The sequence below is a fragment of the Cupressus sempervirens genome, chromosome 2 (genome assembly GCF_028749045.1).
Source record: "Cupressus sempervirens isolate cs-2001-9-10 chromosome 2, ASM2874904v1, whole genome shotgun sequence".
Classification (NCBI taxonomy): Eukaryota; Viridiplantae; Streptophyta; class Pinopsida; order Cupressales; family Cupressaceae; genus Cupressus; species Cupressus sempervirens.
The window spans coordinates 611,772,728-611,916,906 of record NC_143119.1 but is presented as its reverse complement, the minus strand read 5'-3'; the positions used below and the strand labels follow the sequence as shown (position 1 = coordinate 611,916,906).

The window sequence follows — 144,179 nt, the reverse complement described above, 5'->3', positions numbered from 1 at the left end:
ACATCCCTATGGCAAGAAAAGAGGAGGTAGAAATTACAAAGAAAAATGAAGTGGATGAATCCATGCCTCTTGATTTATTTTAGAGGTATATGAAGAAATATATTTTTTCTTTGAACATGTAAGAAATGAATAATGTTGAGCAAGGAACGAGAAACAATCCAAGTAAGTTAAGTGTGAAACAATGTTACCATAAGATAAGCAACTCCAAGAGCATACACCAAGATGGTTCAACAATGGATACAAGGATTTATAAGGGGAAAGCAAAGAAAACCCCTTGTGAGTTATTATGAATGAAGGCAAATGCCTAAAGAAGAGAGAGAGAGAGTGTTGGAGCAAAGGTAGCTCAATACAATAACATCAAGTGCTTAGAGTGGTGTGTAGTTGTGAAGAAAGAAGGAGGAGCATCTCTTATATAGAGATGAGAGAGGAGTTGCATTTGTAACTCCCATTTCTATGAATGCCACATTCATAATAGGTGTGTGCAAAGTGTCACAATCCTCTTAAGGAGGATAAACTAAATAAAGAAATAAACAAGAGTTGTCCTTACATGTGGAATAAAGGACAAATAATGACATGTCCTCCACATGTGTACAAGTGGACAAATTACATGTAGGGACCCTTGGAATATCCCAATTAAAATATATCCAAGGAAAGATTAACCTTTCTAACAGAACAAAACCCTAGGTTTAGATGGAACCATGTATGCTACTAGTGCACACTACATCATGGCATTAAACATTCAGGATCCCAACACAAATGTGGGATATGATTTTGTCAAGTACACCATCACCAAAATTCATGATGAAATTTTTGTTTCACAGGAGGGAAGATTGGAGAATTTTAGGTTCTATCACTACTCCTTGATCATGCATCTAATCCTATTAAAAAATGTTGATCTCTTTGATCAAAGTTTTTTCAAATGTCCAGAGAAATGGGGAGAGAGATTACATGTGCAAAGATGGACAAGGGTATGGAAAAGATTCTACCCATACTCTATTACTATTTCTTTTTATAACGATGTATATGCTTAAAATCATCCCAAATGCTATATTAATTTATTTAATATTTCCTATGACATTATAATTAGTTATTTATTAGTTAATTTTATTTGTCATATTCTTCTACTTATTTTATTAATTTTATTTAATTAAATAGGTTCATTTCCTAATATATTCAAATTTAATTTAAATACTTCCCCTCTAATGTATTAAATTCATTTAATGCATAGTGCTCCATAAATCCCCTTTTAAATATATTCTAATTTATTTAATCCCCTCCACTTTATTAAATTCTTTAATCGTATGATTAAGTTAAATCATATTTAATTTAATCCTAATCCCATCCTAAAACCTAGTCTACACCCATCACTCTCATCCTTCTAAGCCTACCCACTACTTAATCCCACTTATTTATCTTAAACACCTTTCTAAACACCTTTTAGCTCCTAAATATTTTCTCACACATGTGTGAGAAGCTCATGATCCAATAAAACTTCCACTTCATTTACACCTCTTACATCTTTGTCCTCCACTCCTTTCCCCAAGGTTGCTCACACATGTGTGAGCACACCTTGAGCCTCTCAACCATAAAGGCTCTTTTTGACTTTTGCATGGCTTGTCCTTTAGCCCATGTGTCTCCCTTGTGGCACCTATGTGGCTGCCACATAGATGCCACCTCCCCAAGGCCTCTCTCAAACCTATAAATAGAGCCCTTGTCTCAAGCATTTTCCATCTCCCTCATTTGTATTGTTATCATGCTAGCTTAGAATTAGAGCTTTGTAGTGATCTTGGTGATTTTATGCATTGTTACTAACCCTTTTATAATTTCTAGATTTCATGTCATTTACATTGTTAATCTAGTTTGATTTATTGCATCCACATTATATCCTTTGAGTGCTTTTAAGCATGGTTGCTTCTATAGCCATTGTTTGAAGTATTCTCCATTCATCTTAGTATAGTCTCATTATCATTGCATATTATTTATCAATCATTGGGATTCATAGCTATGTTTGGGAGAACACATCCACATCCCCCACACTTAAGCACACCAACAAGGCCTCTTATGGGTACCCTTGTTGAACTATTTTGAGGTTGTGTGGGAACTCTTACTTTTTGGTTGTTTAAGTTATAAAACTCAAGTCTAACATTACTTGTTTTTTATTTGTTTTAATCTTTGATATGCACATGCTACTAATATTTGATTGTTTATGTGTGCTCCTAATAGGGTAGGTTTTCATGCATACAAATGACTTTATACAATCTATGTTAAAAATGATAAGAGTTGTTAATGAAAGAATACCACATAATATGAAGAAGATAGTTAAGCCCAATTTATGCTATGATGGGGGAAAATAAATAGGACATAATTGAGGTAGTGTTTTTCTTTTTGAAGACTATAATGTTATTAAGGTTTTTGGATGCTCTCATCCCCCCCATATTCTTCCAAAGTTTGTGCCAAAGAGGTTAGGAATTGTAGAGATATTTTGGCGATTAATTTCATTGAATAGAGAATACTTAGGTAAAAATGTCAAGAAGGGAATTTTCCTATGTAGGTGTACCAAAGTAGGAAATTTTGAGATAGGGAAGAATGAAATGGAGGAAACTAATACTTTCCTTAGAGACTACACATTTCTAATGGCCCCTGCTAGAATCTATGACCCCTGCAATGTAGTCAGGAATGCCTTAAAGAACATGAGGGGATATACCTTACCTCGAACAAAATGTCTATGGGACGAGGATGCCATTGCTGATAGATTGAATGAGGATACCTGTAGAGAAAGAGTGATCAAATTTAGAGATGTAGTAAGTTTTGAGCAAGGGATGAAGAAGGTAGATCTATCTTTTAAGGGGTTTTATCCTAAGATGGAGTACTGGGCTAGATTGGATAAATGCATTGAGAATTTTGGTGAAATTTCATCTCAAGTGCCAAAAGAGATCAGAAAGAGAGTGGATCTTAAGTCCTCTAATTAGGACATTATGGTAGAGGTTAGTGATGATGAAGAAGACCAAGTAGAAAGTTTTGATTGGACACAACAGAGGAACAAGAAACAAAAAATGGTGGAGATTCCACAAAAGGATACACAAAAGGCCTTATAGGTCCTTCCAAGAGGTAGTCAATATTTTGATACTATAAGAAGAAATTTTATGATCACCCAAGCCACTAAGGATGAGAAAAGGGCCAAAATGTTGGAGCTTAATCTCAAATGCCTTATGATAGGATTATTGAGGCCAATGAATTCATGGGTAATGATAATTTCATCAAAACAAATGAATTCAAGAGCTTTCTATTCAAATTGAAGAAGAATGAATTATCCCTACAAATGAAACTAGACAACTTGGATAAAGTAGTTGCTGAGATGGTTTAGAAATTACAAGAGTATGACCTTGCCAGTGAAACCCTCATTGTGGAAGAAGCCAAAGAATTGGTAAAGAGGAGTGGGATGGTGGTTTTACTAGGATGGGATATTAGTTCTTCATTTTTAGTAGATCAAATGAGAAGAGAAGAAAGGAAAAATATCTTTTGAGGGTGAAAATCAGATGGGAGAGTTGAGAAGCTGTGAGTATAACATTGATGCCCAAACTATGGCAATATGGAGTTTAGCTCCAGAAAACTAGAAGCCTTCTCTTGTGGAAATTAAAGAGTCCTCTAGGGGGAATTTTTTTATTTTGGAATGTGCAATGTACTTCTAGTAGCCAGATTCTTGGATTGCAAAATTCAGCAGCAATGTTGGGAAAAAATAGGATTAATGTGTTGGAGGAACTACTAGGAGGCATTCTAAAGAGGAAATGAAAAAGAGCTATATCTTAGAATGGAGAAACCTCTAATTGTAAAATGAAATAGTGGTTTTAAAGAGCACTACCATATCCACTGCTGAAATTCAAGACCAAGGTATATAAATAGATGAATATGCACCTAAAGTAGAAAAGGTCATAAGCCAAGCTATGGCAGTTGATGAAGAATATTTGGAGTCTAGTAAGGAGATTGAAATTAGAACTATCAAGAACTTTTTTATTCACAAGATAAATGCATTAAAACTTGTTTCACAAAATGTGCATAGCAATTATCTTATTTTGCAAGGGGCTAGATACAAATGTTTTGAGATAGTTTCTCTATTGTCTCCCCTTTTTACTACATCGGGTCCTTACACCCAATTTTTTGATAATATTGTACCTACTTGACACAAAAGAAATATTTTCCAAAGGTAATGATTATCAATGTCACAAAAATGATAAACAAGGTAAAATATTTGAATGGTTTCTTTGCTGGAAAGTTGCAATTAATTTAGAATAAAATGAAAGAAATTGCCATAGGAACATCTTATTTTGTGCCCACCATTTGAGACAATGGTGGAGGAGTTAAGAATTGGATGGAATGATCATCTTCTTTTGACAGTATTTTGAATCATCCTAGATTTTTGGCATATTGTAATGATGAGGCAAGTGTGGTAGTAGTATATGATTTGATAGATATGCTATATAAGTTAGAAGCTGAGATGTCAAAGATAACTACCAAGGTTAAGGCTATAACAAATGAAAAGTGGAGCAAACACCTTGAAAAATTAAATGGAGTTAGGGATGCCATCTAGCTTGATGTAGATATCAATATTGCTAACTGGGAAATTATATCAAATATAAAGGCCCTACCATCTGGGGAAAGTGATTAGGCAGTTCAAAAATGCAGTTAAAAGTAGAAGCAACAAAAAGATAAATACAAGGTAGGGAAAGTGACAGGACATCATAGTACAAACAATTTCAAGCTAAAGATACCTGAAGAAAGTGCCACCTGCCAACTTTGCAACTGCATTCCCAATTTTGATCAAAGTACAAAAAAGTTTGAAAAGTAACAACATAAAATATCTTTGTATTTTCTTTCTAGTAGATTTTTAACATCTATCCTGCCCTCTGAAGCTTGTTGCAATCCTTCTATAAAAGGATTTCCAAGATGTGGAGTGAGGGTCTGAGATCTATAGAATTTTAGTGTTTTTTGCTATTGCAGTCAGTCCAGTTTTTGTGTCAATGTGTGTTGTATTCAATTTTGTAAATCCAAGAATACATTGAACATTGAATGGCTAATATTATCAAGTGTTGAGTTATATTCTGAGTCTTATATCAGTAATGTATGATTTTCAAGGAAAATTAATACAAAAAGGGGAGTTCTAAATATTTATGTCTCTAAATTATGGCTCTATTTTCATATGTTTTCTATTTTGAGATTGAGATTGATTAAATAAAATTATTTCAATTTAATGTAGCTAGGATAGGTTGTATATCATTTTATTATTTCTTTTATTCAAATAATTAAGTAATTTCTTTTATCGATTGATATGATTTCTAGGCATATGGGAGAGATATCATAAGAATGGGATTTAGGGTTAACAAAAGATAATTTTAATTGTAATTCAATTAAATAGGTCAAGATTCTACTGGTTTAACTCTACATAAAAAATGGATAAGGAACTAGTCATAAATTTGTGATGCAAATTGATGAGTTCATATGGTTACACAATACCCATTTAAATCAATTTTTCATTTCAATAACGAAGAACTAAATTGTTGGCCATTACTTATTTGTAATAGCTTTCCTATGAGTTGTAGTTGGCTACTGTAATCAAGAAGTTAATTGCAAGTCCAAGAAGATTTTTGACCATTTTCTACTATAGGGGATAGATCTGGAAAGAAGAGTATGAGTGAATAAGTTTTGAAGAAGAATATCAGAGAATAAATCATTTAAATCCTTAAGGTGCACCTGCCTTGGTCTTGCAAAGCCTAAAGTGTAGAGAGTCTTTGTGCTCTATTGAAGTTGGTCCAAATCTAAGATTAATTTGGTTGAATATGGGAATTAGCTAATCCTTAGACTAAGTTGTACCTTTTGTGTCCTAGTATTGGGGTTTTTGCAACCTAGTAGTTTTAAAACACCAACACTAGGTTAGTTGGTACATATACCATATCTAACTAACTTTAGGAAGTTATTATTTTAGGTGAGATATTCTTAATAAATCATATAGTACATATGATTTTATAACCTTATATTAGAACACCATATAAATAATATAAGGGTGTGACCCTTGATAATGTTATGTTCTAACATGTTGGCTATTATATGTGTTTGTGGATTCAAAGGGAAAAGGGTGAAGTTGGAGTTCTCTTGTGATAAGGGACGTGTGTTGAGATGGTTACACTTGATGAGATTTCACTAGGAAATCTGAGTGGCCTACACTTGGTTAGATGTGAGTTAAACATGCATCTATAAGAAGAGTGATCTTATATGACTCATGATGACTTAGATATCATAAAGGAACATTTTCATTCCTCACTCTTGATCTACTAGATGGTTGTTATTTGAGAGGTATTGTCCATTGTTTCTTTCAAGTTCTTTATGTTTTATGCTTATCTTTTGTAGATTTAGATTTTGAGCTATGAATATCTAGTTATTTCTAGAGTATTTATTTGAGGGATAAATAGTATGATTACCTTCTTATGTATTATGGTTAATTTATGATCGCATTCATTGATGTTGACTCTAAAGGGTGATTTATTGGATTATTTTCTGATTTTGATAAGGGTTACTTTGAGTTTGATGTTCATTCTTTGAGAGGCTCTGGTCCATGTTAATTACATCATACATATATTTTGTATTCAAGATATGAGATTGAATACTTGAGTTATAATATTATTATAAATTTTCTCTTCAGATTGTTCTAGAAATTGTACTTGATACAATTTGGTATGTCGAGGTTTGTGTCCTAGGATATGACTTGGTTGTCAACCTAGATTTTTTGTTTTACATGACTTCAAATTTGAGGATTGGTTTGAACTATGGTTATCATTAGTTTTTGGTCATCTATTGTTACTTTTTCTTTGTGTGATGACATAGAGGTTCATTTATTCCTTTTACTTTTATAGTGTGAACTTGGGAGAGCTAGGGAGACTTGTGGTGAGAGTTGTAATCGTGAGTTATTGGGTTACAAATTACAAATTTTGTTTTGGATGTTCCTTACTACTACATGATATTATTTATAATTTCTCTGTGATGCTATTGGTAGACTTGGTATACCTTGATCTCTTCTATATTTTCATTTACCATGTAGTGGTAGTTATTATATGTGTATGTTAGTCATCAAGATAAGTTTGCATATTGTGCATATGTTTGTAGTTTATGGGCTCTATATGCTAAGGGTATAATTTTTGTATGTTTTGTATACCATTGAGGTATATATAGTTGGATGTGTTAGAATTTTGTGGGAGTTATTTAAGATGTGAACATTGTATCTTGATAGCTACTAGTGTATATTGGTAACTTTGGATTAGATGTTTGTGTTTGGGATATCAATTGAGATAGGCTTATGCTTCATTGTGGCAAGGTGTGTGGCTTCTCTTAGGATGGATTATTGTCTTTGTGTAGTGTTAGTGGCATGATGGAGGATGAGATTTTTCATGTTTGGGATAGAAGACACTTCATTTCCTATTATAGGTATCTTGATAGAGCACATAGAGCACTTGGATTAATACATTGATTGTATTTGTGGCCAAAGATATTTTTACCTTGTTCATGTTTGAGTTTACTTGTTGCCTCTTATGCAATGCATACAAAAAATAGGAGAATGGTAGGAATAAGGTGTTGTACACATTGCAATGTGTTTATAATTTATAATTTATTCTTATATGTGTGGTGCACCTAGGGGACCTAAATGAACATGCATCATTAAGGCTTAACATTCTTATGGCCAATTTGTGTATTGTAAAATTAGGGAATATATTTAATATAGTTCACACATCAGAGAAATCTATTTAATCTTTGGGAAATATTAAGCAAGTGAAAACCTAAAATCTTATATTAAAAATGGGATTAATGGATTTGTAATCCCATTGTATTAATCACACAGTTTTTTGTATTACCACTTGGTGATTTTGGGTGACCTTGTTTTTTATTAAAGAAAACACAAGAGTAGTTGTCTAACATTGGCTTGTTAGTCTTTTGAGTCTTTGAAAGAGTGCATGTGTAAAGAAATCCATGGGATGAATAGTTACATGCTTTGAAAAATGGAGAACATATTGGAGAGGTTTGATGTTTTATATCTATTCATGGAGGCTCTAAAGATGTGATGAAGAGTGATTACCTTAATACTACAAACACATAACAGAAACAAAGAAGCAACAACAATTTGTGAGAATAAAATATGGGATTTTTATTATCACCACAAATGTGGAATTATAGAATTTTGAAAGACAATATGCAAACCCACATGGGCACCTTCTTTATAATAATATGCAAAAAATAGTTGTGAACCATCACTCAAATTTGTCCTAGACAATTGAAGAGCCTTCTTATATAGGAAATTTTACACCACCTGGGAAGTTTCAAGACATCAAAGCCTAACACTTGAGGTTAACCAACCATAAAATTACATATAGAGTCTAATCAAATCAATTATGACATTTATTTTAGAAATTTTAGTCAGCCCAAGTTCAAAAGACCATAACTTGCAAACCATTGACTCAATTGGCTATTGTAACCCCATTCCAGAATCCCTAGCTTTTGATCTGTAGGGATTAACTTAGGAAAGCTTCAATAAACCTCATTTTGGAGCCCATCCAAAGCATCTTAACCCTTCAAAACTAAGGCTAAATATTTTCTACCAAAATTCCACAATTACTTCATGAATACACATGATATGGCATTTTGCCTCAATTTGAAGACTTATATATCCAAGATGAACATCCACCTTTGAAATGAGGACATTCTAAACTCGTATGATAAACTTACTAAGTAGCAAGACTCTACAAAAAATAATTTTGCACTAAGACAACCCTTATTCAAGAAACATAAAGGAAATATGTTTTGGGTGATGCCAGATCATCCTTATGTTAGAATATATATAGTCCACCAATATAACTGGGGGGGTGGGTCAATTATCCAACTAATACCACAATTATAATCCTTATTAAACTCTAACCATATGAGCAATATAATCAGAAACCATAACAAGATACTCATACAGTATAACACCAGATATGTTAACTAGGGAAACCCTTGTCAGAGGGAAAACTCTGGTGGGGATTGTACCCACAAGATGATGTACTAATATAAATGTTCCTTGTTAGAGGATGAAATCTATTAGGATTCAATGAATATATTCAGTACATATGAGTCCCTATTAGGAGACTTTGAATTCTTGTTAGGAGATTCCAAGCCTATTAGGTGTTGTGGAAGATAGCTGGACCCATTATTCAAACAACTTCAAGGGCAAGACCAATGAACTCACTGTCCAAATGATCTCTGTATTATTCCTTGTAGAATAATAGAAATAAAATGTACTTTCTTCCTCTTCTTCTATCCTATCAACCAGATCTCTGCTCCTTCTAATCTTGTAACCAAATCACAAAACTCACATCCAATAATACCTAGGATCACTTACACGAATTCCTCAAACACTTTGTACATTTTTGCACTTCACACTTGATACAATGATCACACACACTCTTCAAACAAAGAAAACATCTTTCTTTTATACCATATATTCAAAATAATTCCTTGAGTCAGCCTTGAGGCTTTCCTAATTAATTATAATAAGACAATTAATTAATTATAATTATAATAGCACCGTCTAATCATAGTCTATACAAAATTTCACACGTGCTACTAGGGCTTGTGCACTTGCTAACATCACCAACAAATTGTCCTCTATCACTACCTAACTACGTATCTTCTTATTGTATCTCAGATGTAAGATAGTGAAAAAATACCAAGAACTACTCTCCCAATACTCTGTCTCTAAACTGCTCTCTATAAATCAGGTACAACTTTTGTATGTCTTCAACTTAGCTATGCACTTGACCACATCATCAGAACACTGTATCAAACATGTCCATAATTGCACATCATGAAACAATCAAACCATTGTTCGTACCATAAAAATCTATGTTTTCTACTTAGCTAGTCTTTACAAAAACCATACTATGTTGACATAAATGATAAATAAAGTCATAAATGCAACATGTCAATACTATCCAATGCTTAGGATACTCCCCCAAAGTAGTATCATTAGCATTCATGCTAACATCTTACACCCAAGATGCTTCTGCATCAAACACCCGAGGTAATTTGAGAAATGACCCCATCACATCTTGGGTAGTCTAAGGAAAACAAAGACGATCAAATTTGTCCCTTGCTAGCCATGATGAATCTTCTACTAGTCTCCATTTCTTTTTTACTAGACACTCTTCACATGTTCTATTCTGTGTGCTCCTTCCAACACAATTGTCTAGTATCTCCTCAATCTCCTTCATAGCTAAAGTAGCTACTAAAATAGTCCACTGTGCTTCTACAACTTCATCTCCATCACCTCCTTCATGGTACTTTATCATATCTTAAATATTAAATACTAGTAAAATATTCAATTCAACGCACAACTATACTTCATAGGCATTTCTAGAATCATTTTTTTCAATATCTTGCATAGTCCAAGCTTCTTCATTTTTAGTTTGTTAGATGTACCACTAGAAATTGCTCCTTCTTCAAATGAACCATGACTTCATCTCCAATCTAAATTTCCTTATACCTCCTTTTCACATCTACCTTAGTCTTTTACTGCGTATTCATCTTTGTAATGTGCTTCCTTACCTCCTCATGGATGTTCTTCAAATGTTCAACAAAATCCTCTACTTCAGCACTACTTATTTCTCCTTTCTCCAACTGCCTCACTTCAGAAACATTTCAAGAATTGGTCCCATATACAATATGTAATGGTGATTTACTAGTACTCCCATTGATAGAATTATTATATGAAAATTTTTCCTATGGTGAAATTAGATCCCATCCTTTTTCTTATTTCCAACCAAACATCTCAGCAAGTTTCCTAAGCTCTAATTCGTGACCTTTATATGTCCATCAGTCTGTGGATGATGTGATGAGTTAAACATCAAATTTGTCTTCAACTTCTTCCACAATGTACACCATATATACCCATCAAACTTGGTATCTCGATTTGAAACTATGCTCTTTGGTAGACCATTCAATCTCACCACTTCTCTGAAAAATAACTCCACCACATGAACAACATCACTAGTATTCTCACAAGGAATGAAATGTGTCATCTTTGAAAACTTGTCAACCACTATGAAAATTGAATCATGCCCTTACTAATTCCTTGGTAAACCAAGAAAAAAATCTATGATGACATCATCCCATAACTTCTCTGGTATAGGTAATGATTGATAAATTCTTGTAATATACTTCACTCCTTTCACCATCTAATATGCTCTGCAACTCTATAAAAAATTATTGACATATTTTAGCAATTGTAGCTATTAATAATTATTTGCATCCAAAGAAATGGTTTTATCTCTACCAAAATGTCTACCCAATCCTCCACTATGCTTCTTCTTGATGAGATTATCTCTCATAGATTTTCCTGGAATGCACAATTGGCTTCCTTTGAACAACATACCATCCTTGATAATGAAACCCAACCACTTTTTCATGTCAAGTGTAATAGGTTATGCACAATATTTCAAAGCTTCACTAAAATAAGGATCCTACATATACAAATTCTTGAGTTCCTTGAACCCAACCACCTCAATCTGCATCTATGTCAGTAAAAGTTGTCTTCTTCTAAGAGCATGTATAACTTTGTTAGACTTCCCACTCCCCTGTTTCAAAATAAATGTATAACTCTGTAAAAACTCAACTCATTTCAAATGCCTTTGGGTTCAACTTTTCTTGACTATTTTAAATATTGCAAAGTTTGATGATCAGTATACAAAAAAACTCCTTAGAAAGAAGATTGTGTCTCCACTTATTCAATGCCTGAACTATAGCATAAAATTTATAATCATAAATAGAATACTTTATTTTGGCATCATTCACCTTCTCACTAAAATAAGAAATAGTTCTACCTTCTTGACTCAAAACAACTCCTATTGCAGTACCACTAGTATCGTAGTTTAAAATATGGAAGTCCTAAAATAAGTTGTTCTATAATTATATTTTTATAAATTGAAACTCTTAACTACTTATAAAGTCCACTTAAATTATCTCCTATCACCCCTTATTATTTTAATCAAGGGTCCACAAATATTGATAAACTTTCTATAAAAACTAGCTAGTCCATGAAAAGATCTTACCTCCGTAGCACTCTATGGAGTAGGCCATTCAAGGATAACCTTCACTTTCTCAAGGTCCATCTTTAGACCTTCTACTAAAACTACAAATCCTAGGTACACCAACTCCTTCTTCACAAAACTACACTTCTTCATATTTGTCAGAAGCTTTTCTTCCCTCAACTTCTCAAACACCTTAGGAATATGCATTACATACTCCTCATATGTCTTACTAATGATCAACATATAATCCAAGCAAAAAATGAAAAACTTACCCATAAATTCCTTAATTCAGTACCTCATTCATGATTTGCATAAAAGTGCTCAATTCATTGGTTAGCCCAAAAGGCATGATTAACCACTCATAAAATTCTTCCATTGACTTGAAAGCAGTCTTCCATTCATCTCCTTCTTTGATTCAAATCTAATGGTACCCTCTCTTCAGATCTATCTTTGTGAAATACACAACCCTACTCAAACAATCCATTATATCATCTATCCTCATAAATAAATAAAAATCTATACTTGATTGTGATCTTGTTGATAGCATGAGAATCTACACACATCTTTCATTATCCATTCTTCTTTAGTGCTAATATTGCTAGTACAACACATGGATTTAGACTCTCTCAAATCAACCCTTTTTGTAACAACTCATGCACTTATCTTTTCAATTCTTTACTTTTTGCTTATGTTATTATGGGCATTTCCTTGTTTGAAAAATTGCCTCCTCAAATCAAATCCATCTGGTGACTAATCTTCCTTACTGGTGGTAATCCATCATGCACGTTATTAGATACAATATCTAGAAACTCTTCCAACAAATATGCAACTTTTGCATGTACCTCTTCTACTTCTTCTTTACCATCTTTTGTAATTATAGAAGAACACATGTTTTCATGCCTCATACCCTCTAGGAAAATCTTTCCATCAACAAAACATACTCTAGTAGTAGTACATACCTTTTCATCAACATCCTTCAATGGCTTTAGCTTATGTTTCAATCTATCCTTTGTTAGTGTGTAGATTATTCACATGGTCATCATATGTAGGTTGCATGTCAAACTGCCACAACCTTCCCAACAACATATGACATATGTCCATAGGTATAATATCACAAATTACCTCATCCGGTAGCTTCAAATCTTGAACTACACTAGGCACTGCTCATTGACCACGACCTTGTGGTCATCTTGCACCCATGCAATATGGTATGAATGTGGGTATTTCTGTCTCTTGGGCTTTAACTTTGTGACCATCTTTTCTAACACCAAATTGTCATTTCTTCCACCATCAATGATCACATCACAACACTTATCTTCACATTTGTATATTTTACTAAACAAGCTCCTCCTTTGATCAGGTTCATTCTCACTACTCAACAAGATTCTTATGTTAGCTAGGAGTTCTCTTTTGGCATCTTTAAAATGTGATGATTTGGCATCCTCATCAACATGCACAACTTTGGCTTGACCTTTGATTCTCCTATTTGTCCTTCCTTGGAATTTAGGACACTCAAATGCCCAATGAACTTCTTCTCTATAGTGAAAAAAAGGTTCCATGAAAACCTCCTCTACTAGATCCTTTCCCTCTTACTCTTCATCTTTGATCACTATTATTATAATCATGGAAACAATTGGAATTGTTTCCCTTATGGTTCTAACTACTACTATTTGCCTCATCCTTCTTTTTGGATCTTCATTTCAACCTCCATAAGACTATCTGCTAGATCTTCCACTATGACCTCTACTATTGTTCTTGTTATCAAACTTCTTCTTCAAAATTTCCTTAACTCTTAAGGAAAACTAGTATGCCTCTTCAATATTTATTATTCAAACCAAACTCAATTCCTCCTGAATGTTAGGCATAAACCCATTAAGATAATGAGAAACTTTCTCCTTGTCAACTTTAGCACAACTTGTTTAGATGAGAACTCAATAGAATTCTTTTCTATACTCTTGAACAAATCTTCCTACTTTCTTAAACTCTTGCATTTTGTTTAGCAAATCAAGCTCATAATCCATGTGAATGAATTGTTTCTTGAATTTAGCTATCATCTAATCCCATCTTGTATTTTTGTTTCATCTTCTATTTTTCTCTAATTGAATCTCCTACAACTAGATATTCACATAACCCTTTAGTTTGGCCTTCACAAACTTGACCCTATCAAGATCCTTAATCTCTTCATACTCAAAGTATTCTTCTAATTCATTGATTCAATTGATCAATTCCTTCAAGTTAAGATTTCCCAAACTTAGTTGTAACACTTGTGGCTCTTCCACTACACTCTCTTCATGGAGGCATTTTTGCACTTATGTTGAAACCATAGTGTGACCTACCTCACAATTGATGATTTGTCAATACACACAACCCAAAACACGATCGTAGTGAAAATTTTCTCATAGATGGTGATTTCTCTACACACTTAGGAACTCCTACTCTTATACAACTTGATGAAAGGTGCTACCCTTAATACCACAAACACATAACAAAAATAAAGAAATAGAAAAAATTGTGAGAAAAAAATATGGGCCTTTTATTATCACCGCAAATGCATAATTATAGAATTTTGAAATACAATATGCAAACCCACATGGGCACCTTCCTTACACTAATCTTCAAGACAAAATTGTGAACTATCACCCAAATTTGTCCTAGACAATCTACGGGTCTTTCTTATATAAGCAATTTTACATTGTCCAAGAAGTTTCTAGATATCAAACCCTAACTCTTGAGGCCGACCAACCCTAAAATTACATATAGAGTTGGCTCAAATCAATTATGACATTTAGTTTGGAAATTTTGGTTGGCCCAACTTTGAAAGACCATAACTTTTGAATCATTTACCTGATTGACTATTATAACCCCATTCTAAAATCCGTAACTTTTGATCTATAGAGCTCAACTCACGCAAGCTCCAATCAGCTTCATTTTGGAGCCTATCTGGACCCTCTAAGGTCTTCAAAATATAGATTAAAGTTTTTTTACCAAAATTACACCAAAAATATGCAATAACTCCATGAATACTCTTGATATGGCACTGAGCCTCAAGTGGTAGACTCTTATATCCAAGATGAACATCCACCTCTAAAATTAGGATATTCTGAGCTTGTGTGATCGACTTACGAAGTAGCAAGCCTCCACAAACAACACCTCTACATTGAGAAAACCCTTATTCAAGAAACATAAAGGAAATATTTTTTGGGTGATGTAAGATTGTTCTTACACCCAAGACGCTCCTACATCAAGATGTATGTAATATTTTTTGTTGGACAATACATGAGTGATAGAACTTTTTAGAGGCTAAGTTTTTCTTTCTAGATGATTTCCTCAAAATATATTATCATTTTTTTTGTTATGCCATTCATTTTCTTCCACACGGATTCTAAACACTTATTTGTATAGATTTCTCTTTTTGTTTATGTGCAAAGTTTCATTATGTGGTTGCAAGTTTCCTTTCAAGATTAACATAGATGTAGTAGATAATTGGTTAGGTCAATTAGAATCTTATTTTTCCATGAATATTTTTTTTACTAAAGAGAAGATTAATATTTCACTTCCAAAAATTATATTTTCTTGTCAAGAAGTGATAATAAACACATTGTGGATGAAAGACCCAAAAAAAGAACAATTTGAACCAAACTTAGAGCGATTTCTATAAGTGTTAAAGGATAAATACAATCTAAAGATTTTGTGATGACCAGTATATGTTAATGGCCACAATTGTAGAAAGGACACGACCTATCAATCTAATCCAAAGTTGATTCCTTCCACAACCTTCATAAAAATTTGGACTCATTCTAGTTACTATAACATCAAGTCTTCAAGTATTATAGCAACCTATGATCATCCATTCAAGAGAAAGTTAAAGTTAGGATGGGAAACACCCATTTCTATGTTGTAACCATTAAGAGTTTTTTATGGGAAGTGGAAGCAACCTCAATGCCAAGAAACACACTACCTTCGAACAAGAGTAATCCAGTAAGCTAGGTGAATAGTGGAACAAAAAAAAGGAAGTAGTAACTCTAATGTTGAGTGTCATGGCCAAAATTATTTTCTCACACAAGTGATAATAAATAAAAAATATGTTAGAAAATTAGATGGAATCATTAACATAACATGTTATTTAGCATTCCATAAGAAGCTCCTATAACATGAGATGTTGAAGTAAAGAATGTATTCCATTAATAAATGTTGAAATAGTGTAACCATTGGACTTCCTGATCAAAAAGCATAGAATGAAGCATTTAGGTTTTATAAAAACCATTAACTGATTAATTTTTCCAACCATACCCTTCTTATAGCCTTCAAAATTGGGATGCCTCAACACTAACAACAACCAAGGTATATGTGTTACTCTGTAGTGCCATTTTTATATGGTATTCATCCTTTTTAAGAAGAGATAGTTTGGAATGTGGTGTCAATGGATATTTATAATGTACTCCTTAGCATCTCCACATACATAACCTCAAGTGTACATCCAACACACATCCTCATAGAATAATTGTAATACTTAGTAGTAATAGGTATTAGTTTCCTAGGGTAAATTCATGCTCAATATTTGTATCATCACCCAAAAATATCGTGTTTGACAACTATGAATATTCAAATTTCTACACTTTAACTGTAATTGACACAAGACATGTTGAAATAGAAAATAACTTTGTAAATCCTATTTATATTGAATTGTTCCCTAACTGTGTAGAAAATAACTTGAGATAGTAAGATCTCTCAACAAACAAATGGTTCATTGTGCAATAGTTATAAGTTGAGACTTTAGATTTGCTTCTTAGAAAACACAATTAGGACTCTTTCTTCACAAGGTAGGGTGGCTAATCCAATAGGATGTAGCAAGAAAAGTCCCTATGGTAATGAAAAAACCATTCATATGGTTTCTAGTACATGTAGTAAGACTTGTGTGGTTTTTAATACAAAAATGTATCTCTCTAATGCTTGTTGGAATACACATATCATCAGCCCATCTCCAACAAGTGCAACAATTACAATAGTAATAATATAGAGCTCTAGGCATAGGTCAAAAATTACTTCAATAATCATACTTATTACAAATTTTCTCTGAATTCTACCACAAATTTAGCAAGGTCTAATCTACACACCAAACCACAATGTATAATTCATACTTATAATTGTATTTTTCTAAATATCTCATTTCATAAATTGTACAATCTAACCATTGCAATAGTTTGAGTGACAAATTCTATGTCTTGCCTTTTGTATGTTCAATTCACAAATGCATCTTAGGACTACCAACCACACCATAATTATTGAGAGATCCACAATTAATAAGGGATTGTGAATTACACATGGAAACAATTCCATGTCCATGAAAACACTTCAACATCCAAAATGACTATTTGTCATCCATGACATGTAATAGAACATAATTTAGCATATAGAACAAAGTAGATTAAAAAATATAGCAATCATGCATCTTTCTCAAGAGATTTCAATATATAGGATGAAAAAATAATTAAGAATGCATCTAGTATTTTGTTTCATTTCTCTTTCCACGCTATTTTGTCTCAAAAAAAGTTTTGGTACTCGCAACAACTTGCAAGTATCTACTATGGGTTACATAATGACCTACATCATGTCAAAGTCTTTGATCATAAGCTTCACAAGGTTTCTTGGTGCCAAGACTGATGTGTTGTTGAACATTGTCGAGATTGTATTGTGAAGTGATATGATTGGTAATAAGGTCAATGGAATTAATACTTGTGGATTTCTCTTCAAAATGATAAATAAATATTCCTTCAAGGGTCATGCAAAAATGGCCACTCCTCTATCTCATACATGATAGGTGATGTTAGAAGGCAAGTTTAAGTTAAAAGAAAATAGAGATCCATTGTAATTTCAATATTCATCATTCCTTAATAAAATATGATTTTTTATTTTTCTTTCTCGACATGGCTCATGCAGGTTCTCTCATTTCAAAATCTACAAATTTTGCATGTCATAATCCAACACTTATTGCTCTCAAGCCTTCATCGTTAAATATGATTGGTTCTAATGCTAAGAAGATTGTAGGGCTTGTGACAATTCCCAGTGTAGTTACTGATTAGTTTTTCCATGTTGGCTTCTCCTTTTCTATAGGCAACGACTTAGGTGGAGGGGATCAAGATGTACCATGTGCTCCTTCGGGCAGGGATGGTGCTTCCCTTATAGTGGTTGCATCTCCCACTTGGATTTTTTCTTGTAGTGGAGGTTTGGCTCAAGGTGTTCATCATCTTGAGGCTCTCAAAAATTCTATTGGAAGGTTCAAAAAGGTGGGTGACTCTATTCCTATTACTAAGGGCATCGTCATTGAGTTGTGTGTTGATGAGGAGGTTGAGATTAACCAAAATGTCTTTGTTCTTTCCTCCCATGTTTTCTAGCATGGCTTCCCTCCACTACATAATTGGATCTCTCAACATTTGGAGCCTCTTGTCTCTGGTATAGTGCACATCTTTCCCATGTTTTTTTTATTGTAAAATTTGACATTTTTAATGATAAAAATAAGATGGTATGTCATAAAAACTACTAATTATTAAGCCATGGCACCCAAATTATAATTTGTCTTTTGAAAAATTTAACAAGATCATGGTATGCATTCTTCTCCACTATCTCCCCCTTCATCTTTAGGTGTACTTCCTTCTTGATACTGTCAGTGATTCTTTAGGGGACTTTCTCATGATTTATAATTATTCTTCTTATATTTTTCATTCCACTTATATGCATATTTATCTTACTTAGATGTTTCTAAGGGTTTACCTCTTGAATCCTTATAATTTCCTTGAAGGGAAGTTGGATTCAAACTCTAGACTATGAAGGGATCCCATCTTGATGTAGAAGTCATTTTAAGACATGTCACTCAGTTGCTCATTATGAATTTGAGACAAATATTGTTTTTGTTTCTTAGTGTAAAGGTGCTTTAATCCTGCATTATATCGTAACAAATAATTTTGAGACTTGGTGAAGCTTTTCATAAGTGGTAGCTATAGATTCTCAAGTTTTGGCTTCTTCTCAACCCACTTTGGTTTCTTTTGAAGAGCTTGAGAGAAAATCCTCTTGCTTTAACTATGGTTGTTTGTGGGAACTCATCTTGGATTCATTCTTTTAGTGAGATGTTTTTTGTTGGAGATTGTGTTGTTGTAGTATCTCCTTCAATTGCTAGCCATGTCCCCCAAGTGGTTGATAGGTCTTCTATTGGACTTTTAGAAGCTATTTTTTGTTTTCCAACTTAGGATGCTAGAATTCTAGAATTGGATTCACTAGATTGATAGGAAGAGGTTACTAAGGTGGAAGAGGGTTAGACAATTGTGAAAGGGAAAATATTTAAAAGTATTCACCCTCTTTTGATATGAAATTTTGTTCTCACAAGGATAAGAAAAAAGGTAAATCCTTATAGTGCTCATTCATGGGTGTTTGGGTTGGGGCCTTCCTTGGCCCCTTCTTTTTCTTTTTATTGAATGTTAGTTTTTATATGCAATATTTGTTTTAGGTTGTGGGAACCTGGTGTAAAACCCTTGTCTTGGCCTTAGATCCATTTTTATTGAGTGCTTTTAGCTATATCTTTGGTGATCATTTTGCAAAAGGGTTTTGGGGCCCTTCAAACCCTATTTTTTCTTTATTCAAATTTTTTTTATCATTCCTATGAAGTTTTAGGATCTAAATTTTATGACCTAAAGGAACTATGGGTAATTTGATCTAGAGGGATTGATTGCATTTTTAAATAAATTTGTAGCTTTTCACCATATATGTACCAATGTCCCATAATCAAGTGACCTTAGAGGTTTCTAGTGTGTATGTCTTTGGTTGTTGCCAAGTCATCGAAAGTAATGAAATGCATTGAGATTATTTATGGTATTAAAATTAAAGTTCTTCATAGTTCTATGAACAATGAGATGACAACCAAGAAAGTTGTCGTCAATGTATAGATGGACAAGATGCAAAATGAAGAAGTGATTTTTGGTTTTGTAGATGGCACAAGTGGATGGAACATTGTACAACCCTTGTCAATCTCCTATAGCCATTTGCATGTTGTTTTGTTTAGCTTTATTTTTATACTAAAAGTTTCTAAAAATAGGGGGTTGTCACTACTAACCATTAGAGTATCAACAACATATTAACAATTGTTAGAAAAATGATAGTCACCTAAACTTTCCTCTATCAAAAATCATAAACATATTAACCATATTAAAACTATAAGAATTTAATCTTGCAAAGTTTATTAGAGTCTTAATAAAAACCATATCATGTGACACAAGGCTATAGTAAGTAGAGTATGGAAAAAAAAGCTAAAACTAAACATATAAAAAGAACTACTAAGGCCATGAAGGCCACCAGGAACCCTAAAAAACACCATCCACCAACAATTATTAATTCTTTTTGCTATTGCTAGGCTTGGAAAGCATCATCCTTCCCTAATCTTTGGTGAAGAACTTAAAGAGGTCTCTATAATCATCTAGTTCACTCAACTTACCTTTGTTGACCTCCTACAATAGACAAAAGGTAGTGGCCAAACTATGCATGACCTTTAATGCAAAGCCAATGATTTCTTGAATCCTCTAGTCCATGATCTTTGCATTGTTGACAATCTCTTTCACTTTCCCTTCCAAAGCATCCAAATTCTTCTCCATGTAAACCAATTTGTTGTTAGTTTTATCCTTGATGCTACTAGGTTCTTCCGCAACAAAAATATTTTCTAACCTCAAGATAGCAGCGGGTGAATTGGCATAGGGCTCGAGGCAAGATTAATAGACATAATAGGGCTTTATGAGATGAGGGTGGATTGTTAGAAATGGGTGAAGGGGTGGTTTGTTTTTCTCTGAGGTATCTTCTTCTTCATCCCCACTCTCTGTGTGCTTAGTATTAGCAAAAGAGGAAGGCTCCATGAGAGTTTATTTCCTTTTTAGCAAGTTTGGTAGGGAGTCTGACAAAATGATAGGGAGTGTTGGCCTCATTAGTGACTTCAACATTTGTGTCAATATTTTGGAAGTTAAACTTGTCTTTTTTAAGTTCATTTTGTTTGGAATCCTCCATGGGACTGGCTCTTTTCTTACCCTTATGTTTGTCAATAGTCTCATGCATAGGGTTAGTTTAGGAGGAATCAAACTTGAGTTTAAGATTAGGGTTCTTTAGCTCCAATTTTTTAGGGTGTTCACTATTGGGGATGACACTAGTTGTTAGAGGAGACTAGGAACCAATAGCATTTTCGATAGAGATGGTACAAGGACAAAGGGCCAAATGACTATTATACAAACTATAAATTAAACCTTGATAAAGTATGGTATACTTCTTACCCTAGGTTTTATACCTAGCAACATCTTTAACTTAGCATCCAAAAATATAGAAGGGAAAAAGGGATGGAAATAAGGTCCCTATTCCTAAGATGATTAAGAAATGGAAGATGATCGTCAAGGGTAAAATATTTCATAATCTCCTCCTACACTTTAGTTGAACACCAAATTATTTAATGTCTAGAGAAGCATTGATAACTTTACACCTCATTCATATGTAAAAGTGACAAGTAGTTGTCCTATTATTATGGCACAACCATTTACTTTTGACTATTGACTATTTGGTAGTTAGTAATAGTCTCTATGTTATATCCCAACAAGCTACAATACAATGATGAGTTTTCATGTTGTATATTTCATAAAAAAAAAAGAATAATCCAAGTTTGGGATAAGTTGAACTAAATATTGATTATTTTACAATGTCATTAAGAAAATAAATCATAGAAGTGTATCATGTAAAGATTTCAAACTTGGAACAATCTTAGTTGTCATGGGTGGGTATTGTTGTGAGGGTTCACACCATCACCCTAATGCAAATGGGGACCCCCTCTTTTTTCGTTAGTAGCAGTAGTGGTCTTAATTTTTTTTAGGTGGCTTTAAGTGTTAGTAGTTTTAAATATCTCCGAGACAAAGTGGTGAATTTGGGCAACTTTGGCTTGTTGGGTAGTCAAGTTTGTTAAGGATGTGTGTGAGAGTTGAGCTAAGCTAGTCCGTGAAATGGAGTTGAAACCAAGTGATTTTTTATTAAATGAGTTAAAACCTTTTGAAAATACTTGTTCCAGTTTCAATTTCATTTTACAAAATTTAGGAAAGGTCGTACAAGGTAACATTATTGAAGGCATAATGATTCCTGAAATTTAGTAAAGTCTAATATTTTTGAAAATTCCCAAAATCTAGAATCATTATTATAACACCTATAAATATTTAACCTATCTCAAATATCCTAATAATATTTATATAAAATATAACTTAAAGTACAAGTACTTATGTGTTATATATTATATAAATCCTCTCATGCTCTGAGCTGAAGAAAAATACTTCAAGAATTAGGGTGTTAACTTGCAAATCAAAAATCCCAACACTAGGTCAGAATTTGACCATGTCTTAGGATTTACAATCCCAACGACTCCCAAAATTTCACCCCTATTTACAAGAAAGCTTCAAGTCTGAGTTGACGAGAAAAGTGAGGGGAAATGCAAAATGATGATTTATGGATGAAATTTTGCCAAGTTAAAATAATCTTGAGGGAAGGGCATAATTCACTCCCTCCTTGGGATTCTTAATCCCAATAGCTATGAAATTACTGCCTCTCAAACATGAACAATTCAAGCCCGAATTTAGGATCATGATTCAAAACAAATGCAATTGAAAGATTATAAAATGGTCAAGGCTTGAAAAGGTAAGTTTGAAGCCAAATAAAGGGTGACAACTAATGAAGAATCCTAGTGGAGAAAAATCAATTTTCTTTTTGGGATTGATAATGTCATGAGAGGTGAAACTTTTGTCTTTTGTTGATAAAAAAAATAAGAGGCATGTGGGGGCTGAAGTCAAGTTATTGATCGGAAAAGAATTATGAAAGTAAACAAAATTTGCAAATGCATGATAAACTAAATTCAAAATAGAGGCAGAGAAGGTGTATTCAAGCCAAAGTTTGATAGCATTAAATGAAAAGGGATGAAAAGGAAATTCCAAGAAGAAGATGGATTCCTCTCTCTACTTAGGAATCACAATCCTTAAGAGATTCCAAAAAAATTTCTCTAGAAATAACTCTCCCAACCTCCATCAATTCTAAGACCAAAAGAAAAATGAAGATAAGGCACCTGATCAAAACACAAAATTGATGAAAATATAAAGGTGAAGTGGTAATCCTAAGAGGGTGGCACAATTCTCCTACCTCTTAGGATGCTTAATACTAAGAAGAGGTCAAAATGTGATGCAGAGTATAAGAATGTCCCTTAAGAATCCTTAGGGTTTGTATTCTTAGGTTTTTTTTTAGGCACCAAACTTGGTCCTATTTACTCCAACCCTTCCAAAGTTGATTCTTCCTTCACCCTTTCTCCTAGGAGCCCCTCTAGGGTCCTCCCTTCACTGGAGCACTTTTCTCTTCTACTTGGGTTCAAGACCCCTTATAAAAAATCCTTTTCCCCTAAGACCTTCTAAGACAACTCTCTTTATTTGCAGCCTAGGATATTTTCAACAATTATGTAGGGTGTCCCTCATACATCCCCTAAACCATTCTCCTCTTTTTGGTTCACTTGGAAACATACACAAAAGTATCAACAAAGTTTTAATGCAATTAGGCCTAAAAGAGACCTAAAGTAATTATCCCTTTGAATCAAATAAACATACCCTTTTGATGGACTACACAATTTCACAATTTGGTATTTGGGTTATACCGTTTACTGTGTTAGCCCAAAAAAGGGTTGTAAACCCTTGAGTGGTGAAAGTTTCACCAAACGCTAACCCAATGGATTAATCAATGCAAGAGGGCACATGATTCAATTTTCTCCTCATCTAAGGACAACAAGTAAACATTAACTTAGCACTCAAACACCTTCTATAGTTTAGCAACATCAATTTAACTTCAAGTTTGGCTTGTCACATCTAAATACCAAGCTCACAACATCATGGAAAAAATTAGGGTTTGAAGGTAATGACCTAAAACTAGGGGGAAATTATAGTACATAGGGTGACCTCACATTCCCCCAAGAATCACAATAGTTCCATGGTGGAATGTTATAGAGATCCCATTTGTTTGTGAACACCTCGTTATATGTGTTTCCTCATACCAATCTGTGTCAAATTGCTTATGATTTCTTCTATAGGAAACCAAATGGGTTCAAACCAATTTGAAAGGAAGGCTAACTCATGTGACTATCATTCATGATAAGACTTTATGGAAATCAATGCATACCAGTCTATACAAACGCATTCAACAACAAGAAAATAGTGAAACCATCATTAACCAACACCAAATCTTCCTCAATTGTACTCAAACTTCAAGTTACATCATCTAATCAATCCCAAGGCTTAAAACATGCCTTGATCAACCATTCAAACCATAAATTGAACCAATTGATCATTGAAGCTTCAACTAATGAGTATTTTGCAAAAGTTGTAAAAGTTGCACTTTGACATCTTTGCAACATAATTACAACATTTTGCATTTTAAACTAACTTGTGCAAATTTTCCTCCTAATCAACTTAAACCTTTACATATCGACCAAGAATGTCTCCCTAGCATCCTAGAAACCTTCTAGGCATGGTTTGACCATAGTTGACCACCATTGCTCAATTGGGCATTATGGGGCCATTACAAGAATTTGGTCACAAACAAGTTACAATTTTTCACAAAATATCTTATTACAAAGCAAAGAAGAGAAAATTGGGTTGATCCTTGATCAACCATGGTATAGAGAAGGTGCTCCTGCACCATACTCCCTGGAAAAAAAAAACTCAAGTCCCATGACTTGCTAGTTGTTGTAAAGAGTTACCATGCTTGAGTATAGATGCTTTATTCATCCAAATTGCCTCGGACTTTAGAAGACCTGCCCATTTCACCAAGTATTCCTTGTAGGTACCCCTCATGGTTTGCTTGATGACTTTAGTGTCAAGAATGCTCTCCAATTGAAATGGCTTGATGGGTGGAAGGTCCTTGACCCATTCCAGATCCTCTTCTACCTTCTCTAATTGAACCTCTCCATTTGTACCTTTTGATGGCATGTAATGGAACAATTCTAACACATTGAAGATGGGAGAAATTCCCAATCTTGTGGATAGTTTAATTTGATAGGCATTAGGCCGAAATTTATGAATTATCTTGGAAGGCCATATCTTCTTCATAAGTAACCACTCTTTCTTGAGGAATTCCATGACCAAATCTCTTTTTTAAAATTGGATGTCTCTCCTCTTTCGATCAACTATGTTCTTGTATTTTAAAGTGTTCTCCTCTAAAGTTCTTCTTACATATTCATGTACTTCCTTGATGGTAGTAGAAAAGTCTTTACCTTGGGAACTTCTCTTTTCAATGCCCTACAAATATGTACACTTCAAGACTCCCCTATGACGATAGCCATAAACTACTTCAAAAGGACTCTCTTCCTTGTGCTCCTACTGATAGAATTATTGAAAGAACACTTTGCTTGACTGATAACCAAGTCCCAAGCCATGTCATGTTCTTTGGTTAGGCATCTTAACAAATTTCCTAGTGATTTATTAACCACCTCGGTGTGACTATTAGTACAAGGATGGAAGAAAGATGAGAAGGATGAATGTGTGCCAAGTTTTCTCCATAATGTGCACCAAAAATGGCCAACAAACTTCAAGTCTATGTCAATGACAATGGATAAGGGAAAACCATGTATTCAAACAACTCCTTGAAGATTAGTCCTAATAGATGAGATGTATCATTAGTGCTTTTACAAGGCATAAGGTGGACCATCTTGCTAAACTTGTCCACTATGACAAATTATTGTCAATTCCCCTAGGAGTCCTTGGAAGGCCAAGTACAAAATGCATGCTCACACTCTCCCAAGGCCTGGAAGGTATTGACAGTGGTTGGTACAACCCTGCATTACAAGATACACCTTTTTCTCTTTGATAGATTTGGCAACTTGCTACAACATTGATGGCATCCACCTATAAGTTAGGCCAATAGTAATGCATGTTGACCCTTTGCAAGGTCTTATCATATCCAAAATGTCCTCATAGAGTTCCATTGTGCTTCTTCCTGATAATTGTCTCCCTCATGGAACATTTGGGAACACATAACTGATTTCGATGAACAAAAGCCCATCCTGCAACACATAATCAGAATATCCTACATGAAACAAGTTAGAAAAATTTTCACAAATTTGATATGCATTTTCGAAATTGGGATCATCCCTATATATTTCCTTAAGTGCTTATACCTTGATGTTTTTTTAATTTTATCTCCTGGACAATAAGCATCTTCCTACTCAATGCATATGCAACCTTATTTTGAACCCGTTTCTTATGCTTTATTGTGAAGGTGAATGCTTGCAAGTGTTCAACCCACTCAAGGTATCTTTGATTGAGTTTCTCCTAGCAATTTAAGAAGTTCAAGGCATGATTGTCTATATACATTATGAAATCTTTTGGTAATAGATAATGTCTCTACTTCTTTAGGGCTTGTATCATAGCATAAAGCTCCAGATCATAGCTTGAGTACCTATATTTTGCATCATTCAACTTTTTAGAGAAGAAAACAATGGGATGGCCTTCTTGGCTAAGGACTACTTCCTTGCATCACATTTGACAGTAAAAACCTTATTTAAATAAGGAAGAACTAGAGTAGGAAACCCTGCAACCTTTCTCTTTAATAACTAAAAACTTTAATCTACTTGTGTAGTCCAAGAGAATCTACATTTTATTCCCCCATTTATGGTGTTTAGTATAGGAGCAACAATGTGACTAAACTCTATGATAAACTTCCTATAACAAGTGGCAAGAACATGAAAGCTTCTTACATTATCCATTGACTTGGGAGTGGGCCAATTTAGGATTGCCTCAACTTTGGAGGGCTCCATTTTTTAAAACCTTTTACAATGGCAAAGCATAAATATACCAATTCAATCTTGAGGAATTCACACTTTTCTAAATTGATCATGATTTTCTCTTAATGCAACTTACCAAACACTTTCTCAAGGTGCTTCAAATGCTCCTCCTTGGTCCTATTAAAGACAAGAATGTCATCAAGAAACATAATAACAAATTTACCAATGATCACAAGCATTGCCGCATTCATTAGCCTCATAAAGGTGCTTGGACCATTGTGCAAGACAAATGGCATCACGAGTCATTCATATAAGCCTTCATTTATTTTAAAGGAAATTTTCCATTCATACCTTTACCTGATCCTTATTTGTTAATAACCCAATTTCAAGTCTTTTTTTGAGAAGTAACATGATTCCCCAAGATAGGACTCCATAAGGTCTTCTATCCTTGGTATTCAAAATCTATACCTTATGGTGATCTTATTTATTGCCCTTGAGTATGCACACAACCTCCATTTACCATCCTTCTTAAGAGAAAGGATGGTAGGCATTGCACATGGACTTAGACTCTTCCTAATTAGACCCTTATCAAGTAGTTCTTAAACTTTCTTGGATATCTCCTCATTCTATGATGGGGTCATCTTGTAAGCAAGCTTGTTAGGCAAGGTTGCTCCTAGGACCAATTCTATATGATGGCTTATGTCCCTTACAAATGACAAATAGTTTGAAGTTTTGTTCAACAGTTTCAAGACTTAAGATGGTATCTCTTGGTTTTCTTTGAACTACGAGTTATGACCTTACACTGGCTTCACCATGAGGGCATAACCCTAACACTTCTCTTATGTCATCAAACCCATAAACAATTTTCCACTGACGACCAATACATTATACTCTCTCTTTTTCCCCTAAGTGCTTTGATAAGGGATCCATTCTAAAATTCCTCCCATTTTTTGTTATGAGGTAGGAATTCTTCTCCTCGTCATGTTGGGCTTTCACATAAAATTGCCAAGGACACCTTAACAAAAGATGGAAAGAATTCATAGGCATTATTTCACACAACGCCTTATCCTTATATTCACCTACTTCAAACTCAACCCATGTTTATTCATCTACTAAGAAACTATTACTTTTACTCAAGTATGAAATCTTATGACAATTAGCATGGGGTAACCTTTTCAGTTTGAGTTTATCTCCCATCTCTATAGACACTAAATTTTTAGTGGATCCAAAATCAACAATAATCTTACAAAGTTTCACATAAGCCTTACCTTGAGTTTTGAAAATTGTTTTCCTTTGTGGTGGCTCTTGCTTCAAGGGCCTCTTGAACAGGGTCTTTCTAATCATCAAGCTTCCCTCTTCTAGCACTAGAGCAACACTTCCAATGGATGAGTTGTAACTTTGGTAGTCATCATCTTGAATGAGTAGTTCCTCCTATCTCCATATTACAAGGTTGTAGACTTCTCAAGGCATTAGCACATAGTGTGACAAACTTGATTGTAGTTAAAACATTTACTAGTGAACATACCTGGTCCCCTTCCTTGTCCTCCAAATCTACCTCTGTCATTTGGTCTCCTTCCTCCTTTGTATCATGCTTCTTTGTTATACTCTTGAGTACTAGACTCTTCATTTCTTCCATATGTTTGGCACCTTCCTCCAAAGCCTCCTCTATTATTGTTCTTGAAGTCTCTACCAACTTTTCCTCTATTTTTTTGCTCATTCCTCCTCTTCAGTTTCTCTTCTACTTTGAGAGCCAATTAGAAGCATATGTGTATTGTCTTTGGGGCCAAGAGATTGATTTCTTCTTGAATTTTCAGCCTTAAGCCATTCAGGTATCTAGCTACATTTTCTGCCTCATCTTCCTATTTCTTGGACCTTGGACTTAGTTTATGGAGTTCTCTAGTATATGTACCAACATTCATATCCTTTTGCCTAATATTTTGGAGTCTTCTATCCATTTCCACTTCGTAGCCTAAGGGTAGGAATGTGTTTTAATTCTTGCCTTCATTCTTTGCCAAGATGTTATCATATTCTTACCTTCCCTTACTCTCTCTCCCTGCACATAGTCCCACCATGACAAGGCAAAACCCTTGAACTTTCCTTTTGCCAACCTAACCCTCTCTACTTCAGGAACATCATGATACTCAAAGTGGTTACTCAATGCTTATATCCATTCAATCACCTCATTAGCATTCATACTACCTCCATATACCGGTAGTTTGTTTGTCATGTCCCCTTTTACTAATTTTTGGGCATCTACAAAGGCTCTTTGATCTATAGGAAGTTCCACCACTTGCCTTAGTGCTCCCTATCCTCCCTCTTCTTTCCTATTTGTGTTGTCTCCACAACCTTCGTCTTTTCCCTTGGACTACTTGAATTCACCAAGTTCTGCTTCAAGCATCTCTTTTACCAATTTCTTGATGCCTTATGGATTCATTCCCTTTGGAGGCATGATGTTAGCCTCTACTTCATCTCCTTATGACATACACTAAAATTAGACACCAACCTTGGCTTTCATACCAATATGATGCAGAGTGCAAGAATGTCCCTCAAGAATCCTTAGGGTTTGTATTTTTAGGTTTGTTTTTTAGGCACCAAAGTTGGTCCTATTTCTCCAACCCTTTCAAGGTTGAGTCTTCCTTTAGCCTTGCTCCTAAGCACCCCTCTAGGTTCCTCCCTTCACTAGAGCAATATGTTCTTCTACTTGGGTTCAAACCCCCTTATAAGAAACCCTTTCTGCCTAAGACCTTATAAGGAAACTCTCCTCACTTGCAAACTAGGATCTTTTCAACAAGCATGTAGGGTGTGTTGGTGTCCCTCATACTTCCCCTAAACCATTCTCCTTTTTTCTAGCTCACTTGGAAACATACACAAAAGTACACAACAAAGCTTTAATGCACTTAAGCCTAAAAGATACCTAGAAAAATTATCCCTCAAAATTGGGAAAACTAGATTTTTCTCCCAATCCTCCTTATGAACCCCAAACAAATTTGAGATTCAAATACTCTTTTATGGACTATGAAATTTCACAATTTGGTATTTGGGTTCTACCATTTATTTTGTTACCCCAAAATGACCTAAAAAGACTTATAAACCTTAAGTGGTGAGGGTTTAGCCAAACACCTACCCAATGAATTGATCGATGCAAGAGGGCACTTGATTTAGTCTTCTCCTTGTCTAAGGACATTAGATAAATATTAACTTGGCACCCACACACCTTCTACAATTCTACAAATTGATTTCCCTTCAAATTTGGCTTGTCACATCCAAATGCCAAGCCTAAGGCATTATGACAAAATTCACCATTTGAAGGTACTAACCTAAAACCAAGGGCATTTTATAGTACATAGGGTGACCTAACATTCTCCCAAGCATGACATGATTTCCATGATAGAATGTCATGGAAATCCTATTTGTTTGTAAAAGCCCAATTATATGTGTTTCCTTAGACCAATTTGTGCCAAATTCCTTATAACTTCCTCTTTAGGTAACCAAATGAGTTCAAACCAATTAGAAAGGAAGGCTAGCTCATGTGACTAACATTTCATGATCAGAAATTATGGAAATCAAAGAATACCAGTCTACACAAACACATTCAACAACAAGAAAATAATGAAATCCTCATTGATTAACACCAAATATTCCTTCAACTGGACTCAAACTTCAAGTTACATCATCCAGTCAATCCCAAGGATTAAAACATGCCTTAATCGACTTTTCCAACCATAATTTGAACTAACCTAGGAACTTCAACTAATGAGAATTTTACAAAAGTTGCCAAATTTTCACAACATAATTAAAATATTTTGCATTTTGGACCAACTTGTTTAACTTTTCCTCCTTCTCAACTTAAGCCATTTACATATCAACCAAAAATTACCCTTTAACATCCTAGAACCGTTATAGGTATGGTTTGACCATAGTTGACCACCACTGCTCAATTAGACATTATGGGGCCACCGCAAGAATTTTGTCACAACCAAGTAAATTTTTTTGGCAAAATGCCTTATTACAAAGCAAAGAAGACAAAAATGGGTTGATCCTTGATTAACCAAGGTGTAGAGAAGGTGCTCCTACGCTAAAATTCCACCCACAATCAAAGACAAAATCCTTGTTGGACTAACCACCAATGTTTCCATTTAGGATTCATGGCATGGCTTAGTTGTCTCTTGTGTTCTATAAGTCTAATGGTTGTATCAGGTATTAATAAGTTGAGCTTTTGGTGCAACAACCACCCTAGCTTGTAACAAGTGGTATCAAACCTTGGTCACAGGTTCAAATCTCCTCAAATAACGTTGGGGGTGGGCGGGGGGGAGGGGATTATTTGACTAACCCTTCGAAATTTGTGGCATGGCTTAACCACGTCGTGTTATATAAGTGTAGTGGTTACGTTGGGCATTAATAGCTCAATCTTTTAGTGCAATGACAACCCTAGCTTGTAACAATCCGAACACCACCTTCATTTTCGCTATGAATTGGAGGTTTTCAAGGTATCTTCTAGGCCCCAAATTTGCACAATGAAGGAAGAAAACAAAAGATAAGAACATAAGGAAGGATATTTTGGGGAAAGACAAAAAATCACACTAACAAAGCACTTAAACACTCCTAATTCATTTCCTTTTGATCGATAAACCAAGATGTAAAGTGGGGAAACAAAGTGGAGAGAGGAAGGGTAGTCTGGATGCATTAGTAAAACATCAATCTAATCCCAACTAAGGGGGTTGGGATTGACAATCCTTGTAACACCCTAAATCATGCCCAAACTTAAACCCCCTCAAAATCAAAAGTAAGGTTGTGATCGCATGATGATTTGATGAAAAAAACTTGCATTTACCTCCTTCATTCAAGTCAGCCAATATAGGGGGTGGGAATAAAAAGATCATTTTTTGATGTTTTCTTTGGCCTACAAGGGTCCAAGTTGGCCTTCTTAAGGAGCATATTTGTTCAATACAACCATCACCTATATAAGGGAGGCAAAGTTAATTCATTGTAGCATCAAATCAAAACATTTTTGCTTCTGCCATAAGGTAGTGAAATTCATCCTAAAAAGGCAACAATCTCGAAGCAAAAAGAGCAAATTTATTTCAAATAAATCAAATATTGGAGGGCAAGATAACTAAAATCTAGGTATACAACATCATTAAATTCATTTATTTTCCCATATTTTAGAATGATTCTATTTCAAAATTTGCAAGATAGGGAAATTTGGTTGAATTTAGATGCAATTTTATTTCAAATTTCATCCATCTTGTTTATTTCCTACCAATTTTGTGAGCTTAATGAAACCTTTCCTTTCTTTTGCAAGATAAATTGCTCGAAGAGAATCTAGGAGTGTAAGGAGATGATGGTGAGGCCAAATTCAAGACTTCAAGATAGATGCTACAAGATCAAGCTCAAGGACTCCAAATGAGAATGAGGTTCAAATCATATTATCAAAGTGTAAATTCAAGGCAACATCAAGATGGAGTTCAAGAAGATCAAGAAAAAGGAGAGAAAAATCAAAATTTACAAGGAGAAAATTATCGTTAACTTAGAATTTCCTTCAAAAATCCAAGTTTACCATGAAGGATCCAACTACATTAAAACTTTATCACTTCCAGAAGTTCAAGATTCAATTTTGCAAGTACAATCAAGTTCAAATCATGGCAATGAGAAAATCTCCAAGAACAAAGATGGAGAAAATTTGAGATGGAGCAATTTGAGAAAATGTCATCACAATTCAAGGTTTGGCAATGTTGAGCATCAAGAGATACTTTCTCATCGCTAAGAAATTGATAAAGTATGCAAGATAAGGATGTTGAGAGGATATCCATTTCTCTTCTATTAATCAAAATTTTCAATAACACATGTACAAGCACACTCAATCATATTATGTCAAGTGTACAATTTTCTTATTGACTTTCAAAATCATTCTAATTTCTTATTGGCCCACAAAGTGGTGTCTTCATGTAATGGGTTGATACAATGACAACCCTTATTAGGGTTTATAGGGATGAATCTTGGCCCTTGATCTTGAATTGGTCTTGGCCCTTCATTGTAATTGAACTATAAAAGGACAAAGCCTCCTCAATTTTAAAGAGTAGGACATTACAAGCTAGTAGTAGAAGTCAAATAGGAGAGGAGACTTGATGAAATTGTTGTCATAATGCTATCGAAGTAATTGATCAGAAACCTCAAGGCTGTGATGCAATGGCCCACCCGGAGATCTTTGGAACAAGGATTCAATACAAGCCAAGATATTCTTTTTTTTTACAAGTATGAATGCACATGACAACATCATACAGGGATCACAAAGATTGCAACAGAAGACTTAACCACAATCTTGACAACCAATGAATCTCCAAACGCCACTACCAAACTGACACACAAACTCAAGAACAAAAACCAAAGATGACATCAGAACACAAAATCTTCGATCTATCGAATCATGGAACCACTAGCATCCTAAAGGGTACTCAAAAGTCCAAATTACATTCTCTGAAAAACAACGAAGATACTCCCTGTTTTTTGCACGAGAGAATAACAACTGCAGTCTCGCGTGAGGAAGTACCTCTTTGTGCAAGAAAGTAAATCCAGCCACGCGAGAAAACACCATCTTGCGCGAGGACATGCTGGCCAAAACACCCAAATTGGTGTGGGGTCTCGTGCAAGAATTCACCTAAGTTACGCGAGGAAACCCAACACACCACATGAACATTTGCATTCTCGCACGAGAAAGTAAAATTTTGCACAAAGATACAAATCAGTAAGCTAGAAAACATAAAGGTAAAAAGAAAGGAAATAAATTTCCTCCACACCGGGGAGTACCAGATCCACATAAGTCGAGGAACAAACACTCAAGAACAATAGCTACTAGATGGATCTGCATCTAACCATCTAACATAGCAGTGAAGGGAAATAACTGAAAGCAACATCGCAATGTACAAAAGCAACATCGCAGTGTACAAAAATAACATCGCAATAACTGAACAACCAAACTAAGTACACAATTCCTCCCAATTGTTAATAGCATCATAAGACCATCGTGGGTCCTAGCCATCCCCCGTGCATAACATCCCAAACTACCGACTATATCGCCGATGCTATCTTATGAAGACGTCACTACTAAAATGTGCTACAACATAAGAATAAAGAAATCTAACATGCTAGAAGTAAAGCATAAGATAATCCAATAAATCATCCACATCATCTATCATATGTTCAACATCATACAAATAAGAAATCTAACATGTTAAACCAATAAGCAATAGATACACCAACAAAACAATTCACATAATCTAATCATATGTTAAACATCATAATATAGAAATGCGTCAAATAAACTAGCATCACCTAAACATGATATCCAAGCATCCCAATGAAAGCATAAATCACAAGAAAGCATACTGCAGCACCCGAAGTATCAAGTGAAAACATCTAGCAACAGTCGCACTATGATAAAAAATTGTTTCTATACACCGGTCCCCAGCAATGGTATAGGTAGCTACACCTCCCAACTACGTGAAACTCGTAGGTCCATACCTGTCATGATGATGGAGATAATGATCCAACCACAAACATACGTAAAGCACGTCCATGGCTAACACACACCAAATAGTAATGATGACTGAAACCAAGGACATAGACTGCATAAACGACAAGTCCCAATCAAACACTCAATGGGCTACTATGTAGGGGCTGACATCATGGAGAGTTGCTTGGCATCAGAACGCCCAAGCTCAAATCATGTGTCCTTAAACTTAATCGGGTGCTCACACATTTTATCATCTTAAGTTTTATTACCACTCACACATTTTATTTAGTTATCACTTAATAAAAGCTCCCTCTGCCAACTTATGGCACCATGATTGCCAAGCTGTGAGATGGAAGCCCCCTCCATATGCTACCCTACCCTACCAATGCTCATCCAACGATAAGTGCTCGTAGGCATGCATATTCCCAACCCAACCCCAATGATCGTAACTCCTAAAAGTACTACGAAAGATCAGCCCTCACAAGTCACTCGACAAATGTATGCGCACGTACTCGTGTGTGGCACACCACCATCACGAAGATCATAACACAAGGATTAAATAAGAACACAAAATAAGATATCACTCAACCGAAAACAATCTCGAGAGGACATAATCTACATGAATCCCAAAAACAATTAAACCATACATCATGAAATCACTCAACCGACCTCAATCTAAGAGTATGGATTCTACACGAATCTCAATGATGCAACAAAATCAAACATCATGAACTCACTCAACCAGCCTTAATCCAGGAGTATGGATTCTACACGAATCCTAGTGTCCACAAAACAATAACAAGAGTCCAAGAGAAACCATAACACTAGGTATAAACTCACTCAACCGAACACAAAGTCGAGAGTACAGATGTGACACGCATCCCAATGCAACATAAAAAGTGCAACAATGGTCTGACTAGTATCCAAACAGATGATCCAGGTCCACAACCAAACTCATGCCAAGAAAACTCAAAAAAATAGGGTGGCATGCAAAACGAGGTAAAAACCCCAAAAATTGAAAAAACTTCCAAATTAAAACCCATTTGGTCTTTGGGCACAAAACCCCCCGAAAATCTAATAAATTTTGGGTTCAGACACCGTATGCAAAAATGGTCAACATAACGACGTGAAACCCCAAACCCCCATCCCGAAAACAACGAAAATGTTCATACCTGACCAACCAGGGAAAACTAGCAAATAGAAACGGAGTGGAACACTAGTTCTCAACCTCCTAACAAACAACTACCAAAAATAGAAGCTAAAACGAAGCAGAAACAATAAAACGGGAGAGCCCTACCTCACAGCCAAAAGGGCAAAACAAGAATCTGAACTATAAAATAAAAATCCTGTAGAAGTAGCTGAAAATCATGGCAATCCAAGATCTTCCCGAGCTGGATCCAACGAGATCAATCCCGTGACAATTTCACGCCCATAGCTCGCACAATGAACAAAACAGTAAATCCTAATGAAGAGGATTTTGGATTTTATTCTTAAACTTTCTAATTCAAAAGTGACAAGTGAAGAATTAAATTCCTTTTTGGATATTCACTTTTTGAGTAAATAATCGATTAGGAAAAATAACCAACCCACCTAGTTAAACCCCGAATCGACCCAAACGAAAACAAACTATTCCTCGAAATAGGAATTCATCCATGGAAAAGTTGTCAGAAATTAAATTCAAAACAAATAAAAGCCCAAAAACACAGAAATTTTCTTAACAACTTTCGCGACGATGTGAACTTCTAAATGCACAGACACACTCACTGGTTAAATCACATAATACAAATGAGTTCAAATTTAATAGCCATCAAAAGGATTAATTAAACAATTAAAATAAGGTTACGTCGACCATATAGGAACGACATTGGTAAAATATGAATGGATGAATCACTAACTCCATGTGCCACTGCCAAGGATATAAATCCTACACACTAAACACATGATCAAGTGCAATTGCATATAATAACATAGTCGAAGCAATAAATGCATTAAATACCTAATTTAACCATTTATTTGATTATACTGAAATAATCCATTTACATCACTCACATTCACATATTGCATAATGAAGCAAGAATAAAGTAAATAACCATAGCATTAAATCCATCACATAACATAATAAGAGATATGTCCAAATACCGATTAACTAGATATCATCATAAAACACACTGTCATCTCAAAATGACATCATCGTGCAATATGATCAACTGAACAGCATAGTAGTCTAACATCTATGATACTGAAATCAAAGTATAACATTTGACTCTCAAGTCATCTCAAATGTAAAAAATAACATGAGTATCAAGTATCTCTCATATCAAAATATAACAAGGTAAATATCCACAACACATAACCAATGAATCCAACATGGACAATCCATTTCCAATTATTTAAGCATTTAATAATGGTTGTTTAAACAACATTAAGAAGGAACTTTAAAAACATAAATGAACACAATCATAAACATGAGTAACCACTACTACAGGAACCTAGTCCACTATAGTAGGGTAATAGTACATAGTGCAATCTTTGCACACATCTATGAATAATCACGAAACAACATCATGATACCTCATCGATCCTGATAACCACTGGCACAAACCTCAGTGAACCATAAATCACATCATAATCTCATAAATCAGCCATAAGCATAAACAAAGCAACTGATACAGTAACATAAATCCAATCACCTCAACGATGTAGACCACTCATGGTCCCAATCACAATCCCTTCTCAAGGAGAGATCAACAAGGTTGCATCCATCAAAATGACTTACAGAAATCAAATGGGAGAGACACTACATGTGATTCAAGACCAAAGTAGGTCCTAAACGCTACAAACATTTATTTGGTGGCAGCGCTTTTGGTCCTAAACCCTGTTGGTTGGGAGTCAAGATCGAAGTAGGTCCTAAATGCTACAAACATTTATTTGGTGACAGCGCTTTTGTCGTTCTCTCTCTTTCTTTAAGCTTGGATCCCTACTCCTTGTCGAGGTGGTTCTCGCTCGCTTCTTCTTTTGGTTTTTGTTCTTTTTCTTTCTCAAACACCGTTTGGTGTTCTGTTTGTTGCTTTCATGGTTGTAAGTTCTCAGTCCCATAGACCTCTAGTGGTCTTTCATTGGACATCAATACATTTATCTTATCTTATCTTATTTTGGTCTTTATAGTAGATTACTTAATGTTGCTTTCAAATATTGCATGGTTTCTTCAATTATCCATTTAGGATTCCATTTCATGTTAAGTAGAAGTAGATGAATGAAGATATTGTTGAATAGTGATTACTGGTAAAACTAGTGTCCATTCAATTTGATACTTGTTGATTGTAAGTAACAGTACAAAGTTAGTTTGCACCTAAATTGCAAGTGTTTAACTTCTATTGGAGATATTCATTTACATTGTACCTTTAGGATATTTGGATAAATATTGGCAATAAGGAAATCATTCATGAATCCATTGAAGATGGCATCCTCCTGTGTCTAGTTGATATAGCGAAACAAAGATTGATTAGAGGCTCACCCCATCATCAACATTGTATTACATTTATAGAGTTAGAATTTTGCTTTGCAGATTATTTGGTTGGAAGTAATTGAAGTTATAGTCAAGTTGGTATCCGTTGAATGAATAGCATAATTCTCTTTGTGATAACCAACATATCACATCATTATAACTAAGTGAAAGTCCACGATTAAGAAAGAACCTTGAGGTTGTCCCATTTGATCACAAATTTTATCAACATTCTTTAGCATATGAGCATCCTTATTGAAGAAAGAGATGGAGATTCGGTGTATTTTCCTAGAATACTAAATATTCAGTTCTGCATGTTGTAGTGGAACAAAACTCACATCAACATGTATTTGATGTTGCCTTGTGAAAGATGCTGAATTATTTCATGTTTCCAGCCTTTATAATACACTATTTCTTGATTGTTAAAATATTAAAAAATCTCTCAATATAAATAGGTAAAAGATCTGATTTCAATTCCATAGACTAAACACCCTACAGGTTAGTTCCAATGATAAAAATTAGTAGGTAAAAATAAAATCCTGTAATAAGAGAACACAGAAATCCTTTAAATGCTATTAATAAATTTTTTGACCAAACACTCAAGTCTTTAATCACAATGATTGAACTCCCATGCCTGTAGACAATCAGAATGAGTTGAAAGCTAACATGAATTATGACCCTTTGTTTTCCTTAGCATTTTCTTCTAGCAATTTGCGCAATGATGGAGGTGGTCTGACAACAACACTACGTTTCCATTGACGGTTCAGCTTTCTTGATTGTTTTTTATTAATTCCCTGATCAAGCTCTCTTTCTCTTCTCACTGTTAGCAGCCGTGCTATCTGTTCAACATCGATAAGTTAGACGGTTAATATAAACAAAACTGAAACAAACATAAAAACTTGGGAGTACCAACATCCCAGTTGAATATAACTATTTACAAAAATAAAGATTGTTCAACAAGCATAATCTAATATCGATATAGAGCAAGTTGAGCAAACAACTTGGTGCAGAACGATACATTTTAATGATATCAAAGAATTTTCACATTAATACTCTACACTACAAAGAGACTTTCAAAGTCAACCAAGTCTTGCAATAAATTATATAGCTAGGTTGCAGAAGTATTTTATAAAAGAAGATAAATGAAATGGCTGACAGTAAGAACTTCAGAATTGACATAGCACTAGATCAGTACCATGGTCCTGGCTTTGTAAACAAATCAGTATGGAATCTCTGGGTCATCATCATAAATTACTGATCTAGGAAATTGAAAGATTTAACACCTCTTCTGTTGTTTGTTATATCAAATTGGAGAAAGCATCCTAAAACACCAAAGGTTGATCTGAATACTAGTAAAAGAAGACATTTGTTTCACACGTGCTTTGCTTTACCAACTAAATTGATTTCATACATATGCAACACCAGCAGTAATAGACATGAATCTTATCAAATGTACGCAATTGTAAAGCTAGCTTTTATAATCTCACTGCAACAGTTAAATCAGATGTAGAGGTGCTCCACAGCTTCATTTAACTTTAGAGTGCTAAGAGGAACCTCATGCAAGTGTCTTGGCTTCTTGTCATCAGAATAAAATTGCTCACCTCATTATTGAGAACAAGACCAATGCATATCAATGGCTGTCCCATCATTGTCAGAACAAATTTTCGAAGACCTGAATGAGATGAAAGTCATAGGCATGGTACACCTAGAAAACATAAGAACTAGAAGTAGTGATCGTAATACATGGCATTTCTTATGAACATAATAGGCATGGTACATCTAGAAAACATAAAAAGTGCAGTTTCAGAAGCATGGATTGGCAAGTATATACAAGCATCAGGCATAGAAGAACTGAGAGATCAGATTCATTTTCCTTCTACAAATGCATTTTCCCCAGTGAGCCCCAGAAAATAAATAGACAAGAACACAACAAATTATCAATTCAGTGACATAGGGGCAGTGCCCTTGTTGAGAAAGAGTTCAAAGAAATGTGGATGGTCATCTTTCTCTGTACTAAACATTATCCACTCAACAAAACAATGAAATTCAAAAAATTCACCACAGTAAAATTTCCTCGTTACATTCAGCAATCTAGAGATGAATACCCAGACCAGGCAGACAGTTTTGGCCAAAAATCCAGATATCTAGGATTTTACCTTGAATATGTGAGGATGGCAATTGAAATAGATCTTAACATTGAACAGTACGCTTTAGAAGAAATAATCAATGGTGGAGGAAAATATGGAATGCATTCTTTGAACAAATGCCAAGATGATGCCTTGCATGGATTGAGAAGACATGCAAAGGCTAAAATCATCAAGTTCCTGATATTTTGATGGACTTTGGCAAATAAAATAAAATCTAAGATTAGATATTTGATGCATCATTCAGGGCATAATTTGCAAACTCTCCAGGTACTCCCCAAGTTACTGAGTACTCTCTATTTATTGCTGGGCAAGTACGCACAAGTCTAACTCTTGCATTTTTATAGACACTAAAAACCATGAGTAAAAATGTTAATGCAGGTGAAATGCTAGTTAAACTAGGTCTTTCACATGCTGTTTTTGCTATAAAACCAAGTGTTTTCTCTTTCAAGATGTCAGTTTTAAACTAAATACATTTTAGAATTGAATTTTACAAAACAAATCTGTTTCTTTAAGAGATTTTAACTTTTAGTTCTTTATAAGTTATCGAGTTTTTGTCAAGTTTTCTCCGAGTTTTTGCATAGTTGACAATTTTGGGCTTGCCAACTACTCTCAAGTCCGAGTCTACAAACTATGATTCACGGAAATTGATACCTTAGAGAGGCAAGGTTAATAACTCATGTACACTTGAACAAGTCAAAATACCTTCCTATTTCAGATTTTTATAATTTCATTTTACATGCTCAATGTATCAGTAATTTTCTAGATCCTTTTGCTTCTTCAGTCAAAAGCATTTCAGCTTTATTAAACCAAAAATGGTTCAATGAGCAGCCTTTGCATTGTCAAAGTGCGGGACAAACTCTTAAAAGCTACTAATGAAAAAAGATCTTTACATAGAAACAAAATCTCAAGTTAATGACTAAGGAAAAGGACAGGAACACCTCCTTTGTCACTGTTCAGCACTTCAATACTGTTAAATTCCTTTATTACAAATTGCCCGGTACAGGCATCTTATGATCCATAATCAACATGGATAGTGCATTGTGTGATTCATTAAAACAGATCCATTCATCCGTTAATGCTCAAACCATGTCACCATATATATGAATGCATAATAGATCCACAAAACCATAGTGCAACCAAAAGTATGTGATGAATAACAGTTAACATACTTATGAGTTAAAAAACAACTTTGATCAAACTCGTTTACAGCTTAATCTTATCTATTTGTGCTTTAAGATGTTAGAATCTTCCAAGGCAACAACATTAGCAACTAATAGAAAAGAACATCACACTAGATGAACACCAACACAAGTGATTTATCTTTGAAAAATCCAGCTAGGAAAAACAATGCTCCAGAAAATAATCTAATACCAATAAAATATACAATCTTGCTCCTTCACTTAGAACCACTAAGAACACCAACAACATAAAATCCTCTCACTTGCACAGTAAGAACTCAATGATTGCATACAGAAACTAACTCTAGAACCGTGACAATGGAATGGAACTTTTACTAGGCAAAAATCTAAGGTAGATTTGTAGCATAATTTAAGTTTCTCAAAGAGCTTCACCACCTGGGCAGATCTTCCAGAAGATGCTTTTGTGCCCAAGGATGAGCACAAGAGTTGACACGGGGAACTGTAACGACTCCCGCATGAAGAGATGGAAGTCAAACCAAATAAAAAATCTCATAGAAGGCTTTGCCCTGCTCTTTTATCATACATGTTTTGGCTACATTTGAAATGGTAAGTTGTGGTCCATCCATGAAAAAAAATCTCACCTGCTGCCAAGATGATAAGACCCTTTTAGCCCCACCGAGCTCTATCACTGATAAATCATCCTTTCCCTCCCTGTTTCCCTGTTATGATTTTGAATCGGCAAATCTACTTTGATGACTGATACGTTCATACCAATTGGAACTGAATGTTTGATACATTTTGGATCAATCTGAAGACCATACTAGATTAGAAGTGGCAGAGCACAAAAGGATCCTTTCTCATACTCCTTTGATATTTTAAAGTTTAAACTCAATCTTAAGATGTGCACTCCTTAGATCTGTCTCATAGAGGTACACTCTATTGTGGAGACATTTTGGGCCTGGATGGATTTCAATTCAGTTTATGTAACATTTTGGAATTTGATAGAGCTGGACCTGCCGGAGGTGGTTGAAAAGTCTTGGACCTCTTAGCCGATGTTCTGTGCCATCAATAATGCTTCCCTTGCTCTCATTCCAAAGAACTTAAATGCCTCAGAGCTTGGAATTTTATGACCAAATTGTATCTTCCGTTTTGTCTAAAAAAAATAGTAAAGCTGATTGGCTGAAATACCTGAGAATTTCCTTGAAACCATCATATCCCTGGGTCAAGCAGACTGTCAAATGACAACAAATTTAATATGTAGTATGACAAACAAGGAAGCAACCGCTTGAAGGAAGTTTAAAAGCTAAAGAACCTGCTCGTCAACCTAGACATGGAAAATACTTATTAGAATGATGGACTTTTCTAAAAGAAATGATGTTGGCCTTTGATTTAAGAACGAAGCCTTAAAAGAGTAGATCTCAGTACACTAAAGCCATTTTTATCATCAATGCATCATCTCCAAAAACACCAATTTTCAGTGTGGCCTTAGGCATGCTGACTACTACCTCTTTCAAATACTATTAGAGGGGTTGGATAGATACTGGAAGTAAGCTAAATCCTAAGGTTGTTTCAAGGGATAAAGATTGTAAACTTAGAAAAGAGAATAACACAAATGCAATTTGATGGACCTTGATCAGTAGGGCATAAGAGAACCTTGACCTCCTTGATTGCAACACTCCCCCTCCTCCATTGTCTCTCCTCTCTCCACACCCCCCTCTATCCTAATATTGTAAGCTTACGTTTTGGTGCTTGATTTTGCCAGGGTGTCATTTAAACTTAAAAGTTATATTGACGTTTAGGGTAGCAAACATTGAGGAAATTTAGACACTTAAGATATGTCTAGATGTGTATGATCAAACTTCAGGGTAAGATATCTATCAAAGAAAACCTCGTATTTTCTTTATCAATGCACATTAAAGAGTCTGGCTCTTGATTGCCGGAATGTAAGATAAGGATAGCTCCCCTTGGCATTTAAGAATTAGACACATCACTTTGGTCATAGTCTTGATAAAGTATCTTGCAAGCCTTGGCACTTAGGCAATGTCTACAGGTATATCTTCAGGCTTTAGGAATGGAGATCTATCAAACTAAAACTCAGGTTTTCTTCTTAGAGAAAGGCAGAGAATCTAGCTCAAGATTGCTCGAATATTAAGATTTAGTCTCGCTTCCCTTCCTACCAGGTACTTTTTTATATTACTTTGTATCCCAAATTGAAGAATCATCACATGAGCAGGGCCTGAGTAACTAGAATAGTCTGTGATTTGATTTTGGCAGGTCTGATTACTCTAACACACCTGTCTCCAAACTATTCCTATTGATTGTTTTCTCACAGTTGTGGCTCCCAAATCTGTTGTCCAAGCCATTATAAAGTCAAGAATGTACACTCTAACTTGCTATGGCTGCTGAGTTCACGGCAAGAAATGACCTCTTATGAACTCTTAAGTTTACATTGATTGGGAAATAACACCTGTTCTTAATTAGAAACATGTGTTCTGATAAAGTTATATTGAGACAACAATCAATGGCCATTTTGTTATCATGTATTCAAGGAATCAAAAGGAAGAAGATATAAGATACGAAAAACAATGATATATGATGAGACAGTCACCAGAGAAGAACATTTCTTCTCGGGTGTGATCTGCGGATATCTTAGGTAAACAAATGAATATTAAGATCCATTATGAAGGTTTGGAAAAGACAATAAACTGAAAAAATATAGATAGAGAGAAGCAGAAGATGAAGAGATGTCAAAACCAAAAAGTTGAATTGAAACAGAAAGTTACATAACATGCAGAAAATGCCAAAATGCATGTCCAACAGCATGGATTGAGACCCAAAACAGATGATCCAGAAGTAACCCATTACTAACAAATGGAAAAACATGTTTTACTCATAACATAGTAGAGAGAAGGTACTATTATTGATACTTATTTTACAAACTAACTTCTTACAGAAACTACAGGATAGCCTCTCATGTTGTGCAATGAAGCTTAAATCCAAACAAAATGCAAACTTTTTATGCATATGTACACAACTCTTCAAATTAATTGTCTTCTTGTTTGTTATTACAAACTAATTCTCACTACACAGCAAAAGAAAAATGACAATCAAAATCAATAAGGTTAAATGCAAAGCCAAGTGACTGTAATGGGATTAGACATCCTAAAATTCTAGAGTTAAGAAAACCAGAGTTCTGGAATAAAACTTTATGACTGTGTTGTGAGGTTCTCACACCTTTGCCCCAAAATTTTGGGGACCCCCTTTTTCAGTCGCCTTGGCAATAATTTTTGAAGTTGTCCCAAAAAAATTTGATTTGATTTTTGAAAATTTTGAGTCTTGGACACCTTCAGGGCAGAAGGGAGAGGGTTAGATTTATTTTCACCCAGTTTCAACTTGATTTTCTAGAACAACCAATTTCATCTTTAGGCCGGACAAATTTCAAAGAACAACACTTGGTAGGATAAAATTGTAAATTTTGTACTTCAGAGGATTTTTTTTTTTTTTGAAAATTTGGATATAATTGTATAAATTTGAATAATTTTCAAAAAATGAAATTTTGTTAAATTTATATTTGTTGGAAAATCTTGAATTTTTTTGGTGAGAAAATTAATTTTGTGATGATGAAATGAAATAGAAAAATCGATTTTAGACTCTAGATAAGATAATGATATTAATGTCCAACAAAAGACCAAAAAGAGGTCTATGGGACTAGAAATGATATATTTTTGCAAAAAAATTAAAATTGCATGGCAAAATTGATTTGGATTAAATTGCAAAAATTGGCTTTAAATGGATTAAATTTGCTTTGACGATTTTAAAATATTTAAAAAAATTAGTAATTTAAAATTGAAAAAATTAATTTTGGCTAGCCAAAATCTGTTTTTTAATGATATATTAATTACTAAATCATCGTTAAATGGAAACACTTAACATCTACAAGGCTTTATTTGTTTATTTTTTGTAATCTTGGTCTAACTGGCAATTTAAAAAAGTAAATTTCATTTTGGCAAATTTAATTTTTAGCTAAGCATTTAATTGGGGCCAGATTTGTGTTCTAATTATTTTTTTTTTGCTCCCAGGGACCCAGTTGGCCAGCTAAGGAGGGCAAGCAAATGAGGTATAAGAGGAAGCCCTTTCCCCTTATCTCTTCATTCCTCATTCCTCCTCTTCATGGTATTTGGCAATTTTGACTTGGAGCAGATTTCCTTGTGTTTGGGTGGTTTTAGAAAGGGTAGATTGGCATTATTTTTGGCGATTTTCTTCATGATAGAGATCTCCCATGCTTGGTGATTTTCTTTGTAGGGCAGATCTGCACTCTATATTGGCGATTTTGGCAATTTTCTCTAGAGCAGATCAGACTTTTTATTCTTGGCAATTTATTTTGATAAAGAAGAACATTTTCAGAATTGCAAAGTTGGAGGGCAGATTTGTTATTGTTTAAGTTTGACCTTGCATTTTCTAGAGGGCTCCGATTTTCTCCTTGCCCTATCTGATTTTTGGTGGAGGTTTGTTGTTTTTCTAGGGGCTGCGTTTATTCTCCTAAAGTTGGACGGTTTTTTTTGTGGTGAAGAAAACAAGTGATAAAGTCTGATTCTTTTGGTGCATGCATCGGCAATTTCAAGTGGACAAAATTCTGATTTCTTCATCTAGGGCATCAATATTTGCAAGGGGCTCGAAATTCTTAGGTCTGATCCTAAATTTCAAAAGAAGACCCGGCCATTGGTAAAGGTAAATTCAATTTATTTGGAGTTGAAAGGGGTCCTTAAGCGGATTTCACTCTTTTGTTCTTGTCTAGTTTTGTTTCCCTTGATTCTTCTTGCATTCATCATCCACCACTTCATCATCCCATCATAGGTTGAAGATTGGAGATTGATAAGTGTAGAATCCATGATAGGACATTTGAAGAGGCAGAAATAAGCTAGACCACCCTAGATTGAAGTTGGGAGATATAAGTGTAGTCCATCCTAAGGTAACGGCGAGGCAAAAATAAGTGTTAGTCCCACCACTAGGTTGAAGATTGGAGATTGATAAGTGTAGTGATAGGACTTGGCGAGGTAGAAATAAGTGTAGAATCCATCGATAGAAAGAAAGTTGGAGATCGATAAGGGTAGTCCATATCACTTAGAACGAAGGGGCAGAAATAAGTATTTAGAATGGTAGATGTTAGTGCAAGCAAGAACCCTAAGGGAACAAATACTAAGAAAGACAGAGAATATGATGCCCAAAACAACTTTCTTATCGAAAATGAGGCGAATAACCGATACCAATGTTGGTACAATAAATATGATACAGGATAAGGACAGACTAAAGAAAGGACAATCCCCCTTGGCAAAGAAGATATACAAAAGTGGGATTATACAGGCAGCAACTTTTCCTCTCACCTTGACTTGTCCAGAATTGGTTATGGAGTGCGCATCCAGGTTTGATCTAATCAGTAAATCCATCATTTTTGATGAAGGGAAGAGGGTGTTGGCCAACATTGACGGACAGGCAATCGAAGAAGCATTTAACATTCCCTAGTACAAGAGTGTTAGAGCTTGTAATCTTGGCCTCACCCTAACAGGTTTTGGTCCCAAGTCTTCCCATTGAAGTTGAACTTGAAGTAGTAATTTACTTCAACTTCAGGTTCAAAGTCTTGTTGGTTTGCCATGTGATAAGCGCACTAGTTTTATCGAGTCGACCTTTGTAAACTTGAAGTCCAAGTTGATGTTGAAGCCCGATCTCTCAAAACTTCAACTTCAATTTCAGTGTTATTTTTGTCCGCTAACGATTTTTGTATGCAGATTAAAGATTGTCGAGCCATTCCAAGGTGGGTCCTAGCATAATATTTTCCCAAAGCATCTGAAGTCATATGCAAAGAAATTTAAGGCAGCACGTGTTCGGTTTGGGCAATACTTAATGGAGTATTAACAATGTCATTTCATGATTACTTGTTATGGGAAGATACGTGCGGATTTGACAGGGTATTTAAAACAAGAACACCCGCAGCGCCTTTTCCGATGAATGTCACACGAATGAGTAATGATGGTTTTTACTTGCTAAATCTGTCCCGCGATTCTCTGTCCAAGTCATTCCTTAAATGCATGTAGTTACCCTTTCCCACCCATCTCATTTTCTCTAGAAAAATCTTGGCGCTTCTGGGTAAGAAAGGCGAATTTCGGGCTGTGTCTTTGTCAAACTGTAAGTGCATCTTCATTCCCCTTCATTTTGGTTGTGCTTTGCTTCATTTTGAAAGTATTTAAAACCTGGTCCTGTAGACTTGTTGTCATAACAATCATGACGCTTTTTCGGCCAAAAATGCCCAAATTAGACAAGCTGCCATTACTCAGTTCCTTACCTGAAATTCGTGATACGTTTTTGGTTAATAGAAATTTATCTGAAGTTGTTGAAAGAACCAAAACTACTCAGTCAAGTCCCATTTACCAGAGGCTAGTTGATAGTGGTTTACTAGAAGCCGCCGCTTTTCCCGCTGCAATCCCATGCCCAGAGCTCATCCTCGAATGTGCAAACCATTATGACCCTGTTTCAAGATGCATTAAGAAAACCTCGGGGGAAGTAGTTGTCAAAATTAACAGGACCAGTGTCAATTCCGCCCTCAGGATTCCTTATAAAGAACCATATGAGCCATGGACGTTCGAAGAAGCTGAACACCTGTATGCCGCAAACAAAACCAGCTATGACACCAAGATTGCTCAGTCCTGGCTCTTGAAGCCTGCAGAGGGAGGTTCTAGGTTGCCTAAATCGTTGACCATCGAACACTTCATCAAGGAGATTGCAGATATTGTATTCCTGCTGAATAGAATTAAGGGAAATGAACATGCTTTCCATTGGGAGTCTTGGATGTACTTCTTCATACAGAAGATAGTTGAAGGTGTCAAATTCATTGATTGGTCAGACCTAATGGCAGAAAACTTGCATAAGGGCTTGATAGATGTTACCAATTGCGGTCCATTTTTCTTGTCCTCTTATCTGATTTACACCCTAGCCGCATCCAAAGATTGGGACTATCTTCCACATATACCTTGGGTAGATGACATGCCTATCTACCAATATTACAGAGATCTCCAGGAAGATATAGCATGCAAAGAGTTTAAGAAGGTCAATGATGTTTTTTTAGGGAAACTGGTTTTTGAACTACAAGGTCGAGAAAACGATAGGATGTCAGAAGAAGCCATGCAGGTTGTGCAAACTTATGGTTGTTATTTCATTCAATTTCAGATTTACATATATCAGAGTAGGTGGTTTTCCTGGTGAACCTTTGATATTACCACGCTATTGTTCAGATTCTATATTGTTGTCAGAAATGTGTAGGCAGTTTGCTTCTATTGTTGAGTCCTTTCAAATTTCCAAAAAATCCTCTTCAGTATTCTTCCCGATTGAAATTGGACATTATAGATGCCCCAGTTTGAAAGAAGCCATATTATCAGCCAAATCTTTAACCCGCTTATGTCTTAAATCTTTCACCTTTCGGTTACATTTTGACTACACCGGCTTTATTAGAAACAATGTCAAAAATGCAGCTCTCTCTTTCATTCCCCGCAATTAGAGGATTTCTGGGCGAACTGTCATAATGAATTTGAAGTGAGGAAGAGGCTATGGTCACGTTTGACCATTAAACAAGTCATCATGTTCAATGTGGAGTTAGATACCTGTGGGCTGAAAGATGATGATTTTGAAGGTGTGCTTGATCAATTTTACATGGATCAAATTGAATGCATGCCTATCCCTGAAATCGATTGGGAGAAAAGGGAAGAAAATGATGTATATGCCCGTACCAAGGATGTAATAGTAAGAACTGCCAAATGGATAAAATCAAAAGCAGTGGCTACTCCAAGCTTTTTTGAGAAGTCTTCAAGAAGCAAGGGTAAAAGGACTACTCATAAGCAAACTAATCGAAGTGTCCCTGATTCTGTTGTAGGTCCACTTGAAGTTGAACTTGAAGCAGTTCCGGAAACACTTCAACTTCAAGTTCAAGAAGAAACTCCAAAAGGAAGGAGTAACCCACTCAAGCACGAAGAAGGCATTAGCCGTCAAAAGCAAAAGCACCATAACAGTGGACTTGGAGACAGCAGAAGACCTATCTATGGCGGATAATGTACCTGAATCCCAGAATTCTCCAATGGATACCGGAAATCAGGAAAGTAATCTCCCCTTAGTTAAATGTTCCCCTGCTGCCGTGAAGGATCAAACAACTCCTAAATGGCTGGAGAAATCAATGGAGAAGAAGAGAAGTATGGTCCCAATATCTATGCCTATTGACGACCTGGTCAGCAAGTGCCTTGGTAAGGCACCTAAAGTAAAAAAAGCAAGGACTGAAGCAAGAATTAATTTTGACAAAAGTTCAGGTAGATGGGCAGCAGAGATAGCTACACCACCTGATGGGAGCTCTCGTGATTCTGTAGTGCCTCAAGATTTCCAAATAACAAAGGTTGATTTGGGAAAAGGAAACCGTGAAGTAGATATGAGATTCTTTGAGGTATCCAATAAGAAGATTGCGGAAAGAGTGTGGAAAGACGAGCAAGATAAGCAAGAAATGAAGGAGACAATAAAGAACATGGCGCAGTACATTAACGCTATCCTGCATCCTGAAGCAAAGCCAATCCGTGAGATGTCAGCCATTATTGATGTATCCTTTGCAACCAATCAGCAATCATTGGAGAACCTGCATAAGTGCAAAGCAGTAGCCAAAGTAGCAAGTGAATGGGTCCAAGATGTTCTGCTTAACACCGTAAAACACATTGGACATTTAGATCATGCCTCAAAGGAGATATCAAACATTACCAAAAAAGTGGAAGTAAGTAATGAAGGATATGAAAAAGAGAAGAATAAATGGGCAAAAGTGGTAATATCGCTAGAAGATGTGCAAGAATTTGGCTTGCAGAAATTTCAAGCCGAATGCCCTCTAGCCGGTCTTGATGAAAAAGCCCTGTACATCATAAAAGATTGCATTGAATGGTGGAATGAAGCACTGGCACAAGGGGTATCTGAAATCAAAGAAGCATTACAAGAACTTAAGGTTATACATTAGATTATTCAGAATGACCTTAAGTGGTTTGTAAAACAGTTCATGGAAAAAGAAGACTCCGTTGCCCAATCAGACGAGATAATCAAAGAGGTCCAAAAGAAATTTCAAGAATGGTAGGACAAGAGGACACCAGCCAAGCAAGATTTCTCCAACGTGGCGCACATTGAAGCTATGTTGATTATCAATCTGAAGCACTTGGAGATGCACGAGGAAAAGGCTGCTGAACTGAAGAAGATGAAGGAAATTTGGAAGCAACAGCTCGCCTACATTGGTCTTCCACATCAATCCGTTATTTCCGCCTTTTCAACTGCCTACAAAACGTGGAAGATGGCGAGAGGTATGGTTGGTGGAGACAGTGCAACCTGATCAAGAATCGCTTAGCTACAATTTCTTTGCCGTTTTGTTTTCTTGCAAGTTCAGTTATCAATTATTTTCAAAAGACAATTAACTCCTGGCGAGGTAATTTTGGCTTGAGTCCAGCACCATGCCTATAAATGTAATAATTAGTATTGTTTAGGGGGTTCGAATTTCTCCAGTAGATCGGTAGACAGAACTACTTTTGTTTATGGTTTTATTTCCAGTTTAGAAGTAACATTTCAGAACTTCGGCAAACACATGAAACTCTATAGTTTGATTTTGGGTTGAAAGCTTTGTAAGTGGATACTATTATCTGCTTATTTTTTTGGTATTTCTATAGATACTATTTAAGCTTTTAGCTGCACCTGTTATTGATTTTGAAATTGTGAACTCTGAATTTGGAAATTTTGTGGGAAATTGGTTCATGAAACTTGCCTGCTCGATAATTTAATTTTCAGCTATGTGGATCATTTTGATAATTAAAATCGAGTGGTTCTTTTGCATTAAAGTTTGTTTCATATTGATGAGATAAAATAAGTTGTTTCAACACCTCCAGCAGATTACATTCTTGGAAAGTTATTCTGTTGAGTTCATTTGGTTAAAACTTTCAATGCAATAAAGGTAGCTGCACCTGTTTCAATTGAAGAAATTTTAAGCAGAGAATTCATAAGTTCTTCGAATATGAATTCATTTGTTAGTTTACATTCTTTTCTCTGTTTTGATATATGAACATTCATGGGAAAAACTGTTCACTAATAGTTTTTGGCGACTCCGCTGGGGACTAATAAAATGGTGTTACCGCATCATGAAGTTTTCCCAATACTTTAACCAGGCTTAGGGTTTGATAACACACAAGAAGATATCATTTCCAATTTAAGTGCACTAGCTTGGAAGCTCAGAACAAGCCTAGAGCAATTTACACAAGTTAATCAAGTGCTTGAAAGGGAAGAAAAATGGGCCAAACTCATTAGGGGCGTACCTATTGTTAATGAAGAAGCAATGGTGGATAGACTGGTCCCAAGGCCATTCTGAGTATTGCCTATTAATCTATATAGTGATAAGTTGGCTAGCAAAAGGTATACTCGAAGTGAAGAAAGGAAGGGATTCATTGATGAATCTTATGAGTTTGTAAAAAGCCTCAATTTTGCCCCTGATCTCTCCTAGAAGCGAAAGAAGTCTGTCAAGAGTAAAAGTAGGCCAACTTCTCCTAAGAAATCTACCCCTATAGCTGTAAACCTTCAAGCCTTAATTCTACCAGGGACATTAATACCTTCTCATTTAAACATCCAGCCTTTGAACCTCATTTTCCCTACGATGGCTGCTAACCCTTGGGGCGCACAAGTGGGCCCCTTGGCTCTTGGAGGTAATCTACATCCACTTCCTAAAGGTGCGAAAGATGTATTGCCTAAATTTTATGGTGATGGAAAGAAATCAACTGATGAGCACCTTAATGCCTTTAATACCTCGTATGCTGTCCTTGCTGTGGCTCATGAAGATGTAGCTGTGAGATTATTTGTGTAGACTCTGATTGATGATGCAGCAGACTGGTTTCATCATCTACCTCAAGGTTCTATTACTGACTGAAATCATATGCGTACTGCTTTCGAAGATAGATTTAAATCCTCTGAAGATGAACACACCTTGCTACTTCAGCTAACTCAATTGAAAAAGGAGGTGCAAGAACCCATGAGAGATTTTGTAGCAAAATTCAATAAGATAATTCATAAAATTCCTGCTACCAAGAGACCCAATGATGAAAACCGTAAAGGATTCTTTGTTAATGCAATGCCTCTGGACATCAGTTTCCATTTGAGGAGAAACAGAGTAGCAGATGTTGAGGCAGCTCAAAGATTAGCTGTTGAACTAGAAGATGATCTTTTAGCTGCAGGAAAATGGAAGAAAGAAATGCAAGGTTCTAAAACTCAATCACCTTCCTCAGAAAAGTCAGACCCATTAGTTCAAAAGTTAATCAATGATGTGATGACTCTCAAGAAACAACTTCCTAAAATGAACACCCCATACCAAGATATCCCAAGAAAATATCCAGGCCAAAGTAGTTTTCAGGGAAAACAACTTACTTTACCCTCAAGTCAACAAAGATTACAGATTGAAGCTCCACCTAGCAAAAATAACATGTGTGTTTTTCATCTTACAAATGATCACGAGGGAACTTCTTGTCCTGAAAATATTAGATATCAGCAGCTTGAAGCAGAAAAAGTGGCTTCCACCAATGTAATAATAGAAGAAGAATCTTCTGAGGAACCTGGTGACTCTGTAAATTATTACCTTGAGTATGAATCTGATTCTGACAGAGGTAATGACATCTTATTAACCTTAGAAGAAGCTTCCTGTTCAGTCTTAACCCAAGGGCAAAGGACTGGAGCAGCTGAAACTCATGATAAGAACAAATCAAATCCAACACTGGCCAAGGATCAAAGGGAGAAAAGAGAAAGTGAAAGTGAGTCATCACCTGTTGTAACTACTGTTCCTCAAATCCTTAGGAAGGTTGCTGATTCAGATTCCACATTTGACATTGTTGAGTTTTGTAAGACATCCAGGATACAAATTTCTCCTGCAGAATATCTAAGAATGAATCCAGGTGAACTTAATAAGCTGATTGAATATGTCAATCAGTCCCCTCCTGACAAAGCAGCCAAACAGATCCATGAAGTTACAGTATCAGAAGGCAACGAAACAGTTGCTCAAGAAAAGAAGGAATCCTCAAAAGGAAAGAAAACAGAAACACAAAAATCTCATAGTCAGGAAGAGATAGTTCAACCAGACCCGATCAGTCCTGAACCCTCTTATAATCACAAGCTTGATCCATTTTATGTTTCTCTCTTTCTACATGGCTTTAAGTTGAGTAATTGCATCATAGATTCAGGGGCTTCTGATAATATAATGCCAGCAGCAGTAGCAAAAGCTCTAGATCTTCCTTTAACCAAAACATTTGGCAAATGTTATTCCATGGATTCAAAACAGGTACCATTGGTGGGTCAAATTAAAGATGCCCAAGTGGCATTAGCTGCTTACCCAGAGAAAAGGATTAAACTCACCATTCTAGTAGCGGATATCCCCACAAGCTATGGCATGCTTCTTAGTCGGACTTTCTGTCGAGACCTAGGAGGGCAAGTTAAGATGGATTGGTCTCAAGCTGTGGTACCTATTGGGAAAGAGAAAGTAACCCTATTACCTGAAGCAAAATCCAAATATACAGTCTTCCCATCTGATGACCCCAAATCTCAAATCCTTTATCAAGAGACAGATTTTGCTAACTATTTAATTCTGTCTAAAGATGAGAAAACAGGTGAGAAGCCATTGGGCGAAGATCTTCTATGGACTCTCGAGTTTGATGGAAGTTGTTGTTCGAATGGATCTGGAGCTGGTATAGTTCTCATATCCCCTGATGATCAGAAATTCCCTTTTTCTTATAAGCTTGCCTTTGAAAATACTAACAATACAGCTGAGTATGAAGCCCTACTTCTAGGCATAGAGGAAGCAAAAAGAATGAACATCAAGCTATTAAAGGCGAGAGGGGATGCCGAGTTGATAGTGAAACCAGTTAAAGGCATATTTTCAGTCAAAAACCTAAGGCTCAAGCATTATAGAAATCGAGTATGGGACAAAATCGAAGATTTCGATGCTTTTGGAATTGAAGCAATACCCCGGGAGCTAAATGATAGAGCAGACTCTTTAGCAGTATCAGCTTCTTTGTTGATCCCCCACCCTAATTTCATGAACAAGAAGTATTCAGTGGAAATCATTCACAGACCAAGTGTCTTTGATAATAATAATTCTTGGCAAGTATTTAAAGATGATGCTCATATTAATGCTTTCTTGCAGAGTGTTGAGAAGTTCTCTATGAACTATTTTGAAGGTTCAGATGTGGAATGCAAAGAGTTTTGTCCTGATCCACCTGATGAAGGTGATGTGTTACAATTAAAAGGGAATGTTATACCTAAAGGCTTAGTCAAACTTGAAAAGCTTTTCGATAGGAAAGATACCTTCCTAGCTCAGGATTTAACACCTAGAGAAGATCCAAATGCTGATTATGAAAAGGTGAATCTAGGTGATAAGCATAACCCCAAAATCATTAATCTGGGAACCTATTGTGATGAAGGTGAGAAAGCTAGATTCATAAAGCTCCTATCAGAATATATAGATATCTTTGCTTGGTCTTATGATGATTTGAAAACTTTTAGAAATGGTAAATACAAGCACCATATTACTCTGAAACCAAGAACTTCCCCTTTTAGGCAAAAATTGAGAACGTATAATCCAAAGGTTTCTGATGCAATATTCAGAGAAATAGACAAGATGCTTAAAGCTCGAATTATTTTTCCAATCCACCATTCCACGTGGGTGGCAAACATAGTGCCAGTCAGAAAGAAAAACGGAGAAATAAGGATTTGTGTTGATCTCAGAAACCTTAATCAAGCCAGTTTGAAAGATAACTTCGCTTTACCAATAATGGATCAAATCCTTCAAATAGTTGCTGGTTCAGAAATGATGTCTTTCCTAGATGGCTTCTCAGGTTATAATCAGATAGAAGTTGCAGAAGAAGATCAACACAAAACAGTGTTTACAACACCATGGGGAACCTTTGCTTACAAAAGAATGCCTTTTGGCTTAATAAATGCTGGTGCCACTTTCCAACGAGCTATGAGTTCAACCTTTGGTAATTTATTGGACAGATGTATCACAGTATATCTTGATGATATGACAGTGTTTTCTAAGAGACGGAAGAAACACCTAAAAGACTTGAGGAAAGTGCTCCAGAAATGCAGAGATCATGGAATCTCATTAAATCCCAAGAAATCAATTTTTGCTATGACTGAAGGGAAGTTACTTGGACACATGGTCTCAAAAGAAGGAATCAAAATCGACCCAAAGAGAGTGAAAGCCATTTAGCAATTATGCCTCCCTGTCAATAGAAATGTTGTAAAATCCTTCTTCGGACAGATCAATTTTCTGAGAAAATTCGTGCCGGATTTTGCAGAAGTTGTCAAACCTATGGCTAAGTTACTCAGTGAGAAGCAAAATTTCAAATGGGATGAACCAGCATCAAAAGCATTCAAAGAGGTAAAAGAAGCTATTGCTAAAGCTCCATCCTTATTCCATCTTGATTTCAAAAAAGACTTCATAATGTATTGCTATGCATCTGAGCATACCATGTCAGGCATATTGCTTCAAAAGAATGACCAAGGGGAAGAGATGCCTATCTCTTTTATGAGTGTACCTATGAAGAAGCATGAGCTCAACTATTCTCTATCTAAAAAACAAGCTTTCGCTGTTGTAAAAGCAGTAAAATACTTCAGGTACTATATTTTGCACTCTCATTCTATAGTGTATGTACGATCCACTGCTGTCAAGAGTATTCTCACGCAACAAGATGTGGCAGTCAACAATCGAGCAACGTGGGTGGCAAAAGTTCAAGAATTTGACTTAGACATCCAACCGACTAAATTGATTCGAGGGCAAGGCCTGTGTAAGCTTATTGCAGAAGGCGAAAAAGAAGAGTCAAATCCCTCTTGCTTGTTTGTAGGTCTCCAAGATGAATGGTATTCAAATATGGCTTATTTCCTAACTTACGGAAGATGTCTTGATCACCTGAAAGGAAAGGACCGGCGAACGCTCCAACTCAGAGCAGCTAAGTTTGTTATAATCGATGATATCTTGTACAAAAGAGGCCTAGATGGTATGTTTTTGAGGTGCGTTGATACCGATCAGCAAGATAAGTTATTGAGAACCTTCCATGATGGAGCTTGCAAGGGTCACTTTTCATCAACAATGACAGCATTTAAAATCCTGAGAAGTGGTTACTATTGGCCAGGTATGTTTAAGGCTGCTTACCATTGGGTTAGAAATTGTGAAAAGTGTCAATTGTTTACTGGGAAACCACAGTTAGCTGCCCTGCCTTTGAAACCAGTAATCATAGAAGAACCATTTCAACAGTGGGGGTTGGATTTTATAGGACCCATTAATCCAGTTTCAAGTGCTGGACATACACACATACTCACTGCTACAAATTATTTTACTAAATGGGTAGAAGCAGTTCCTGTTAAAGTAACAACCTCGCAAGAAGTGTGCAGATTCTTGACAGAAAACATTTTGACCCATTTTGGTACTCCAAGTAAAATAGTGACAGATAATGCACAGAATTTTTCATCCAAGGAAATTCAATTGTATTGTTACGATCATGGTGTACACTTGTCTCACTCTTCAAATTACTTCCCTCAAGGCAATGGGCAGGCAAAATCCACGAATAAAAACTTGGTTAATATTATAAAAAAATTGTTGGATGAAAAAGGAAGGGATTGGTACAAGAGATTGTATGAAGCTGTGTGGGCCGACAGAACTTCTTCCAAAAGAGCCATAGGTATGACACCTTTCGAGTTGGTATATGGAGTTGAGGCACAATTGTCTTTACCCTTAGAATTGGCGACATTGAATTTGCAAAAGGCAATTGAAGATGAAGTGTTTCAATCTTCCATTGAAAAGAGAATATTGTATATTCAAAGAATTGAGGAAGAAAGAAGGGAGTTAGTGGACAACATCACCCACCATCAGGCAAGAGTTAAAAGGATCTTTGATCAAAAAGCAAGGCCTTGGAAATTCATGAAAGGAGATCAAGTATTGTTATGGGATAAGAGGAGGGAACCCAAAGGAGCTCATTCTAAATTTGAAAGTTTATGGAAGGGTCCGTTTGTAATATCTGAAGAACTAGGTTCCAATGCCTCCAAGCTACAGTATCTTAATGGAGATGAACTTCCCCTGTCCTTCAATGGACAGGATCTCAAGCTGTACCATTTTTGAGCCTTTTCCTCGTCTCATTGTAAATACCACCCTTTTTGGCTTTTCTTTCCTTCCTTGTTTCGTTCTGTGAGTTGCGTCGTCGTCTTTTGAGTCGGTCTGCGGTCCTTAGTCACTGGGTTCATTCATGATCCTTTTAGTCCCATTCCCCAACAGGAGCCGAGTGTTAGAGCTTGTAATCTTGGCCTCACCCTAATAGGTTTCGGTTCCAAGTCTTCCCATTGAAGTTGAACTTGAAGTAGTAATTTACTTCAACTTCAGGTTCAAAGTCTTGTTGGTCTACCATGTGATAAGCGCACTAGTTTTATTGAGTCGACCTTTGTAAACTTGAAGTCCAAGTTGATGTTGAAGCTCGATCTCTCAAAACTTCAACTTCAATTTCAGTGTTGTTTTTATCCGCTAACGATTTTTGTATGCAGATTAAAGATTGCCGAGCCATTCCAAGGTGGGTCCTAGCATAATATTTTCCCAAAGCATCTGAAGTCATATGCAAAGAAATTTAAGGCAGCACGTGCTCGGTTTGGGCAATACTTAATGGAGTATTAACAATGTCATTTCATGATTACTTGTTATGGGAAGATACGTGCGGATTTGACAAGGTATTTAAAACAAGAACACCTACGGCGCCTTTTCCGATGAATGTCACACGAATGAGTAATGATGGTTTTTACTTGCTAAATCTGTCCCGCGATTCTCTGTCCAAGTCATTCCTTAAATGCATGCAGTTACCCTTTCCCACCCATCTCATTTTCTCCAGAAAAATCTCGGCGCTTCTGGGTAAGAAAGGCGAATTTCGGGCTGTGTCTTTGTCAAACTGTAAGTGCATCTCCATTCCCCTTTGCATTTTGGTTGTGCTTTGCTTCATTTTGAAAGTATTTAAAACCTGGTCTTGTAGACTTGTTGTCATAACAATCATGACGCTTTTTCGGCCAAAAATGCCCAAATTAGAGAAGCCGCCATTACACAGTTCCTTGCCTGAAATTCGTGATACATTTTTGATTAATAGAAATTTATCTGAAGTTGTTGAAAGAACCAAAACTACTCAGTCAAGTCCCATTTACCAGAGGCTAGTTGATAGTGGTTTACTAGAAGCCGCCGCTTTTCCCGCTGCAATCCCATGCCCAAAGCTCATCCTCGAATGTGCAAACCATTATGACCCTGTTTCAAGATGCATTAAGAAAACCTCGGGGGAAGTAGTTGTCAAAATTAACAGGACCAGTGTCAATTCCGCCCTCAGGATTCCTCATAAAGAACCCTATTAGCCATGGACGTTCGAAGAAGCTGAACACCTGTATGCCGCAAACAAAACCAGCTACGACACCAAGATTGCTCAGTCCTGGCTCTTGAAGCCTGCAGAGGGAGGTTCTAGGTTGCCTAAACCATTGACCATAGAACACTTCATCAAGGAGATTGAAGATATTGTATTCCTGCTGAATAGAATTAAGGGAAATAAACATGCTTTCCATTGGGAGTCTTGGATGTACTTCTTCATACAGAAGATAGTTGAAGGTGTCAAATTCATTGATTGGTCAGACCTAATGGCAGAAAACTTGCATAAGGGCTTGATAGATGTTACCAATTGCGGTCCATTTTTCTTGTCCTCTTATCTGATTTACACCCTAGCCGCATCCAAAGATTGGGACTATCTTCCACATATACCTTGGGTAGATGACATGCCTATCTACCAATATTACAGAGATCTCCAGGAAGATATAGCATGCAAAGAATTTAAGGTCAATGATGTTTTTTTAGGGAAACTGATTTTTGAACTACAAGGTCGAGAAAACGATAGGATGTTAGAAGAAGTCATGCAGGTTGTGCAAATTTATGGTTGTTATTTCATTCAATTTCCCAGATTTACATATATCAGAGTGGGTGGTTTTCCTGGTGAACCTTTGATATTACCATGCTATTGTTCAGATTCTATAGTGTTGTCAGAAATGTGTAGGCAGTTTGCTTCTCTTGTTGAGTCCTTTCAAATTTCCAAAAAATCCTCTTCAGTATTCTTCCCGATTGAAATTGGACATTATAAATGCCCCAGTTTGAAAGAAGCCATATTATCAGCCAAATCTTTAACCCGCTTATGTCTTAAATCTTTCACCTCTCGGTTAGATTTTGACTACACCGGCTTTATTAGAAACAATGTCAAAAATGCAGCTTCTCTCTTTCATTCCTCGCAATTAGAGGATTTCTGGGCGAACTGTCATAATGAATTTGAAGTGAGGAAGAGGCTATGGTCACGCTTGACCATTAAACAAGTCATCATGTTCAATGTGGAGTTAGATACTTGTGGGCTGAAAGATGATGATTATGAAGGTGTGCTTGATCAATTTTACATGGATCAAATTGAATGCATGCCTATCCCTGAAATCGATTGGGAGAAAAGGGAAGAAAATGATGTATATGCCCGTACCAAGGATGTAATGGTAAGAACCGCCAAATGGATAAAATCAAAAGCAGCAGCTACTCCAAGCTTTTCTGAGAAGTCTCCAAGAAGCAAGGTTAAAAGGACTGCTCATAAGCAAACTAATCGAAGTGTCCCTGATTCTGTTGCAGGTCCACTTGAAGTTGAACTTGAAGCAGTTCCAGAAACACTTCAACTTCAAGTTCAAGAAGAAACTCCAAAAGGAAGGAGAGTAACCCGCTCAAGCACGAAGAAAGCATTAGCCGTCAAAAGCAAAAGCACCATAACAGTGGACTTGGAGACAGCAGAAGACCTATCTATGGCGGATAATGTACCTAAATCCCAGAATTCTCCAATGGATACCAGAAATTAGGAAAGTAATCTCCCCTTAGTTAAATGTTCCCCTACTGTCGCAAAGGATCAAACAACTCCTAAATGGCTGGAGAAATCAATGGAGAAGAAGAGAAGTATGGTCCCAATATCTATGCCTATTGACGACTTGGTCAGCAAGTGCCTTGGTAAGGCACCCAAAGTAAAAAAAGCAAGGACTGAAGCAAGAATTAATTTTGACAAAAGTTCAAGTCGATGGGCAGTAGAGATAGCTACACCACCTGATGGGAGCTCTCGTGATTCTGTAGTGCCTTAAGATTTCCAAATAACAAAGGTTGATTTGGGAAAAGGAAACCGTGAAGTAGATATGAGATTCTTTGAGGTATCCAATAAGAAGATTGCAAAAAGAGTGTGGAAAGACAGGCAAGATAAGCAAGAAATGAAGGAGACAATAAAGAACATGGCACAGTACATTAACACTATCCTGCATCCTGAAGCAAAGCCAATCCGTGAGATGTCAACCATTATTGACGTATCCTCTACAACCAATCAGCAATCATTGGAGAACCTGCATAAGTGCAAAGCAATAGCCAAAGTAGTAGGTGAAAGGGTCCAAGATGCTCTGCTTAACACCATAAAGCACATTGGACATTTAGATCATGCCTCAAAGGAGATATCAAACATTACCAAAAAAGTGGAAGTAAGTAATGAAGGATATGAAAAAGAGAAGAATAACTGGGCAAAAGTGGTAATATCGCTAGAAGATGTGCAAGAATTTGGCTTGCAGAAATTTCAAGCTGAATGCCCTGTAGCCAGTCTTGATGAAAAAACCCTGTACGTCATAAAAGATTGCATTGGATGGCGAAATGAAGCACTGGCACAAGGGGTATCTGAAATCAAAGAAGCATTACAAGAACTTAAGGTTATACATCAGATTATTCAGAATGACCTTAAGTGGTTTGTAAAACAGTTCATGGAAAAAGAAGATGACTTCGTTGCCCAATCAGACGAGATAATCAAAGAGGTCCAAAAGAAATTTCAAGAATGGCAGGACAAGAGGACACCAGCCAAGCAGGATTTCTCCAACGTGGCGCACACTGAAGCTATGTTGATTATCAATCTAAAGCACTTGGAGATGCACGAGGAAAAGGCTGCTGAACTGAAGAAGATAAAGGAAATTTGGAAGCAACGGCTCGCCTACATTGGTCTTCCACATCAATCCGTTATTTCCACCTTTTCAACTGCCTACGAAACGTGGAAGATGGCGAGAGGTGCGGTTGGTGGAGACAGTGCAACTTGATCAAGAATCGCTTAGCTACAGTTTCTTTGCCGTTTTGTTTTCTTGCAATTTCAGTTATCAGTTATTTTCAAAAGACAATTAACTCCTGGCAGGGTAATTTTGGCTTGAGTCCAGCCCCATGCCTATAAATGTAATAATTAGTATTGTTTAGGGGGTTCGAATTTCTCCAGTAGACCGATAGACAGAACTACTTTTGTTTATGGTTTTATTTCCAATTTAGAAGTAACATTTTAGAACTTCGGCAGACACATGAAACTCTATAGTTTGATTTTGGGTTGAAAGCTTTGTAAGTGGATACTATTATCTGCTTATTTTTTTGGTATTTCTATAGATACTATTTAAGCTTTTAGCTGCAACTGTTATTGATTTTGAAATTGTGAACTCTGAATTTGGAAATTCTGTGGGAAATTGGTTCATGAAACTTGCCTGCTCGATAATTTAATTTTCAGCTATGTGGATCATTTTGATAATTAAAATCGAGTGGTTCTTTTGCATTAAAGTTTGTTTCATATTGATGAGATAAAATAAGTTGTTTCAACACCTCCAACAGATTACATTCTTGGAAAGTTATTCTGTTGAGTTTATTTGGTTAAAACTTTCAATGCAATAAAGGTAGCTGCACCTGTTTCAATTGAAGAAATTTTAAGCAGAGAATTCCTAAGTTCTTCGAATAGGAATTCATTTGTTAGTTTACATTCTTTTCTCTGTTTTGATATATGAACATTCATGGGAAAAACTGTTCACTAACAAAGAGCATGGCAATGGTGATGATGGATCAGGCATCCTAATCATTTCAGGATAACCAGGAAGCTTATTTCACACATTTAAAACAAGATTGGCTACACGAGGGAAAGGAGTAACTAGATCATCAAGGCTCACAGTGACAGATTTCAAATCAAAATATGGCGATCTCATTGTGCTTCTCAACCGAATCATGGGCCTAGCTCAAGGTATGCAATTCGAAAACTGGATGTACTTCTTTATTGATGAAATTGAAAAAGGGAAAAGAAGATTTGATTGGGCTAGGATCATAAGCGAAAATCTACAGTTTCAACTTAGAACCGTACAAAACCAAAAGCAATTTTACATGGGATCCTATCTGTTTTACCTAATTGCTAGATTGTATAAAAGTCCGGGACTTAAGTTCTTAGGAGAAGTTGGCAATGGGCTGGAGCAATATTTGGTGCATGAGTGCTATCCACAGCTTCATTTGTACAACAACAAAGGTTACAAAATGTTTTGTGATTCCTTTGCCATGAAGACTGTAAGCGTATTACAAGGGATACCTGCTAAGAGACTTTCATCGGAAGCAGAAGCAAAGATAAAGAAATATGGGAGTTGGTTCATTCAATTTCCACAATTTAGCTACATTAGAGTAGCAAGAAGAACAGTTTGTCCCAAGAGGCTTCCAAGATACCCACCCGACAAGGTAGTTTTGATGGAATTGGTTAGGCAACTTGAGCATTATGACAAAATAATGAGACTCGAAGGCAAGAAAGGGATCACCTTCTCATTCGGAATTGGCAATGATAGTTGCCCCAATTGTGTCGCCTTTGCAGCTGCGGAGAAGGAATTGGAATGGTATCATCTAGGATGGTACAGAGCAAGGCAAGGATTCGGTCCTAATGGTCTTTTCAAGGTATCTCATGAAAATGTGTTTAAACATGTTCCCACTATAGAAGACTTTTGGGCCAATGCCAAGGATGACTTTCATGTGAGAAAGCTAGCTTTCTCAAGATTGTCGGTGAACATGATGAGAGATATCAAATGGAAAGGCCTTGATATTCCCAATCAACTGGAAGATGATGGAAATGTGTTGAGAGAAGATTATGATACAGTAGAAGGAACAGAGTTGAATCCAATAGATTGGGATGATCGTCAGGATCCTTCCTTGGAGGCAGTTATAAGAGCAGTTGATTTACATACTGAGTCATGGTACAATGAAAGATTAAGGAAGCTACAAAGTTAAAGGATTCCCCTTACTTATGAGAAGATGAAGCCAAAAGAAGGTCTAGCGGAATCAGTTGGACAGAAGGGTGAAGGAAGTAGCCGGTAACAAGAAACAGTCAGAAGCAAAAAGAGAGCTTTGGAGGTTGAGAAAAGAAAAGAACATCCGGAACCTCTAGCAAACAGACAGCACGCAGCACCGTCAAGGGAAAGTATATTCGAGGCTAGAGTCCAAGAAGATAACACAAGTGAGCAAAGGACCGCAGTAGAAGTGAGCTCTAATTCAGAGTCAAGTGGTTACAGTAATAGCATCAAGTACTCTCCTCTCTCAGAAAATCAACGTGGAGATGACATGGCAGTTACTAGTGGAGAAGAAGATGGACCAATTGATATTGAGGAAATGAGTTAGGCACCCTAAGCCGTTGGTGATGCTTTGTTAGTCAAACCAAAACCATATTTGGGGAGATGCACCGCACCACTATGGTTAAGGCAAATGCTTATGCCAAGAGGCGAGGTAGTAATTGCCTAAACGATTGAAGACATCCAAAGACTAATAGAAAAGGGTGATAGCGAGAACCAAAAACAAATGGCAAAAACGGTGGCAAAGGTAATCAAGAGCGACAATGATGGTCATTGAAAGGTTCAGATTGCTATACCAACAATCAACAAGGCATTAGATGAGATTGTGGCCCAAGAATATGAGATAGTGGAGCATCATTAGGGAAGAAACACAGATGACATGGAATGTGAGGAGATCTAGGAAGGTATAGCTTCAATCCAAGAAAGGTTGAGGAAGGCAAATGAAAGGATCATAAAGTTGGAGGCCGAGAACAAATATTGGAGAGATTGCCAACCCATCCAACAGGTGCACCAGCAGCCCTTCCTCAAGACAGCGGGAGCAACATAGAAGAGATATCAACTCAGCTACTTGAAGTCACGGATTGGATCCATGATACAATCCAAGACAGGCGAAATTTCTTGCCTTCCTTTATCTCGACATTTCGATCATTAGTGACTGTTAGAAACAAATTCAGAGTATTTGAAGAGGAGTGGGAGGATTTCCTTCCAATCAAAGATCTAGCTATTCCCAAGCTACAAGCGTTCATTGGGCTACCGGAGGCATATTTGGAAAGGGCCAAGTTGGTTGATGAAAGAGGATTGAGTACGGTTGAATCTTGGTTTGTTGCCTTGACTACCAGATTGAGAACACTCGAGGAGATACAGAAGGCAATTGCACATCATAGCCTAGGCGTCAACACCTCCATTTCAACCATGATGAGTGACATTGGGGTGGCACTTGATTTTGAAGACATCAGAGAAGAGGACATCGAAGAGACAAGACTTGGATCAAGATTGGATGAGTTAGGAAAGGTTGCTATCAAGAAGAAACATTTGGGCACCCTTTCCTCCCTCAATGCCTTTATTGGATATGCAAAACAGTATGAGAAGGACCATGAGAAGACACTACAGGCAGCAAGCAGCATGATGAAATCGGTGAAGCTCAAGATAAAGCATACACCTTGCCCTCCCATGGAGGAAGTCAACAAAAGGCTAGCTAGGTTCATTGCCTTAGCCAAAAGAATGAAAGGAAAAAGGAGATTTATATTAGAAGATCATTTGATGTAAGCCCAAGTGGTAATTTCTCTTTCTTCTAGGATAGGACAAGTATCTAATTCTAATTGGCCACTATTTTGGTGCCTTCTCATGGTTGCTACTTTTTCTTTTTTTTCATTGGTCCATTGGCGAGGTGGCATCTTCTCATTGGCCGATGGGGTGGCAACCCTAATTAGGGTTTTTAGGATTCAATCTGGATCGTCGGTTTTGCCCCTTTATCTCTATCGTCGATTGTACATTTTGGCCTCTAATAAGGCCATTTTCTCTCATTTGTAATGGTCAGAGAAAATTGTTGCAAAGATGATACCAAAAATCGCTTTTCTTTCTCATTGTTGTGACTTGCATGGTGATTAAGAGCCTTTGGTATTGTTGCATGGTTTCTACTTCCAAATAGTTAGAGTAAAATTTCTTTTAAAGTTGTTAAAGTGGATTGCATTTCAAGTTGTTAAGTAAAGAGTAAAGTAGATGAATAGTTGCATGGTAACATTGGTGGATGTTTGATAGGGATTTATAACTAGGCCACTAGCATCCTAGCGGCTTGTTGGAAAGCCTTGTGTGGTAAACTAGTTCACTTTTCTTTGAATCATTGCATCTATGGAGGTGGAGCCGCCGGTTAACTTTCATTAGATTTGATCCCCGTCCATTTGCTAATCTTCCATTCATAGGAGGAGTAGAATAGCAAGTAGTTTAGGAGTTAGAATCTTGAAGAAGAGAGTTAGAAAGACACCAGTCATAAGAACATTCACCCTCCATCACCATCACCTTCTCCATCAACACTATCTAGCATTCACACTGAATCACCATCACCATCATTCCACCAAAGTCCAAACTGTCCTCAAACAAACAGCGTAAGGCCGCCTACATGTTTACCAGCAAATCACATCGATATACTGAGTTAGTATCCACAGGTGTAAGGAACATTGGAGTTATTCTCATATCTTCATGAGTATTAACTTTTCAAGAGAGGAATTGAGGACTTGATATTCCATATCAAGTGTTCAATTGCTAATATGTTATGTGGTATAAAAACTGACATCAACAGACTATATATTGAAAATCGCCATCAGCTAGAGGAGATCATTGTGAAAAAAATCCAATATCTGCATCAGAAGAAGACAATGCTTTTAACACCTATAAACATGTATTTTATTGTGTTTTTTAAATTTGAATTACCTTCAAGCAGGTGTTAAAATGTATTTGCTTTGGGTGGATCACTCCAATAAACTTGAACTTAGGGAATGTTCTTGTGAAAATCAGCAACACAATATAACACTAAAAAGTTGTGATGCCATTGGAGAAGCCAAAAGTATTAAAAAAATTTATTGAAGTCAATACTTGTTTTGCAGTTGAGTTTTTTGTCAACTAATTGACCTTGATACTTGTTGCACTAGTTGCAAGCAACCTGAGCTATGACAGGCTCTTTAGCCACAATGAACAGTAGCAAGGTTTTTGATATCTAGATAATAATTTTCTGGATGCTAGCATTAAAAATACATATTTTTCATTGGATCAAGGGCAAGTTTCTCTGTCTTCTGGTGTGGACAGAAAACAATGATCAAAGTGAGTGTGTAAAGATTTTAAAGCAGCCCAAAGTGCATTTAAAGGATCCGGTGGTGCATATGGAGGAGCCTACAGTAATTGTAGCAACCCATACTCCATTTGGAACAACAGATTTGAAGAGGTATGTCTTTAATCTTTTGATTTTTCTCTCTTTTTAGTTGCCATATTCCATTCTACATTTTTATTTATTCTATTATTCCCTTCATTTTCCCTCCCTTTTTCTTTTTCCACAATTCTTTTTTTTTTTCAATTTCGTTCTCATCAAAACTTAAATAATTGTCACTTGATTTTCTTTTGCGACCAACTTTCAATTTACAAGTCATTATAATGTTGGCACCAATCGGAAAGGACCTATGTTGGAAATATGCCACCCCAAGGGCTAAGGGGGTATTAGATTGCAATTATTCAGAAATAAATATTGGTAAGAAAATAATCAGCTAAAATGTCACCTTGCACATAAACTTAGCTAAGATACTTGTTGCTCCACACAAATGCTCCCTAAAATTATACCAGAGGTCCATGTCCTTCGAGGAAAAAAACCTTAGAAAAAGGCAAAAAGAAGAGATGCTAGCAATCAGTCAAGCAGATTTTTTCACTTCTATATTTCTGTCATCCCCTTCCAATTCAATCATGTATATTGGGCCTAGAGTTTGTGTGTCAGAATCATGGTTCAGGGAAATCACAATTTGGGATAAAGGTAGACATCAAGCAACAAGGAGACTAGTTGGAGATTTTGAAGTTATTATAGTTGTTTTCAAGTATGATTTTCTATTTATCTGCCTCTTGAATTTTGAGATCTAGTGTTTTCTTCAAAATTCGGATACTTGCTTTCTTGTTTTGTTTTAAATGTACTTGCTGGTAAATCTTAGTGAATGCTATGGTTATGGGAGGTTCAAAGACCTTAACGATGAAGACATAAAGGATCAATTTTAAATGAGAATGTGGTTGTAAAGACCATCATTGATGAATAGAAAAAGACATGGTAGAAGGGCTACACCATCATGTATAATGGTTGAACAAATAGGAGAAACAAGATGTTCAATTTCCTTGTTTCTTCCCCACTTGGTAGATTTTTTTTCAATTTCTCTACTGCTTCAAGGTGAAAAATATAGCTTTCCATTGTAATACTTTAGATGTAGTCATGAACAAGTCGAGTAAAATTAATCTTGTATAAACTTATAAATAATGCAACTAATTAGGTTGTTGCAAGTAGTCTAGACATGGAGAAGCACTCATCTATTACCTAAACTACTCATTCCACTTATTGCCTTGAACTTATGTTGGAGGAGCTTGGCAAACTTTCATGGATCACAGTAGTTCTGGACCATGAACTAAAACTTTGCAGATACAAATAAAACCATGTCTAGATTCTCAATGAGGAAATACACAGAAAAGGAGTTGTCTCATCCTAATGTAAACCACTTTGAAAGAAATTTTATCAGGTTACAATTTTTATTTCAATCAAAAATTACTCTAAAACAAATGTTTGTTATTAAGGAGTGCTATCAATCTTCATGTTCAAGAACTATTGTCAGAGTTGACATTGTCGAGTGAGTTTTTAATTAGCAATACATTTGGCTTCCAACAAAAAAGATTGTAGAAGTTTTTACTTTGTTTCTACTTTTCTGATTTTACTATTTTTGTGGTATTTTGAAATTGTTTGTAACTTTACTTTCTCTTTTTAATTGCTTCAATCCAAATGCTTATTTGCATTATTTTTTTAAATGTAAAATGAGCTTTAAATGCCCTATTTCATGTTGTTGCTAGGGTAAAACTGCAATAGGCTATGTTTATGAGACAATTGATAGGGCCCAGAAGGCCATTAAAGCCATCTGGGGGGGTTAAAGACAAATATCATCCCATATGAACAATTGTTGATTGGCAATGGCACCATCAACTGTGCAAGCCTTTGCATGTGTTTAGTTATTTCCTAGATCCCACATTTCAAAGCCAGTGAGGAAGTTTTTAGTGGGCTGCACAACATTGTAGATCAGATGGTTCTGAATTCTTATCTTAAAGTGATGATCTTTTGTGATATCAAGATATTCAAATTTGCACAAGAGCTCATCTTTGTACAACTGGCATGTAAAAAGCAACTTAAAAAACATTGCAGCTCAATTAAAGTTGAATAAGGTCACAGAAAATTTTTAATTTCTTATGTTGATATATTTACCAATGAGATCAAGTTCTTTTTCATTTTGTTTTCTCATTTCAAATGCATGGTTGGATCAGTTTTACGCTGAAGTGTCAAATCTTCATAATATTGTAATACATGTCTCAAGCCAACCACACAACACATTTAGATGCAAGCACAATTGGAGTATGTTGAGAAAATACACTCCAAGAAGTGCAATAATTTGACAATGCCAAGGTTGAATGACTTTCTCCGCATTCATTACAAGCTTCACCTCTATCACAAGCAAATCCTGAGCTTTGACTTATCTCCCATTCCATACAAAAGGTCCATCCACAATCAAATTGGATCAGTAAGCCAAACAGTCCTATCTTTACTAAAGATGACCACACATAGGTTGATTCTGTTCATCTTGGGATTAAGGGAGTCACCATCGCAGACAGAGTCCATGAGTAAATATCTTGAATGTTGCTAACACATGCACATATATCACCGCATCCAGGGCCTATTTGTGACACAAAAAGCAAGACGTGTTGGATCAGGTAATACAAACTCCTCTCTACCATAGCTCAAGACTCCGTGTTCTGATTTTTGTTTCTATGCCATGGATTTAATAATCCAAGAATTTCATACACCAAACACACTTGAGAATATTTGTGTATTTGTTTCCTTTGAATCAAATCCGATTGCATACTCATTTGTCAATGTATACTTGTGCATATGATCAAAGAAGCTTACAATTGATTAATATGTATTTGAAGTTGATTTAGGGAAGAGTGCACAGAATGTCATGCCCCTGCCAGGACACATACTCCATCTGTTTTCTCAAGAGAGCCAAAATGATTAAATTTGATATACATCTATGAACTAGGAAAATATCTTATTAATAAACCTCACAGTCGGGCAGTTGCATCATGTTATCTCCCTTGCTTCTCAAAAGAAACATCCACTTGGAGCTGGCAATCTGATAAGTTGATGTGAATTAGCGACAACTTTCATAAAGGGTAGTGGCCATGTTGGGAGAGACACTACCTTGGGAAGAGTAATGGCCATAGCCAAGGAGCTGACTCTTCACCCCCACTTGAAGGGTATATATTGCAGATCAGTGCTCAAAGGACATCAGCAAGGGATTCAAGGAATTCAGATCAGATCATCTCTGACATTATGTTGTCTATGCATTATAGAGTATATATGTAAGATTCTTAAATAATTAAAAAAGCGACTACCTCATTTAGAAGATAGGAAGGAATATGTAATAAGAGATGCAAATATCACGTAAGTGACATTCAAGCAAGCCGACCTTGGGTGGGGCCACAAGGCCAAATGGTGGGTATCATTTTGTGCCCTTCAGCTTAATGGGAAGGAATATGCTTGAGGTGCCTTATGTGTTTTTCTGTTTTTCCAAGGGACTCATAATGAGGATAGGTTGTTAGAGAAAGTACTATTGAATACTACATGCATATAATGTAAATAAAAATGATAATTAGATTTCTCTTTGTAACATTGCTGGTTATATGTTTCTTCATCTTTCATAATGATAATGAACCTGGTTGCAAGCTCTAAAATCAAGATATAGAGTTGGCAATTTAAATTCCTAAATATGCTCTATTACCTTATTTGGGAATTCTAGGACAAAATAGAGAAAAGTCCTGTTGATGGGTGTTTCATGACCACACCAACATAGGATAAAGTGACAACAGACATTCTATCCTCTCTTGAACAAAGACCACTTCCGTACTAAGATTGCAAAGATTGTAGAGGTGACTCCAAGGTTCCAACCACGAACATCTGACTTTGTAATGGATATGAGCTCGTTTGGCTTGATGTATGTTAATAATCCAAGGGGACTTGCGTGATTTTCCTCAAGATTCTTCAACAATACTGGTTTGAGGAGCTATTCAAATGATTTGGTAATGAAGAGTATTGCACAATGTTTCCATGAGATATGTTGAAACTAAACAAAATAAGGTCGAGAGATCCTATTCTAATCTTAAGAACTTGGAAGATAACAATTGCTTAGGTAAGATCTACCACACTTTGCTTTTTCCAAATCATCTACACAAAGGAGGTGCAATCTTCAAAGGTTGTAGAAGAAATTGTTATGCCACAAATGAATGCCATCATGAGAACAATGCACATTCAGTGATCAAAATTAAGCATCCACATAAAAGGCTCAGACCAGCCTTGCATTGTGCGTAGAAATCATCTAATTGCAAAAGGCATGAGCAAATGATTTCACCATAATAATCTTATCAATCTTGTTCATCTAACAAACTTCAAAGCAAATCTAATTTGAGGAACAAATAACCACGCAAATTGCCAAAACAATGAAGTAACCACCAGACTTCAATACGTACTATTTTATTCTAGTAGCTTAAAGGTGTTAATGTTTTAGCGTCAATAGAAGTAAAACATTGATTATTTGATATACTAATTTGTGTTTATATTTTTTAGATAAATTGTTATTGGTGATTCTTATATATATAATATATATTATTTATTATGCATTATATATATATATATATATGATATATGTAATATAATATGTATTATATATATTATGCATTATATATTATTATATGCAGCGACACAGATCGAAGGCATCATGCAGGCAGCTTTAAATATCTATAGTTATATTTAAGGAAATATCCTTCACATAGGGTAAGTAGATGCTATGAAACATCACAAACTTCAATGTTGATGCTTGTGAAAAGTCATCAAACACATCAATAGAAGCGAAAAGCAAGATAGATATCACATTAAGAGGGAGCTTGACATTTCATTTGAGGCTCTTGTAGAGCAAGGAGAAATTGTGAAGGGGAGCAGTGTGATAGAACATAGTAAATGAGCTTCATTAAGTTCTAAGAGAATTGGTCATCACACATGCTACAAAATGATGTAAAGGGTCTTCTTATGAAACACCCACGTATGGAGAAATATAATTAGTTCCATTTTTCATCATCATGAATGTAGAAAGGTAAAATCAGGTATCATTATACTTGTTTAGTATATATCATCATATTTAATTTAATTTAGAAACATAGCTTTATCGTTTATTCCTTTATGAATATATATGATGAAGAATTATATATATGTAATTAGTTAAAGGGACATATAATTGTTATTAGAATAATAACATTAATTTTGATTATTATCATTATGATCATTCATTTTAATTTGTATAGTATGGTGACATAATATAAACCTAAATATGTGATCTCTAGTAATGGATATATATGTCTTTTGATTTCATATTTATTTTAATAAGGAAATATATATATATGGAAATAAAGAAAATATATGAAAGTGAATCAAGTATTGCCTCTAAGATATTATCCTTTGATTACAAGAGAAAATTATTTTTCGATTATTATATACTGAGAAATATCTTTCTTAACTATATTTCTATACATATAAGCTATGTCCCTTGATCTTTTTTCTTCGAGAAAGTTATTTCAGAAAAAAGAGGGAGCTTGATATTTCAGGTAACTTTGAAAGAGAGGGAGCAGATAAATGATATGATTCAATCAACCTTCAGTGATATCGATCATATTGATTCAGAGGGAGTAAACAAATGTTGTGATGGAATCTTCAGTGATCGATAAATTGTAACAGTCAAAAGGACTGTAATTCATGCAACTATGTGAATGGGCCTACCCCTTATATGAAAGTTGTGACTTTAAATTAAACAATCTACAAGTCTCTCTTTGATAAATGAAACTTCACATATGAGTTGTAGAGTCATTCAAGTGGCACAATCATACTCAATCAAGATATTGGCATATTGTGGACGAGCTTGTGTTAGCTTCTACTATTAAGATTAATGAGTGTTTGGAGCTTAAATGGACGAAAAGAGCAAGTTGGAACTTAGAAAGAAGTCGTCAAATTTGATGTGATATAAAAGTGTTCAACGATATAAGAGTAGGAATTTTACATTGTGGGGGGAATAATAGGCTTGTTATTATGGTTCTTTGGGCCGGAATCTACCGGACACCATGATAACAAACAAATAGAAGGTAATCTTTGTAAGGTAACAATCTTACAAATGATAGTCATGTTATCATGGATATCTCTAGATATTATTTTCGAACAATTAGAGATCATGGGTAACAAATCTATTATGTCATCATGGACATCTCTAGACATTGCTTAAGTGCAAGTAGAGATCATATGTGTATCATGAACATCTCTAGACATTGCTTAAGTGCGAGTAGAGATCATGAGTGTGTTATGGGCATCTCTAGACATTGCTTAAGTGCAAGTAGAGATCATATGTGTATCATGAACATCTCTAGACATTGCTTAAGTGCAAGTAGAGATCATGAGTGTGTTATGGGCATCTCTAGACATTGCTTAAGTGCAAATAGAGATCATGAATGTGTATCATGAACATCTCTAGACATTGCTTAAGTGCAAGTAGAAATCATGAGTGTGTTATGGGCATCTCTAGACATTGCTTAAGTGCAAGTAGAGATCATGAGTGTGTCATGAACATCTCTAGACATTGCTTAAGTGCAAGTAGAGATCATGAACTGCAAATGTGTTATGGACATCTCTAGAAATTGCTTAAGTGCAAGTAGAGATCATGAAAATTTTAATCACTATGGACATCTCTAGACATTGCTTAAGTGCAAGTAGAGATCATAGGAAATACTTTATGTTGCTAAGAGATTTTAATATACATTGTGTTGATTACATAATGATTTTGATTCTAATCTAATGATGTTTTACTTCTCCCTTGCTAAAAAGGGAGTTTTAAGGTTTTAGCGTTAGTAGAAGTAAAACACTGATTATTTGATATACTAATCTGTGTTTATATTTTTTAGATAAATTGTTATTGGTGATTCTTATATATATAATATATATTAAATATGTAATATATATTATATATTATGCATTATATATCTTATGTATATAATATATATATGATATATGTAATATAATATGTATTATATATATTATGCATTATATATTATTATATAACAATATAATAATATAATATTATACTAAATATATGGTTAATATATTAATATTATATATATAAGATCAGTTATGCATATAGTTATTTATAAAATAAATGGTGATTAACTATAGAGAGATGTCTTTTCATGTCTCTTGAAGAGACATATCTCCTCTCATATTATACATATATGAGATCCAAATCTGCATTTGGAAATCATCAATTACAATGGCAATGAAAGTACATTTGCAGATACGATCTAAGTTATTTCAACAAAAGGAACAATCTCCAAAGTTCAAGCTCCATACATCTGAGTCAAATCCTCAACAGATTTGCATGCAATATTATGAACGTTCACCCACTCTTTTGCACCTTGTGCAATCTTCTGTATTTCTTCACTGCCATCTATCAATTCCTTTGGAAAGTTTTAGAAGAAACAAATGCCTAATCTTCTTGTTGAACAGGATTTGTTAGAGGCTACAAATATATATATAGAGCCTTGTTCTCAATTTGCAATTTCCAGTATTTCACTTCCTTTTTTCCATGTGTCCTTTAGTGCTTGGGCAGAATCATCAAATTCCTCTATCACTTCTGCCCTAGTTGCACACTCAATGTCAATTTTCTTACATCGTACTCTTTTGGGGTGATTTTCATCTTTGGCCTTGTCAACCTTTGGCACTGCTACATGTATAGCCCTTGATCCTAATTCATCCCTGGCAACCTTGGAAAACTTCTTCGTATTGCCCTTCTCTGCTGATTTGTTGATTCTGCTTAGAAACTCCTGTAATTCAAGTGTAGGATTGGTTTCTTCCTCAGGATCCTTCAACATCCTTTCCTTCAACCTTTCTGGACCATCTGAAAGCTATGCATGCACTTGTATTTTCTCTTTCTCTAGCATCATCTCTTTGTGATGATCCTCTGGGATGGGAATCTCTGGTTCAAATACTTCTTCAGCTAATATTGTCTCGAGAGATTTCTAAGATTGGAGATCAGTCTCTGTGTTGTTCTTCATTCTTTGGTTGGCTAACTTCCTTGAAAACACTGGTGCTTTGTCTATCACACACTGTGTAAGACCCTCCTCCTAGTCTGACCTTAATTTTATGTTTTGTCTCATCTGCATTACGTCAAACAGTTGGTGTGCAACATCTATTCTGAAATTTCCATGTTCTTGAGCAAAGGAGACATGCTACAAGCACAAATTTCTTGTGTAGATATTATGTCAAACATTCACAAACCTTTAACAATCTAAACGTTTATTTAAATGCAGAGATAAAACACTTACACACTGCAATTGGATATACCATCTCCTTTTCACAAAATGCATGAACAGACATTAAGATAAATATTTAGACAGCAACTACAAATTGGACCTCAATTATTCCTTATGGCAATTTCATCAAATTTGACCCGCTCTACCCTTGTGTTGTCATCAAGCATGTCCTCGGTGATAACAAAACCACTGCTTCCCTTGGTTATTTCATTATTCCCAACATCATATGCTCCATGGTTAACTTATTTAATCTTTACAGCCCTTGAAGTAACCTCTTGTACCTCTTTCCCTGCAAATGCTCTATATAACTTCCTTGCAAATGTGATGGCATGATCTCTACCTGAAAGCAATTGCAAGAAATCTGATTTTATCACTCCAAAAGCTTGTCTCGGTGTTTGCAAGCTTGATGTTGAGACTCCATCCCTATGCGTGTTTCATCCCCCATCAAAATAAACAATCCAGATGAGCTATTCAATAGATTTATCTGTGATATCAAAATGAGTTAAGGCTTGTACAACTTCCTCAATTGACAAGAGCTGCTCCAAAAGGTGTAACCTGCTGGAAATCAAATGCATTCCCTGTCAAAGTTTTTGCTCACAGTTGCAAGGTTCATGTCCTTGTGAATCCTTCTCCTCTTTCAAGAGTTCAGACTCTTGATGTTTGTTACCAACATTATTGCCAATGAGATATGAACCTTCCTCCTCCACAACTGATTTACAATCAACATCACGTCCACCTACACTAGTCTCATTGCTGCAATCTGAATCTTTATGTGCCAAGCCTCCCACCTGAAGTTCATTGACTCCTAATAAGTGTTGGTATTCCACACTTGTCATATTTGAATGTCATGTCTTAGTTGATGATGCTATAGAAGATGAGATTTCTGATTGAGTTGAAGAAGAGTGAGCAATTTTTTACCAAGCTCATCTATCTGATTTCACCTTCATGAAGTGCCACTAAGGTAGCCTCTATGGTGTCCTTGGTATTTGAGAGCTCGAAGGTAAGGGTGTCTACTTCTTTCTTCTTCCTCAATGCCTTTAAGTAAATCTCTGCAAGGTCGAGGAGATGATCACAATCTGAAAGATGTCGATAATCTGATTTCATTGTTTAGATCCCTTGACCACCTGCAAATGTGAAAATTCCTCTTTGAATTCCTCTCCAATTTTTCCTTCCAAAGGTGTTTTTCAATAATCCCATATGAATGAAAATGTGATAGAGCTCCAATTATTTTATCTTCGATGGCTTTCAATTCTCTCCAAAATATGTGAGCTATACATGAGAGAAGTCAGATCCACGTGAAGTAATTGATTGTCTTTCATTACACATACCAATGCTATTAATACTATATTTCATGCCCAATTGTGTCAAGGAAGTGGGAACAACACTAGGGTCAAAAGTTTATCCATCCCAAGAAGAACCCACACATTATGTAGGGACCATTTCACCCATACCAACATAAGCAGCACTCACATAAATGTGGAGGCATCATCATTGGTTGATTGGAAAACATCTTCATATGGGCTATCAATATGTCCTTCATATGTACTAGTGTGATCAGCCTCGTAGGATCACTCTACCTCCAAGCCTCTAGCAATAAACTTGTGCAATCAATAACATCTTTCCCATGAACATTTGTATGGTGCAAGTCACAAGTACTCGGTTCATCTTCAGTTGCTCCCTCAAGGTTCAATACTTGTTTCACAATCACTTGCTTCAATGACAACTTCAATATGCTTTTCCTTAATAGCTGGTTTGAAATTTTGTTCACCTATAGACTTATTAGTGACCGTTGAAAACTCCTCATGCAGATTTTTAAAAACTCCTTATGCAAATAGATTGTGATCTATCTTTACAATATTGTTGCTTTGCCAAATCAGTATTGTAATGCAGCCCTGCATTGAAGTCCATGCAATCAATGAAGGGTAGGTCTTTTTTAACATATGTAGGGAGAGTATCATATTCCTTAAACAAGCTCAGTATTTCTTCCCTTTTATCTTGTTGTGTATGGGCTAGATCCTTCACAAACTTTTCCAAAATTGATAGTCCACCGATTACACCCAACAAGAAGGCAAGTTCAATGGTCTGATACCACTGTAAGATCCCTTTCCTAATCGGATCTTAAATTTTCAGTTTTGTTCTCCCCAGGCCACTATCTTGCTGAGCTCGATTGGGAATGACATCGACCATCTTCTATCATACCAATTCTCTTTGGATGCTCCCGCCCACCTCCTCCCCTCACAGCAGGAGCTGAATGGATACGTCAGACTCGACATTTACAGGTAGTACATCTCTACAACTTGGATCAGCCCTCCTGGCGTTTTACACCCTTGGATGGCCTTCTACTTAGAGCACTTTCTGGAGATCCGAGATGGTATTATTGTTCGCCCCTCTTACGTGAGCCACTGTTGGTGCCATGCCCTCCGCATCGCATTAGGGTCTTTTAGAGTCAGATCCCACCAACTTTGTTGCCAAACTGATCACCACCTGACCAGAGAGGAACGGGTGTGTTGCCTTTGCACCATATCTGAGACGGAAACAGACACACATTTTATCTTCAAGTGTCCCATCTTATGAGATTAGAGGCAAATTCCACTGCTTATTCAGAGACTAGAGATGCCTCTCGGCTTTTTGCAGTTACTTGGACCAGCAGTGTTTAGTGGTCTACCTCCGAGAGACCTCCCATCTCAAAGATCACACTTTACAACTCTTGTTCCCTCAGAACCAAACCTTGGATCAGCTCATCACTGACTTCTTTCCATCCATGCCCACTTCTGAGGGTAGGAAACGACCACATCTGCCCATCTCCGGACACACCAAATCGGTCAAACCTCGACATGGATTCCTTAAATAGCAACACTCTATCCCCACTGCTACACAAAGGCAGAGACAGTTGGGCCCAAACCCTTGCTCATTCTAGACCTTATCCCTTTGTATGGGATTTCTTTGTATTGAGAAAGGACTGATGGTCCTTCTCTCTTTCTTCTAGTTGTTTTCCCTTTTTTAGTGTTTTTTTCCCTGAACGTCATTGGTTGCTCTTGCTGGTTATTTATCTTCTCTGTACGGTTGTATCTTTGAATCCTATAGACCCTTGTTGTTCGCTTGTTGGACATTAATATCATTATCTTATCTTATCCTATCTTATCTCATCTGCATTTCGTCAAACAAATGGTGTGAAAGGTATGTTCTGAAATTTCTATGTTCATGAGTCAAGAAGACACATTACAAGCACAAATTTCTTGTGTAGGTATTATGTCCAACATTTGCAAACTTTTAACAATCTAAATGCATATTTAAATGTAGAGATAAAACACTTGATACCCCAGTCTTATGTCATCTCTTCACAAAATATATGAACAGGCATTAAGACAATCATTTAATATTTGAAGGATTTCATGAGAACAAATCCACAGATCTAGTAGAACATTTGCATGCAAGAACCTGCCACAGAGAAGAAAAAGACAAGAGAAGGCAAGGGTTTGGCTCTAAAAATATGCAAGAATATATTATCAAACTAAAAGAATGAATAAAAATACAATAGATCAATCCAAATAAAGGAGATCGTAAAACCCTAAAAGGGAAACCCTAAGAGGTAAATGACATTTAATTATTAATATTTATTTAATTATTAAATGGAAACACATGTGCATAAAGTGAAATCTTAAGTAGGGAGTAAAAGTAATTTAATAAATTAAATTAAATTAATCCTTTACTCTAACACCCCCCTTAAGATGAGCAACAATGCATGAAAAAGCAAGGAAACTATAGTGCGAAAGCATAAATGGGTCCCGGCAACATGGCTTGATGAGGTACCCAGCACAACCAAATCTCTACAAAATGGAGAAATGGGGAAAACCACATGGGAAAAACCCTACTTCAAAAAGAGATAGAAAGTACAAATGATGTCTCAAGAGACTCTCTCAAAAAACATAAGTACAATGAAACCCCCATGATAAAGGCTCGAGACTCCATAGCTCCCCTAGAATGGTAGAATTCATGTGTCAATGATCAAACCAATGTGTCTCCAATATAGAAGAAACAAAGGCGGTGGACAAGGAAGATGAAACCCCTAAATGTAATGTGAAGCCAGAAGTCCTAGCTGATACTCAAAAGAGAATGCATTAGAATCCTGAAATAGAATCTCCAATGGAGGTGGGATAATAGGTGTGCTGAATTTGTCATTTGAGAGGAGATGGATGTCCTCTAATATATCCTCAACAACTACACTAGGTGGCTCAATGAATGGAGTTGCAATGTCAAGCAATGCTGAAGAGTAATCATGTGCAACAAATGAAATCTGAACAAGAGGTAGAGGTGTAGAAGTCACCACACTAGTCTTAGGATCAACACATAAGTTCAAGTAACCTGACTTCACCTCAATAGCCTCTCATGAAGAAGGAGAGTGAGTCTCCGATAGTGGAGATGGTAGGCCAAAATGAGAAGTTAGATAGCTATGCCAAACAGGTTTCAAATTTGACATCTCTCCTCAAAAGAGCAACATTGATATTCCTTCTACTTCTCACAGATCTTCTTCTTCATCATCATTTCAGTTAGATGGTAAAGACATAGGAAAAGGTCATGCATACTACTCCACATTCTTCTAGATGGTTACTGGATTCAACTACTTCACACCATATGGTATCTTCTCAAGATTTGTTCTCTTCTTTTGAGGCTTCTACTCCACACATTTTGATGGGGAACAACACTGTTATGACTGTATGTGGGAAAGGTTCTACTGCCATTGATGATGGTACATTTCATGATGTACTATGTGTTCCATCTTTGTCCTCTAACCTTCTCTCTATTTATCAGATTACACACAGTCGAACAACGGCAGTGGAGCTATAGTGGCCGCAAGGAGGGCAGGCGGCAGACGGCCGAAGTGAGGCAGGCAATGGTGCGATGCCTCCGCAGTAGTGCAAATTTTTTTAAATGCAGTGCGTAATAAAATTACGTTTTTTTAACTAAAAAATTGATAAAAAAACACATTGAAATGTGTGCCAAGAGTCTGTACAACCTTGGTCGGCAAAACAATTTTGCCTCAAAATTGACCTGACTCCAAAAGGGTTTTGATGTCCTCTAAATCCAACCGTGGGATCTATTTGGACTCAAAGTGCCCCGAAATTCAAAGACCCCCCTATTTCCACAAAAAATACCTAAAAAAAGCTAGATCTATTATGTCAAACCCTTGTTCCTCTTTTTCTCCAAATAAGAACAAGCTACAACAGATCCGGCTTTGATACCATGAAGGATTTGATGAGAACAAATCCATAGATCTAGTAGAACACCTACATGCAAGAGTCTATCATAGAGAAGAAAAAGACAAGAGAAGGCAAGGGCTTGGCTCTGAAAATATGCAACAATATATTATCGGATTGAAAGAATGAAATGAAAATACAATAGATTAATCCTAATAAAGGAGATCATAAAACCCTAAAAGGGAAATCCTAAGAGGTAAAAGACATTTAATTATTTAATGGAAATGCATGTGCATAAAGTTAAATCTTAAGTAGGGAGTAAAGGTAATTTAATAAATTAATTAAATTAATCATTTACTCTAACAATATTAGACAACAACTACAAATTGTAACTTGATTATTCATTACGGCAATTTCATCGAACACTTGACAGGTAACCAATCTATCTATATTTAGCAGTACTATTTTCAATCAGAAATTACAAGAAATAAATAGACATAGGAAGGTTCAAATACCACAATCACTTCTTAGACATAAACACTAGACCCTCTTTCCAATATATTCAATCTACACTTCTAAAGCCAAAAAGTGAAATGAAAGACATGTTGCACCTGAATATATCAGACAATTGATTTCAAAATACAAACCCAATCCATGATCAATCAATGGATCCGTAAGCTCGGGACTTTTCCAGGTGACATCCAAGTGTTGTTGTGAGTTTTTGGATGAATGTGGGACTTGAAAGCCAATTCCCAAGCTGCTGTAGACCCAACGCCTACCTTCCTAAAACCTGCAACAAGTTTAGAATTGTGAACATTCCATTATGGCAGATCAATCCACTAGCTTATGAATTACTACAAACCTTTTTGTTTGCCCAGTCAATGTCCAAACCTATCACCTTATCATGGATTGCTGAAAATGATCTCAAAGGGGCCTTGAAGATGGACGTGTGAACTAGCAGACATGTGCTTCAGCTTTCGCTTCCAAATTTATCATTGAGGGTGTGGCTGAAGTCTATGACTTGCAATCTCTTCTTGGCTTGAATAAAGATTTCCTTAAACAAAATCTTCAAACTTCTTGCATACAAATTCCGAACTTCATCATTAAAACACTGATGTTAACTGTGTATGAATTCACCAATCATGGAAGGACTGGGTTTTTACTCAAACCTTCTTGGTTCCAAGGGTTTCCATTCTTAAAACAATCTAGTCACTCTATCTTAGCAACAAGAGAAATAGCTTCAATGAAATAATCCCATTAAATCCCCAAATGAGAGAACACCCCGTTTATAAAGCCTCTTTCGGTAGGTGAAACACATCTGGAAGCAATATAGGATAAAAGTTACTATTAATTTATAAAGTCGCTTTATGAAACAAATTAAATACACTTTAATCCCCTGGATGTTGTCATCATTAAAGTTATTTAAAATAATTAATATTATTAAGCTTGTTTTAACTTTGATACTTTAACTTAAAACATTAAACCCTTAATAATTTCCAATAATAACTCATGGGAATAATCCATCCACGCTCCAAATATAGAGATGATACCAACTGATCTGGTGTCTTACTATAAATAGTAAGTATGTGCAAAACATCCAAGTGACTTAATAAAAATAGAAAGTGTAAATCAAAGTGTCCTGAATGATCTCCACAAACCACAACACATATAAAATAAAATAGTAAGCTGAATAATATTGAAATAAGCACCAAAGTTTGGGGACATTACACACTGGTAGAGGGATTTATTCTATGACCATCTTCTTTTGTTGTATCTGATCCTTTTTCCGATAAAAATATCAAATTCATGCACACCAAAGGAACTACCAAGTAATGATGGTTCTACCTTTGGCCTCTATCTTTTCCATGGAGACTACTCACTTGGCTCATTTGACCTTTTGCTAGGTTGCTTGTCCTGGATGATGCTTTTCCCTTTCCCACACTAGTTTTCCATTGGTGGTTGTTCTCCTCCTTTGTTCCAACTTTTGATGATTGTCCATCGTTGTTATCTTGTGGCTCTAGATTCCCATCAAGTTGTAAGTCAAAGGAGCATTCTTCGCCTGCAATTTCCTAACCTAACATTCAATCCACCACCATTTTAATTTTGTGACTAGCTTGGATAGCATGTCAAAATCTATTTCCTTGGGGGCCATCCACTTGTGAGGTTGGATGGTTTTATTTCTCTCCTTCTCAAAGTTAGGTTGGACCATGTTCACATCTTCCTCCACTTGATCTGGTACTGGATGAATCTTACACATTTTGATCATGCAAAGTGGTAAGTTGGAATACATCATCCTTTTGACTTCATATTCATCTTTGGTATTGGCCCAAGAGTCTTCAAGATGCATTCTATGCCTATACATCTTACCAGCCACCATTCTTATTTTATTGTAAGGACCAAAAGTTGACCTTTTTGTATGAGTTGATAAATAATAGAATTGCAACTCTACTAATTTTTCAGCCAGTGGAAAACATGGAAGTACTTCATCCAAAGTTTCCATGATGACTACGAATTCAATTCTAACTTTCCCCTTCTTTTGGATTTGTCATATGCCACCGATTGCCTCGTGGCTTCCACTATCACCATTTTAACTACTAGATATCTTGAAGTCTATAAGAATGAGAACAGAATCCCTAAGTCTAGAAATATGACAATATTGGGAACTAGATGAACCAAGAGTTGTACTTTTACACTAACTTTATTGCTTCCTATAACAACCTCATGTGAAAGCCACCTTGGAGAGATTTGACAATATGTATGAATGCATCATTGGCTCTCAAGTAATTAGGCATGCAATACAAATGCAGCTAAGGATAACATTCATGCACTTCTAACTAATTTTGATCACACCTTATGGTTCCTCTGCATCTTAGTCCTTCATATTTGGTTATCATTGCCAACAAGTATACAACATAAGAGCTCATATTAAAAGTCATGGGTTGCTCTAAATTCGTGAATAGCTCGTCCAAGTTGTCACTTATCATTCTTGACCAATCCACAACCTTGATTCCATCTGTTAGTTCTTCAATAAAATACAACATCCATGGCTTGAAATTGCAAGATTGTGGGCACCCCATTAATCCACTCAATAACATCACTAGATTGCTATATTCCTTACGATCTAGCCAAAAAATCTACTTGGGCATTTTGGAATGATGAGTCTTGGGCCTCTGCACCTATTTACAGTTGATAACTTCATCACAACTATCAATTCCAACATTATAAACTCTCAGTGCCCTCTCTTTTGTTTGTACATCATTGACTTCTACCTTTTGCAATTGTCGGTCCAGTGAGATTTGCTTGAAGCTTGTATTATCCTTGCTAACAAGTATACAAGATAAGAGCTCATATTAAAAGTCATGGGTTGCTCCAAATTTGTGAATAGCTCATCCAAGTTGTGACTTATCATTCTTGACCAATCCACAACCTTGATTTCATCTGTTAGTTCTTCAATAAAATACCACATCCATGGCTTGAAAATGCAAGATTAGAGGCATGCCATTAATCCACTCAATAACATCACCAGGTCACTATATTCCTTCTTAAGATCTAGCCAAACAATCTACATGGACATTTTGGAATGATGAGCCTTGGGCATCTGCACCTATTTACGGTTGATAACTTCATCACAACTATCAATTCCAACATTATAAACCCTCAGTGCCCTCTCTTTTATTTGTACATCATTGACTTCGACATAGGAATTCCAAAGGCCTTTTGCAATTGTCGATGTAGTGAGATTTGCCAGAAGCTTGTTATCTGAAGCCTGAATACCCTCTAATCTGAATTGTAATTCTTTGTACATTCTACGACCAAGTCGAGACACTAGATAGCAGGAAGAAGGCCAATTGTCAACACAATTCAACTTCTAATTGTTTTCTAAGACATTGGGGAATATTCATTGTGGCCACACATTATTCTATTAAACTTGTCCATGTTGAGGCCACTAACATTTGTGTCACCAATCTCCTTCGATTTCGATACAATCTTTGACTTTGGAAGAAATCTCTTCAACTCATTCTTGATCAAAGCCTACCTTGACAAGCTTCATCCTCTCGATTCTGCAATCTTCTCCTACAAGACAAGAATATTTAAAATAAACATGAAGTCTAGAAATAAAAATAAACAAAAAGTATGTCTACATCTTATTCTAGACTTGGAATATTTTAAAACTTAAAGAAGAAAACCTCTTGAAATTTAAAAAAAACACTATAAATATGTTTCTTCTTCCTCAAAACTTTCGCCCTTTATCTTCGATTCTTCAAATCAATGTGTCAAAATGAAATGAAAATCCTCTCTTACATAGGAGTTGTGCCCACCAGCCTACTAAGTTGGCAATGAGTTAATTTTAGCAACTGTATTAAATACTCTCCAAAAATCTTTCAAGTTTTTATTTTGGAAAAGACTTCTTCTCGTCATCTTACAAGTTGCCCAAAAACCTCTTACATTTAACACCATGTGTCGTCATTTCAATCATATTTGAAAAATACTTATTTGGCCATTTGACTTATCATTACACCTCTTTAATCATGAGCGCACATCAGACACAAAAGTGGATTTTTCAACACTTAGGGAAAAATTAATATTTCCAATGTTTTGCAATATAGACCTTGGGCACCAATTAGACAAATGAGGAGTTCACACTCAATCAAATTTCCAATATTTTCAACATTTGTATAATCTTGACCTTGACCGCATATTAGATAGGGACGTGGATTTTTCATATTTAAGCAAATTTCAATATTTCAAAGTCTCTTGCAATCTTGATCTTGGATTTCCCACACTTAGCCAACTTTTAATCATTCTTTGCAACTCCTCCCTTGGGTGCAAATTTTGTTAATTTTAAAAATTCCTTCCTCCTAGTTGAATAGCTCTCTTGGGTGCATATGAGATTGGGAGATGGATTTTAAACCTTGAAACACATTTCTTGATATAGGTGAATCCACACCCTAGAGTGCACTTTTAACTTAGTACAAGATTTTTGTTTGTGGAGAATTCCATGACATGTAGAATAGCGCCCTTAAGCACATTATAGGCATATGAAGGATTTTTTGAATGTTGATGAAATCCATACCCATGTCAAATCTAAGCTCTTGAGCGCTAATTAGACATGATGAAGGTTTTTTTATTTTGGGGCAATTCCTTGGCCAAGATGGATTAGCACTTCAGTGCGCTCTTGGAGGTGGGTCGAAGATTTTTCGCATTCATTTTTGCATTTCTTTCTCTCCAACATGGGTACATGGAGTTTTCCCATACTTAGCCATTTCTCAACATTTTCCACTTTTGGGCATTCATTGGATGTAAACAAGGATTTTCCTTAGACTTCATGAAAAAATCAACATTTTCCATACCCTTTCCTCTTTTAGATGCTTTTCAAGGATGTTTTCAAACTCAAGGATTTTTGGATCATTTGCTCATTTTTCCAGATTTAGAACTGGATACCTCTTTGTTTCCTCCTTTGTTAATGCTCGTTAGTTGCCAAAAATAAACTTACTAAAACTAGTAAGTTTGTTTAAAATCAAAATTAAGCTGATCTGGGATGCAGTGAAGCTTACTTAAAAAAGAAATTTCCAGAAATAGCGAGTTCATTAAAAGGCTCAAAATTTCACTAGCATTTTCTCTAAAAGATCAGTTCCCTTTTAAACTTTACCAATTTACTGTTTTTCACAAAACTTCCCTTTTCGCAACCAAAGGCAAATGATACTCCATTTCAAACTCACCATAAATTGCTCAATGCTCATTCAAAGAACAAGGAACTTCAAGGAACTAAAGAAAAACTACCAAAGACACAAAACAAACAACCGAGTGGGCAAAAATGTAGGGTCCCCATTTACAATTAGGCAATCTGTGAAAAGTTCAAAACAAGTCCTAATTGTGGACATTACATAGAAAAACCTTCAATTTCTTATTAAAATCTCTTTGTTTCATGTTATTTCAAATTTTTGAGATCAAAACTAGAGCTATGCTGATGATAATGTGTTAACCAAGCACTAATTAACAAATATACAGGGAAAATCAACTAATCAACCTTAAGATAGTCTTTCTCTATTGGTGGTAAAAGTTTCAAAATTAATTCTTCATTGTAACTAATGTTCCATGGAGTTCAATATCACAAGCTGAAGAACCCCACTTGCAAAAACAATGCAAATAATTATGGAGATTGGGGAGATATTTGATGCATGTAGAACTGACCAAGGTTCCATCTTTGCTCAATATTTTGATACCCATATATGTATATCCTGTAAGTATAAATGCTGTACTGTATATTAAGTTCTCAAACCCATCATATAGGGCGAAATGCATTTAACCTCCATTGAGAGAGCACAACACATTGTTGTGTGGTGTTCAAACTTGGCACCAAGCATAGGCATCAAACCTACCTTGACTAATCTGACTAAACATGCTAGGGATGGGACTGACTACAAGTCCTGAGCAAATTTTAGAGTAAAAGTTACTAGAAAGTTAGCTAATGAAGACTCAATAGCTTGTGGGTGTGCTTGCCACCTTAGTACCAGATGAAGTGCATTGGACCTCCATTGAGGCAACACACAACATTACCTTGAGGTGTTCAACCTTGGGATAAAACTTGAAACCAACTACCTTGACTAACATTCCTACACGCACAAGGGCTGAGATCGGGCACAAGTCCCAAGCAGATTTTGGAGGAAGTGTTAATCTTAGCAAGTTACATAACAAAGACCCAATAGCTTGTGAGTGTGTTTTCTACCTCGATAAAAGTAAAAAAATACTAAAGTACTAAAATTTGCCCCTCAAACTTTAAAGGCCCTACAAACTTGTAAAAGATTTCCATCTTCAAAAGGTAAAAAAAATATAATTAAATGTGGAATAAGTGACCTTGTAGCTTTGTTTATTGATCTGGATCCCATGTGATCTAAAGAAAACTTCCTATCTTCAGCTAATCAAAAATAGAACAATAGAAAATCTACTAGGACACATACAAGAATTAACCAATAGACATTTGAGTGCAAAAGCCTTTAGTAATTGCTTCTAATTATCTTATCTTATCTAATTCTATCCAATGAAAGAACAGATTGGATACAATCAAATAAATGCAAACAAGGATGAGAACAAAAAATACCCATGACTAAATGAGGGTGAACAGATCCAACTAAATTGGTTAAACTTATAAATCACTTTGAGGTTGTTGAGATTTAAATGACAAACCTTCAATATGCATAGCACAATGACATAGTCGTTGAAAGCAGATGGTCACAATAACATATCACATTCCATAATTGTTGGTTGGGATTCCAACAATTGATCATCCAATTTCAAGCTCTACAAACAAAGTTGTATATGTGTTGTGTGCAAAATCAAAGATGGCATGGATGGTTGTTGTGTGCAAAATGCTATGTTTAATGTTGCATGTGAGTATGCAATGGTGCAAAGGACCATGGAACCTTGCACAAGGTTGCACAAAGTATCACAATACTTTTGCAATTGCATGAAGTTCTATTAATATCAATGCAATAGCATAAAGTTATATCGGCAAAAAGTGAGTGTGCTAAAATGCACAAAGTGAGCTAACAAAGAGCTTGTTGAGAGTAACACAATTATGCATATATAATTCTGTTAGAATGTGAGGTTGACAGTTGTCATTGATGTCAACATCTTCTATCAGATTCACTTGTTTTAGTAGTTGTGTACCAACAAGATTGGTGTATCGGTTGATTGCATATTGATTATTGTACACCAATAGCATTTGTATCGGGTGTTGTATTTACCGTTGGTTGTGTCTTAAATGCTTTACAATTTTGTGTCTTGGTGGTAGATCTTCTTGGCCCTAGTTGATCTACTTGGAAAGCAACATTTGGTGGATTGTGCTTTTTGGATCAACTCTTTGTGTGGTGTGTATCATGTTTTGGGTCCCAAAGGCTCTTCATAACATATTCATCATAACTATTAGCATTCGAGTTTGTAATGTTGTTGTAGCACATTGGATTTCTGAGGGAGCATTGTATTGGTCAAGTGGTCCACATCTCATTCTCATCATGGAATGGTTTTGTGTGAACTATTTGAAATTTGTTCTAGCTATCGGGTTTGAGGAGTACATCCAGTATAAATAAAGTATCATCTCAAGTGGATGTATGTTTGTTAGTGTCCATATATGATTATGTAATTTTCTTGTACGCGAGTTATATGTGATCAAGTGCAAACTTACTCAAATAGTTGATTCGGAGAAGTGCAACTAGTAGTAGATTGTGTTATAGAGGTTCAACAACTATATTCTATGGTGGTTCTACTTTCATTTTCATATGTTGGCTATAAGCCTATTGGCAGTGAGCCTTAAGTATTGTATTTCTAGGGGTAGCAACGCTAGCAGTGGAGCCTACCTGCAGTACCCCTTGTTGCAATGAGAATTTCTGGTAGCTAGCCCTTGTGTAACATCTGGTTTTCCCAGGTCTAAATTAACATCAATCATACTCAAGGAATACAGTTATTACTTCATTTCATAGGAAGACAGTTATATCATTCAGGTTCATGTGAATAAGATTTACCGCTAAAATCAGTTAAGACAAATTTTATTTTATTTTTAAACTTAAAAACTTGAAGTACCTTCAAATGAAATTATTACAGAAATTGAAAACTACATACCTCGAAAAAACTGAGATCGAATTCAAACTAGGGATACTTCTACAACCACCTGGGTTAGTCCACAATTACACTATAACAATTTCACATGACAACTATCATCTAAAAACCGCTATCTTATAATCAAATGATAATTAAATACTTCCATTACTTTAAATTAGGGCATCACATACCACTGTATCAATTAGGGCATCATTTACCACGGTTTCAATTTAGGGCTTCCGCAACCACGGATTCAACTAGGGCTTCCAATACCACTGTATCCAGCTGTCACACAATCAATTAGGGCTTCGAATTTCTTTTCCTTCCAATTACTTCTCTGTGACAGTAACTCAAGATTAGAAAATATACTTATATTCATTATTCATATATATATATATGAAAGTAAAATGATGATAACAATGAAATACTTCAATTTAATCTTACCTCCTCATAATTAAAAATGATAATACCTATTTCCGATAAACAATTGAATGCATGGCTTATCTCTGTCTGACGCATATCCAACATCTTGAGAGAGGTGAAACATTGTTAGGGCTTAACCACCCAACCTCGGACCACAATATATCCCCACACGTTCTCTAACAATAAAGGCCCTCCCTATTCGGAATTGACAGGGAACATCTACCATCCACTGGCCATCATGATATATAACACGCCATACGACTTGGCAACAAGAGATCATCATAACAAGAATATGCATGAGCTATTAATTAATTCATATTAAACGATAAATATTGAAATGTCTTAACTGATACTGGTTCATATCATTGACAATTCCTTTCTCACACCTCATCACCCATCTTCTTGGCTACACAGTCGGGTGAGAATTCTTAGAGCGAACGGTTCTAACAATTATTCAAGAAGATTTCATACATCCATCATTTCACATTCTATGATTATGTTCTTTAAAGATCACAAAATTGACAACATCCTTGACAATCATTCAACATGAATGGAGCATATATGAGCTAAAGCGTTATTTATTTTATTACTTATTTGATTCTGATATCATCCTTGTATTTTCTTTTACAGATTCATCTACACCGCATCACCCTAATCAGACCATCCAGCCGGTGATTTCCTTGGTGCTATCAAATTATCTTTACTGATATGTTTTGTACCTTCTTCACCTTATTCTGGCTCTTAGCCTAGTGAAATTCCTTGGTACTCTGATTTATTAACTCATTTCTGATTTAAACATGATTTCAAATTTGCATGATATATGCTATCCAAGAAGATGGTCTTTTAAGATAAAAGAAAATAAGAGAAGTTGCCTATTCGAATACCATGCAGTTTAACTAATTTGAACAGAAAATATGGCTAAGTAAATCGACTGACTTCCATAAAGATATAATAAATTGAGAGAATAACTATGGACGGCTTCATCTAGGACCTTTATCATAATAAGAAATAAGGACATATTGGATAGATACAAAAAATTGGCTATATGGTCGGCTTACAAGGAAGATTGCATATTTATTATCAAAAAGAAAAAAAAGTGAAAACATTTTTCTTAAAATACAAATGATGTCTTACGTGACTTGGCCCTGTGATAATGTGACTCGGATTTTGGAAATAGTTCTCCAATCGACAGCTATATGCTCAGCCGTATACTCTGTAAATACTTGTTGCATCCTTCGCACTGGGTTTTGTAAGCTGGTTGAAGGTTTCAGATGTGCTATGGCTTGCATGACTGGGAACAGTAATGGATGCAAAAGGCTAAGAGAATATGGTCCGAGTTACGTTGAAGTGTACAGGAAAAAGGAGAATGCCGAAGGCAAAGATCAATGCCGGTTATGTTCAATGGATCATATAATAAGCTTGAGCCTGACCTTACGATTGCCATTAGTTATAAAGAACCCATATGAATTCACTCAAATCAATTTTTAAAAAATAAGGCCGAAAAATAATTATACAATTCAAATTAAAGATAAGGAAGAGAAGTTGGAAAGATAAAAAACTCAAGTTGCCAAATGTTTAAATCGATTAATTATGCCAAGTTCTATTATTAAAGAATATTAAATTAGAAATAATAGAGTTGGAAGGTTGTAATTCGAAAATAATTCAAAAATTATTAAAATCTTATAAGTACTTTAAAACATTATTTTATTAAATTATTAAAATACAAAGATGCCAAAACATTTTTATATTCAAATGCACATATATAAACTATTATTAAAAATAATATGACGAAAGATAATTTAAAATCTTTTAAGAATACGTTTATATTTAAACTTAATTAATTAAATTAAATTAATTATTAACAACTCATGCAGTTCCAAAGATGTGTCCTATTTCAAATCACTAGGTCCTCTACCTGTCTCTCCAATGATGGTGATGCCCTGCCTAATTCTTTTCTAACAATGCTTCCACCCCTTCAACATGCTCCCTACAAGGAATTTCTCTGCAATTAAATTATAAATTATATAATCTTAAATAATCATAACAGTTAACCTTTCATCTTAATTCCATGAATTCACGATTAACGATCAACTAACATGTCATCTGCACTTGAAATCATAACGACCATCTTACCATCTCACCAGATTATATTAAATTAAACTGCCAACTAACTTCATGTGAACCTCAACAGCTATATTTCAAGCTAGGTCAAAAATTGGGATGTAACACCTTGTTGTAAAAATCACCTTAACCAATGTCACCTTAATAAGTGTTTTCATTTCATGAGAATTAGCTTCTTCATGGTTTTTCCGATTTTCCATGTAAAACCCGGTGTTGATTTTATCGGTGTTTTTGTATTTTCATGTTTATCTTTGTTATGGTGGTTTATTGTGCTTTAACCAACAGACCTTAAGTATTGGTTGATGGTTGTTAAGTATTTACCTACAGTTGGAAATTTTAAATAAGTGTGTGCGAATAACTGATTCACCCCCCCTCTCAGTTATTTGGCATGTTCAACAATTGGTATCAAAGCTTGGTTCCTCAATGTAGAGCTTAACAGCTTAAGGAAGATCGGAAGGCACACAAATGGAATATCCCTATGATGGACACAACTACTGTTTTTGAAGATTGGGAAAAGATGAAAGAAATCTATGAAGGAAATGATAAGGTAAAAAGACATTATAAAAACCTAAGGATAGAAGATGGAGAAGATATTAAGAGTTACTTTCAGAGAGTTGAGAGTAATGTGAATGAGATCAAGAATCTAGGTGGCAACATTACCAATGAAGACTTTATAAAGAAGATCTTGATGACATTGCCTGACAGTTATAGTGACAAGGTCTCAGCTATAGAAGAAGTGCATGACCCAAAGAAATTTACCAAAAAGCAATTATTTGGCACTTTGGCAGCATTTGAATCGATAAAATGTGGCAAAGACAAGAGCAGAAAACTTTGAAAGTGACTAAATTTGAAGAAGATCCTGATGGTGATAATGATGAAAAAATAAAAGCTTGCTTTGAAAGGAGACTGAAGAAAGGCACAGACAAATATAAAGGTAGGTTACCACTAAAATGCTTTAGATGTGGTAAGGTTGGTCATTTGGCTACTAGATGTCCTAGGAGAAGCCTTGGGCTGAATTCAAAAGATTCAATAAAAAGGCTTACTATGTGAATGAAGACGCTAGTATTCAGATGATGAATCAGAAGGATAAGATTGTTTGTTTTATATTGAGGAAGAAGATGAAAAATCAGAATTTGATATCTCTGACATTTGTTCTAAAGTTGATGTTGAAACTGCTTTGTTTATTAAAATAAATAAGAATAAATGGTTGACCGATAGTGTTTGTTCTCATCATATGACTAGAGAAAAAAGCAGATTTGTATCACTTGATAAGTATGATGGTGGTCTTCTTAAATTTGGTGATGATAAGGAAGCATATATTGTTGGAAAAGGATCAATTACTTTTGATGGAAAAAATTACACCGACAATGTTTATTATGAGAAAGATGTATATCATAACTTGTTGAGTATTGGATAGATGTATGTGAATGGTTATGATGTCATATTTAAGAATGAAGGTAGTGAAATCTAGAAAAGGATAGGAGCATTAATTGTGGTCGGCAAGAGGATTGGAAGAAACATGTCTCAGCTTAAAGGAGCTACAGAAGGATGTTCGATATGTCGTGTTGATGACAATTGGCTTTGGCATCAAAGGATGTGCCCCATCAATTTTGACAATTTAATTAGGACAAGTTCATCTCATGTTGTTGGAGATCTACCTAGTCAGTAAACCAAACAATGTGATATGCAAAAGATATCAAGAAGGAAAACAAAGAAGAGAGACTTTCAAAGGAAAAGATCATTCATTTATTGGTTAACTAGATTTGGTGCATATCAACACTTGTGGTTCTACCAAAGCCAAAGGTATTCAAGGTGAGAGATACTTTATTCTATTTATCGATGATCATTCAAGATATACTCGGGTTAGTTTTCTAAAAGAAAAATCAAAAGCATTTGAGAAATTCAAGATTTTCAAGGCTAGAGTAGAAAATGAATGTGGTAAAAGGATTAAATGTTTAAGATGTAATAGAGGTCATGAGCTTATTTCTGATAAATTTAAAAGATAGTGTGAGAATCATGGAACCAGGAGACAGATGCCAACAGCTAGAACACCACAAAAAGAATGAACAAAACAATTTAGGAGGCAGCAAGGACTATGATCAAGGAAGCAAATCTACCGGATAATTACTAGAGTGTTAAATTTTCCAGGTTTTTTTCAAATATGTTGTAACTTGTAATAGCATTTGTAGAATTTTATGTGTGTTTCAAGTTACCTTCTCAAAGCATATGTATATGATTTTAAGAGGCATGTCTTTGTAAGGAGGCAGCAAGGACTATGATCAAGGAAGCAAATCTACCGGAAAATTACTAGAAAGTGTTAGATTTTCCAGGTTTTTTTCAAATATGTTGTAACTTGTAATAGCATTTGTAGAATTTTATGTGTGTTTCAAGTTACCTTCTCAAAGTATATGTATATGATTTTAAGAGGCATGTCTTCGTAGAGACATGTGCCTTTAACTCTCATTAGTTATCAATAATATTGTCATGATAAAGAGTAAGATATATATATATATATATAAAATACATATCTCATATATATACAAAGATTATGGGTTAGCGTATCCAAGAGAATCAGATTTCTCATTGACAGTATGCATAGATGTTGATTGAGCAGGTTCCTTGGATAACCCAAGGAGTGCCAATGGGTGAGCCTTCTTTCTTGGCTCTCAGTTAGCGGCTTGGTCAAGCAAGAAACGTGCTTTTATAACACTTTCTACAGCTGAATCAGAATAGATTGCAGCATCCTCGTGTTGTTCAAATGTATTATATATGAAGCAGACTTCGAAGAATATAAGAATTAGTTTCTCTGAACTGGTTCCTATGTGATAATAACAATGTTATCAGTATGTCAAAGAATCTGGTAATGCATTGCAGAACAAAACTCATTGACGTCAGATTTCACTCTATGAAGGAGAGGGTTGAGGCAAGTGATGTTAAATTGGAGTATGTACCCACAAAGGAGCAAATTGCAAATATATTTACAAAACCTTTGTGAAAATATACTTTCTAGTATCTCAGGGGGAAGTTGGGTGTTTTGTACCTTCTAGGATTTAGTAAAGCGCACTTGTGTGTGCTTTGGTCCAGTGCTTTGCAAATATGTATTTTTTTGGATCAGTACTTGTAGGCTTCCTCTTAGGTGGAGCAGTTTTTGCTTCCTGGCCCTTTGTCATTGTTGTCAAAGGGGGAGAGGCTCTTGGAGTTGGATTTCTCATCTTTTTAATTGATGAATGTCAACATCCATGACAAACGGGGAGATTATTAGAATGCGAGGTTGATGGGTGTCATTGATGCCAATATCTTCTCTTAATCTCAGTTGTTTCAGTAGCTGCTTACCGACGGGATTGGTGAATCAGTTGATTGCATATTTGATTATTGTACACCGATAGCGTACATATCGGGTGTTGTGTTTACCGTTGGTTCTAAATGCTTTATCATCCCGTGCCTCAATGGCAGATCTTCTTGGCATTGGCTAATCTACTTTGTGTGCAAAATTTGATGGATCATGGTTTTTGGATTGATCCTTTGTATAGCACGTCTATATGTTTTCTGTCCCAACAACTCTTCATAGCGTGTTCATCATAACCTTTGGCACCAGAGTTTGTGATGTTGTAGCGTGTTGGATTACTCGAGGAGTGTTGTATTGGTTGAGGTGATATGTGTCTCATTCTCATCGTGGAATGGCTTGGTGTGACCCATTTCATATCTATTCTAGCCAATAGGTTTGAGGAGTACATCCAATATAAATAAAATATCATCTCAAGTGGATGGATGTCCACGAGTGTCCACATATGATTATGTAATTTGCTTGTATGAGAGCTATATGTAATGCAAATGTGAACTTAGATAGTTGATTTGAGGAGGTGCAGGTAGTAGCAAATTGTGTTGTAGAGGTTCAGCAACTGTGTTTTGTGGTGTTTCTACTTTCATTTTCATATATTGGTTATAAGCCCATTGGCAGTAAGACTTATTGTATTTCTAGGGCATAGCTACCCTGACAGTGAAGCCTATTAACAACACCCCTTGTAGGGAGCATTTTCGACCGTTAGCCCTTGTTGTAAAAATCATCTTACTATGTTCTTATTTCATGAGAATTAGCTTCTTTGTGGTTTTTCCCAAATTAGGTTTTCCATGTATATTCTAGTGTTGATTGTTGATTGGTTGATGGTTGTTAAGTATTCACCAACAGTTGAAAAGTTTTAGTAAGTGTATGGGAATAATTTATTCACTCCCCTCTGAATTATTCAGCATGTTAAACAGATTCACACTTTCTTCAAAAGTAAAATCCCCCATTATGTTTTTAATAGGTTGTGGGAACTAAACAGAAAGCAGCTAAAGAATACTCCATTTAGCTTAATCTACAAGCTTACCTACCCAAATCACTTTAAACAAATGTTGTGTGCCTTGGTGGATCAAAAAAAATAGTGTTCAATATGATTTGATCCAAACAATTGTTTGCAAATTTATAGGATTGAAGTCCAAAAGATCTTGTGTTATTGCTAGCTCAAGGACAGAAAGAAAGTATGGATTGAGGAGTTCCACTATCAATATTGGATGGACCCAAATATTGAGAGAAATCAAGAAAGATCATGTCCTCGCCAATAGCAATCACAGTAGATAGAGGCTTCAGCTTCTTGTGTGGACTCTTCAAATGTCCTTTCCAAACATGCACTCAAACTTTGTTGCTAACTTTAACTCATGAGTAGTGTACTCCACATAGTGAGACTCTAAATATTCCTATTGTTCACATGTGAGGATCTATGAACCTACAGGTGACATTCTAAATGTCTTATACATACTTGTGTTCCCTTTCCACCTGTCATTCCTATGTCCATAAATTCATGTTGGATGATGCATAGTAGTATAAGCCCAAGAGTTCCATTGGTTGTAACACAACACACGTTTGGAATAGACTTTGCCTTGTACAATTGTGCAAGGTTTTGTCATAGGTATTCCATATTTGTAGCAAGTTGCAATCCCATGTGCATGGTTGACCACCTTCATCTAGCATCTATTTACAATTGGACTAATCCAATAGTATAGCCGACTCTCCCAAAAGTACAAAGAGCTTGTGGATCACAATCAAACTCAACGGGTGTTGGTACTCCATAGTGAACCCAAACACAATAGAAGAAAAGTCTAGGAATTTTCTACATTATGATGCTCTTCTTTCATGTAACTATGATGACCTTCTTCAAAAACCTATCCACTACATTATGTGTAGTCATTCCCATTGCTTTGTCATAGGTAGTCAGCTTATTAAATCCAAGTTGATAGATTCCTAGGGACTTAATGGAATCATTCGAGGTATATAGAACCATAGCTTCTTATTCCCAAGCTCAACAACACAACAAGGAATGCGAAAATTGGTAGGTCCTCAATTTTGTGCACATGAGAGGCCAATGCAAGTGTGCTTTGGCATTCCAATAGTAACACTTAAGTGTCTTGCAATTGCACCTCCAAAATAAGTCTTAAATGAGATGTGAACACAATGATAATACATGAGCTTGCAAATAATCCTATCAAACTGAAAGAAAATAGCATGAAGTACCAAATCGGAATTAATCAAAGAACAATTGTTTGAAGGGAGGTATCACCATGAGGTTAAGAAGTCAAAACCAAGAGCAAGCACACCAAGATCCAAGGAGACACAAGATTTGAAGTGGGGAAGCAAGGAAAAAACCTTCTCTGTTATGTAGATGGCATAAAGCCTAAAGAAAATACAATGAGAGAAAGAGAGAGTCAGCTTAGCATAGAAATGTTTCCATGGAAGAAAAAGAGGCACCTCAAATATATAAAGTGAGAGAGAGAGGAGTTACAAAGTAATTCCCAAGTCTAAGGGTGTTACCTAAGCATGCAATGTGTCACAATCCATATATGGAATAAAGAAGATGAGGTGTAAGAACTGAAAAGAGGGCAAACAACTTTTACGGACTCCTTAGGGATATTCCTACAAGAGATGAGAGAACAAAATTAACTTTACCAAGTAAGGAATAATTCTTAACAAAAACAAATGGCATTCGCCAATTTGTTTACCTTGCACATGCATGGTGTAAGTTTGCACAAAGTTTGGGTCTATTGAGTAGAAATTTTACTAGTCAAAAAAATTAGAGCTATACAAGTCCAACACTACAATGAGCGCACAGGCAATGGTTGATTGAGCTGCTCTTCCATTTCATTGTCCTTCTCATTGTATAAAACTTACCATTAGATGTAATCGGAACAAAGTAACTATTATGTTAGTACTTGTTAAAGCTAGTTGAGTTGGGTAGTTAGGTGGTAAGGAAATGCGTCAGTTGGTTTCCAACGAACCGACCCTTCTATAAATGTTTGCAACATTGGTATCGTACTCGTTGGTTTTTTGGTATTAATGAAGAAATCATTTCCTTGCCTACTGGTACTTAGGTTTTACTTCATATGTATCAATTAAACTATTCTATGTGATTAGCATATCTCTGTCTTTGTGAAACTTGAGTGATATTTCCACTCTACATTTTTGGCGTCATTGCCTAAGTCCGAACTTAGAGGTTGGTAGGATGGAGTAATGGGAAGGGCATTTGTACCGCTTATCAAGTAACAAACAGTGACAGGAAGAGGAGGAAATAACCAAGGAGGATCAATTGGCACGTGATCTGGTGACAGCGTGGGAAGTTGCGGTCGATCAATACATATGAAGGGAAGCTCGTGAGAGAACGGTCCCTAAAGGTACAGTACGCGATGAACTTCTAGTGCCACTAATGGTGTATGATCTCCTGGGAGAGTTTCCTTTCCTGTTAGCAAGCAATTTGTTACGAGTATAAGAGAAAGACAATAAAACTGATTCATGCCCCTGATTCCAAACATATATCCCAGGTGGATACAAGGAGAAGAAACTGAGGAAGAAGTCGCCTTGAAGAGACTACGTCTCCAATAGCAGCAAGAGAGACGTTGTAACTTGAGGGGAGGACAAGGGTATTCCACAAGAATCCAAGAGTGGTTGATCGAGCATACAATTGAAGGTATAGAAAATTTGGTCATTTCAAAGTCACCAACAAGGAAGTTGGGATACAAAAATTCAAAGACACCCATAGGGAGAGATTTCCAACAGGAGCAAAGTCAAGGAGGAGGGGAAACTTTCAATAGTTCATCCTTGAGAACAAACTTCTGATCGGGAGGGAATGTTCCATGGAGAGGAAGTGTTCCATCGAGAAGAAGTGTTCCATCAGGAGGTGTTCCATCGGGAGGAGTTCCATCAGGAGGTGTTCCATCAGGAGTTCCATCAAGACGTGTTCCATCGGGAGGTATTCCATCGAGAGGTGTTCACATAACGGCGATAGACAAACAAAAATTACCAAGGTTTACAGGGGACAACTTGGAAGACCCCGCTCGCCACTGTAAAACATGTATAACAATATGGCAAGCGAATGGACAAAATGACACGACGAAATGGTTAAAAGCCTTTCCGACCACATTAAGGGGTATTTCCATTGATTGGTATACGGATTAGCAAAGAAAAACACATGGAGTAATATTTGCATAGCCTTTGATGAAGAATTCAGACTCTTGAGAGATGACGATGAAATAGTAACAAAGATTTATGACACAAGACAAGGGAAGAGTGCATTTGTCAAAGCTTATAGCAAAAGACTGAAAGAGCTCATAGGAAAACTGGACAACAAGCCGGCAGATGGACTGAAGAAACGATGGTTCATTGAAGGACTAAGACCGTCCCTTAGAAAAAAAAATGAAGATAGTTCCACCATCAACCTTTGGGGATGCATGTACTCACGCCATGGACATAGAAAGTGAGAGTAAAACTTCTAAGGCAAGAAGGCATGGAAGCTCCAGTGAAAGTTCGGAAGAGAGTGAAGAAGAATCCAAAACTAATCAAGCCTTAAGAAAAAATTTGAGACGATTGATGAAGTGGCCGGGAGTAAAGAAGAAAAGAAAGAAGGGAGAGAACTCTAGAGTAGTGACTGTGAAAAGGAAGGCCATACAAAAGGATCTTGCCCGAAGAAAGCATTTTGCGAGATTGGTCAGGGAATGGAGCATACAATTAAAGATTGTCCTTGCAATTTAAAAACACGGAGTGCTCAAGTATTCGTGACCCAAGCGGAACAATCCACACCACCCTCCACTCCTCAGAAGAATAGAAATACGGAAGCCTCACCAGGAGAATACAGAAACAATAGGAGAGGAAGTAACAATATTAGCAATGACAATAACAATAACAACACACCCCGGCGTCCACTTCAGTATGATTCCAAAGGGAGACCAATGATCCAGTGTAGGAGATGCAATGAATGGGGACACTTTGCACAAGATTGCCAAAGCGGAGGAGGACAAAATGGATGGATGCTCTGTAAATGGTGTGGGCCAGGCAATCATGAAGATGAAGATAGCTCAAGACAGAAGGGAGTAAATATGTAAGACATTGAAGATGTAGAAGGCGAAATTCTTGCGGTCACCAAGATGCAAGCCAGAAAATTAACCTACCCAGATGCTAGTACAAAGACAGAAAGATTTCATGAAGCAAAGAAAGACATTCAAGATAGCAAGGGGGAGGGAGGAAAGACAATGTCGGAAAAACCTACTTCCAATAGGGGTATAACAAATATTGTGAGGCAAGTATTGGAAACTGCTATCCCAGTAAAAAAGGTGATTTATTAGAAACATTACCCCAATTGCAAGTGGCACTAACACAGGGGACAAAACCGAAAGAGACAACCTCAAAGAAAGAGAAGGAAGGAGAGGTACACACAGAAGACAATACATTGTTCATCATAGGGATGGGGAGAACACCAACGGTAGTAGAGATGGAGATACTAGGGTGCAAACTCTCAAATACTATTGTGGATGGAGGTTCCAGTGTAAATATCTTATCAGAAGAAACATGGAAGGAATTAGGGAAACCTACACTCTGGCCCCCAACATTTCAACTAGTAGGAGCAGACCAACATGGAATCAAGAGTATAGGAATGCTGATGCAACAAAAAGTCATCATTGGTACGCAACAATTTTTTATTGATTTTGTGGTTATCCCCTTAGAAAAGAAAGGGTACGATGCTTTATTAGGCAGGGGATGGTTGGTTGCAGCAAAAGTTACCCATAACTAGAAACAGAACACTCTATCTATTGAGACTAAAGGAAGAAAGTACATCATAGATCTCAAAAACCAGTCAGTAAGTTAGGACTTGGCATTGGACTCCAAAGGAGAAAACTATGAAGGGATGTAACCAAATGAGGAAGGGATGCTTAGACTAGGGGAATGCTCAGACGACGACACAAGTTCCCTTAATGGATTATTCCACTGGCAAATGGGAGACTATGCAGTTTTCCACAGAGAATGTAATATGTTGCAAATACAAGGATCTCAGTCGGAAGGAAGGTACACGAAGGAGTATACTGAGTATAAAGAGAATGGAGCGATAAAGTTATCTACTTTGGATGACAAACCTATTAGAGCCCTCATTAATGGGTCTAAGTTAAAAGCGTATGAGAAAAGGAGTAAATTGGCAAGTAGCTATTTTATAAATATAAAAGAGAAAAAAGGACGAAAAGAAAAAAGAGAAAGTGACCAAGGAGGAAAAACAAAACCAAGTCCTTATAAAGAGACAAAGTCAAAAAGCATTATCACAATTGACAGAAAAGGAATCGATAGATAGGAAGATGCAGCTAAGGTAGCCGTACGAATATCCATAGAATAGGAAGGAGCAATCGAGGAGGTAGCTGTATGGACAGCCATACAAGAGGGAAGGGTGGCCGTTCAAAGGCACTTCCAGAACATACCCATATGGCAGCACAGTGAAAAAGGCATACGGCAAAACAATGTACGCAAGGTGAACACGTCCGTACGGCAGCAAGGAAGTGCAGTCGTACAGTAGCAGCAAAGAATTACATCCGTATGGTAACAAGGAAGTATGTCCGTAAGGCAACAAGGAACTACATCCGTACGCCAAGACACGCTTGTATGACAGAGACACTAGTCCATACGGCAACAGGCTTCAGAAGGAAATCCCGTATGGTAGCCACCCGTATGACAACCACCCATACAACAGTCACCTGTACGACAGTCATCCATACAGCAGGCAACAATACGACAAGTAGCAATACGACGGGCAGCAGTACGGAAGGCAGCAGTACAACAAGCAGTAGTACATGAAGCATCCGTAAGCACATGAAGCATCCATACAAGTGGTACAGAATGGAGTAAGTACGGCTTCTGTACGAGAGGCAAAGGAGAAAAAGTTAGTACAAGAAAGCGAAGCATCCGTACGCATACTACAACAGCAACCGTCCGAACAGGAGGCATTGAAAGGAAGAACAGCCGTACTTATCAGTTCCAAGACAGGAGGAAGCTCAGGGTCGTACGGTGGCTTTCTAGATACATGCTTGGTCTGTACCACATTGCCATACGTGGAAGAAGTCTGTTACAAGCAGTCATAGCACAAGAACGGTTGGTACAGGTGACACATACAAGTAGTTAAAGAAGAAGAGATAAGGGAGATGGCACTAAAAGCAAAGGAAGAGATAAGGGAGATGACAAAGGGAAAAGGTGAGATGGCAAAGGGCAGCGACAGCATTGGCAGGTTATGGCTGCCACCTCTCATTAATGGGAAGCAGAAAAAGTGGCCATGGAGGAAGCCTAGAAGATAGAGAAAGCAGATCCAAGCACAAGGATGTCCTCCCATCCCTCTTCTTGCAGTCAAAGTTCTTTTTTGTTGTTTTCATGTTCAGCAGTCGTCTGGAAGACGACTTCTTTTTTTTGGGGGGGGGGGGATAGATGTAGTCGGAATAAAGTAACTATTATGTTAGTACTTGTTAAAGCTAGTTAGGTTGGGTAGTTAGGTGGTAAGGAAATGCGTTACTTGGTTTCCAACTAACCAACCCTTCTATAAATGTCTGGAACATTGGTATTGTACTCATGTTGGTTTTTTGGTATTAATAAATAAATCATTTTGTTGCCTATTGGTACTTAGGTTTTACTTCATATGTATCAATTGAACTATTTAATGTGATTAACATATCTCTGTATCTATGAAACTTGAGTAATATTTCCACTCTACATTAGATAAAACTATTGCAACAACGCTTCCACTTTATTTGGTGTGCCTTCTCCAAGTTTTTCTATGTGCAAAAGCTAAAGTGACTTATGATCAAAATGAATGACAATATCCTTATCCAAAATATAGTGGTGTTGTTAATTAACAGCTTGAATAATAGCATACAATTCTTTTGCATTGGTGGAGTAGTAGTAAATTGTATTTCTAAAAGTATCTAAGTTACAAGAAACTAGATGTCCATGTTGTTTGAGCACTATGTTGAGTGTGTGATCAAATGCATTGATCAAAATCTCAAAGGATATGCAGAGTTGAAACTTGCCAAAAGAGGCACGCAAAGGAACTACTTAAACTTATCGAAGAAGAGTTGCTGCTCAATTGTTCACAAGAATTCTACTTTGGTGCAAATAATTTGATTGAGTAGTCGAGAAATGTGTGAGAATCATTAAACAAACTAATATAAGAATTTGGGTGTCCAAGAAATTTGAACAAATCCCTGATATTGTGTAGAGTTAGCTAGTCACAAATCACCTTGAACTTCTCTGGATCTAGTTTATGTGGCCTAAATACTAGATTTGCAAGATGCTAAAGGTGCATTTGTTGAGGATGGGCTACAACTTGTGTTGGTGTGTTGGCACAAATTTTCTAGGACATGGAAGATATGCTCCATTGCATCCTCCCAACTCTTGTTGAAGATGAGTATGTCACTTGGGTAGACAATGACAAATGAGTTGGTGAATGGTTACAAGATGTCATTCATCAAGCACATTAATATTATTAGTGCACTAATCAAGCCACAACGTGAAACTATTCATTCCTACAATCCCTCCTTGGTTTTTGAATTATGAAATCCAAGTATCCTTAACACAAATTGGCACCAAATGATATCTAAATTTGAGCTCAAGTTTGGTGAAGTATTTGCACTATAGAGCTAGTTCAAGAGATCATCAATGCGTAGAGGTGGATACATGTTCTTCACAATGACCTTGTTACATGCATGATAGTCAATACAAAGGCACCATTTTCCTTTCAATAGAAAAACCTTAACTTGCCTTGACCAATTAACTCCTTGACTTGCACCAAACTTCATTATTCTCTCAAGTAGATCAATGGTAAGTATGACTATTTGAAAGACAGTATCTAGGAAATTATATTCAATGTTGTACCAAACAATTTAGGAAGTTCTTTTCATTCAACAAAAACATCTCCATAGTGCTATTATACCTCCTTAAGTTGTTGCCATGGACTTTGTAAAACCTTGCACACCACCAATGCTCTCTTGCTTTTTAATGCAAATGCCTCTAGGTAGACCATGAGAACCATGAACTTTTGCACGAGGGAAATGATCTTGTGGCATTGTTTAGTGAATATTAGGATTACCTTGGGCTTTGATGAAGACTCTTGGAGGTTGAAGTAATGATTGGTGACATTCACTATCCATCTCTACAACTTGACCTAATAGACGATATTTTATTGCACATTTATAGTCTTCCAAGTACAACATCACAAACTTCCAACAATGTTGTGTCACAAGTGATTGTGTCCTACATGGGATTTATTACATAATTGAAATGACACAAAATTATTTTCCTTATTGCAACCATCCCAAAGAGTAAGGCTTCAAGTACACTTCAATAGACAGACCTAGCCACTTGATTGTGTCTAGAAAAATGATGTTCTTTGGCTTTTGCCAATGATGATGATATGCAACTATCATTGTCATGACCCTTCCTTAGGCCAACCCAGCTTTATCTTGATTAAAAAATAAAACAAAAAAGAGTTTATCAACACTACAGACCTATGTAAAATATTAATAAACATTTAAATGTAAAATATTAATATAAGTGAAATTTACATTTGTTTTGGGATGCCAAACTTTGGGGCCATTAGCCCTATTTCCCAGTCTTAAATAATTGCTCGTTTGTGTGCCCTTTTGGGGATATTTTTTGGGAAAAGATTTGGCTGTTGCAACTCTTACATTAAAGCAGGGGCTATTGTTGAGTTTTGTGAGGTGAGGACAAAACCCCTCCACTCACATAACCGATCAGATTGCCAACTATTTGCAGTTTGAACTTTGCAACCCTTTACAGTGCAGAGATCAGTGAACTGTGCACTGACAGGGTCTGATTTGCCACCCTTATAAGGGTTCATTGAACATTCCCAGTTGCTGGTCTCCGGTAACAGATTTAAGGGCACATAGTCTGATTTGCCACTCTTATCAGTGTTTACTTCCAGGAACTGGTCTCCATTAGCAGATTTAAAAGGGCTTGCCTGGGAAATCTTCACTCACAGTTTTCCTCACCTTCCAGGAGATTCAGATTGCAGACCAAAATAAGTCAGGGTTCATGCAAGGAAGTCCAAATCGCTGTTGCTGATCAGTACACAGGTCGCAAGGGTCAAAATCAGATCAAATCTGCAGGCCTCTAAAACATCAAAAGCACCTCTCAGAGGCACCAAATAACAGATCCCGGTCTTACAAACATTAGCAAAGGAAAGGGCCTTGACTCACATGCTTAGAACTGAGTTATCATCAGATCAGGTCAGAGACGATATTCAGATCTCTTTAACCATGGTGAAGTCAAGAGAGGCAAGGTGCAATATGTCATTTGTAATCTGCTGATGTTTACTATCTAAAAGTAAGGAGTCAAACCATCCAGCCACTCATTTGGCAAGGAGGAGCGATCTGAACAAATCTCCTAATGAGGAGATTATATCTAACTTCTAATTCATAAGATTCTGTATGCTGTTTTAGATCTAAGATACTGATGCGTGCTAGTTTTGCCCAGATGTTTGTCGAAGCGTCAGGGAGGTGGTCAAGAAGCATGGCTTCTGCCTGTGGGTTCTCACGGGATGCTTGGGAAAGTATCTGTCAAGCATCTGTCACACATCCAGCTGAATCCACAGAGCATCCAGGATTTTTAGGCGGCAAGTCACTTAAGTGACACAATATAACATGTGTTATTTTGGTTTTTTGGTTTTTTATCATATTTTGTCTCCTTTTTGCCCCAAAACCCTAAAACGGCCCTAATATAGGCCATTCATTGCTCATTCTCTCATTTTGTTTGCAGCTGGGCTCTCTTCTCATTTGGTCTCCATTTTGAAAGCAAAGTCATTATTCTTGAAGAGGATCATTCGTAGGGTGTCTACTAGCTTCTATAAAGGATGTCTAAGCATCTATGATAAGCATTTGATTTCATGAGCTTTTTAGTGAATTTTTTTTTAATGTTCGTGAATTTTTCAAGTTTTGGAAGAATTTTTCCAAATTTTGTCATTTTTTTTTTTTAAGAAATGAAAGAACAAGTTAAGCTATCTTTTTAAAGTATTTTTGTATCGTATATTTGTAATTCTATGTTTCATGTTCATAGTTTATTTAAATATTTCTAATTTAATATTTTTTTCTTATTAAATTCATAGTGTCTATTGTGCAAGAATGGCCACTACTAGTAGTCAAAGTTCAGCAACAGGGCAAACTGAACGAAGTGATAACTTCAATATTGATGTGGCATCTCCATTATGAAGACACACCACAAGATTATCACAGGTTTCAGGAGGTGGGTCATACATTTGGAAATGCAATGTATGTCATAATAGTAAACCATTCAACAACTCATATTCTGGAGTCAAGGCTCATTTTATGGGCTCTACTGGTAAAGTACTAGTATTGTGCAAGGGAAGCAAAGATGGAAAAAGGATGAGCAATGCATAGTTAGCCGGATTTATAAAAGAGCAAGAAGTTGTTGATCGTTTAGTGAGCAAATCAAAAACAAGTTTCTACAAACCTTCATCCACAAAGAGCAAAGTGAATGTGCCCACCGATCATATTGCATTCTCCAAACATCCATTCTTGGAAGTGGGAGAGGAAGATGAAGAAGTAGAAGTTTTTATCCACAAAAGAGGTTTGTTGGATCAAGCATTCAAAATGGAGGCAAGAGATATTGTTGGTGAAGCAATTGCACATTGCCTTTATGCCAATGGTCTTCCTTTCAATTTGGTAAGATCATCATATTGGAAAGAAATGGTTGCATCCATCTTAGAGCGTCAACTGATTACATGAGCCCTAGGTATGAAAAGGTGCATACTACTCTTTTGCAAAAAGAAAAGATTTCTATAGACAAAGCTCTCCAACCAATTAGAACATCTTGGAAAAACTATTGTGTCCAATGGATGGAAAGACACTGATTGCAATGTCCCCCAAAGGGCAATGTTTTGAGGACTATTGATTGTGAATGACAAGTTAAGGATTTACAATTCATTTCTAGAATTCTCATTGATGAGGTAGAGATGGTGGGCAGTGAGGATGTGGTCCAGGTGGTCATAGATAATGCCAAGAATTGTATGGGTACAAGTGCTTTGGTTGAGTCTCAATACGACCATATTTTTTTGGACACCATGCATCGTACACTCTCTCAAGTTGGCCATGCAACAAATTGGCACCCAAATAGATTGGGTGAAGCAAATATACCAAGAGGGAGAGAACATACAAATGTTTGTGACAAACCACCACATGTCACAATCTATATTCAAGTCATTCTCCAAGTTGGAGTTGTTGAAGGTAAATTTAAAATTGTAATTACTTAGTTTCATTTATTTATTTATTTTGAATAAATTTTATATTCATGTTCAATTATCAAATTGTTTCTTGTTTATAACTTTATATTTGCTGTCATATTGTCAATTTGCTTAGGTTGTTGGGACTAGATTTGCATCTCATACTGTTGTTATGAAACAACTCCTCGAGGGGTGATCAGCATTGAGCCAAATGGTTATTTGTAACCAATGGGCTATATGGAAGGCTTCAAATTGAGAGAGAGCCTTGAAGGTCAGGGGTATGGTTTTGGATGAGCATTGGTGGGCTCATGTGCAATTTGTATTGGATTTCACCAAGCCTATCATGACTATGCTACGCTTTGCCAATACAAATGCACCTTGCTTGGGGGATGTGTACGATGGCATGGACACCATGGTAGAAAAGGTAAAGCTTTCCATACAAGCACATGAGACTAACCCCACAGAATGTGAAGCCTTGTTCAAAAAGGTGGAGGCAATCATTCATCATCATTGGGAGAAGATGACTACCCCATTGCACCTCCTTGCATATGTCTTATCTCCAAGGTACTATAGCCAGGAAATACTTGCTCTACCGGATAAAATTGCACCATATGCGGATGAAGAAGTTGCTATTGGGTGCTACACTACATTTGCAAGACTCTTCCCAAATGATGAAATGCACAAAAAGGTGAGGCTAGAATTTGGCTTATTTTCTTCAGGATCAAAACTTACTCCATATGCAACAAAGGACCAAAATGACATGGGAGCTATCAAATGGTGGTACATGTATGGTCAACCATTCAAGAATCTACGACCTCTTGCAATCAAGATCCTCTCACAAGTAAGTTTTTATTTTTATTTTTTTAGCAATTGTATTCTACACTTTAGTATTTAACATTCTTTAATTTGCTTTTCATTTGTATGTTTAATTTTATGAACACTATCCAGGTTGGAAATTCTTCTGCTGCTGAACAGAATTGGAATACATACTCCTATATCCATTTAGTGAAGCGCAACAGGTTAGGCTCAAAGAAAGCTAAGGACTTGGTTTATATACATACCAACTTGCATCTTTTGTCATGTAAGGAGGATGGATACAAGGAAGGGTCAACCAAGCTTTGGGATGTAGCCCCTGAATGTGCAAACTTGTGTGCAACAATTCAGGAGCTTACTATGATGACAGAGGATGATGTTGATAACATCATAGCACGTGCATCTAGCACAATTGGAATCATGTTTCGTACAAATGAGCTTGCAAGTGTTGCAATAGAAGGAGATGATGAGAATGTGGAATTTTTTAGAATCTTTATGATTTTGATTGACTGAATTTGATTTGTGAATCTTAAGCCTTGTCTCTTGATTAATCAACATTGAACCATAAACTATGTTTTGATTTTGTAATTTGAATTGCATTGGAATCTTGAACTTGAGTAATTTACTAATTAGACATTATTGTTATTTCAATTTGAATATGCTAATTGCTACAGAATGGTTTGTTTTTTTTTTTTCTTGTATTTCTTTGTATACATAAATTAGTGTATATATATATATATATATGGATACACCCAAACACATCCAAAACCCCCAAAAAAAAAATTGCGCATCAGCAGCCCACACCTACAAAAACATCAAAACCAGCATCAGTAACTTAGTTTTAGATCTATAATGATCTCAGTCAAATTCAAAATTGAAACTCTGTTGCTCAGCTTTTGTATTGAGATCTCTACTAATATACTTTATAAAATTCTAGGGTATTTTTGAGGGTGACTATTTGTTGGGTGTTTTTTTTTCCAATGAATACTAATGATTTGTAACTACTGAAGATGAATTACTATGTTCCCCCAAATTTTTGGGACAGGGGCGGCGGGGGATGACGGGACGAGTTTCTAGGACAGCAAATTTTTTTGGCGATTTTGGGGACCAGGGGGGGACTGAAAACAGGGACGGCTATATATATATAGAGGAAAATTTTAAAATATACACTAAAGGTTGCAAATATATATGTCATTCATATGAAACTAAGCACAAAGCATGTCATTTAAACATTATAGAACCATAACATACAACATTTGAATGTCATCTAGGAAATAATAACCGATTTAAGTGCTCAATTGTCAATATGCATATCAATATGTGAACAAAAACATTTAAATATAAGTTTAACAGTGAACAATATCATAAAAATCTGAAAATCTAAATATGCCCAAGTTATAGGCCCAAAAGCTAGAGGGCTGCCATAAAATATCAATGTACCATCATTGTGTTCAAGTTCAACATAGAAAAATGAAGCAGACTATTGCTCCTATTCTGCCTCTGCCGCAATGGCATCAAAACTAGAGTCCTCCTCACTATCATCCTCCACATGAAGCGCAGTCTCATCTAATGGAACCCCAACCAATCCTAGTGTTGTGTCATCCTCATCTATCAGGGCCACTTCCTTAGGCTCAACATCCCACCACAAAGTGGTGTCTGCCTACACTCTGGAGTCTAACGATCTGCAATTCGAAGAGCATTATGCACTGTCACTAGCTTCTCTGCTCTTTTAGAGGTAAGTCTATTCCTCTTGATAAAGTGGATAAATGAATATGTGGACCAATTCCTCTCTACAATTGAGGAACTAGCAACCTTTGCAAGGAGGTGAGTGGCAAGTGTTTTTAACTCGGGTGTATCTCTCCCATGCCATATCCACCATCCAATAGGATCTCTCTATGCCAAAACAACTCTATCCAACCTTGCTTGTGGCTTACCCAAGTTTAAGCCACGAAGGTTGGTGAAGTCAAGGAACTATGCACGAAGAGTAGAGGCCTCTTGAGCTGAATACATCTTATCAATGGCTCTTGTGAAGCCATCCAATACCTCGAGATCATCACGTGGGAGGCCCCTTCCACCCAACTGTCCATACCATTTGGGATTTAGAGCAAAGGCTCCCATATGAAGCAAGGTATTCATCATGTTCCACCTCCATGTCAGAATAAGCCTAATAAGCTCCTCATAAACCCCAATTTAGGATCCTTTGTTGCAACAATTCTCTTCATCTTCCCCAACATGTTGTCAATAGTCTTATATATCTCTCCCAAACTAGAAGCATCAGTATCAACATATCTAATGACATCTACAATCGTTGCTATGACAGAGCAAATATATCTACAAGATGCAAACAAAAATTAAAATCAGAATTAGAAATTTTATGATTTTAAGACTGTTAGTATGAAAAACAGCAAGCAAAAGACTAACATTAAATTTAAAATCAGCAACTTACCTCATTGTGGACCACCAACTCTTATCAAGGATCCTTTGCTTCATCGTTTTTCCTTTGAAGGACTTAGAATTGGATCATCGTACCCACTCTGGATTCACCACTATCAATTGAAGGGCCTCATACACCTCAATCATCCTCTCCATCAAGATGAAATATGTGCAATATCTATAGAGACAATTATAAATTAAAATAAAGTTAAACATTAATGATTAAAAATATCAAATGTAAGTTTGTAACAATTATAAATAAAAATAAACTTAAAGCAAACTAAAAATAAACTATAATTAAAATTGGCATACCTTGTCTTGGCTGGTTTGAGGAACGCCTTCTTAGAGGACCTAAATAGAGCAAGTGAAGTGTGGTGGTTGCATTTAAACATTTGCACTTCTCTAGCTTCTAACACCACCTATTTCACCCATTCAATCTTCCCTATGTCCTTCAATGCATTGTTCAAAGCATGAACACAAGGGGTCCAAAAGATGTGCCTATAAGCACCATCTATCATCAAACCACCTAATTTGCATACAAGTACAGAATCTGTGATAACTAGTACTACACTAGCCGACCCAACCTCCTCTATGGCATCTCTCAGAATGGTAAACTAGAATTTTGCATCCTTCTTCTTTCCTTAGTAATCTATGGCTTTCAAAAAATAAGAGCCAGCAAGGGATGTGACAATGATATTGATGAGTGGCCGATGTCTAACATCAGTCCACCCACCCATCACAATAAAGCAGCCCATCCTAACCCAAGTGCATTTCATATCCTCAAACAACAAAGCAACCCTTGAGTACTCTTCATCTAGGATGGTGGTTCATAGCTTATGCTCACCAAGGGATACAAATGAGGCATTCATATTCAATATATCTTTCACCATTTGTTTGAAATAAGTGGAACGGGCTACATGATATGGGATACCATTAGCAACAAAGAATCTACCACTGGATGCCTCACACTTTTCCTTTGCCTGTACATTAAACATACTTTCCACCGAGCCCTTCTGACCACTACTCACCTTTATCTTCCCTCTAGACTCAATAGGGCTGCCACTAGTACCAATGGCAGATGACATATGCCTAGATGATTGTGAAAGAATAGATGGTGATGTCATTGTCAAATTTTGCCCCTCTATTTCAGCCTCCAAGTGCAATCTTTGTTCATCAATCAAGTTAGGACAAGCTTTGACTTCATGACATGCAACACCTAAAAAGTGTGACATCACCCTTGTATAGCTACCCCTAAAATCATCAAGACAAACATGGCAATCCCATAGCCTAGTCCCTCCTGAATTCCTTTTCTCTTTTGGCCTAGGTGTGACATATTGGAGAAGAGGTTTTTCCTATTGAAAGGGCCCTTTTCAAAATCCTTCATGATGGCGGAAGGGCATTTAAACAAATCAGATTTAGGATCAGCTCTTTTCCTAGTCCCACTACTAGCAACATCACCCCCAACCACATTTTCTTCCTCATCACCACTACTACTAGTACTCCCACTACTGCTCATTGCACTTTGTTTTGAGATTTAAATATGCAAGGGAAATATGAGCTGAAACAATAAAAAAAAAATTAAAATTAGACTTTTCAAGCTGCAAATCTATTTAAAAAATAAAAAATGGAAGCATAAAGAGTTTCATACTTACTTGGTGCACAAAATGGAAGCTCAAACCCCTGATCAAGCTCTTGAAAGCAAAAAAATCACCTTGTCTTCTTGCAAAATGAAACCCCCAGCTAGTTGCAACACACTCCAACTTCACTAGCAAAATTAAACAAATGACAAAACAACCAAAATGTGGTCTCCTTTAACCTTTTAGGGCTTTTGGAGGGGTGAGGCCCACCTAGGTGACCAAGTTGGAAGCCTTAAGTGTTTGTTTCTGTGTTCACTTTTTTTTTGGTTGCATGCAAAAAATTGGGGACAATCGGCCATCCCCGGTACAAAAAGGGGACATCTAGACATCCCCTTTCCGTACCAAGGACGGCAAGTTGTCCCCCCTTTTTTACCCAAGCGTCCCTAAGTACCCGAGACGTCCCCTACCAATTTGGTCATTATGAGGATGGTTGGGGGATGTCCCATACTCATCCCCATCTCGGAAACTTGGGGTTTTTTGCCAGGGACACATCCCCGAGGTAAATTAAAACCCTACAAAGCATACAAAACTGGTGAAGGTTGGTTTGTTAAAAATTTAAAACCCTAGGATATCACAATCATCCATCAAGCAAGCACAATGTATGGAACATATGCTCACATTCTTTTGAAGTACCAATAGCACAGTGCTAGCATATGAAAAAGTTGTCACTAGACCATTATCCTTGACTTACACAGCTAAGCATTGTTGTACACGACATTCAGCATCATTGTGTAAGCTAATGCGATGTGATGGCACCACTTATCACCTTGTTCTTCTTTTTACCTTTGACCTGGTTTGCTGCATCCAATGTTCAGGCTTTGAAATTCGATGCAAATGATTTGGAGATTTATGACTGCTTTTGGAGCCAAATCTTAAGAAAATCTGTTCCTGTTTGAAGAAAGCTTCTGCCAGAGCTTGGATTTGGCTTCAGCCTCGGATGCATCACAAATTGATAGCTCAAAGGTATCAAATTTCATGGACTTCAATTTGAAGAAAATATAAGGTCATAACCCACTAATGTATTTGAGCATTATATGTTGATTGGGAGTGTCCTCATGAGATGCATAAAATAGTCATGGATCACATTGTGCATTCTTCAATTGTTTGCTCCTCTACATTTTTGAAGTTATTGACAAAGAAGTAAGACTTTTAGCTTTCAAATCCAATTATCCAATGCAAAGCCATCAATCTTGCCTTCAAATGTCATCATAATTAAATTTAGTTGTAAATTGAAAGCATTGATTGAATGAGGAAATATGTTGTTTTGATGTGCATTGTGGAGTTGTATCAAGTTGAATTGTGAGTATGTAAGTAAAACTGACTGAAGCATATAGGCATTGTATCTAGAAGGCATGTTGAAAAATCTTATCCAATGCAAAGCCATCAATCTTGTTTTCAAAGACAGTTACATCTAAATTGACTTGTACTTTGAAAGCATTGGTTGAGTGGCGAAGCATGTTGGTTTTGAGGGTCATTGTGGTGTTAAGCCAAGTTGTATCATGAGTTTCCAAAACTGACTGAAGCGCTATTGGCATTGTATCTTGAAAGCATCTTGAAACATATTTTGAATATCTAGAAATATGTCAAATGAACTTTTCTGTTCACTGGCCATCTTGCTTTGCTATGTCATTCTTCTATATAATTTTAAGTTGAAGCAGGCATGCAACTTTCCTTCTTCAATTCTGTTTACATAAGCCCAGGCACATGCAATATGCTAGTCATTGATACTAATGGTCTAGACCCTAGGTGATCCAGGGGGCAATCTTATCTTTAAGCTCATGAAAGACAGAATTATATAACATGTGATGAAAAACAAATATAGGAACTCAACCAATCCACGTTTGAGCACATAAATCTATAGAAATTGGAGCCGCCTCCATGCTGAGTGTGAGAAGCTTGAGCGGCTACCCAGGGATCATTTACTATTCGTCCCACTTACCTCATTCAAACAACATTAACAACAAATGCTAGTGCCACAGTAAACACAACTAAAAATCAAGCCAAACAAATGGATCTGCAGTCCCTTTAAAGGTAATCACCTAGAACTGCACCAGTCCACCCGCAAAACTTCACATACCTTATTTCTATGAGCATTTGCACCTACAGTGTTCAAATCCCGGTACACAAAAAATCTAGACATCAATTAACAAGAGAGCTCCTAATTAATATCCTTCAGCATAGCATCTCATGGCTTGACAATTTTTAGGATTATTCCATAGATCTTATAGTAGTAAGCACGCTTAAAATATTAAGCTAAATCTTTTTAGGAAGTTAATCATATAATTTGTTTTAAAGAAACAACTAATATTAAATTATGTAGATAAAAGGGAGTTTTAGTCGCAACTAATAGTAAAATATGTAGATATATGACGTGTGACTCCTGGAGAAACTGATGCTGGAAAATTAAAAACTGAAAAATGGAGGCCTCAATCTTTAAAAACAAGAATCCAATTTATCCTGTAATTTTCATTTCCAAGCTAGTATAGAAACAGATATTGAAGCCCCCTCCAGAGGACCGCATCTTCATTATCTTATAAAAAAATATGCCAAGAATTCCAGCCCAAAAAACTTACTTAGGATGGAAGTTTAAAATAAAGAAAAAGATGGGAATAAATAGCCTACTCTTTTCCTCATTCGTTTGTAATCGCTGGCCTTGTATTCTTGTTTGCTGCTCTTCATGATTCGAAGCATGTGAATCTCTCCCTTGAGATCAATAACTTCTTCGTTTATATCCTCGGTGCTTTTTCCTCTGATTTCTTGAAGGCTCAACTCCCTCTTGCCCATCATTACTTGCAGAGGTTTAACTGGCTTATGACGGTAAATGCTCTGTCCAAAGCCTATCCTCGTGGAAGTGAAATGGGCGCTTAAGCTTCCAATTCTTCTGGAGTTGGAGAGAGTCGGAGCATGACATGGAGGCTTCCACGAGCTCATCACATTGCTCGCCATGCCAGGTGCCAACATTGAAACTGATATTGTGCTGTTCTCTTCTAACTCAAGCCTCTCGATGAAGATAATAAAATGTTCCTGCCAATCTTCTGTTAACGAATAGGACGCAATTAATATGTTTTAATTTAAATCGGGTTTACTGGTTCTCTCTTCTAGTGTAAATCAGTGTTGGTTCTCTTACCCTCTTATTGTAGTTGCCGTGGGCAAATACTATTCCATGAATTAGTAATTAGTTCTTCATCGGTGAACTAATAAAAAATAATTATTTTTCTATTTTAAAAAATTTTAATGTTTAATTTTTTTTAATAATTAAAAAATTATAAACTATTTTTTTGTCAAAATATTAGGTCATTTTGAATTTGAATTTTAATATAACTTTAATTTTGATTTGTTACATATTCTTAATTTGTTGTAAGTTGAGTTTTTAATATAAAATTGATGTATGCATCATATTATTATTAATATAGTCTAAAAAATTTCTTATGATATATTAAATAATCTAATTTAAAAATATATATGATGTTAATATGTTTATGCTTTCAAATTTTTAAATAGAAATATTTAAATTTTTTTAATAAAACTATTTAATTTTTTTAATAATGTTGAATGTTTTAATTTTAGTAGGTAATTAGTTAATTAATATTAGACTTCATTATTTTTTTTCACTTGACATATTTCTGTTTTGATATTTATTTGTACATGATTCTAAATATTTCTATACTTATACTAATAATTATTAAGAGCTATTATACCTTTCCTTTACATTAAATTTTAAATTAAATAAATTATTAAAATTAATTTATAATTATTGTTAGAGTAAAAATTATATTAGAATTAACTCCTTATACGACAAGTACATGCCACTATGTGGCACTTGTTTAGTAAACAATATTTTTAGGTAGCTTCCACTTGTATACTTCAATGATCTTTTTAATGGAATGTTTTATGAGGTAATATTTAATTGATGAAGTTGGAAACATTTTAATATGTTTTATTTTGGAAAAAAATATAGTTATTAAATTTGTAAATTTGGAATTGTAATGTTGCATGGTATTGTTCAAAATAAAATATTCATTAGTAATGGTATATTAGGTTAATAACTTTTTCAACAAATATGGAACTTTTTACTAATTTATATTGTTAAAATTTATTTTTTATATGCTAAAGTTTACTTATTTATATGATGATTCAAGTCTTGTATTATATTAATAGGTTTTCTAATGAAAAGGTATGACAAAAAATTTAGACTTCTAATTTGGAGAAATAAAATAAGTAGAAAATTACAACATACAAGATATTTCTAAGATGGTGTTAGGAAGACAAGTAGCAAAAGGTAAGTTAGGTTGATTCAAGCTAACCACAAATTATCATTAATTACCTTAAGATCATTTCCCTTCATAGGGGGAGGGGGAAGAGATAGAGGATGCAAACATATAAATGTATATATGCATGCATACATGTGTGTGTGTGTGTGCGTGCATGCGTGTGTGGGAGAGAGAGAGAGAGAGAGAGAGAGGGAGGTACCATGGCAAGATGAGAGGCAAGATATCACAAAAGGGAGAAAGAGATAGAAAATAAAGAAAGAGAACAAGTCAACAAAATGGCTATAGAAATTTAAAAGAATAAAGGGAGGGATGCCAAAGATTTGAACATATTAACATGTTTTAGCCAAATAAATAAAAGGAAACTAAAAAAATAGAAGTTGGAAGGATGCCATGAAAGGTAAAACAAAGATGTAGTGGGAAAAAAAACTTAATCTAGAGGAAGCATTAGTTGACTATGAAGTGATGTCACTCACCAATGAAACATTATCTCTAGCAATGAAGCAATAGGATGAACTATTAAAATGTTTAGAATAAATGAGAGGGGAGTGAGGGGTGAATCAATTATCCAAGGTCCAGATGTACCAATTGAACAAACAAACACTTATACAACTTTAAATCTTAATATTTAATAGCTCAGTCTCTATAGTCAACTTTCAGTAATCATAAACTAGCAGTCCATTGTCCTAAATATAGCAAACTTGCAAAATGTAAACATTAATAGTAAATCACCACAAATAACATCCACACAAGTTTGACACTAAGATTTAACAGGAAAACCCAATTTGGAAAATCTACCAATAACATGTCACCAATATTTTCACTCTTCTGAAGTCAACTCTATTAGGAGCCAACCCTATTAAAGGTTACAAAACACATTGTTTAATGTGATCTTGTAAAAGGATTTAATCACACGTGAACTTGTTAGAGAACTTTACAACATTCCATTAGAATGCCACCTTGATTAAAGTATTTACATATGACTGTTAGGTCAACCTTGATAAAAGGATTTCAAATGGATATAATGGTTAGAAAGTAACAACAGGCTTTGATCTGACAAATATAAATCACTTTGCAGAGGCTTGAATGTTGACCCAATGACAGACCTTCATTGTCATCTCAGTCTCTGATTCACTTACCAACCCTTCAAGCAATCACACTTCTCCTCTTCTCAACTCTTCTCAACCTTCTGGTAAAGTTCATCAGTTAATAGCATCAATGACTACCCCAAGCTTCAACAACCTTTTAAGGTTAGCTCATGTACTTCCTTAAATAGGTAATGTTGATCTTTTGTCGCTTAAACACCATCATAGATCTTAGGGTTATGATTGAAGATTCAACATATACAATGAATTTGTCCACCTTCTTGTTCATCCTCTTCTTTTCTATAAACTTTGTCATGAATTCTTGCATAGAAATGTGCAAACATAGTTTCCCTTGATTTAAATGTTCCTAGTCATCTATCCTTATCTTCATCACGCTTTCCATATTCCAAGAAATAAATTATTGGCTAGAAATTACAGTTTCTCTTAAACTATCAACATGTTGTCCCTCGACCAACACTATGTTCTGACACTTGATCTTCATTGGATTACTCAGTGGCTACTAGAGTTCTTGTTCGGCACATATACTATCACTTAGTCAATATTGTTTTTTAGTCAACACTATTTCTACTTGGCTCATATTGTGGCTTGGTTGACACTAGCATCACTCAACATATACTTCAAGTTCCTTAATCTTCTACTTTGTTGCTTAGTCAAGCCTATGCATTTGGTCTATCTTTGATTGCTTCTTCAAGGCTCTAGTGTAACTGTCTTCTCCACTTGCAACATGATTTAAATAATCATTTTATCTTTTCAAAGTCTAACTAATCAAGCATCCATTTGTAGTTTCCTCTTCATAACTCAACCTTTCCTCTAGGTTCATTTGTTATGACAAACTTCTCAAATCCTCTTCATCAATCATATAGATATGGCACTCATATTAGTTAGCAAATTATTTCACCAATAATGTTTGACAACATAACAATTGTTCCAATTGCAGTTTCCAACAATCTCCCTCTCTGGCATTGATGGCAACACCTCTAGCTACCATGCAATTCAAAACATGTAATGAATCGATCAAACTCCCTCTTTGTACAGTATCAAATCTTCATTAATATTCTTAGTTTCATTCTTATTCACATCTCTATGTCCAACAATCTCTTTCTTTAGTTTCATTATAATTCTCATCCATGTAGCTCTGATATGCAACACATATGCTCACTTTATCATATCAGATCATGAAATCAATCAGATTCATCTATATTGTTGACAACACCTTTTAGATTATTCAATTTCTTTCATATTCTCCCTCTTTGTTTATCAATATCTCCCTCTTTCTACATGGGTAACTAACTTTCATTTTCTCCCTCTTTGATAATAATGCCAAAGACACTTTAACACATGCATCTTTTCCATGTAGATATATTCATGTTAGTATTGAATTTTTCATCTATCATCTATGTATGACTAATACAACATGATTATATCCTTCTTGTTGATCTTAGAATGGTTTTGACTCATACACTTAAGTAATTTACTTAAGTTCATGCCGAACAAGTAACATATGTCGAGTACAACATATAAGTTAGAGCATGTCGAGTAAACAGTGAGTGCTGAATCACTCAAGTGTCGAGCAGATAGTATGTGTTGAATGATTCAGGAGTCAAGCAAGTAGTGCATGCTGAGTCATTCAGATGTCGAGTGATAGTATTGAAGTCAATATGTGTCAAGCACTAGGGACTTTAGTTTCTGAGTAACACAATTTTGTCATAGTTGTTTGTATTGCACAAACTACTATGTAAACCATTTTTTAGCCAACTTAAAGATTGCATTAAGATATGTTGGTGATAAGGATGAATCTCAAGTTGGAATCCCTATGCATTACATGCACCCAATTAGGTAAAGGGAAGGTTCAAGCGGCAATATGGATGAATCATAGTTGTTTATTCATACCTAACCTTAAGTCACCAAGGTCTACTTAAGGAAGACAAACCCTAAAATTTCTATGAGTGTGAAAGGGAATGAATGAATGATCAAGGAGAGTTTTGCATGTGCAAACCAGGACATTCATGGTGACCAAGGTATCATGATCTAAATTGTATTACAAAATCAGTTAAAGGAGAACAGAGGAAGGAAATAATGAACAATAGAGAGACATCTGATCAAGAAGGATCAAGTACACAATAGGATATAGGTGATTTGTCATCAAGCATAAGAGTGCTAATTGCAAGATCAATGCTGAGACATTCTAACAGGTGAATCAATTAAATCTCTTAACAGAGTAGTCCTAACAGGCTGTATTGAAATCCTCTAACAAAGTGCTTACTTAATTGTGAGTTGAAGTCCTTTAACAAAACACACTTCTAACAGGGTGTTGAAATCCTCTAACAAGGTAAGACCTAACAATCTTTGTAAGCCTTTAACAGGGTAGATCATGTTTCATGGTCAAATATTGTAACCTTCATTAGATACACTTTATTACTACAGTAGTGAAGATTTGTGGGTGTCATCTGCACCCCAATTTTACCTTCTCATTGAAGGGTTTCTAGGTAATCATATCTTGTGTCATATATGTGTGAATACTTACTTACATTCTTTAGATGTCTATGCTTTATATGGTATTTCAATTTTTTTTTTGAATGTATGAAATGGATGGGCAGTGAATATTTTATGGATCGAAATTTAAAGCACTAATTCACCCCCCCCCCCCCCCCCCCCAAGAAGTTTAGGTCTTTCCTATTGTAATTCCAACAATTAGTATCAGAGCCTAGTTCTCTAAAAGAGAAGCTTTGCAGCTTTGAGGAAAGATCTTGGAAGTGAAAGTCTATGAGTTGGGAAAGATTATTGAGAACCATGAGATTGAAATGCAACTCTTTCTACGTCAACTGAATGAAGCAAGAGAAGATTGTTGTTTATTTTTGCGCCCCGCCAAAGTTTAAATTTCAAAATGCCTACCCGATAATGGCTAGTTCCCAATTTTATTGATATTTTAATGCCCAAGGTATTTAATGGTTTGCCTCATCGGCCTACAACTTTCCTCGCCTTCAAATCTTCCTAGATCGACAATCATCGCATTCTCACATTATCAAGATACGAGATAGTTAAATAATGCAGGAATCCCCCTTTCTAACGCATGGACAGGTGACATCATGCAGGGTCTTCTCCAAGTTTCAACGCGCAAGTTTACGTGCACCGTCCAATGCAGGCTGATCTATGTTTCCCCGCTTCCCCACATTATCAAGATGTGAGATATTTAAATAATGCGAGAAAACCTTTTTGTGACACGTGGCAGGTGGGTCCGTGTTCCTTCTATGGGCCGCAGGTTGGACAGGTGGTGGCTGAGTTGGCAAATTGGTTGGTGCCCGCTTCCTTGCATTCTAAGCTTTGTCAAACCTTCTGACAATGCGAGAAAGTGGGTTGTTGACGTATGTCCCAAGTGATGTCATGGAGAATGGTCATGCAGGTCCAAGAAGTACAAGTGATGGGCACCGTCAGATCTAAGACGATCAAGGGTTGGTGCTTCCCCGCATTATGAAGATGCAAGGAAATTTAAAAATGCAAGGAAGCAGTTTGGCGACACCTGTCTCACTGACGTCATGGGCCCACTTCTTAGAGGATATCAACAGGTGGCTTGTCTTCCGTGGCAGCTATCAGGTAGGTCAGAGTACGAAGGTGGATCTTATTGGCCCATCTAATTGACCAGACATGCAGTTCTACAGATCTCTATGCACCGTCAGATCTTCACAGATCAAGGGTTGAGGCTTTTTTGCATTATGAAGATGCAAGGAGATTAAATAGTGCGAGAAAGCGGGTAGACACCACGTGTCTCTGCGGGACCTGTTTCTTTGTGGCTCACCAGTTGGATGCTAGGTGTTGTCCAGTGTGGTACAGATTGCTGAGGTGGCACCGGGTGTGATTAGCCCGGGGTAGGAACAAACATAGTACACAAAGGATTTTCTTAATCATTGATCTCGTGGAGATCAAAGATCGGCACTTCCCCGCATTATCAAGATGCGAAGAGATTAAAAAATGTAAGAAAGTGGGTAGAAGACATGTGTCCCGGCAGCTCAAGTAGCATCGACAGTTGAGGCACTAATAGTTAGCAGCTAGCGGTTAGTATAACGTCCTGGTTAGAGTTTGAGGAGCCAACGCGGTTAGTGAAGAAAGGCATGGTCAACCGCGTGAAGACCTACAAGGTGGAAAAATGAGATAGATTGATTGGTCCACATGGCTCATCTCAGTGCCACGGTTATATTGACTAAGTTGACTTGTTGATTCACGAACTAAGAGCAGGGGAGGTCAGGTTTTGTCTCGCAATTCAATCTCTGTAATCGATTCCAACCACCCCAGAGTGAATGCTGAACGAGGAAAGAACACTCCACCACCCCCCAGTTGATCCATCTACCTGGTCAGGGCACAGTTATGGCATCATTTCTATCTTCTCAAGGCACTTTTTTGCAACAAAGATCAGATTTTCTTCAGATCCCCATGATTGTTCCCTGCAGGACTTGATGGTGATGGTTGTAGGATAGTTTTGGAGGGAAAATCTTAGTTATGCCTGCACTATAAAGGCAAATTTTGTAGATTTTGTTAAGGTCGATCCTTCTCTAATTTTTCTCTGTTATTGCTCTGCAATTTTAGTGTAAAAAATCCCCTTTGCCTCTGAACTAAATGATATTCTACCTTACCTCCTTCAGCCATTGGTATGAAAGTGCAAGAACTTTTTGCCTCTTACTGGTGTTTTGTGGAAATCAGTAATCTGCATGACTGTATCTCTTTGGATCCATGAATGATAATATAAGTGAATATCCCTTTCCTTGTGTCATTCATCTTGGTCTTCTAATATGCATGTGATTATTTGATTAAAATAAGTCTGAATGTGTAATATCTTTAGTTTCATTCTAATTCAATAGTGCATATATGGGTAGAGATTGGTCTGAACACTCTATTTTGGTGCATCACCTCTTTAGATTAGATTAGGTAGATTTGCTTTCATGCTCTCCTTCTCCCTTTTCCTCTCCAAGATTAGTTAGGTGCATCCTGATAGTAAGAGGAAGCTGACCTTCTTTGGAGACTCGACCTCACAGTTCAAGTCCCACAGCTTGGTGGTTGTTTCCATGTTTCACTAGGTTGTCCTCATGCATAGGCTTTGGACAAGGGTGCAAACCTAAGTGACAACAAAGATCTAAAGAAATCATTGAGAAGAAAGAAGGAAATTGCTATTGAGGAAAATGACACACAATACAAAGAGATGGACACTACTAAGCTATTTTCAAATGGAGACTCTAATAAATTTGATGCAATAGTTGCAAATTTAATGGAAAAGAATAGAATTCAAGCTAAAGAAATCAGAAATCTTAAGTTAGAGCAAGAATCACAAGCCATATTACTATGTGAGGTGACTGAACAGAAAAAGAAAGCAGTGGAAGAAAAAGCCATGATTGAAGATGACAAAAGAATTTCGACTAGCAAATTGGAAGAAAGATCATCAAAGGTAACTAGGATTGCTAACATGCAATTGGAAACTTTGGGTCAAATGATGGTTGCAAATCATGAACTAAATGCCAAGGACATTGAGATAACAACACTAAAGTTGCAGAATGAATAGTTGAGCAATGATCTAAAAAGGGAAAAGGAGTTTACTAAAAGTTTCAATAAAATTAGTGAAGTCATCAAGAACTTTGAGAAATTAATGAGATCCCCTAGATCTGACAATGATACATCTGAACTGGGATACACAAGTACTAAAGAAGGAGAATCATCCAAAAGTGATGAAGAAAGTAGTAACAAAGGTAAGAATTCCAAACCTACTTGTCATTATTGTGGTAAGAAAGGACATACTGCTAATGTGTGTAGGAGCAAGATTGTAAATCAAAATGTTAAGCAAAAGAGCATGGGTCATTGCCATATGTGCAACAAACAAGGTCATCAGGCACATGAATGTAGATCCAAGACCTTGCACACTCAAAGATTTGAAAGATATTGTTATAATTATTAGAAGTATGGACATAGAGCTTTTGATTATAGATACAACCCAATGTGGTCATCAAACAAGCAAATAAAGGTAAAGAACAATGGCAACTTTTATAATTGGGATTATAATACAAGGTATAGTTGTCATTACTATCATGAGTATGGACATGTTCCTGAGAACTATATTAGAACACACTTCAAGAGTGACTACAAAAGGTGGTTGAGTCAAACCACATGTTTTAGCTATTTGAAGACTGGTCACATTAGTCAGTATTGTCCAACAAGCTCAAAGGCACCAAGTTGTGAGTTGAATGAAGGCAAAGGCAAGGCAGATATTGAAATTGTCATAAATGAAACGAATAAGACATGAAAAATAAAGGAGGATTGCAACACATTAAGAGGAGAAGGGATCACTTCACCCAATGGGTCAGGTGATTACACCTGATCAAATTAAGCAATTGAGAGGTATGTGCGACTAATATTTAAAAAGGATGCATCATACATCAGTTCCAAGGATTTAGTTCCAAAATTATTACATAAACATGAATAAAGATGCAAAGTGTTATTAGGAATCAAAGAAAAATCTTTAAGTTTTGTCAGTTTTTCATGTTATTGTCGAGCATGAAAAGTTTCCTATGTTTGTCGATTGAAATGCTAGTGGATGTCGAGCTAACAGATTTGCTAGTTGATGCCAAGCTTGTAATGACTACCATGCGAATGGAAAGACAAATGGATGTCGAGTGAGCCAGATATCAGCTGATGCCGAGCTTACAACTATGTAAGTGTAGACGCTTAAGATCGTCCCTAAACACTATATTAATTAATTTTAATATTTCTTGTGACATTGTAATTAATTAATTATATTGTTCACATTCCTCTACTTATTTAATTAAGCTAATTAATTAAATGAGTTCATTCTCTTAGGTATTTAAATTTTATTTAAATTCTTCTAGCCTTAATGTGTTAAATTAATTTAACACATGATCCTCCATCTTTCCCCCCTTTTAAAATAAATTTTATTTATTTAAATCCTCACATCCCATTAATTCCTCTAAACCCATGATTAAATTAAATTTTATTTAATTTAATCTTAAACCTAACCTAGAGCCTAATCTACACCCATCATTTTCATCCTCTTAAGCCTAATCCCACTTAATCATTCCTAATCATCTCCCTAATCCCCCTCATTAGCCTAAGAGTGTGCTCACACATGTGTGAGATGGCATGCCTACACACTCTTGTCTCCCACTCTTCTTCTCAAGTTTGCTCATACATGTGTGAACAAACTTTGAATTTTTGACCATTTGCATGGCTTGCATGTCACCTTATGTGGCACTTACTTGGATGCCACCTCGCCAAGCCCTCCCTCAAGCCTATAAATAGAGGGCTTGTCTCAAGCATTTGCATCTCATTTTAATTGCATTGTTATCATGTTGGTTTGAGATTTGAGTTTGCATTCATAGTTTGAGCTTTCATGGTAGTTTGAGCTTGCATTGGTAGAGTCTCATAGTGATTTTGTAAGTTCATACTAATAATTTGCTAGCTGATTTAGTTTATATCATGTATTGTTAATCTAGTTTCTACATGCATTTGTAGCTTCATTTTAGCTTGCATTTTTATCATAGTTTGCATATCTAGTTAGTTCTTTCATTACATATCATCTTCATCCTTGAATGCCTTCAAGAATGGCTCTCTCCATAGCTATTTCTTGAGGTGTTCTTCATCTCATTTAGTCTAGATTCATATCTTACTTGCATACACACTTGCACTCACTCACTCAAGAGATTCATTTATTGTCGTGTTTGGGAGAGCACATCAAACATCCCCCCATCTTAACACACCAACAAAGCCTCTCATGGGTGCCTTTGTTGAGCTGTAGAGGTGGCTGGAAGGTTGGAGTTGTTGGTTGCTTAAGGTTGCAAAACCCAAGCAAGCATTAGTTGATATTTGTTCTTTTTATTTTGATGAGTCTTTGATGCACTTGAAAGCTTTTAAACTAGTGTTTTCTTGTTAACCCATGCTTCTTGCAGGTCACATTTTCTAGCACACATTTTGGCACGCCCGGTGGGACCCACGTCCCTGATTTTATTTTGAAATTTCGCAAACAACCTTGGTTCAGTTGTAAAATATTGCATTGTCATCTCCACAGGCCTCAGCGTCGTCTGCGTTTGTCATCTGTGCAAATTAGCATCTTCGCAGGCTAGCGTCTGCGCAGATCAGCATCTCCGGTGACCAGCGTTTGCGCTATTTAGCGTCTCCGTAGTAGTTCCATACAATACTCTTATTTTAGTTATGTCGTCTCCGTTTTTAGTTCTATCGTTTGTGTTTTAGTTTTGTCATTTTTGAGGTTAGTTTTGTTGTCTTCGAGGTGAGTTTTGTCGTCTTCGAGATTAGTTCTATCATCTCCGAGGTCAGTTTTGTCATCTTCGAGGTTATTTTTGTCGTCTCTGAGGTCAGTTTTGTCATCTTCGAGGTTAGTTATGTCGTCTCTGAGGTCAGTTTTCTCATCTCCAAGGTTAGTTCTGTCATCTTCGAGGTTTGTTCTATCGTCTACAACGCTAGTTTATCGTCTGCGAAGTTTGGCATCTTCGAGTTTTGGCATCTTTGCTTTTCAAATTGTCGTCTGCGTAGTTTGGCATTTGCATGTTTCGTCATCTGTGCATTTTGGCATCTGTGCCTGTATTTTGGTGTCTTCGCATTTTACCAGAATTGTTCAATTTTTAACAATACTTTCCACTAATTGATTGACTTGCAGGTTTTAACTAACGGTTTCCATGTAGAGAAGTAACCTTAACAACATAAAAAATAAAACCAATAGTGATTTTAATCACTAAAGGAGATTTGTAGTGATTTTTATTACTTAAAAACTTAAGGGCTAATGGACTTGTATGGATTAAACACTTTCATTTGAATGCATGAATGTTTAGATTAGCCAACACTTGGACTTTGGTGCTTAAAATGGACATGAATGTTTAGATTAGCCAACATTTGAACTTTGGTGCTTAAAATGGACATGAATGTTTAGATTAGCCAACATTTGAACTTTGGTGCTTAAAAAAGACATGAATGTTTAGGGTAGAAGACACTTTTGGATTTGGTGCTTAAAAAGAATTCACACCATCTTGAATGCTTTAAAAGATAATGAACATGTATGCCTAGGCTAGACAATATTTGGAATTGGTACTTAAAATGGACATGTATGCCTAGGCTAGATCATATTTGGGTTTGGTTCTTAAAATGAAGTCATACACTCTTGAATGTCCTAAGGTAAATTGACTTTATTTCTTGCATTTTTCTTTTTAGCATTTTACTTTCATGCACTCGCTTTACTTTCTTGTTGACGAACCCATGTTTTCATTTACGTTGGCGCTATTTCAAGTTGGAAAGAACCTTGCATGTTTTAATCATGTGTGTCTTCAAGTAGATAGAAAACTTAAAGCTTCATTGGGAAAGAACAAGTGTCTTTTAAACCCCAAGACCACTTACGTATTCTCTCCCCTCGCACCTTTGAGCGATCTTGGGTGCATAAGAAATAAATGGTTTTATTTTTTATTTTTAGGAGGTCTGCTTAGGGATTTCATCACCCCTTGGGATGACCTCAACTCCAGTGTTCTGGTGGAGTGTAAAAATCGAGAGGTGAATCGAAAGACACCTCTCTTGGAAGTGGAATATTGTCACTCTTGGCTAAGCCCCAAAGAACTTTATACCTTTGGGAAGTGAAGGAGGAGATTTGGGTTACCGTCTCCCCCTGGTTGTGTGGCAGTATTTCCTTTCATCTACAGATTTGGGCCTTACGTACCTTGTGCATATCGAGGAATCCCTCTAGATAAGCCTTGTTCATCTTAGAGATAACCTTATTAGGGTTGTTGGCGTGTTCAACGTGCTTGTTCAAACATTCAAAAACCAAAGCCAAAACATCAAACAAGTTCTAAAATGAGTGAAATTGTGAGGTAACCTTTCATTGAGTGAGATAGGTTAAGTGAGGTCTTCTTGACTCACGGTTACTTTTGGTAGTTTGCATTTTGAAATTGGTTGAGTCTAGTCACTCTAAACTTGGGTCTTATTTTATTCCTGCCATGACCGATAAAGTCAACCAAATCAAACATAAGAAAGTGAAATTATCCAAACCACCTATTTACAAGGAAAGGAAGAACCTAGCATACGGTGATAAACAATTTTGATATGCTATCAAAGAAATTCAAAAAGAAGAAGCTACACAAGACCGTTATGACATAATTGAATACAATGGAAAACTTTGAAACTGGTCTGTTTTCCCAGGAGTGAACCCAAGGTTTCTATTTCCAATAAACGAGGATTGAGATAGCCGCATTAGTGACCACAATCCGCTCATCTTTTCATATCTACCTCCATCTTTCCAAACTCCTAGTCTTCCACCTTCAAATTTTCTTCTAGAGAGCTTAAACCTTAAAACATCTTTTGAGAATACAACACTAGACCTTTCATCTATAAGCAAACATTTATCCTAATCACACTTACTTATTTGGGATCACAAGTCTATCTCCAAATAGTAAGCAATCAATTTGGTGTCCTATCTTGCTGACAAGATCACTTGGCTATCTTTGGTAGGAGAAAGATACTACTATCCTCTAATCAATCTTTGTTTGCTAAACCAAGGTCTTTTGTTCAAACTTGGGTAGTTGACCCTTTAATCACATAAGGTTAATAGCTCTTATCCTCATTTTCTTTTTCTTCCATAATCTTCCACCCATTGGCTTGATCACTCTTGTATGGTACACACAAGATCAGAAAGGTTCACATTTAATCCCATGTCATGTTTGTGGGAATCATTGAGGAAATCAGAGATGGAGAATCCTTTTCCTCCACTCACAACTTCATTAGGGAATACAATTCCCTCTAGTTTGAACCTTGGTATACCTAACTCAACATCCACACAAGAACCAAAAGATCCCTTCCATAATACAACTTTGGGGGATAATGATGAAGAAATATACCAAGATGAAGATCATATTGACCCTAACAATGTACCTAGTGATGTCAGGACATTCCTTGCAAACCCCTACCATGTGGAAATGATGGAAAAATCCATTAGGGCAAACAAAACTGAGATATTTCTAAACTTGGTCAAGGATGGTGTTAATGTTCCCCCAAGCTTTGATGAGAACACTTGGTTTAGACAAATTACAAAAGGTGGTGCACCAATGTTGCCCACTTCAAATGTAGCTCTGACTTCTAGCAAAGGAAAAGAAACCATGGTGATAACTAGTGCTATGCCTACATCTAGCACTTCAACACAACCTACATTTCAATTGAGTGCAGAACATATTCAACATATCATTAGTGCCATGCCCAATGTTACCACACATGCTAGTATTCCACAATCTACCTTGACAACTTCAACTATGGGATGCTTAGGCATTGGACAAGTGCCTACTCAACCAATGGAAATTCCGACACAACCAATGCACTCTTCTTATTTACAAGTGCCAACCACTATGGTAAAGACATGGGTGCCAATTCCAACAACTACATATCAATACATTGGCCAAAGTGGAGTGCCTCCACCACCTCACACTACATTTGGGACTCCCCACAATTTAGGAGGTGGATTTGTGAACACCCAACAATCACAAGTGCAACCTAATCAAGATTTGGCTCAACAATTCCAAGAATTGCGAAATGTAGTCCTTAACATGAACAATAAAGGGGTGAAGGATGTATCTTTTGAGGAAATTTGTCCTTTTCCATTTGATAAATCCATTAATATGGTGCCATTTCCAATCGATTTTGAAATACCTAAATTTGACAAGTATACGGGACAGACATGCCTCGTGACCCATCTCAAGGAATTTTCTATTTTGTGCCAAGAGGTAGCCTACAGTGATGACTATCTTAAGAGACTCTTTGCATGAAGTCTTGGAGGCCCCGCACTTGAGTGGTTAATGAATTTACCTAAGGGCTCCTTTACTTCTTTTAATGATTTGACAAGTAAGTTTATAGCACAATACTCTTACAACATTGAACATCATGCCTCATTGAGTGACTTGTGCAACACAAAACAATGAAATGGAGAAACTTTTGCCAACTTCCTACAAAGGTGGAGACATCTTGCTAATTGTATGCCATATAAAATTGAGGATTCCCATCTTGTGGATATATTTATCAAGAATTTGATACCCGAAATGTCCTTCCACATGAAAATGGCTAGCCCCGAAGACTTTTCCACTTTAGTCAAAAAGGGCAAGAATGTTGAAAATGGACTTTTGGAAAAAGGTACCATTAAACATTATAATTCATCATCCTCCAAGAATGAGTCAAACAACAATAGCAAACCCAAATTCTGGTCCAAGAATAAGGGTGTTACGCATGATGGTGTTATTGATGTCAAAAACCTTCAAGGAGGGAACAACACCAACTACCACAATCGAAACAACAACAATTCAAATCATGACAATCAAAGAAATCAACAATCTAGAAATCAAACACAATTCTTTCCATGCAACAACTACAATCGTGACTATGATCGAAATAGAAAGTTCACTAACTTTCGTGAACCTTTGGAGACCATCTTTCAAAAATTAGTGGATCACAACTTGACGGTATTTCCTAACACACATCCTTTTAATGAAAATCAACCAAAGTCAAAGTGGTATAGGGAAAATGAATATTGTAAATACCACTGTATCAAAGGACATGACACCAACAAATGTATCAAGCTCAAAGTTTTTATCCAAAATCTTGTTGATGATGGGGAAATTGAAGTAGAAGGAGGTCCAACTTCTAAAAATGCTAAATTGAAGATATTTCAAAAACCATTTCCCGATCACAACAATGATAATAACAATACCAATAATGCAAATCAAGCGTCCACATCAAATGCATTACCTTATGATTATTCTACTAACCACATCTCAGGGTTTGACTCCTTATGTGGTCACATTGAAGAAGTAGATGCTCATGTGAATACCCTTGTCTTGCAAGTGACTGATTGTGATGCCACCACTCGACAGGGGAGACTCACTTTACAAGCTGCCACTCCCAGTAACACTAATCCAACAATGTCGCATGCACCTGCTGCGCCATCCACCTCACAAAGGCCCGCTTCTCGCGATGATGTGTTGTCCCAGCTAGGTAAGATTCTTGCACAAATCTCCATTCTTGAGCTTCTTACCACATCGCCCATCCATAAAGAGATCTTGGAGAAGGCTCTTTTAGAGTCTCGTGTTCCTGAAAATATTAATGCTTCCCAATTTACTGCTATGATTGGAAACCTTGCCACTCAACAACACCTTGTCTTTATAGATAAAGATTTCTAGGGTCCTGATCCCCACCATAATTTGTCGCTCCACATTGAAGTCCTTATATAGCGACATAATATTAAAAGAGTCCTTATAGACAATGGATCCGGTTTGAACCTTTGTACATTGAAAATGATTCATTTCTTGGGACTACCAGAGGATCTCCTAGATGTTAATAAAAGGATCACAATAAAAGCATATGATGAAAGAGAAAGAGAATCAAAAGGAGTCATCATGTTGCCTCTAAAGGTTGGACCAACCATCATAAATATTGAATGCCATGTCTTAGACTTGGATTTGCCATATAACATATTGCTTGGTAGACTGTGGATACATACACTAAAGGCGGTCCCATCCACCTATCATCAATGCTTGAAATTCCCCCACCAAGGAAGAGAAATCACAATCCCAGGGGATCCCACTCCTTTTGAATTTTGTAAAAGATTGGAAGGTGCACCAATGAATTTTTGTCCAATAAGTGAGTTTGCCAAAGTTGTACCTAAATCTCTCACCATAACAAAACCACCTTCCACAACAGTACCAGAATTAGCTAATGAGGATTCAAGCTCCCACAAGGGAAAAGAGAAGGTTGTAGATACTAAAATTAACACCACAAGAAAAAAGGTCACTTTTGCTGATTTAGGAATGGGAGAGTATAAGTTTTAAAATGCCTTGTGTGTGGGACAACTACCACTGTCCCCTTGTTCCTTTGGAAAACCTTCTCAATTGTCACCTTCTACTAATAAGGAAACCATGCAAGTTAGCAAGACAACATTTGAGCATTGGGGTTCACTTAGTGATGAGCACATGGAAGATAATATCCTAGATTGGCTATATTATGATGGAAAAGATGAACTTGTGGAGTTTCCTAAGGATAAATATGTTAAGGCACCTCCCATTATTGAAAACATGGGATACCATGGTACCGGCCTTGGACTGAAAGAAGATGGAATTAGACAACCCTTAGAAGCTAATAGCTATCCTAAAGGATGGGGATTGGGCTCCATTAAACCTAAGGTATCCTTTGCTGACAACTATTGTACGGTTGAACCTGATTCTGAGACTGAAGAGGAGGAATTCTTCGAAGTACCTTTCCAATACATTGAAGATGACCTAGATAATTATGTCCATGCCATTACCATAGATGACCTTTCATCCATTAACCTAGCTCTCACCAATCCCGACATGATAGACTGGGACCTTCAAGATACACCACCAGCTCTCGATATCTGTAAGTCTGATGAAGCAGTAATGGCACTTTTTGGCCTTAAGAATCTTCGAGAATGCGAACTTGAGATCCAATACAATGAGGAAGCCTACTTTGGTAGCCAAGTCAACTCTCTTAGTCACAAAAGTGAAAAAGAAAATAAAAATGGAAAAACAAAAGACACATCCTCTAGTGAAAACCCCCTGGGGCGCTTTTAGATGAAGAAAAAGATAAAATAAAGGACGCATCTTCTGGTGAAAACCTCTTAGAGGCACCAAAAGAGGGAGAGCTTGACTTGCCATTTAGATCCTTGCCACTAGAAAAATCACCTATTTTGAATGAAGACACAATTACAATCAATTTGGGAACAAAGGACAGTCCACAAATCACCTACATTGCTGCTACCTTAAGTCTTGAGGAACAAAAAGCCATGACTGAATTCTTAAAAAAGGGAAAAATCAATTTTGCATGGACATACAAAGACATGCCTGGCTTAGATACAGATTTTGTTGTGCATCATTTGATAGTTGATCCCAAGATTAAACTAGTAAAGAAAAAGTTGCGCAAAATGCACCCTAAGGTAGCACTCCTAGTCAAAGCAGAGTTACAAAAAATGTTACAGGCAAAATTCATCCATCCTATTGACTATCCTGAGTGGGTCTCCAACATTGTTCCTGTAGGGAAAGCATCTAGGAGCATTCGTGTTTGTTCAGATTTTTGAGATTTAAATCTCGCTTGTCCTAAGGATGATTTTCCACTTCCTAACATAGACATCATAGTGGATTTGACTGCTGGACATGAGATGTTGTCTTTGATGGATGGGTTTTTCGGTTATAATCAAATCAAGACTGTAGAAGAGGATCAACATAAAATGGCATTCACCACCCCATGGGGAACCTTTTGTTATCAAGTCATGCCTTTTGGCCTGAAAAATGCCGACACCACTTATCAACACACAATGAGTACCATATTCCATGATCTTCTACATGTCATAATGGAGGACTATGTTGATGATATTCTAGGAAAGTCCAAGACAAGATAATCCCACATTGATGTCCTTACCATTATTTTTGATAGGTTGGAGAAATATAAAGTACGCCTTAATCCTAAGAAATGTGTATTTAGGGTCAAATCAGGCAAACTGTTAGGCTACATTGTGTCAAGAAGAGGTATTGAAGTAGATCCAGCAAAAGTGAAGGCCATCATGGATATGCCTCCACCTACCACATTGAAACAACTTCGCAATTTTCAAGGAAAGTTACAATCTATTAGGAGATTTGTGTCACAACTAGCAGATAAAGTCCATCCACTTCAGCATTTGCTTTGCAAGGGAAACAAGTTTCAATGGGATTGCCTATGCCAAAAAGCATTTGAACAAATTAAGACATATTTGGCTAATCCTCCAGTTTTAGTACCTCCAGTTGTAGGATGACCATTGATTCTATACATTTCAGCTACTTCAGTTGCCTTAGGATCACTTTTGGCACAATTAGATGATAAGGGGAATGAGCAAGCCATATATTACCTCAGTCGAACACTAGTTGGCTATGAGTTAAACTACACTGCTATTGAGAGAGCATGTTTGGCTGTAGTCTTTTGTACGCAAAAACTACGTCATTATATGCTTAATCATACTACATATCTCATTGCCAAGATAGATCCACTCAAGTATTTGTTATCAAAAGTCACCCTCACTGGCCGAGCAGCAAAATGGGTCTTAATTTTGAGTGAATTCGACATTGTTTATAAGGATCGTAAGGCCATTAAAGGACAAGTAATTGCAGATCAGATTGCTGAAGCTCCTCTTCAAGGGAACCATCCCATTGTAGCCAATTTTCTAGATGATACAATTATGACCCTAGCCCCTACTACACCATGGAAATTGTTTTTTGATGGATCCTTTACACAAAAGGGATCAAGGGCAAGAATTTTGTTTGTGACACCACAAGGGGACCTCATTCCAAAGTCCTATAAAATATCATTCCCTTGCACAAACAATATAGTTGAGTATGATGGTTTAGTCACAGGACTACGTCAAGCTATCAGATGGAATATCAAAAACCTTCTTGTCTTTGGAGACTCACAATTGGTCATTAAACAAGTCATAGATGAATACCACACCAAGGATGAGAAATTGTTGCCCTACCGTAGAATAATTGAGGATCTTAAGCAGCATTTTATAGAGATTATTTGTCAATAGATTCCAAGGGCTAGTAATAAAGCAGCATATGCCATGGCTACTATTGCCTCAATGATTGCCATGCCAGAATATAGTCCTAAATGTGAGTTTCTCATTGAGAATATTTTTACTCCTGCTTATGAGCAAACTGATTTAGAGTTGGTGTGTGAGATTGTTGGTCCTAAGCCTCCATGGTACACTGACATCTTTGCCTATTTACGTCACAAAACCATTCCCATAGCCCTCACCCCAAACCAAAGCAAAACCTTCATCTGCTGAACCGCTCGCTATACCATCCTAGGTGATACACTTTTTTGAAAACACTTTGATGGAACCCTCCTTCAATGTCTCAGTTTAGATGAAGCTCGAACGGCGTTAGAAGAGGTTCACCAAGGGATTTGTGGTGCCCACTCTAGCGGCCTTACGTTAGCGAAAAATCTTCTTAGGACAGGTTACTATTGGCCCACTATGGAAGCAGATGCATATCAGTTTATGAAAAGATGTGTTCCATGTCAGCAACATGGTGATTTGATACATGCTCCCACCCAAGACCTTCAGCCCACCATCACTCCATGGCCCTTTTCTTGCTGGGGATTCGATCTTGTTGGTCAAGTATACCCAAATTCCTCAAATGGCCATAAGTACATTATTTCCGCCACTAAGTACTTCACAAAGTGGGTCGAGGCTATTCCATTAACCTACATCACTGGAAAACAAATTTCGAAGTTCCTCCTGAACTACATTATTTGTCGTTTCGATATACCTCAAGATATCATGACTGATAATGGAACCCCTTTCAAAAATCAAGAGGTTGCCACACTATGTAAGAAATTTGACATCACCCAGCATTTTTCCACCAGATACTACCCCCAAGGCAATGGCCAAGCTGAAGCTACCAATAAAACCATCTTGAAAATCCTAAAGAAAACCATTGATGCAGCTGGTCGTGATTGGCACATCCAAATTTCTCCCGACCTTTGGGCCTACCGTACCTCCATCCATACCCCCATAGAAGCCACCCCATTTTCCCTTGTTTATGGTTTCAAAGCCATCTTGCCCATCGAAATTGACCTCCCTTCCCTCAGAATCTCTCTCAAGAATTTGATATCCGAAGAAGACTACTGAGTTGCTTGCTTACAAGAGTTGGCACTCCTTGATGAGAGACGACTGAATGCCCTAAACCACCTCTGCGTGTATCAAAATCACTTTCAGCTTCAGTATCATAAGAAAGTCAAGCCACGAGAATTTGAAGTGGGTGACTTAGTTCTGCAGCATAACATGAAGAACCTCCAGAATCGTGGAAAGAAAGAAAAATTTGAGGCAAATTGGATAGGTCCATTTATCATTATAGCCAAATATGGTTCTGGGGCATATCAGATTGCTACTCCAGAGGGAGATCCGCTCCCTGAGCCTATAAATATCCAGCATCTCAAGCGGTTCTATGTTTGAGCCTTTGTAGTTCCTGTATAGTGTTTATAGTCTCGCAAAAATCCAAAAAAATAAGAAAATAAGAAAATCCAAAAAAATTCACAAAATGTTCCTGAAAAAAGCCCTAAAAAGCAGAAAAATGTTCCTGAAAAAAGTATGGATTCATCCATTGTCTATAAGGCTCGTTTCGCTTTGTTCCATTCCACCATCCCACTTCCCTTGTGCAAAGTCTTATCTAGCCTTTTGCGTTTCATGCATCTAATAAAAGACCTCTTGTGTGCGAGGCTCCATTTCACTTCCATCTTTTGAAAGACCTCTAGTTCGCGAGGCATCTTCTGTTGAGTGATTGTCATCCCATTATGTTGAGCTTTTTCACAATAGTGACCACCCTTGGACCTACACAAAATCACCATTTAAGACTTAATGCTTCAAGAAACTTATTCGCTTCACAGCCCTTGCCGAAAACAAACAATTTTATGATCATTTGACATTTCAACTTGACACACTTTCATAGGATGAATCCTTCCTATCGGTGACATTGTGACATTCACTTCTAGACCTAAGGTTCTTGGCAGGAACTGTGGACTAAATGACTACTTAGTCATGAGGTTTCTTTTTGGTCGATTTTATTTGTATGTCAGTGATAGCCTTTTATGGTGCACCTTGATCTTCCATATTTTGGTCATACCGAAATAGCTGTCATTAACTACACATGTTTTTGTGGTATGATATATTTTTGAGGCTTTACTTCATGTGTGTCAGTTTTAGGTTATGTTAATGCATTGCGTAATGGGGGCAACAGGTTAGCACACATCTCACTAAAGATCCCTAAAAGATTTTGGGTGTGCCCATACCTCTACATTGCGTATATGACATTTGATCCATCATGACTATGAAAACTACACCTATTGTCCTAAAGTCTCTATGGTTTTGTATGTCTAGTCCATGCAAAAGAGTCATGACATTTATGCTTCTATAGCATATAATGCATAAACTCATTTTGCAAAATCAACTTAAAGTGTGCTCTCCATACAAACACAACGGAATCTCTTGATATCATGTAGTTAGGATGCATTTAGTCTAGGGTTTCATTCGAGTCGTGCTTGAGACAAGGTCCTATTTATTTCTCCCCTCCTATGCTAGGCTATTGGGTTTCTATGAGTGATAGTTATGACAGATATTCATTTATTAGTTCATTTCCATTAATTTGCATCTCACATATATATAGTGCATCTCTGCATACATCTCATAAATCTGCATCACACACATGTTAGACATCATATATATATATGCATACATCATAGGAAACATCACATAGCATCACATCCTGCATCACAAACGTTAGTATCAACATCGTAAATCCATACATATGCATCACCTACATCCATACACATAGAATCATCAAATCATGCCATGTATATATCTCAAAAAATAATGTCTGTACAGTCCATATACATCATGTAGAATCATGTAGTACAAATGCATCATCAAAATAGTTGCATTTGCACATATCTATCAAAAACACTGATCACCCTATACAATCAAGTAGCTGGCTATGAGGACCCTGCCCCCCCTGTATCCCCCCTTGAGGAGGTCTCTGCTATCCTACAGACTGCTCTGATATGGATCTGCCACCTGAGATCCATGAGCTGGCTCCCCTCTCAAAATCTGGCTGTTGCCGATCAGCAGGCACGACCTCCCTATACAGTGACCTATAATAGGCTGCCTCTCGTATGGCCCGCATCTCTGCTTGGCTAGCTGTGAGGGCCTCCTACATCACTGCGACGGTTGCCCCAAGCTGTACCATCTGTATGGCTATATCCCGCTGCCTGCGGTATCCATCTAGTTGCGCCTGATGGGTGGCCCGCTCGGCCTGTAGGGTGGCTACCTCTACTCGAAGCCTCTTTGCCTCTGCTCGATCCCCCACCTCTGCATGGGTGCCTAACCCTGCAAACTCCCCTGCATCCACCCGTGCCTATAGGGCTGCTAAGGCCTCTTGTGCACTATCTCCTCTAGTCCTCTGCACCTGCAGCTCTGCCTGTATGGCCCCCACCGCCTACTCTAACCTGACAGCTCGTGCCTGCTGCACCTGTGCTACCCCCTATAGTCAAGCTACCTCTGTCCGTATGTTGTTCCTTTCGGCCCTAACCATGTTTGGGTCTTCTCCCTGTACCTGTCCCTATGGTGGTGCTTGTGGAGGTTCCTGCAGTGGTGCTTGAGGCTGTGCCTATGCCTGTGCCCGGGGTGCTCTCTATGCTAGCCCTCGTGCTGGTGCTGCCCCTGGCCCTCTCCTCACTCGGACTCTACGCCCATGCGGTCCCTCTTGTGCCCCCTATGCTGGTGGTGGCATCATAGCTGCCTGTCCACCATCCCCTGCTCCATCTCCCTCCCCCTATGCCTGCTCTGCTGGAGGAGCTGCCCCTGGCATTGTAAGCCTGACTGGTTGGTGGGCTGCCCACCACTGTGTGTACGCCGGTGTCATACCTGCATCTCCCCTATCCTAACCATGTACCCATGGCACTGCTATCATCCCCATATGGGACGCTCGAGCCAATTGTACAGTGGTCCTGTGTCCCCATAGCTGACGATACTCCTGTGACACCACAGGGTATAAGAATCTATCTAGTATTGTATCCTGTACCCTACCAAACTGTTGTCACACCCGAGAAGGCGTATAGCGCATAATCACATGCAGAGATCGACCAATGATCCAACAGTCAGTCTGTGTGTATGGGAGGTACATCTGATCCTCCGTGTCATCCTCCCCACCTGCTGCCAGTGTCTGCCCCCATCACTCTACCTCAGCATAGGGAGTCCACTCGAACATAATGATCTCATCTATATACTGATGCCAGAATCCCACATACTCCGTCGATGTATACTAGATAGGAGGCCGATATCTACAGGCATATGGCTCCCTAGGCTGCCTAGTCTCTCGTTGAGTAATCATCCATGTGACTCCAATGTGCTCCCATGACCAGACCATCAGTAGCATCAGTCTTGGTCCCATAGTGCGCTGGGTCCGATATGCACACATGTGCAAATCATGATATAACTCAGCCAGGATAGTTTGTCCCCAGTAGTAGACTGCTCCCTCCTCCTGTAGCAGAGTGCTCAGCACTCGTGCCCACCCAATCGACCACCCGTGTCCTGCGTGATTTGGCAGCATCCACCATATCAATGAGGCTAGGTATACTGCTAGCCTCGGTAGCTCTGCTCTAGTGCACCCCTCCATGACAACCATGATCGTTGGATGGGTAATCTCTGTCGCCGTTAGCTAAAGCACTCCCTCAAAAATGGATCTGAACCCTCTAGTACATACTCTGGGTACGCACCTCTAATCAGTACTCGCAGGATCCACCACACATCTAGGATTGTGACTGTAGTCTCCCCCATCAGAAGATGGAAACTCCCAGTGGGTGTGTGCCATCGCTCTATGAGAGCCAATAGCTACGCTGAATGGGCCCTCAGATCTGGCCACTCGTAAACGTGCTCTAGCCCACATAGTCGCACGTGCCCCCAATCTGCATCCATCAACCTCTCCTATATTGTCATGGTCGGAGGATAGTGCTCCCTCGACCTAAACACCATCATCTCCTCTTGCAGCATAGACATGCAGAGTGTCAGTTTTGCTAGCTTGTGATGTGCCTACAGTGGGGCATCTTCCCTTGCCTCCCCCTATTCTACCCTCATTGGCGTGGCTATTTTTTAGCACAGATACCAATCTGTGTAGACACCGATCAATGGAGACACTGATCTGCATAGACGCCGATCTGCAGAGCCGCTGATCGGCGTAGACGCCAGTTTGTCTATCTTCTATCGTCTGCGAAGACGAAAATGTATTTTTGTCTTCTCCACTACCCTTTGTCGTCCGCTCAGACAACAGGTTGGATCTTGTAGTCTTCGCGGGCCCTCTTTCCTCTTTTGGCGTCTACGTAGAGGATAGGATGTGTCTTGTCATCTTCGCAAATGTCGAGATCCCTGCTTTGTCATCTGCGTAGATGACAGGGTAGAGACTGTTGTCTCCACTCAAACCTTTTTTTAGCGCATTTATGGCCTCATAAATGCGCCTAGTCTACCCTAACCGACCAACACACAAAGAGGATCAGATGACTTACCGGTGGGCCCATCTCGGCTGCTCACTGGTACTCCCGCACGCGCTCACTAAGCTACAATCGATCAATGGGGTCCATATCAACTCTATGTGCTCTACTCGCAGTGTGACAATGACCTTCTTTGAGCCCCTCGAAGGCTTATATAGGCCCCCTACGGACCTCGTTTGAGCTCCGCTCTTCCCTGAGCCGTATCTGTCCCCTGTTTACCCGTAAGTCATGCAAATGTTGTCATTTATTCCCTTTTTCTTCTTTTCCTTCTTTCTTAAGACCTTTTTAGCAAAAATTGCCAAAAATTTATTTTTTGCACAATTTTTGCAAGGGGGCACCCTCCTCCTCTATTGTTGCCATAGGACTCCTTCCTTCTCTGGGGCAACCTATATATATTTTTTTTGATATGATGTTGTTCCAACATCACATCAAAGAGGGGCAAAATGTAGACGCTTAAAATTGTCCCTAAACACTATATTAATTAATTTTAATATTTTTCGTGACATTGTAATTAATTAATTATATTGTTCACATTCCTCTACTTATTTAATTAAGCTAATTAATTAAATGAGTTCATTCTCCTAGGTATTTAAATTTTATTTAAATACTTCTAGCCTTAATGTGTTAAATTAATTTAACACATGATCCTCCATCTTTCCTCCTTTTTAAAATAAATTTTATTTTTTTAAATCTTCACATTTCATTAATTCCTCTAAACCCATGATTAAATTAGATTTCATTTAATTTAGTCTTAAACCTAACCTAGAGCCTAGTCTACACCCATCATTTTCATCCTCTTAAGCCTAATCCCACCTAATCATTCCTAATCATCTCCCTAATCCCCCTCATTAGCCTAAGAGTGTGCTCACACATGTGTGAGATGGCATGCCTACACACTCTTGTCTCCCACTCTTCTTCTCAAGTTTGCTCACACATGTGTGAGCAAACTTTGAATTCTTGACCATTTGCATGGCTTGCATGTCACCTTATGTGGCACTTACTTGGATACCACCTCACCAAGCCCTCCCTCAAGCCTATAAATAGAGGGCTTGTCTCAAGCATTTGCATCTCATTTTATTGCGTTGTTATCATGTTGGTTTGAGATTTGAGTTTGCATTCATAGTTTGAGCTTTCATGGTAGTTTGAGCTTGCATTGGTAGAGTCTCATAGTGATTTTGTAGGTTCATACTAACAATTTGGTAGCTGATTTAGTTTACATCATGTATTGTTAATCTAGTTTCTACATGCATTTGTAGCTTCATTTTAGCTTGCATTTTTATCATAGTTTTCATATCTAGTTAGTTCTTTTATTACATATCATCTTCATCCTTGAATGCCTTCAAGAATGGCTCTCTCCATAGCTATTTCTTGAGGTGTTCTTCATCTCATTTAGTCTAGATTCATATCTTACTTGCATACACATTTGCACTTACTCACTCAAGAGATTCATTTATTGTTGTGTTTGGGAGAGCACATCAAACATCCCCCCATCTTAACACACCAACAAGAGCTCTCATGGGTGCCTTTATTGAGCTGTAGAGGTGGCTGGAAGGTTGGAGTTGTTGGTTGCTTAGGGTTGCAAAACTCAAGCAAGCATTAGTTGATATTTGTTCTTTTCATTTTGATGAGTCTTTGATGCACTTGAAAGCTTTTAAACTAGTGTTTGTTTGTTAACCCATGCTTGTTGCAGGTCACATTTTCTAGCACATAGTAAGCACTTAGCATTAATTGTAGTATTTTAAATGGCTATTTGATTGATTTTTGCTCATTTAACATTATTTTAATTCAAGAGAGAGCAAGAAGAGCTAAAGGCAATCTATAAATTTCATTTGAAGCATTTTATAGGAGATTTGAGCAGTTGTTTGACATCATTTCATCAAGATTTACAAGGTATTTATCATGTGTCGAGCTACGCTATTTTGAATTTCGTAAACCCTAGATTTATATAATGGCATCTAGTTCTTCTAAAATGAAAGGTGTAGAGGGAAAAGAGGTTTTAAATGTTTAATTAGTTAGAAATGAGATAAAACCACCTATTTTCAAGGCTATTCCAGAGATAACATATAAACAAGATCCCTATGGTGCATTGTCTATGATACCACCGCAAGTTTTAATGATTCAAGATGTCAGAAAGTGTTATAATTCTAAGATTGGGAGTATTGGTGACATGGAAATTAGAGAGGAGTATGGAAGATTATGTGAAAATGGTGTGTTGAGGGAAGAATTCAAGATTGTAAAATGAAAGGGTTAACTCGTGCTCTAGATTTCCCTAACATTTTTAAAACTAAGCGGATCAAGATTTTTTTGAGTAGAATTCATGATAGCTCAGTGTGGTTAGATAATGGACCAATCAAAATCACAAAGAGGATAAGGTGGAAACACCAGTCACTAATGAGACACAGTCAAACAGGTCAAGTAGATTCACCTGCACCTCCAACACAAAACCAAGGTGCAATTCAAATCAATGAGGTAGAAAAGGACAAGCCTGAAGAGACTGATTTGACACCCAAGCCAAAGGAGCTAGTAGCAATTCAAGCACTGGTAACTTTACTAGAATCTGGTACTCCTGTGAGTCAAACTCTTCAGAGGTCAAGCATAGACGTAACACCTTTGTAATTCTCAGTGTTGAGTTTATCCAAGCCAGAAGAGGTAATAACCTATGGATATGTTAGCCTAGATGAAGAAATTATATTTCCCAAGTTTGATCTTGCAACAATAATAATTGAGCGGATGGGTATACTTCAAGAAACCCTAACAAGAAAGAAACAACAAGAACTACTCATAAGGGAGAATAGGCAGAAGCAAGCTTTGCTTGATATCAAAGACATCTTCTTAGATACATTCAGTATGCCTACTCTAGATGAAACAAATCCAATCATTAAACAATTGACCAACATAGTGGAAAGAGTAAGTGATATAGATCTTGATACTAATGCCAAATCATTAGAATGGTCTAAGAAGAAGTTTCAAAGTAAAGTAAATGAGAAGATATCTAGTGATAATACACTTACACAAGTTCCATTGGAAACTAAGATAGAAAGTGTGAAGAAGGTACTAAAGAACATTTTCTCTATGTACACCAAACTATGTAATCCTACACTCTTCACACTGGAAATAAGGAATCACATCCTGAGCTTGAAAATTCAAATGCAATCATCCAAAGCTAAATTTCCCATGACTCCAGCTCAAAGTGAGAAACACTTCAGGACCTTGTTGCAAACCCAAAGTTAGTTAGTAGCACTATTTGTAGATGAAGCCAACATAAGGGCTAAACTGATAAGCATCCAGACTACATTGACTCCTCACATAGAGATTCTACATAAGGAGTTAGGCTATGTAGACACTCTTATGAAGAGAGACCCCAATCTTTCTACATTAGATGGCCTGGTACACCTTGTTGTCAAGCTGGCCATCCAAATTAAGTCTTTGGAGGTCACTTGTGACAATTGGAATTTTTCTTTTAAGATTATTCTTGAGGTCCATAAATCATTTTTGGACAAATACATTATCAATGTATGACCCATTGACATCAGTGTCAAAAGGGAGGAGTAAGAGCTATCTGGGAGCAAAGATATTTTGAATGGGAGAGAAAGAGCTGAAAGAGAGTAAGAATAGAAAGAAATTGAAAGAGTATCAGTTGAGGCAAATCTCCTCATTAGGAGAGATTTTGATACAAAATACAAAATAGAATAGATCAAACAACTTAGGGGGAGTTATGAGATTTTTGAGGTATACGTTGTTGCAAATTTTTGATATTTTGAAATTTTGTATAGAAGTCGAATAGTCAGTTATGTTATGCTCATAAGAATAAGAGTATTAATACATGACCAAGTGTTTTTGACACTCATGTCAAAGGGGGAGATTGTTGATCTCAAAATGGTTTTGACTAGTGAGTGTCTACACACTTAAGTCATTTACTTAAGTTCATGTTGAACAAGCAACATATGTTGAGCACAACATATAAGTTAGAGCATGTCGAGTAAACAGTGAGTGTCAAGTCACTCTTGTGTTGAGTCACTCAAGTGTCGAGCAGACAGTATGTGTCAAGTGATACAGGAGTTGAGCAAGTAGTGCATGCCGAGTCATTCAAATACCAAGTGACAGTATTGAAGTCAATATGTGCCGAGCACCAAGGACTTTAGTTACCAAGTAACATAGTCTTGTCATAGTTGTTTGTATTGCCACAAACTACTATGTAAACTATTTTTGAGCTAACTTAAAGATTGAATTAAGATATTTTGGGGATAAGGATGAATCTTAAGTTGGAATCCCTATGCATTACATGCACCCAATCAAGTAAAGGGAAGGTTTAAGCAACAATATGGATGAATTACAACTGTTGATTCATACCTAACCCTAAGTCATCAAGGTCTACTTAAGGAAGACAAACCCTAAAATTTCTATGAGCATGAAAGGGAATGAATGAATGATCAAGGAGAGTTTTGCATGTGCAAACTAGGACATTCATGGTGACCAAGGTATCATGATCTAAATTGCATTGCAAAATCAGTTAAAGGAGAATAGAGGAAGGAAATAGTGAACAACAGAGAGACATATGATCAAGAAGGATCAAGTACACAACAGGATAGAGGTGATCTATCATCAAGAATAAAAGTTCAATTAAAGGATCAATGCTGAGACATTCCAACAAGTGAATTAGTTAAATCTCTTAACAAAGTAGTCCTAACAGGCTATATTGAAATCCTCTAACAAGGTGTTTACTTAATTGTGATTGAATTCCTTTAACAAGGAACACTTCTAATAGGGTGTTGAAATTCTCTAACAAAGTAAGACCTAAAAATATTTGTAAGCCTTTAACAGGGCATACCTTTCACAAGTTAGATCATGTTTCATGGTCAAACATTGTAAGCTTTATTGGATACACTTTATTACTGTAGTAGTGAAGATTAGCGGGTGTCATCCCCACCCCAGTTTTACCTTCTCATTAGAGGGATTTTGTGTAATCATATCTTGT

At 36.6% G+C, this 144,179-nt stretch overlaps 1 protein-coding gene across 1 annotated transcript; it reads right to left on the bottom strand.

Moving 5' to 3' along the window:
• Nucleotides 1-38,470: 38,470 nt before the first annotated feature.
• Nucleotides 38,471-114,793, bottom strand: LOC149574872 (Ribosomal L29 family protein). The gene is made up of 2 exons (XM_089814715.1): nucleotides 114,349-114,793; nucleotides 38,471-38,764 (listed from the first exon to the last, which is right to left on the bottom strand). The coding sequence occupies exons 1-2, from the start codon at nucleotides 114,685-114,687 to the stop codon at nucleotides 38,597-38,599; spliced, it is 507 nt and encodes a 168-aa protein (XP_089670841.1). The 5' UTR covers nucleotides 114,688-114,793; the 3' UTR covers nucleotides 38,471-38,596.
• Between the last annotated feature and the right edge of the window lie 29,386 nt (nucleotides 114,794-144,179).

What these genes read in the sequence shown, in the direction of transcription:
- LOC149574872 (XM_089814715.1), bottom strand. Translation starts at nt 114,687, where the DNA reads ATGTTGGCACCTGGCATGGCGAGCAATGTGATGAGCTCGTGGAAGCCT. An exon ending in ACAAACGAATGAGGAAAAGA is followed by an intron (nt 38,765 to 114,348) that starts GTAGGCTATTTA and finishes GATGTTGAACAG; the next exon opens with ATAGCACGGCTGCTAACAGT.